This window comes from Lithobates pipiens, unplaced genomic scaffold (assembly GCF_037356315.1).
Source record: "Lithobates pipiens isolate NorthernLeopardFrog02 unplaced genomic scaffold, aLitPip1_a1.2 Scaffold_10, whole genome shotgun sequence".
In the NCBI taxonomy this organism is placed as follows: Eukaryota; Metazoa; Chordata; class Amphibia; order Anura; family Ranidae; genus Lithobates; species Lithobates pipiens.
Window position 1 is genome coordinate 224,092,027 of NW_027507686.1, and position 144,179 is coordinate 224,236,205.

Below are 144,179 nucleotides of genomic sequence, written 5' to 3' on the forward strand. Positions count from 1 at the left end.
ACAGACACTGACCTACCTATCTGACATACACTGACCTACCTACCTGACATACACTAACCTACCTATCTGACATACATTGACCTACCTGACACATACTGACCTCCCTACCTCACATACTAACCTACCTACCTGACATACACACACTAACCTACCTGACCAGGAGACAGACTTTATGTGACCTGCAGCAGCAGCTCAACAGTGGTGTGCGAGGCAGCCAGAGGAGAGGAGGAGAGCCGCCCACCCGAGCGGGGATCGATGTGGCACGGTTGCCGCATTGTAATTCCTGCCTTCTGGAGGCTGCAGCGCCTATGGTGGAAGTCACACGTCCCGCGGTCCTGCCATTGGACAAGTGGGACGTCCATCATAGGCACTGCAGGCTCCAGAAGGCGGGACCTGCTATGTGACTCAGCGGCGCTTGGGATCAGATCGGTCCCCGCTCGGCGGCGCTTGGGGTTAACAATAAAATTATGCATGCCTGAGACCCAGGGCTTTTCAGGGACATATTCAGGGCTCCATCCCCCCCCCCCCCCCCCCAACGCCACTGGAGACAGTGGTTTAGACATTAATGTCTGTGTGTTGAGTTATTTTGAGGGGACAGCAAATCGACACTGTTATACAAGCTGTACACTCACTACTTTACATTGTAGACAAGTGTAATTTCTTTAGTGTTGTCACATGAAAAGATAGAATAAAATATTTACAAAAATGTGAGGGGTGTACTCACTATTGTGAGATAATGTATATATCGAAGAGGAGATATGATCAACATGTTTAAATACATAAGTGGTCCAAGTAGTGAACTTGGTGGTGAGTTACTTAGTTTAAGGTCATCACAAAGGACAGTGGGGCACTCTTTATGTCTGGAGAAAAAGAGATTTCAACTCAAAATATGGAAAGGTTTCTTCACAGTAAGGGCGGTGAAAATGTGGAATAGACTCCCTCCAGAGGTGGTTCTTGGTGCATTATTTCCTAAATAGACATAATACAACTGGATACTAATATTTATAGGTAAAGTTGGTGCAGGGAATATCTGATTGCCTCTCAGGGGATCAGGAAGGAATTTTCCCCCTGCTGGTGCACATTGGATCATGCTTTGCCACGGTTTTTCGCCTTCCTCTAACTGTAGGTATAGGATTGTGTGATTTATTTTCCCCTTTTATTGGTTAAACTAGATGGACTTGTGTCTTTTTTAAACCAGACTAACTATATAAGAAATCATTTGGTAGGTGAAACAGCTCCCATATATGAATTTCATCTGCTTGCTTGGAGTTTAGTTTTCAAACTATTGAGGGCAGGGCTCCCCTTCATGGTTTGTTCTGATCTTTTCTACAATAGTTGTTCACATCTTCTGACGCAAGTTGGTTCCTTTAAAATCTTTGCTGCTGTTTGCAATCATGCACAAACTCCTACAGAAGCATTTAAAATCTAACTATTGCTAAATTGCAAGAACTGCCGGAATGAAGATTCAAATGCTAGAACAAACCGCATCGGGGAAACTGCAAATATATAATCACAGTGATTGCTTTACAGAACGTGCCTTTGAATAGCATTTGTGCCAGCAAATTGAACTGTCGTTAGGTTGATCAGCTATTTTATTTGAACATTTTACTGGTCTTAGAAGTTTGTATGATGATGACATTCACATAAAAAAAAAAAATCGTATTATTCCTTTCTGGTGTCCTGCTGCCCCCCGGTGGTCACATTGAGGAAGCACATATACCATTTTTAGTTGGCAGGAGATCTAATTCAAGTGCAGTGGAACCTCAGATTGCGAGTAATGCAGTTAACGAGCATTTCGCAATAATAGCAATTTTTTTTTTTAAATCCTGACTCGGTTTGCTTATGTTGTCTCGCAAAACGAGCAAGATTCAAGCCTCTGCACTGTGCAGTACCCCATTTGGCCAGAGTAGCGGGAGCGCCGGTGACACTCGGAGCCGTTCGGAAATATTCAGTTTGCAATAGTTTCTGAGCCTTTTCGAGGGTTTCCGAGTGCATCCGAGGGATCTCCAAGTATTTCCAAGTCTCTGCGCCCCCCCCCCCCATCTCTGGCCACCTGCGGTATTGAATGCAATAGCAGTCAATATGGAACCAATTATCTTAGTTTCCATTGACCTTTATGGGGAAGCTCGCTTTGATATGCGAGTGCTTTGGATTACAAGCATTCTCCAGGAACGGATTATGCTCGTAATCCAAGGTTCCACTGTAGTATTTTTTTAATGTAACTTAACGATTTGCCTATTGGGCACTTTCACCCCCTTCCTGCCCAGGCCAATTTTCAACTTTCAGCGCTGTCACATTTTGAATGACAAATGCACGGTGATGCAACGCTGTATCCATATGAAAATATTATTAATTTTTTTCTAGACAGATAGAACTGTCTTTTGGTGGTATTCACTCACCACTGGAGTTTTTAATTTTTGCTAAATAAACCAAAAAAGACAAGATTTTGAAAAAATAAAAATGTTTCCTTAATTTCTGTTATACCTTTTTGTAAATACGTAATTTTTTTTTCTCAACTGATGTGCACTTATAGGCTGCACTAATGGGCACTGATGAGGCTGCACTGATGAGGAGGCACTGATAGGAGGCACTGATGAGCATCGATAGGCTGCACTGATATGCACTGATAAGCTGCACTGACTGGGCTGCACTGATGATCAGTGACATCATTATCAGTGTAATGCCGCGCACACACACAACTGGACTTTCCGTCAGACTAGGTCCGACAGGATCAGTCTATCGGACAATCCGATTGTGTGTGAGCTAGTCCGAGCGTTTTTTATTTTAAAAAAATCAGACGGACCTAGAAATAGAACATGTTTCAAATCTGTCCGACGGACTCAAGTCTGATGGACAAAAAAATCGGGAAAACCGTTCGTCTGTATGCTAGTCCAATGGACCAAATACGACGCAAGGGAAGCTATTGGCTACTGGCTATTGAACGTCCTCATTTAGTCCCGTCTTACGTCATCCCATTCAAAACTAACGGACTTTCGAACTGACTTAGTCCATTCATGTGTGTCCAATTCCGTTCGTTCCGAAAGTCCGTTGGACCTCCGCCGAAAGTCCGTCGGGAAGACTGTTGGACCTAGTTTGTCGGGAAGACTGGTCGCGTGCCTGCTGCATTAAGAATGTACTGAGAGCCTTGTTGGTTATCAGCTTTCCTTTCCTCGTGCGTGTGTCTGTGTGGCTTCTGATAGCCGGCTTCTGATATCACAACTGAAGTATGTTCAGTTGTGATTGGCCCTTTACTGCGTTCTGTGATCGACTGTGTTGATGGACGCCCTCCCAGAGCTACAAAAGCTACGCTGTTGCTGTCTTTCAGCTGTAGCGCGGTACTAAAGTGGTTAATTTCCCTTTTCAAATAAAAATTAGAAGGGTGAACTCACTCCAAATATTCTGGCTGCCCATCTAGACCCTGTACACCGCAATACACAGCCCCGAAATGAGTATCCAACATATAACTTGCAATGGTATGTGCCCATTGGTCACATCACCACGCTGACCAATGAGAAGTTCAGTTCTTATTCCGGTAAAGAACTGTTCCAGGAAAAAGAAGCACTTTTCATTGGTCAGTGTGACCTTGTGACCGCACTGCCCAAGGACCACTTGCCATGGTGAGTATTATGATGGATACTCACTCCCAGATTATGTATTAGCCCTTGTACACACAGTCGGACATTCCGGACAACAAAATCCGTTGGATTTTGTCCGGCGGATTTTGTCCGAAACCGGTGTTGCATACACGCGGTCGGAACAAAGTTGCCAGAAAATCCGATTGTTCGGAACGTGATGACGTTATTTCGTTACGACGGGACTACGTTCAGGCTAGTAGCCAATAGCTTTGGTCTAGGAATTTGATCTGAGCATGCGTGGCACTTTGTCCGATCGGATCATGTTGTCGGAAAGTTCTATAGCCCAGCTCTAAAACTTTGTCGGTCGGATATTCCAACGGAAACAGTCCGATGGAGCCCACACACGGTCGGATTATCCAACAACACGGTCCAATCGGACATTTTGCGTCGGAATGTCCGACCGTGTGTACAAGAGCTTGCAGAGTAAAAGTGTACAGACCGCTTCACCCGCAGAATGGGGCATCATGACTGCAATGTGCAGCGGGCTCTGGACGGGTGGGAAGGATATTCGGAGTTGGTTCACCTTTTCATGTTTCGTGAAAAAGTGAACTTACTCTTTTACCAATAAAGTTGCCAATATGTTTGAAGTGGAGCTTTGCCTGAATGTAGCATTGAAATAGACATTGTAATATTCTGTGCAGTCCATTCCATGATTTACACAGGCAGGTCATCCCACAAGGTAATTGTGCAGGTTTTCTAATTTACTCCTAAATTACTCCTATTTGGACAAATAATCATCTTCATCACACTGATGAGTTAATCTTCAAAAATCAAGCAGGAGCCATAGAAAGCTGCCTGTAAATGTATTTTATTGGGATTTTATGTGATAGATCAACACAGAGTTTCACATAATTGTGAAGTGGAAGGAAAATGATAAATGGTTTTGCAATTACAGCTGCAAGTCTTTTTGGGGATGTCTCTACCAGCTTTTCACATCTATAAAGTGACATTTTTGCCCATTCTTCTTTGTAAAATATCTCAAGTTCTGTCAGATTGAATGGAGAGTGTCTGTGAACAGCAATTTTCAAGTCTTACCACAGATTCTCAATTGGATTCAGGTCTGGACTGTGACTGGGGCCATTCTAACACATGAATATGCTTTGATCTAAACCATTCCATTGTAGCTCTGGCTGTATGTTTAGGGTCGTTGTCCTGCTGGAAGGTGAACCTCCGCCCCAGTCTCAAGTCTTTTGTAGACTCTAATGCCGCGTACACACGACTGGACTTTTCGAGGGACTAGGTCCGGCAGTCTTTCCGACGGAATTTCAGCAGAGTTCCGACTGACTTTCCGAATGAACGGACTTGGCCACACACAATCACACCAAAGTCCGACAGATTCGAACGTGATGACGTACGACCGGACTAGAATAAGGAAGTTCATAGCCAGTAGCCAATAGCTGCCCTCGCGTCGGTTTTTGTCCGTCGGACTAGCATACACACGAGCCGATTTCTCGGTCCGGCGGAGTTCCGGTGGAAAAATTTAAAACATGTTCTATTTTTAAAGTCCGCCGGATTTTTGGCAAGCAAAGGTCCGATGGAGCCCACACACGATCGAATTGTCCAACGGACTCATTCTGTCGGACCTTTGCTGTCAAAAAGTCCGGTCGTGTGTACGCGGCATAACAGGTTTTCTTCTAAGATTGCCTTGTATTTGGCTCCATCCATCTTCCCATCAACTCCCTGACCAGCTTCCCTGTCCTTGCTGAAGAGAAGCATCCTCACAACATGATGCTGCCACCACCATGTTTCACAGTGGGGATGGTGTGTTCAGGGCGATGTGCAGTGTTAGTTTTCCACCACACATAGTGTTTTTTTTTAGGCCAAAAAGTTACATTTTGGTCTCATCTGATCAGTGAACCTTCTTCCACATGTTTGCTGTGTCCCCCACATGGCTTCTAGCAAACTGTAAACAGGACTTATTATAGCTTTCTTTTAACAATGGCTTTCTTCTTGCCACTCTTCCATAAAGGTCAGATTTGTGGAGTGCACGACTAATAGTTGTCCTGTGGACAGATTCTCCCACCTGAGCTGTGGATCTCTGCAGCTCCTCCAGAGTTACCATGGGCCTCTTGGCTGCTTCTCTGATTAATGCTTTCCTTTTCCGGCCTCTCAGTTTAGGTGGACGGCCATGTATTGGTAGGTTTGCAGTTGTGCCATACTCTTTCCATTTTCTGATGATGGATTGAACAGTGCTCCGTGAGATGTTCAAAGCTTGGGATTTTTTTTGTAACGTAACCCTGCTTTAAGCTTCTCCACAACTTTATCCCTGACCTGTCTGGTGTGTTCCTTGGCCTTCATGATGCTGTTTGTTCACTAAGGTTCTCTAACAAACCTCTGAGGGCTTCACAGAACAGTTGCATTTATATTGAGATTAAATTACACACAGGTGGACTCTATTTACTAATTAGGTGACTTTTGAAGGCAATTGATTCCACTAAATTTTAGTTAGGGGTATCAGAGTAAAGGGGGCTGAATACAAATGCACCCCACACTTTTCACATATTTATTTGTAAAAAAAAAAAGTTGATTTATCATTTTTCTTCCACTTCACAATTATGTGCCACTTTGTGTTGGTCAATCACATAAAATACCAATAAAATACATTTCCATTTTTGGTTATTACATGACAGAATGTGGAAAATGTCAAGGGGTATGAATACTTTTTCAAGGCACTGTACATTCTTCGCTCTTTTGTTCCTGCTGTGCAAGTCTCTGGGGTCAGCTCTGGGGGGAGGCACTTATAACACAGAGGAATTTCCCAACAACAATATATATATTATACTGTAATATGTGTCCTTCAGATGTGTTTAGCTCTCCATTGAGTTCAGGTCTCCGGAGTTAAAAGAGGGCTACTCTTCTGAATGGAGGAGTAGAAGAAAAATAAAATACCTGTCAAAGTCAAGCAACTGCAGTCTCCGGTAAACAGAGAGAGAACACCCAGGGACACCACAGGTTCCACACCACCACCTGCATTTAGTGATAGGGACGTAAAGGACAGGTTGCTGTGCGGACTAACATTGCGGCATATAGTGGATGGGGGATAGTAATATCCACTCTCCTTTATAAGGCGGTTTATCCTGTAATTGATTTACAGTCATGAAAAAGAATGACAGGCCAGTCATGAACTGAATATAATATTATGAGTTTATGAAACATTTCCAGCCACCATTATTGTCTGCCTCCAGCAGGATATTAATTAAGTTGTTTTGCCAGCAATATCAGATATGACCACAAGATGGAGGCAGTGGTAAATGTACTGCTTTTGCAGAAACTAGAAACTGTTCGCCTTTAACACAAGTTCCCATCATCCTTCAGTCTAAGGAAGAGAAACCCGGCATCCTGGGAACTCAGACTCCAGAAGTGTAATGCCCCGTACACACGGTCGGAAATTCAGATGGAAAAGGTCCGATCGGATTATATTGTCGGAAAATCCGATCGTGTGTGGGCTCTATCGGACTTTTTCCGTCGGGATCTCAAATTTTCCGACAACAAAATCTGATCAGACTTTTTCCGATCGTTTGTAGAGAATTCCGATCGGACAAATTGCCACACATGCTCAGATCAAATTACGAGACACAGCTAAGCTATTGGCTACTAGCCTTAACGTAGTCCCGTCGTAACGAACGAACATCATCACGTTCCAAACTATCTAATTTTCCGGCAACTTTGTCCGACCGTGTGTATGCAACACCAGTTTCAGACAAAATCCGTCTAAAAAATACGACGGATTTTGTGGTTGGAATGTCCGACCGCGTTTATAGGGGCTTATACTTATCGACCATCTACAGTCTAGCTTATGCATTGTATTTCTGTATATTTCATATACAGATGTATATATGTGTTTTGTTAACCACTTCAGGTCCAGAAAATGTACCCCCCTTCATGATTAGGCCATATTTCTTTGCCATACGGCACTGCATTAATTTAATGGACAATTGCGCAGTCGTGCGACGCTGTACCTAAACAAAATTCATGTCCTTTTTTTCCCACAAATAGAGCTTTCTTTTGGTGGTAATTGATCACCTCTGCCTTTTTTATATTTTGCGCTATAAACAAAAAAAGGCCGACAATTTTGAAAACAAAACAATATTTTTTCTTTCTGCTATAAAACATATGCAATTAAAATTTTAAAAAAAAATCTAATTTCTTCATCAATTTAGGCCAATATTTATTCTGCTACATATTTTTGGTAAAAAAAAATCCCAATACGTGTATATTGATTGGCTTGCCAAACATTATAGTGTCTACAAACAATATGCAATATTTTTTTTATTTTCTTGTAACTTTTATTTTTTATTAGTAACGATTTGTAGTGGGACAGCAATATTGCGGTGGACAGTTAGGACACTGACACTGTTTGGGGACCAGTGACACTAATACAGTGATCAGTGCTAAAAATATACACTGTCACTGTACTGATGACAATGGCTGGGAAGGGGTTAACATCAGGGGCAATCGAACGGTTAAATGTGTGCCTGACATGTGCATACTCACTGTGGGGGAGGTACTAGGAGAAGGCAAGGATCAGTGTCCCTGCTTAGCAGAGACACAAGATCCATGCCTTCTGTAGTAACAGAACGGCTATCTGCCTGTGTACCAAAGCATTGGCGGGTGCTGGTGGACATAGAGTTCGCTGTACCCACCAATCAGCACCCCAAACCCAGAAGTGGAAGATCACATACTAGATACGTGATCTTGCGCAGGAGAGCCGTATACAGTATACGGGCCGCAAGCGGTTACAGTTCATGTACATGCAAAGGCAGGTGTCCCAATACTTTTGGTAATATAGTGTATATCTAAATCCAAAAACAAAAATGAAATGTATCACAGCTCACCAATCCTTACATGAGGTGGCTGTATTATTTTCATTCGTTTTTATTTTCAGCAAGTACATAAAGACACCGTTGATGTTGCCAGAAATATAATGTTCTTCTCACTACCCATGTGCTGAAAGTAGGGTTGCATCGATACCAATACTAGTATCGGTGCCGATACCAAGAATTTTCACAAGTACGAGTGCTTGATCCAAAACCTCCCGGAAGTCAGTGGGCGGAGAGAAGACGGGGAGTTACTGCACAGTCAACATTCAACAACACGCTGGAAGTTAAGCTGGCTGGGGCAGGGGGACAGCCGCTGTTTACCCAAGACAAACAGTTCCATCAGAATCGGGAACCCATCAGATTCAGTAAAGGAAGTAACATTCCATCAGAACAGCGCAACGGGCATCTTGGTACACCTTGCACTCGCCCGCAGTAAGCTTACAGCCAGAAGGCGGCAGCGAACATCTTATTACACCCAGCCCATAGAGTGAAATTATTTCACTCTATGGGCTGGGTGTAACAAGATGTTCACTGCCACCTTCTGACTACAGGCTTACTGCGCCAAGTGTAAGGCCTCTTTCACACGGGGCGGATCAGTAATGATCCGCCCCGTGAAGATCCGCTTGCTCAGCGGGGATCGCTGCGTTGTCCCCGCTGAGCTGGCTGCGGACAGGGTGGTCTCCGCACACTGTGCGGGGACCGCCCTGTCAGCTCTCCGCTCTCCTCTATGGGGATCGGATGAGCACGGACCGTGTGTCCGTGTTTGTCCGATCCGCTCTGCAGACGGATAGAAAAATAGGATTTTCCTCCGTCTCCAGAATCGGACAATTGTGGAGGCGGACGAAATCGGGGTTGTCTGCGGATGCTCATCCGCAGACACCCGCTATCCCATAGGGATGAATGTATGTCCGTATTTCATCCGCAAACGGATGGATGAAATACGGACATATCGTCCGCATGTGTGAAAGGGGCCTAAGGTGTACCAAGAGGGGCATTGCGGTGTTCTGAAGGAACGTCACTTCCGTTACTGAATCTGACAGGTCATCAATTGTGACAGTAATATAACAACAAAAACATGAAAAATATATTAGAATATTTATTATTATTATTTATTTTGTAAGTTGCAGTGAGGCCAATGTGTGTCCATCAGTTATGCCAATCAGTGCTGCCTTTCAGTGCCTGCCCATCAGTACCGCCCATCAATGCCACCTATCATTGCCCATAAGTACCGCCTATCAGTGCCCATCAGTCAGTGCCACCTATCAGTGCTGCATATTAATGCCACATATCAGTGCCCATGAGTGCTTTATATTAGTGCCTCCTCATCAGTGCCACCCCATTGGTGTCCTTCAGTGCGATCTCATCAGTGCCGCCTAATCAGTGCTTCATGTTAGTGCCACCCCATCAGTGCTACCTCATTGGTGCCCATCAGTGCCACCTATCAATGCCCATCAGTGCCGCATATTAGTGCCATCTATCTATACAGCATATTAGTGCCTCCTCATGATTGCCAGCCCATCAGTGCCACCTATCAGTGCCCATCGGTGCTGCATAAGATGATATCATTAGTCTGTATTGTGCTTTTAAAACTGTAACATGACATTAAAAAAAAAAAAGTATGGTATCGGCGAGTACTTGAAAAAACAAGCATCTGTACTTGCACTCAGTCTTAAAAAAGTGGTATCAGTGCAACCCTAGTTGAAAGGAGAGCAAAAAGAAAGTTGTCAACATTTGTATACTATTAATTCCATTAGTCCCCATGTAAAGGAGATGAGCAAATGCAGACATGTTTTAAAGGGGTTGTAAAGGTTTGTGTTTTTTTCACCTTAATGTATCCCACTATTTTACTTACCTGAGCCCCTTTATTCATTAGTCGGGAAGGCGCTGTCTCTCTCTCCACTGGCTCCGGCTCTTGATTGGATAGATTGATAGCAGCACAGCCATTGGCTCCCGCTGCTGTCAATCAAATCCAATGACGGGGGCAGGGCCGAGTCCTGCATTCGGCCTCTATGGACGACGAATGCTGGACTCGGAAGCGCGCCGCAATGTAATCCCCTGGGAGAGGGCGCTTCTCCCAGGGGGTTATCTGATGTGGGGAGGAGCCACAAGAGCCGTCGGGGGACCCCAGAAGAGAAGTTTCGGGGCCACTTTGTGCAAAACGAGCTGCACAGTAGAGGTAAGTTTAATGTTTGTTATTTAAAAAAAAAAAATTACCCTTACAATCACTTTAAGTCCAGCCTGGGTGACAACTATAGATAGAGCAGAGAAATTAGTGTGTACCAGGTGAAAATAAGAGAAAATAATACTGAAAAGAAAAACAACTGAAGGTCTTTATCAGCAGGCTTTACATGTTTTTTGCATTTCTATACAAGCCTATGGCAGATCAGATGGACGTTTTCCAAATGCATCTGTCAGTGAGTTTTAAATGATCTCAGAAGGTTCTGAAGGTAATGTCAAAATGATGCCATGAACACAAGACCAAAGCCCATTGAGATAAGCCCTCAGGCAGACAAAAAATCTAAAGAATGGCAACCTACAATATAGAAAATGTGTGTTTTTGGGTTTGTATACATTTTAAATGAGAAATGGATGCCTCCTCATCCTTCCAATACTAACTATACTTTCTTGTATTGCAGGCTTGCAAGTGGATGTTTTTTTTCTGTTGGGACCTTTGAAGAATAGACAGCACATGTGCAGCACAACACAGGCCCAAAGACTGAAAAGAAGAGTCTGACATAGGCCCGGGCTCCTGAACCGTGTCACCCTTTAATCGAAGGTAAGTCAAACTGGGTTTAGTTAGCATGGGGCGGTCAGTTAGAATAAAGTTATTTGAAAGAATAGTTACCCTTTAAACTATCAGTCATCGGTTAGTAGGCAGCATATAAAGTCACAATCATCAACTGCCTTGCTGCACCCTGGGAGCTTTAAACTTTGAAACTTTTCACAGCCTACACACACACACACACACACACACACACACACACACACACACACACAGTCCACACCTATGCTGTATTATGGTATTCAGTGACTTCTATAAGTTCCTTAGTCATTTAATGATATTGGGGGGCTCCAGGTGTGCAGCAGAGGCTCTCTGAGCAGGGCCGTCCTTAAGGCAGGGCAAAAGGGGCATCTGCCCTGGGCCCTGTCATTGTTGTGGGGCCCAAAGCAGCTCCCTCATATATGCCAACTATCCTGGTTTAAATTCCCTTGTCCCTTGAAGTTTTAGTCCTGTGCTGTGTCCCGATATCTCAGTGTGATGTGCTGCTACTAATGCTGCCCAGCTCTGCCCTATTGTTGTGTACAGATGACTCACCTGCAGACCCTGTGTTTACATGTAAATAACTGGCATTCATATGTAAATAATGGCAGTTATTATATATAAATAGCAGCTTCATTCATATGTAAATAGCTGAGGCCAGCAGCATTGATATGTTAATAAAGGCGGAATTCATCTGTATATCATGCCCCCCTCCAGCGAGGAGAAGATGTGGTGTAACCTATAGCAACAAATAAGTGAGCAGTATTACTGTACAGTAATCTCTAGCAACCAATCAACAAGCAGAAATCATGTACTGTAACCTCTAACCTCAATTAATCAGTGAGCCTTAATGTGTGCTGTAACCTCTAGCAACCAGTCAGTAAGCGGCAATGATATGCTGTAACCTCTGGCAACCAATTGCAATCACTGCCTGATCTGATACAGTAAACTGATTTTAAGTCTAGATGCTATTTATTGTATGTCTCAGAGCAGGTGGAGAGTGAAATTGCATGGGGGGGCCCAAGAAAATGTTTGCCCAGGGTCCAATAAATATTAAAGACGGCCCTGTCTCTGAGGATTATTGCCAAGCTCTGAAGACCCTGAAGTGTGTCTGCTGATAATACACAAGGTTGGGTTATTGGGTGCTTCAACAGACTTGGTTGACTTTAAAATCTTTCAGTTTAAAGGCCCCAAAACAGACGAAGTAACAATACTATGGGTGTTATTTACAAAAGGCAAATCAACTTTGCACTGCAAGTGCACTTGAAAGTGCAGTCACTCTAAATCTAAGGGGTAGATCTGAAATGAGTGGAGGCTCTGCTGATTTTATCATCCAATCATGTGCAAGCTAAAATGCTGTTTTTTATTTTCCTTGTATGCCCCCCTCGGATCTACAGCGACTTTACTTCCAAGTGCACTTGTAGTGCAAAGTGGATTTTCCTTTAGTAAATAACCCCCTATAAATTGGATTATTTGGTGCTTCAGCAGACTAGTTGACTTTAATTCTTCAGTTTTATGGCACCCCATAATGCCAGATAACAATAGTAGAGGTTAGGTTAATGGAAGCCTCAACAGACTGACTTTAAATTCTTTCAGTGTGAAAGCCAAGTTTCATGTATTTACATTACCAGAGGTTTCATTATTGGGTGCTTATATGGTTGGCTTTGAAATCTTTCAGTGTGAAGACCCCAGATCATATGAGATAACATTACTAGAGGTTGGGTTATTGGGAGCTTCAACAGACTTGTAGACTTTATTTTTTTTTCCATTTTAAAGGCACTAAAAAAAAAAAAAAATAGATAACAATACAAGTGGTTAGCTTACTGGATGCCTCAACAGACTGGTTGACTTAAATCTTTTTTAGTTTGAAGGCATCATTTGAGATAGCATTACCAGAAGACGAGTGATTTAACAGACTTGTTGACTTGAAATTCTTTCGGTATGAAAGCCTCAGATAATGTCAGATAACATTCTCGAGGTTGGGTTATCGGATTCTTGAACAGACTGATTTGATTTTAAAAAATGTCAGTGTGAAAGCTCCAGTTTACGTGAGATTACATTACTAGAGGTTGGGTTATTGGGAGCTTTGACACATTGGTTGACTTTGAAATCTTTCAGTGTGAAGACCCCAGATCATGTGAGATAACATTACCAGAGGTTGGGGCATTGGGAGCTTCAACAGACTTGTAGACTTTATTTTTTTCCATTTTAAAGGCACTAAAAAAAAAAAAAAAAAAAAAATAGATAAAAATACAAGAGGTTGGCTTACTGGATGCCTCAACAGACTGGTTGACTTTTTTTTTTTTTAGTTTGAAGGCCCAGCATCATGTGAGATAGCATTACTAGAAGACGAGTGCTTTAACAGACTTGTTGACTTGAAATTCTTTCAGTATGAAAGCCCCAGATAATGTCAGATAACATTCTCGAGGTTGGCTTATTGAATGCTTGAACAGACTGATTGATTTTAAAATATTTCAGTGTGAAAGCTCCAGTTTACGTGAGATTACATTACTAGAGGTTGGGTTATTGACACATTGGTTGACTTTGAAATCTTTCATTGTGAAAGCCCCAGATCATGTTAGCCCCTGTACACACGGTCGGAGATTTTGCCAACCAAATCCGTCGGATTTTGTCTGTCGGATTTAGTCCGACGGATTGTGTCCGAAACTGTTGCATACACACGGTCGGGCCAAGTTGTCTGATTTAGCGGTTGCCAAGAACGCGGTGACGTAATTTCGTTACGATGGGACTACATTCAGGCTAGTAGCCAATAGCTTTGATGTAGGAATTTGATCTGAGCATGCGTGGCACTTGGTCCGATCAAAATTCGCTACACATGATCGGATTAGGTCCGACCGGCCCAGTTGGTCGGGAAATATTTCCAACATGTTGGAAAATTGGGTCCGACGGAGATTCGGATGGAATCAGTCCGATGCATACCACAGTCGGATTATCTGACGACACAGTCCGATAAGACGCATTCCGACGGATTCTCCGACCGTGTGTACGCGGCATTAGATAACATTACCAGAGGTTGGGTTATTGGGAGCTTCAACAGACTTGTAGACTTTATTTTTTTCTATTTTTAACAGCATTGGAAAGAAAATAATCAGATAACAATACTAGAGGGTAGGTTATTGGATGCTTTAACAGACTGGTTGACTTTAAATTCTTTCAGTTTGAAAGCCACAGGATAAAGTCAGATAACTTTACTTGAGGCTGGTTTATCAGGTGCTTCAGCAGCCTTGTTGAATTTTTTTTCCTGTGTGAGCAATCTGGATTATGTAAAATAACATTCTCACGTTTGGGTCATTGGGTGCTTCAACAGCCTGGTTGAATTTGAATTGTTTCACTGTGAAGGCTCTGGATTATGTCAGATAACATTCTCGAGGTTCGGTTTTTGGGTGCTTTGACAGCACTGGTTGCCTTTAAATTCTTTCTGTTGGATTAAAACAAAGTGTAGTCTGTTCCAAGATCATTAGTCTCCATCCAACTTCTCACACTGCAGAAAAGAAAACAAATATGATCATTTTATCACATTGAAGATTGTTAGGGCATAACTGCAAGCACTATCAAATAATTTCCAGGGCCACATTACAGCTCAACTAGTATAAAACTCACAAAACTTTTAGTGAGAACTGTCAAGGGCTGCGAGACTGATTTACCAAAGCAGTCATTTTTTATTTAGCTCTTTGATGGTGTGTTGAGTTCAAACCAATCATGTGCATGGGAATTAAAAAATGATCTCCAGGCAAACGGCTAAATACACATATTCATACACATACATATGCACTACTGTGCAAACATTTTAGGCATGTGCAAAAAAATGTTTTAAAATAAAAAAAAGTTTTCAGAAATAGAAATGTCAATAGTTTATTTGTATCAATTAACAAAATGGACAGATGCACACCACTGGGGTCAGGAGTGCACCGCTAAGGTAGTGGACCTTATGGCTGACTGCGGCGGATGGGGCTCTGGGTGGTTCAGGAAAGCAGGTCCTCTGGAGCACTGACACAGATCACACTGGGGGCTAGAGCATGAGATTTCCCAGGGCATGGAGTCTAAACCCCTGTATACACGGTCTGAGATTCTGCCAACCAAATCCGTCGGATTTTGCCCGTCGGATTTAGTCAGACGGATTGTGTCCAAAACTGTTGCATACACACGGTCGGGCCAAGTTGGCGAAAAATCCGATCTTTCAGAACGTGATGACGTAATTTCGTTACGATGGGACTACATTCAGGCTAGTAGCCAATAGCTTTGATGTAGGAATTTGATCTGAGCATGCGTGGCACTTGGTCCGATCAAAATGCTCTACACATGATCGGATTAGGTCCGACCAGCCCAGTTGGTCGGAAAAAATTTCCAACATGTTGGAAAATTGGGTCACACGGAGATTCGGACGGAATCAGTCCGATGCATACCACACACAGTCGGATTATCTGACAACACGGTCCGATAAGACGCATTCCGACAGATTCTCCGACCGTGTGTACAGGGCTTAAGAGCCAGCAGGTGTTCACCAGAGCCCCTAGTGGTGGGGATGGACTTTGCTACAACTGACTCCAGGTCGTGGCCCCCAGGGTCTCCCAGCTCATGGTAGCCTACTAAAGGATAGGGAGGAAGCAGCAGACTGGGACAACAAGGGATAGTCAGGAGATAAGCCAAATGGTCTGGGCAACGAGCAGATAGGGATAGTCAAAGAACATGCCAAAGGTCAGGGTATGAAGCAGACAAGGATAGTCACGAACAAGCCAAGGATGTTAAACAGAATCAGACGTAGATCACACGGCAAGACACACACAGGAAGCCAAACACACAATATTGATCAGTGAGGCCGACTTGCAGTGCACAGGTTAATATAGTGTTCCAAGTTAGAGGCTGGGGTGGAGCCATGCTTGAGAGAAGAATACTTAAGCAGACAGGTGTGAGAGTGCAGGCCCTAAGGCTGATAGAGAACCACACTGTAAGCAGACAGACAGGGCATGAATGTATTACTGCAGATTCATGATAATGGGCTTTGTGGGGGCCAAACCATCACTTCCAGGGCTCCTTATTTTTCTTTATGCTGACATTGGCTGCATGTTTGGGGTAATTTTCCAGCTGCAGAATACATTTGGAAATGGTCACAAGCCTCTCTGATAGGCATGATAGATAAGTATCTGCCTGTATTTTTCAGCATTGAGAACATCAATAATCCTGACCAAATCTCCAACTCCATTTGCAGAAATGCAGCTCCAGACATGCAAGGAACATTTACCATGCTTCACTGTTGCCTGCAGACACTCATTATTGTACCGCTCTCCGGCCCTTTGCCAACAAACTGCCTCCTGCTACAGCCAAATATTTTACATTTTGACTCATCCATGTTTCCATGTCCAAGGTATGGATTTTTGCCCCTCAGTTCTTCCATAAAGACCACTTCTGGCCAGCCTTTTCCAGACAGTAGATGGGTGTATCTGGGTCCCACTGGTTTCCACCAGTTTTGTGCTGATGGCACTGCTAGACATCTTCCAATGTCGAAGAGAAGTAAGCACGATGTTTCCTTGGTCAACCGCTGAGTCTATGGTCCTCAACTTTACCAAGTACTTTGTGCTTCCCTTAAAACAGCACATATTGAAACCCCAGTCTGCTTCAAAATGTTTGCCTGGGAAAGACCTTGCTGATGCAGTATAACTACCTTATGTCTTCTCACTGTGCTCAGTCTTGCCATGGTGCATGACCTGTGACATGAAACTGTTTTCCACAACCTCACCTTAGTAGCAAAATGGCTGTTCCGCAGTTCTGCCTCTCCAGAGAACGATCAGCTGGTCCCGGTGGACATTGCATCCCCCGGACCTGCTAATTTGCTCCCACTGTGTCCAATCGCAGCAGGAGAAGGTCGACGGTGGCGCGCGCCTCACACCCTGTGCATAAACTCATGTACCTGTATATGATTTCATACAGGAGGGCCGCCCTGGCGCAGTATATCTGAGTGAGGCGGTCTATAAGCAGTTAAAGTTTGTGTACGTGTAAAGGCAGTCATCCCAAAACTTTTGGTACTATAGTGTATATCCAAGGGAGCTGTTTTAAATACCAAATAATTTATATTTCACTCCATTCAGTCCAGACATTTGCACAGCTCTGCCACACAGCTTTGTCTGGCAGGGCAGGAGACTTGATTTTTCTCTACTGCAGTAACACTTAAGCAACACAAGTGTCTGTCTCACAATGTTCTGTTTCAAATGCTGCTTTATGCATGGATATACACCTTAGACCCAGTCTGTCTGGGCAGTTTTGTCAACTGCTGACTTGTCACCATCCATAGACAGCCTAACTCTTCAATAAGACACATTGAATCCAGTGCAATTTTACTTCAGCTAATTGCAATACAGAGGATGGTTTTACGGTCCTCTGAAATGTAAGAAGGCAATGATTATCATAAGCCCTGTCTCTGCAAAATACTAAGACTGGCCTAGGCAACATAAAAATAAATGGGGAGAGTGTAGCTATGGCTGAACTAACTAGCACTAAATAGGAGGGGAGGACAGAGAAAGAAACCAAATTGACATAGTAAATGAGTTGTAGTGGTCCAAAACCACCACTAGATGTCAGCATATGCAGAAACATTACATGTAAGTGTGACAGAACACACTGCCTGTTATTGGACAGTCAAAGGTGAAGCAACAATCTGAGTTCATCTCTCTGTCGTTCTGTTAGCACATGAGCACCGCAGAACAACTGAATGGATCTTTGTGCTGCTTCTCTCTCTCTCTGAGCTATGTTGTATAGGGAATTGCAAAAGGCTTATACCAAGTCGAATTCAGGTTTTTACACTAAATGTAATTTAAAGATGTGTTTATGTATTCCTAAAAAAGAGAGAGATGCATTCATTTGTGGGTTTTTTTCCTATCTGCCTGGAGATGAGCTTTAACCACCCCCCGTCTGCCATATAGAAAATGACAGGCGCAAGGTGGCTCTCTTCTTCTGGGATGACGTCATATGACGTCTCACTCTCGCCGTGCTTGTGCGCCGTGTCCCTGGAACATGGCGCATCACCGATCTCTGTAAAGAGCCAATGATGAGGCTATTTACTTATGTGATCAGCTGTGTCAAATCACAGATGATCACATGTAAACAAGGAAATGCCAGTTATCGACTCTCCTATCCTCACACTGACAGAGTGTGAGGAGAGCCGATCAGCAGCATTTCCTCACAGGGGAGATCTGATTATCAGTGCAGCCCCTACAGTTCCCAGCAGTGATGCCAGTCAGTGCCTTCTATCATTGCCCATCACTGTTTCACATTAGTGACCCCATCTAAATTTGTCCCACCCCTTCCTGTCCATTGCCGCCTGCCGCCATTTGATCTGATCCTGTCTGCTAAAAACAGACGGATGGGGGGGGGATCTTTTTCCCCATCTGTCTGGCGGATCAGATGGTAGTCAGATGGAAATAGACAGGTTTTCCGTTTCCATCCAACTGCCCCATAGAGGAGCGCAGGCTGTGTCTGTGTCTGCTCTGCATAGTGGACAGATCCCATGCTGAGCAGGCAGATGCGCTTTACAGAGCATGCCCGTGTTAAAGGGCATGCACTATTTTTTTTTTTGTTTTTATTCCTTTTTTTTTACAACTTTCTTTATTTTTTGTACAGGTGCAATTTCATTTTTTACATTTTTATTATTTATGTAATTTTTTGTTCTTTACATGGGGGGGGGGGGGGTAGCTTTGGAGTGACATTGTGCCACCTATCAGAGCCCATTAGTGCCGCCTATCAGTGCCCATTAGTGCTGCCTATCAGTGCTGCCTATCAGTACCCATCAGTGCAAATCTGTGCCGCCTCATCAGTGCACCCTCATCATTGTCCATCAGTACAGCTTCATCATTGCCCATTAGTGCAGTCTCATCCGTGTAGCCTATCAATTCCCATCAGTGCAGTCTCATCAGTGTAGCCTATCAATTCCCATCAGTGTAGCCTATCAATGCCCATCAGTGCAGCTTCATTAGCGAACATCAGTGAAGGATAAAAATTACTTATTTACCACATTTTATAACAGAAACTTAGAAAAACTTTTTTTTTTAAGTTTTGGTGTTTTTTGCAAAAAAAATTTAACTCAGTGGTGATTAAATATCACCAAAAGAAAGCTCTAGCTGTTTCAAAAAATTATAAAAATGTAATTTGGGTAAAGCGTTGCATGGCCACACAATTGAAAATGGCCCTAGGCAGGAAGGGGGTGAAAGTGCCCAGTATTGAATCAGTTAGTCTGCTTTCACACTGAGGCGCTTTGCAGGCGCTAAAGTGCTAAAAATAGCGCCTGCAAACCAGTGAGAAGTTAAAACTGCCCCACTAGCGGGCGAATAGCGGCGCTAAAACAACGGTAAAGCACAGCTAAATATAGCACCGCTTTACCGCTAGCGCCCGCAACGCTTCAGTGTGAATGTAGCCTTAAAGAATAAGTGCACTTTAAACCACGACTCCAAGTCCCCTCCTTCTACTCACCCCAGCTATATGTTGCCTGGAACCCAGTGCTCTGGACTGACTTGTCCGAGTGGAACTGCAACAGCACCCAGTTCCCAGACGACACTAATGGCGGCATATTCTTGGCCCCACAATACTTGTCCGATACCGAGGTGCCAGATCGAGAGCTGTCCGAGATGGACAAGTAATCATAGACACAATTACGGGAGGACTCCAGTACAAAGGAGATGAAATTCAGCTGTACCTGTCAGTGATAAAAATAATAAATGCCGTTATAAAATTTGAATATTCATGTAGTAGCATTACAATCACAACTGAACTATAAATAAACCATCAAATTATATTTATTTATCTCATCTGAGATTATGTCTATGGTGCTCACCTACAAAATGTCTCTACCCTTTGCCTACACCAAAAAGAGATAAGCAGGGTGTGTGGGTGGTCTGTTACCCTGATTGACAACCCCTGGACTGCAAACTATGAAAGCACAGTGAGATGCAACCAAGAGGAGTTATGCCCCATACACGGTCCGATGGGAACTTTTTGTTGGAAGTTCCGACCGTGTGTAGGCTCCATCGAACATTTTCCATCGGAATTTCCAACACACAAAATTTGAGACCTGGATCTCAAATTTTCCGACAACAAAATCCATTGTGGGAAATTCCGATCGTGTGTACACAATTCCAATCCACATGCTCGGAATAAAGCAGAAGAGCCGCACTGGCTATTGAACTTAATTTTACTCGGCTCGTTGTACGTGTTGTACGGCACCGCGTTCTTGACGTTCGCAATTTCCGAACGACTTTGTGTGACCGTGTGTATGCAAGACAAGATTGAGCCAACATCCGTCGGAACAAATCCATAGATTTTGTTGTCGGAATGTCCGATCGTGTGTACGGGGCAGTAAGTACAAATCTTCTGCTTTCTCCTTCACAGTACAACAATATTTCCTGAACAACATTATTAAATATTATAATAAGTATGATATTAGTACCCTTTATTATTTATTGTGTAGCTCTCAGGCCCTAGCAGGCATTGTGGAGAGCAGGGCCATGGATAAGGGGGTACCACCAGTCCTCCTCCTGTATGGGGCCCAGGCAGCTGGGGGAATTGGATGTAGACAGGAATGGTGATCAGCAAGTGGGGGGGGGGGGGGGGGGAATTACTGGAACCGATCCCCTGTATGGCTCTCTCTGCAGCAGGTTAAAGATGGCTTCTTCTTCTCATCTTCCCGCTGCCTTTCAGCTGCATCAGAGTCATACAGGGGATTAGCTCCAGTAATTGCCCCCTTGGTGCACCCATCATCCCTGTGAACCATTTCTGCATTTTATCCCCATTTTTAGCTGCAGTCCCACAGACTTCTATTAGTTTGTATAATGTTACTGTGTTTTCTGAAAGCACACCAAAGTTGCAGTATAGAGGACATTTGGTGCGCTTTCAGAAAATTTTGTCAAAATGTGTAACCTAATCGAAGTCTGTGGGACTGTAGTGGAAATGGAGTTAAATGCGGGAAAAATCTGCATACACCATCACTGCAACTGAACCCCAGTGCATCAGTGTGAATCAACTTGAGTCCTGGTTCACATATATGCAATGCAGGAATCAGCACGATTCTAGTGCGGACTCCTGCATTGCATGTCGCTTTTTGGAGGTTCACACTGCCCTTTGCAAGCTGCTACGGGGGTCAATGTAAAGTTACTCACATCCCCAGATCAGTTTGCAGATCACAGTGCGAACTGTGAAATGGTGCAGGCATGGGATCGCATAGGTGTGAACACCCATGCGATCCGTTTCCAGTGCAGACCAAAAAAGGGTCCTGCACCATTTTGGAGAGAATGCAATGCGATTTCAGCCATACAGTTTGTATGGCTAAACTTGCATTGCACAGACATTGCATGTGATTTGCACAGCAATGTGGTGCGAATCACATGCAATGTCTGTGATTGCACTAGTGAAAAACATGGCTACAGGAACTTGATGTAGCCATCTATTAGTATCGGCTGGTTAAAAAAAAATGCTTTGAATAGAGTTAATGAAAGATTCTGCTGAAGGACAGCAGAGGAAAGAGGGGGAGAGAAAGATTTGGGAGAGAGAGGGCAGAGTCCGGACACAGTGCTGCAAACTCACTTGGATGTTCCCAGGATGTTCACACTAGCTTCTGTAGCTGTCGGCTACTTTTGTAAACGCTCCCGCCCCCACATTCCTTTCAGACACAGCACATGGGCTGCACGGAGCTTGGATGGACACAGAGGGGAGGGAGGGAGCAGAGCCGATGCAGCCTCTTCCATTTCTGTGGAGGGGGTGGGGGGGAGTTGTACTCGCTGGGCTGTTAGAACGTAATGCACAGCATTGTGTCAAGTACAGCCGACATCCCTATATTTATGCCTGATGGTTCAGTCCACCTGAGCTGGGATCTCCCTGCACACATTGCCACTGCTGCTACCAAGCCTGCCCGTTGTCACTGTTTCATACGCCGTCTGACATCCCCGCAGCGTGTGCCACCCAGTGCGGACCACCCCGCACCCCCAGTTAGTATGCCACTTGCGGGCCCCACTCGGCTGCGGGCCCCATAGCGCCTGCATGGGTCGCTATGGCGGTAGTTCCGCCACTGTTCAGAGACTTCTGACATACTGCATCTCGATAGAAGATACTCTGACATTATTCTATAACATGTATCAAACACAAGGCCGTGAGTGAAATGTGGTCCACCAAGCCATTTCATGTGGCCCTCACACCTCTTATGCAGCTGTGGCACCCCCCTTCATCTCTGTCCCACCTTTGCCCAGTAGACAGCAGCAGAGAGGACAGAACTCCTCCGCCAGATCCTTTGCTTCTCTGTGCAGCCACAGCATCCCCTCATCTCTGCCTCTCCTAAACTCAGCAACTGACTCTGGCCCTCCTCTGGTCCTTCTCCAGACTCTGCACTTTCTGCTTGCAAGGTCCGCCCCAGTTTCTTACTGGCAGCAGCACAAGGTAAGGAGGGTAGACTGTGATGTAAGGGAGGGTGAGAGGCTCTTGACTTCTCATGGTGGGTGGATATTGTCATCTAAAGTAAGGTGGGGTGGGATGCTCTAGACATCTAATCTTACGGATACAACTGGCCCTTTGAGGGCAACCATAATGCTGATGTGGCCCTCAGTGAAATTTAGCTTGACACCCCTGTACTATAACCTTATGCATACTAAATAATATGTGTGGCCCTTTAGGGATGCCAGAGCCATAGTTGAAACATAGGTGAAAATGAGGCTTAGTGTCATGTACCTGGCCTGAGGCTGAATTGACGAGAGGGCTTCCCTTGCAGCTAAGTGCCAAGCACTCCTGAAGGTAAGAACAGGCAATACTAGGTTCACAGAGGCACAGGAGCCATTTATGTAGATCTGCTGAAAGCCGCTTGCAGCACAGCGGAACTGGAAAGCTGACAACTGGTCTATCAGGGCAGGACCTCCATAGCCCCAGGTGTGTAGCAGAACCAAGGCAGCGACCTACGACAAGGTGGCACCCGAGGAATAAGCAGGAACAGGGTGGCAAGAATGGACTGACAAGGCGTAGTCAGGATGGGAGCCAAAGTCATGCACAGGAAGGCAAGCCAGGGAGTATGCAGAAGGGTAGTCAGGAGCAAGCCAGGGTCATGCACTGTAGAGCAAGAGAAACAGAGTCCTTAGAGCATGCCAGGGGCAAAAGCAAGGATCAGGTAGCAAAGTCCAGAGGCAAGCCGGGTTGATAACAGGTAATCCAAAGAATACAAGAAACACAGGAGAATGGAGTACTGGTAAGTGCAGCCACTGACCTTATATAGGGAGTTTGGCGCCAGTTCTGGCAGCAAGTGTTCGTGCGCATGTGTGCATTTATATGCAAACAAGCATGACCATGTAAAGTATTGGTAATTATGCCAGGTCTTTTCCTCAGCACTTGCACGTTTTTATTCTACTGCCTCCTTTTCAGCATATGCTCGTTTTTATTCTGAATAGCACCCTGACACCTGGATACAAATGTTTGGAGGGACAGTCAAATTATCACTGGGCACAATAGCGCCAAACAAAACAGGGGCACACCTAAAAGAGGTTGAGAATCCACAAATGTAATGTCTAATGGGAGCGCCAAACAAACATCCAAGAGTCCATAATCTTTTAATGCTAAAATTAGATCACAGCAGGAAACAGAAAACCTACCATCATTTTAATGGTAGCTTTATTTTAACAGCGAGAAACAGAACAACAACAAAAAAGGTGAGATGAACTCGCACACTTTCACTCCTGCATGCTAGTCCTGATTTCAGCGGCAATTTCACAGACATCTGTGCGGGTTTATGCACAGATATCAATGGAAATGTCACCCCAAAATCGCAAAAAGTAGTACAGAAACTACTTTGTAAAATCAGTGCGGTGCCACAAATGCAGCGTCACACCGATTAGAAGGTGCCATTGCCAGCAATTGCTGCCAATCTGACATGTCAAATCACATGTCAAAACGCACCAGTGTGAACCAGGGCTGAAATAAGTATTTTATCCCTTATTAATCAGCAAGATTTCTGGCTCCTAGTTGTCTTCTATACTGGTAATGACCTGAGATTAGGAGCACTCCATCAGTCTGGGGCTCCATGCAAGATCTCACCATGTGGCGTTTCAGCGTTCATGAGAACCCTGAGGAATTAGCCCAGAACCACATGGGAGAATCGTCATTGATCCCAAGGCATCTGGGACCATAGTCACCAAGAAAACACACTACGTTGTGAAGGACAGAAATCCTGCAGCGCCAGCAAGGTCCCCCTGCTCAAGAAAGCACATGTACAGGCCCGTCTGAATTTCGCTAATGAAAATCTGAATGATTCAGAGGAGAACTGGGTGAAAGTGTTGTAGTCAGATGAGACCAAAATCAAGTTCAACTCACCAAGTTTGGAGGAAGAGGAATGCTGTCTATGACCCCAAGAACACAAAATGCCTCCCCTTCAAACACGGAGATGGAAACATTATGCTTTGGGGGTGTTTTTCTGCTCAGGGGACAGGACAACTTCACTGCATCAAAGGGAAAATGGATAGGGCCATGTATCATCAAATCTTGGGTGAGTACCTCCTTCCAGGGCATTGAAAAAGAGTCATGGACGGGTATTCAAGCATGACAATGACCTAAAACACATGGCCAAGGCAACAAAGGAGTGGCTCAAAAAGAAGCACATTAAGGTCCTGGAGTGGCCCAGCCAGTCTCCAGACCTTAATCCCATAGAAAATATGTGGAGGGAGATGAAGGTTTGAGTTACCAAACATCAGCCTTGAAACCCTAATGACTTGGAGAGAATCTGCAAAGAGGAGTGGGACCAAATCCCTCCTGAGATGTGTGCAATCCTGGTGGCCAACTACAAGAAATGTCTGACCTCTGTGATTGCCAACAAGGGTTTTGCCACCAAGTACCAAGTCACGTTTTGCGAAGGGGTCAAATACTTATTTCGTTCATTAAAATGCAAATCAATTTAAAACTTTTTTGAAATGCGTTTTTCTTGATTTTTTTGTTGATCCGTCTCTCACTGTTAAAATAAACCTACCATTAAAATTATAGACTGATCATATTTTTTATTAGTGGGCAAAGGTACAAAATCAGCAGGGGATCAAATACTTTTTTCCCTCACTGTATATGAGTAAAAAGGAAAGAATCTGAAATTCGATGCTGGTCCAATTTATATTAAAAGTATTGACTCGTCTATGAAAATCCAGACAAATCCATTCTACACGGAGCACACTTTAAAAAGTATATTTTTGAGTCATACTGGCCCAGAACAGCTTTTTTTTTTGTAACAAAAGAAAATAATCATAAAATCCATTGGAAATAATAAAAAATACATATATATAATGGAACTATAATGGAACTAATGGGATCAATTGAACACTATTATAACACTAGTGGAACTATTAGGACACTAGTGGAAATACTGGAATGAATTGTAAAATATTGGTATACGAATGTAACGAATGAAGACTAGCTAAGCACAAAAAACAATGACTTTATTAGAAGGATGTACTGTAGCTATGATAACTGCTTGAAACATTTTTTAATTGCAGTTTTTCTTAATTCTTTTTGATCAGACTTACTCTATGCCCAGACGGTGCCACAATAGACCATACACAATCTGTGGAAGGTAGGTACTTGGTGGGGTACCCCGGAGAGGTCACAACTCCATGCACTTTCGTCTGCATTCCACCACATGCCACTAAAACAATAGATAAAGACGCAGCATCATAAACAGGTACAGATGGATTGATGTGTATACGAGTGAGATCAACTTCATTTAAATAATCATCAGTTTATGCAGCTTTGAGAACTTGTAAATAAATGTGAATGTCGGTGGCTATATTTTTCAAAAATAATATGCATTTCTTGCACAGAGGTAAAATGTATCTTCAAAAAGTTTTTTTGCCAGCGCCCCCATTTTTTTTTTTAAATTTGAACTTCAGGCAAATATAAAAGACACATTTTAATGCAGCTCTGTATTTATTTACAGTGGGCTCAGTAATCGGCACTCAATGGCAGACCCCCTCTATAGTCTGGCACACCTGTTGGTAGGTGCAGCGTGATGCCGTGGGCAGGAAACACAGAGTCCAAGTGCAGTACCAGAAGTTTAGCTGTACGCAACAGGCCTGGCAGTGAGGTAACCTGTCTGGAAACACTTACAAGGTGCTGGGACAGTAGACTGGAGACCCAAAGATGCCACGCAGAGCGGAATGAGGCCGGGCTGGTCTGTACCCAAAGAGGAGGCTTTCCAGAGGATTGGCATGGTCCCTGCACTTTCCCTACTCCTCTGTAACCTTTCTCTGGCTCTAAGTCAGGGGTCTCAAACAGGCGGCCCTCCAGCTGTTGCTAAACTACAAGTCCCCTGAGGCATTGAAAGGCTAGCAGTTACAAACATGACTCCCATAGGCAGAAGCATGATGGTAGTTTTGCAACAGCTGGAGGGCCGCCAGTTTGAGACCCCTGCTCTAAGTACTGTCTCTGTCAAATGGGGACCTGTTCCTACACTAGCCAATTGCAAAATGCATGCTAAACCCGGAAACCAGGGTTTAAAATAGACTCTTCCTAGCCCAAGATGGCCACCAGAGTCACATGGGGTGTGAGCATCCAATCGGATACCTGCCTCCTTGTGACCAAGGAAACCATAGAGGAACTAGGTTTCTCTTCACTTCCTTCCCATCTGCATTGCCGCTGCGGACGAGAGTGGTGGGCAGAAAACACAGAGTCCCACTGCAGTACAAGGAATATATTGTAACAGAAGTTCAGCAGTACACAACAGGCCCGGCAGTGAGGAAACCCCCGCCAGGAACACTTATAAGGTGCAACAGTGCTGGGACAGCAGACAAGAGACCTGAAGATGCCAACAGCATCTGACACAATGAGCAGGATGCGGCCTGGCCGGTCAGTACCCAAAGAGGAGGCTTTCCATAGGAGTAACGTGTTCCCTGCTCTCTCCCTACTCCTCTGTAACCTTTCCCTGGCTCTAAGTACTGTCCCTTTCAGACGGGTGGCCTGTCCCTACACAAGCCACTTGCAAAATGTGCACCAAACCCAGGAGCCAGGGTTGGCCGCCAGAGTCACATGGGGTGCCAGCATCCAACTCGATAGCTGCCTCCTTGTGATGGAGGTAACCATGGAGGGACTAGGTTCCTCTCGGCTTTCACCCCCCCATCTCCATTGCCACTGCAGACGAGCGCCACCTGCAGTGGAAAAAATAGGCTGCACCTGCCTGCACACCATTTCTACAAGTCTATGAGGAGGTGTGGTGAGGGGTTTGTCGGTTACTCAGCTCTGCCAGTACAGAGCACTGCAGTGTGGGGGCAGGGAGCAGCATTTTTACAAAGGGAGAAAAAAAAAACGTTTTACGGAATTTCAAAGCAAAAATCAACCACTAATCATAACCTGCAGCAAAAGGGGGAAGGGGGGTCACAAAACTAGAAAAACTAGAAATAGCTACCAAGGTGTATATTTTCAATTAGCTGGGGTATTATATAGTAAGAGACATATGTACATTGACCTCCTTCTGAAAGAGTTTTCTATCTGTCACATATTCACCCCTGGCCTTGGACAAGTATACAGATCAAGGGGTCTTGACTTCATTTACTACATGCTTGTTCCACGGCAGTATCTTAAACCACTGAAGCTACAAACAGAATCCAATGGATTTGTCTCCTTTAACTGTTAATAGTAGAGTAATACATAAGTTACACCCTCCATATAATGAAACGCTCTGAAACTTTACCTGTCTGATAGGAAGCTGTAAAAGTTGAAGCTCCGCCACTTAAAAATTCCACAAACATCAGGTTTCCTGAGGACACAACGGGAGGGAGCTTCTTCATCCCACAGGTAGTGTTTATTAGTAGAGGAGACATCTTGCCGGCCCCATCATACACCTTCACAGAGTCTGAGATGCAGCCGGGAGAGGGATCGAAGCTTTGAAACTGCAGGAACACCTACATAGGAAAACCTTCATCAGAAAATAAGTAGGTTGCAGGAAGAGTTCTCATACTGCACTGGCTGTCTTATAAGGATGCAGAACCCCTGACCCTCTGGACAGTGCTGATTGGCCCTGTGCTGATCACATGCACTCTCCCAAGGAAAAAAAAAAAAAAAACTCTAGCAATACACATCAAACTGAGCATGTGCAGCCTGACTCCAGTAACTCTGTCTTATCCGGACCTGTTATGGTGTCATTGGAAGAAGGCGAGGATCTGTGCATACAGGATCTTACAGCCTTTCTACACAATGCAGAGGATTAAAGTGGTTGTAAACCCATACAACACACCCTGACCTACAGGTAAGCCTAGATTAAGGCTTACCTGTAGGTCCAAGAAATATCTCCTAAACCTACATGGCTTAGGAGATATTTGCCGAAAGACAGGCGCCATAGACAGCGGTGCGCAGGCGCACTGAGCGCGCCGCGGTCAACGGCGATATGCCGCGAGTGGCGGCTCCCGTGCGCATGCACGGGAGTGACGTCATCGCGGCTTCGCCAAATGACAGCGGCGGAGCGGCGAGACCCCCTGAGAAGATAGATGCGCTGGACTACAGGGGACAGCAGTGACTTCGCTGGCTCCTGTGTCAGGTAAGTGACACATAATGGACTACTATGCGAACATTATGCTTTACCTTTGCAGGAAATGAAAGAGGAAGTAAACCGATCAGGGTTTACTTCCTCTTTAACACCTTAGGTTCCATGGGGAGTAAGGATGAGCTCAGGCGTGTTTGCAACTCCACGTGCTCGTGCCCGCCACTATATAAGCTGAGTTTACTGTTAAAAATAAGTGTGAAATGCATGAGTCCGGTGGGTGTAACAAGATGTCCGCTTGCCGCCTTCTCACTGTATCCTTACTATGGATGAGTGCGGGGTGTAGCAAAGTGGCAGCGCCGGAACGTCACTTCCGTTGCAAAATCTGACGGGTTTGCCTAATCTGACGAAACACGGGCTCAGGAGCCCGTCCCAAGGCATGCTACAGGTGCCAGCATAAAAAGGGAGAAGCTGACTGTGCCAAGGACAGCCAGGAGAGGAGGAAAGAGCCCTTGTGTGCAATATTGTTGCAAAGAACCAGTAAGTATTACTTCTTTTTTATAAAAAAAAAAAAAAAATTGTAGCCTATAGTATCTTTTTAATCCCAGTGGCTTTAGACCTGAGCGATTCCAGTGAGTTCCCCTGCAGTGCCATTTTCAGCCAATTAATTTGAATGGGCTGATTTGCACCTGCTTACACTAAAAGTACACTACTTTAAAAAAAATATGGCAGAAAAAAATTGCATGGTACTGCGTTACCGTGCGTTCTGGTGGCCACAAATGCTCTGCATTTTTTATTTGCAGTTGGGGTGCCATTAACAATGTATTGGCACCTTCAAAGGATCACAAAGGCAATGTGCTGCGAACATAGTGCGGGGATGTGAACGGAATGTGCCTTTTTCCGTACTGCATTTTGGCATGAACCTATTTAGAGAGTCTAAAGGCTCGTACACACGATTCGAAAATCGGATGAAAAAATTTGTACGACGAGCTGTCTGACAATTTTAAGATCGTTAGTACGGTGCTTTTGACAGCCGATTTCACTTTTTCGGCAAACAAAAGCTGGATGTGCAGGCTATACATTTTTTGTTTTTTGTGAGTAACCTCTTGACTTTCGACATAGACTAGCATGCAAAAAAAAAAAAAAAGGACGACAGTTCGTCCAAAAATCTGATCGTGTGTAGGAGGCTTAAGGCTGGCCATACATTATACAATTTTCTCATTCAATTTCACTTAGGCCGCGTACACACGGGCGGACTGTCTGACGGACTTGGTCCGCTGAAACGTGTTTCAGCGGACAATCCGCTCGTGTGTGGGCTTCAGCGGACTTTTTCAGCGGACAGTCTGGCGGACTAAGTCTTTCGGAATTTCCGTAATATTGTCCGTCCAAACTTGGTTTTGTCCGTCCAAACTTGGTTTCAGCGGACAGTCCGCTCGTGAGTAGGCAAGTTGGACGGACTAAGTATGGCGCATACTCAGAAAGGATTTACATGGCCGAAGGTTGCATTGCAGTGTATTGGAAGTCGTATTTCTAGTCCCGTCGTACGTGCTGTACACGTCATCGCGCAAGCTTTCAGCGGACTGTCTGTTCATCGTGTGTGGTCAAGTCCATTCATTCAAAAGTAGGACGGACTGTCTGTTGGATTGTCTGACGGACTTAGTTGGACGGACAGTCCGCCCGTGTGTACGCGGCCTTAGATTTAACTTCAACTATATAGTGCAAGGGCTTACCTGTTTGTATACCAACTGAAAATGTTTATATTTGACTTCATATTATATGATTTTGGTAAATCTAAAGGAAAATTGTATAATGTATGGCCAGCCTAATAGCTGAATACCCCCAGGCTCTGCTCAGGGGTTGCATAAGGAGTTTCAATTAACAAAAGGAAGTCAAAAGGCAGCTACTGCAGTGCTCTTTAGAGCACCAATAATGACACCAGTTTGGTGAAATTGCCATCAACTTCCCTCATCTAGCTGGTTAGGTAAAATTTCGCTAACCGCTGTATATATACGTCGGCAGAATGGCACGGCTGGGCAAAGTAACATACGTTCGGCGCGCCTGCCGCGAGCTCCATGACCATATACCCGCGATCGTGTCACGGAGCTGAAGAACGGGGAGATGCTGATGTAAACACAGCATCTCCCCATTCTGCCTAGTGACAGGACACTGATCGCCTGCTCCCTGTCATCGGAGCAGCGATCAGTGTCGTGTCACTGCTAGCCCATCCCCCAGACAGTTAGAAACACGCCCCAGGTCACACTTAACCCCTCCCCGCCCCCTAGTGGTTAACCCCTTCACTGCCAGTGACATTTTTACAGGAATCAATGCAATTTTATAGCATTGATCGCTGCATTAATGCCAATGGTCCCAAAAATGTGTCAAAATTGTTCGATGTGCCCGCCATGTCACAGTCACAAAATCGCAGATCACCGCCATTACTAGTACAAAAAAAATTATTATTAAAAATGCCATAAATCTATCCCCATTTTTGTAGACGCTATAACTTTTGCGCAAACCAATCAATAAATGCTTATTGCGATTTTTTTCCCCAAAAAATATGTAGAAGAATACATATCAGCCTAAACTGAGGAAAAAAAATTTTTTTATATATATTTCTGGGGGATATTTATTATAGCAAAAAGTAAAAAAATAATGTGTTTTTTTCGAAATTGTCGCTCTTTTTTTGTTTATAGCGCAAAAATTAAAAACCGCAGAGGCGATAAAATACCACCAAAAGAAAGCTCTATTTGTGGGGGAAAAAAGGATGCCAATTTTGTTTGGATACAACATCACACGGCAATTGTCAGTTAAAGCGACGCAGTGTCTAATTGCAAAAAGTGCTATGGACTGGAAGGGGGTAAATCCTTCTGGGGCTGAAGTGGTTAGAAAGATCTTCTATTTTTTCCCTTTATTTAGAAGATGTGGGGGGGGGGGGGGGATTTACTAAAACTGGCGCACACAGAATCTTGTGCAGCTGTGCATAGTAACCAATCAGGTTCTAGGTTTGAGCCCCTGTTCACATTGGCACAATTTGGCAAGTCAAATCACATGTCAAATCATAGCCTAATGCCAGCAATAGGAGTGTCCCAATCTGTGCGACGCCGACTTTGCGGTAGTAGTTCCTGCACTAATTTTGGCGACTTCGGGGGGGCAATTTTAATAGACATCTGTGCATAAACCCACACAGATGTCTTTCAAGCTGCCCCCGAAATCAGACTGAAATGTGGCTCTCAAAATTGAGTCCTGCATTTGTGGAGCAGCAGTAAACAATTAAGGCGAGAAAAATATAGGAATATGAATACATAATGGGAGGGGAATGCCATTGAACTAGTATTGAAATACAAATCATACTTTTCTTTCTTCTTCTATCATTTTCTTATCTCTTCCACAATTTTTCTGCACCTTATTGGTATGTTAGTTTTATATTTAATCATAAACATCAGGGTTTCCAAACTGTTCTATACCATTAAGTGTATGATATATAAGTAAACTACAACAGTGCAATTCAACCTTTTACCATTAGATGGTAGTAGAGGGTAGTGAATGTTACATACTGAAAAACCCAGGAAATCATTAACATTAGTTCAGATGGGATTTTTGTACCTCTATGTAAAAGTATAACACAAAAAAATCTGAATTCAACCTATATCTTTGTTTATAACCTGAACTGAATATTTAACTACATTTTTTTCTAACTGTGAGAAACACTCTGGTGAACAGGAACGATTTTAGAGTAAATTGTAGAGTATTACTTCCATGGGAAGTCTGAGTTTGGTAGTTTGCATCTGTATAATTTACGATAAAATAAGATAATTTAAGATAAGATATATATTTTTTTCTTTCATGGGTTTGTATTCTCCACTTTGTATGTATTAAAACATGTTACCAACAAGAAAACAATATTTCTAATTTAATTCCACTTGTTCATAGTCCAGCTAATAATTTAATCAAATAGATCCATTGTGTTTTAGGCGTCTTGCATATGATACTCCTGTTTGAGCATCTTCTTTTTCAGGCTTTTTTTTGTATGTATTTGTGCGAATTTATGCACATTTTCACTCGCACTCCCGCATTTACACACAAATGCGCGAAACCGCATTCTCGCATTCTCGTTTTGCACAATATATAAATGGACATTTGTGCATATTAGTTGTGCGCATGATGTGTAAATTACTGACCAAAAAAGCAGATTTGTTGATTATTATTTTTTTTTTACTGACAAATACACAGCGCTTGTTTACGCACCTGTGTGCATACGCAAAAGCTGCAGTGTGCAAGAGGCCTTAGCGGTCAGATATTGCCCCTCTCAGATGCACAAAAGTACAACAAAAGAACAAGATACAAATATACATATATCTACGTGTGTAGACACGTGTGTGTAATATACAAATATCTACATGTGTGTGTGTGTGTGTGTGTGTATAATATATATATATATATATATACACTGTATATTCTTTTATTGTACATTTTGTAGCCCTGATAAAGAGGAAGGGGCCCTTGAAACGTGTTGGCTCTATTAGATTTTACACTGGAATACATTTCTATCTGAACTTGTGGTTTTGCGATTCAATCTCAGATCCATGTTGTTAATTGTGTACTGTCACTTTTGTTTAACTTTTTGTGTGAAACAAAACATAAAATGATAATGAGGCGTTGTTTTGGCACAATGTAAGATCCAGGATGGGTGAAAAGAGCTTTTATAACATTCAGGAGCCATTTATAGCCCACTGCTCCCTTAAAAACAAAAAACGTATTTTGCCTTCCCCATTGATTCCCAATTATTCAGCAAAATTTGTAAACTTCCCCTACTCTCCAGTGGCTTCCGTCTCCTCCCTCCTCCTCGGTGGCCAATTGGGACTCTTTCCTTTTCGGCCAATCAGAAAATGGGTCTCAGACCTGCTTCTGATTGGCCGGATTGAGGATCAGTGCTTCAATAGCGAATATTAATTTGCTGTTGTAACCACTTTTGGTCATCTTACTTAAAAAGTAATTAGTTAAGTTACAAATTACTTCTCCAAAAAAGTAATTGCGTTAGTAAGTCGGTTACTACATTGGAAAAGTAATTAGTTACTCAGCAAAGTAACTGTGACTTTTTAAAAAATATTCTATAGACGGGACTAGCGAAGGAAGTGAATGCCACCACCTCCATCGGCGAGATTGACACCTCGCAAGCCCCGTTGCCTGGTATGGATTTAAAGGGGAACCCCTACCCCAAAAAAAGGCGTGGGGGTCCCCCCAAAGTCCATAGCAGACCCTTATCCGAGCACATAGCTCGGCCGGTCAGGAAAGAAACCCCCTACTGAGCCGTACCAGGCCAAGTGCCCTCAACATGGGGTTGTGCTTTGGGGAAGGGGGCCCTGCAGCTCCCCCACCCCAAAGCACCTTGTCCCCATGTTGATGGGGACAAGGGCCTCTTCCCGACAACCCTGGCCGTTGGTTGTTGGGTCTGCGAGCGGGGGGCTTATCAGAATCCGGGAGCCCCCTTTAATAATCCGGCCCCCCCACCCCATTCACCTAGGGAAAAAGTGTTAATAAAAAAAAAACACAGCACAGGTTTTTAAAGTAATTTATTAATCAGCTCCGGGGGTCTTCTTCCAACGTCAGGGGGCTCTTCTCCCGCTCTCCGGCATCTTCTTCTGGGCTCCTCCACTACCTTCTTGCAGCTCTTTTACTAGCGGAGGAGGTCTCCTCCGTCCTTCTTCCTTCTTCCCTCTTCTCTCTTCTTCCGATGTTGACACGACGCTCTCTCCCACTGTAATGCCGTGTGAACGCTGCGCGATCACTTATATAAGAATGGGGGGTGGTCACCTGAGATGTCACACGGTGGCCCCGCCCCATATGATGTCAGATCCTGAGGCATGCTGGGACTGTGACGTCATACGGGGCGGGGCCACCATGTGGCATCACCCGGTGACCACGCACCATTCCTTTATAAGTGATCGCGCAGCACTCACACAGCATTACAGTGGGAGACAGCGTCGTGTCAACATCGGAAGAAGAGAGAAGAGGGAAGAAGGACGGGGGAGACTGGGCTCCTCCACTAGTAAAAGAGCTGCAAGAAGATAGCGGAGAAGCCCAGAAGAAGACGCCGGAGAGCGGCAGCAGAGGCCGAACAGAGCGGAGAAGTCGGAAAAAGACCCCCGACGTCGGAAGAAGACCCCCGGAGCTGATTAATAAATTACTTTAAAAACCTGTATTGTGTTTTTTTTATTAACACTTTTTCTCCCAGGTGAATGGGTAGGGGTACATAGGGTAGGGGGCCGGAATCTGGGGGCCCCCTTATTAAAGGGGGCTACCGGATTCTGATAAGCCCCCTGCCCGCAGACCCTGACAACCAACGGCCAGGGTTGTCGGGAAGAGGCCCTTGTCCTCATCAACATGGGGACAAGGTGCTTTGGGGTGGGGGGGCCACACCCCCTTTCCTGACCGGCTGCGCTGCGTGCTCTGGTAAGGGTCTGCTATGGACTTTGAGGGGCCCCCCACGCCGTTTTTTCAGCGTAGGGGTACCCCTTTAAATCCATACCAGGTGACGGGGCTCGCAAAGGTGTCAATCTCGCCGATGGAGGCGGCGGTGGCATTCACTTCCCTCGCTAGTCCCATCTACCTGGTCCCGGGTGGTAGATGTAATTGCGGTAACGCCGCCCAAGTAATGGGAATGGCGTTACCATGAGGGGAAGAGTAATCAGTTAGATTACTCGTTACCCTCTAAAGTAACGGTGTTAAGTAACTCTGTTTATTTTAACTGAGTTACTTACATTGGCTCTGTGACCTGACCCCACCCTATTTTGAAGCCTATTAGAGCCTCTGGCTCTAATCAGGAGCTTCAGAACCCCCCCCCCCTCCCCGTCGCTGTAATTCATGCTCCCAGTGCCCTGAATGGGGCCAGACGCATTAATAGGGGGTGGCCACGGTGGCCGAGGATATGAATGAATCTATTCATATAGGCGGCTATGGATAGAGGGGGCGGCGCCCAGGTGCCCCTAATGAAGGGGCCGCCACTGCCCCACTGTTTGATTCTGAAGCTGTTGAGAATATACAAAAAAATTGAAATTTCCACCAAGTTTCTAACAGTAGCTTATAACAAGTGTGAAAAATACCTTGTTTGTAGGGATCCGAATGAGCCACACGCATTGTGATCTGTTCTGATTGGCCGACTGTGCATATCCTGAATGCAGAGATCCAGACGGATCAAAGAGGAGAGAACTGCAGACATCTGTAAATCAGACAGAGATAGAAAACATTTTGTTATTTTATAAAGAAGGCTTGACCTCATCCATCCACTAAACACATCATTATCTTTCTCTGAAAACCAGCTGAAATTACAGATTAGCCTGACAGTAGAACAATCAGTGTTGATTGTCCAATGACGAGTAGAGATTCACTGGCACTGCATTGCAAAAGTAGTTTTTTGCAAAGCTGACACTTGAATAGAACGGCTTGTGTCTCCTGGGGCGCAGTGAAGGCACAGTGAAGACAATATGAGAGTGACGTTTGTTTATTATGCCCCATAAGTACAGGTCCATTTTAAAGTGAATCTGTGCTTTATCCATGTAGGGCCAACCACAAGATCGATGTGTTGTAGCCCAATCCAGCAGCACCTTTTTCCTCTTTACTTCATTCACACACCAGGCAGAGGCGTAACTAGAATCTTCAGGGCCCCGGTGCAAGAAACCATGAAGGGCCCCCACCAGGGCCATTGTTAGGTCTACAAAAGATCTCGGGCTAGTGCCCATAACAGTGAAATAAAGAAGGTCATACACCTGTATATAATATACATGTGTGTGTGTGTGTATGTATATATATATATATATATATATATATATATATATATATATATATATATATATATATATAACAGTATATATATATATATATATATATATATATATATATAAATCGTTACATATCTGAGTGCGGATCCGCCCTTACATCAGGGTCCCCAGAGAGCCCCCCCTTACATCGGGGGTTTCCAGAGAGCTTCCCTTACATCAGTGTCCCCAGACAGCTGCCCCCCCCCCCCCCCCCCCCCCCAGAGGTTTTCCTGTACCTGGCTAGTCTCCGCTTTCCACCTCCAACCCCCAGCACATCTCTTGGGGAAGGTGGGTGGGGGCGATCGGCAGCGCTATGGTGCTCGTGGACCGCAGGATCTCACTGGGGCTCGTAGTTCTCCTCCCAAATGTATACAGTGGAGAGGGGAGGAGCCTCTGACCCGAGCATGTATCAGTAACAGTGTACAAGCAGAGTGACTCACTTGTACACTGAAGAGTGAAAATGATACACGCCCAGGCCCCTCCACTCTCCACTGTATATACTCGGGAGGAGAACTACAAGCCCTAAGTTCTAAAGAGAAGAGGGCAATTCTAGGGTTGAGTTGTTCCCCCCACCCCCTGTGTACTCACTGTTCAGTCTTCCTTCACAGCATGGCGCCCACCTGGAATGAAGGCAGCTTTTCCTTTTTCCCATGTTGGGTCATGTTGTATGTCACATAATAAGAAGAGACAGCAAGAATGGCAGTCTAGCCTCACTCCCCAGCGGTGCCATGCTGACATGGGAGGTACAATACTGTATGTTTTCAGTGGTATTGCAGGGAGAAAAGAACAGAGTGCTCCATTCAGAAGCTATCAAAGACCCTGCTCCTTCTGACAGGAGTGACACTGCAGTCTTCCCATCAGTGAAGCACAGGAGAATGGAATGGCAGAAGCTCCCAGTGTGCCCCCCTACACAGATCAATGCCTGCTCCTGGGGCAGATATCCCTTCCCCCCCCCCCCCCCCCCATTTGACCAGGCCTCCATGTCCTCCTTATATAGCCTAACAGGTGGGCAGGGACAGCACCTAGACTATGTGATCTGGCACAGAGCACCTGCCCTGCCGCAGTATATCTACTGGGCGGTCCACAGCACCTGGAGTATGCTGTCCATTTTTGGGCACCAGTCCTCAGGAAGGATGTACTGGAAATGGAGAGAAGGGCAACAAAGCTAATAAAGGGTCTGGAGGATATTAGTTATGAGGAAAGGTTGCGAGCACTGAACTTATTCTCTCTGGAGAAGAGACACTTGAGAGGGGATATGATTTCAATTTTTAAAACCCGTATGTACTGATGACCCCACAATAGGGATAAAACTTTTTCGCACAAGACTCGTGGCCACTCATTAAAATTAGAAGAAAAGAGGTTTCACCTTAAACTGCGTAGAGGGTTCTTTACTATAAGAGTGCCAAGGATGTGGAATTCCCTTCCACAGGCGGTGGTCTCAGTAGGGGAGCATCGATAGTTTCAAAAATCTATTAAATAATCACCTGAACGACCACAACATACAGGGATATACAATGTAATACTGACATATAATCACACACATAGGTTGGACTTGATGGACTTGTGTCTTTTTTCAACCTCACCTAGTATGTGTAATTGGAAACAGGGCGACGAAAACTTTTAAAAGGTAATTAATCTCCCATTAAAAGTATATGCGAATAATTACAATTTGTGTCCTATTATTGCCACCTAAAACATGTGCAGGGCCACATGATGGTCAGATAAGGAGGAAAACTTGCAGTTTGATGATATTGATTGTTGATATTTTATTATTGCTGGCTCTCACCACACTGATAAAGACGATTGATCTTCTGAAGGTCCAGGCCACTCAGTCCATACCTCTGCCCTATAGGAACACTGGGATCAGGCTTTGGGACAATGGTTGCCTTCCCCGGAGCATTGCTGAAGGCATATCTACATTAAAAAAAACAGAGTCAGATAAGGTGATCCTTTTACAACACATGCAGTGAATTTAGTCATTTTACATTCCAACCAAATTAAAACATTATTTGCTCTAGGAAAGCCAACCTTTCCTGTAGACCTCCAGCTAAACCTTCTACTGTAGGGTTGGATAGTGTGAAGAAGGGTAAAACTTTTGTCTGTTGCTTTTGTCCCCATTGGGTAGATCAACCCTTTAATTCCTGTCCCAGAGACATAAAAGGAAGCGAGTGGAACTTCGAGTCACACCACTGAATTTCTCTTGAGGAATCACTAAAAATTCTACACCACTTACCTGCCACTTCAGCTAACCCCTTCCACTCTCAACCTCACAACCTCAGATCTGCACACATGAGCTGTTTTTTAACCACTTTAGCTCCAGCAGGTTTACCCCCCTTCACAACCAGGTCATTCTTGGGTCCGACGGAGATTCGGACGGAATCAGTCCGATGCATACCACACACAGTCGGATTATCTGACGACACGGTCCGATAGGACACATTCCGACAGATTCTCCGACCGTGTGTACAAGGGCTTAGCGTTACTTTAACCACTACAATACAGGGCACTTTCACCCCCTTCCTTCCCAGCCCAATTTTCAGCTTTCAGCGCTCTAGCGCTTTCAGTGACAATTGCGCGGTCATGCTACACTGTACCCAAATGAAATTGTTATCATTTTGTTCGCACAAATAGAGCTTTATTTTGGTGTTATTTATTCACGACTCCGTTTTTTTTTTTTTGCGATATAAGCGCAAAAAAAGCGGAAATTTGGAAAAAAAACAATATTTTCTTTTTTCTATTTGAAAAGAAATCCAATAAAATCAAATTTTGTCATAAATTTAAGCCAAAATGTATTCTGCTACATGTTTTTGGTAAAAAAAATTCCGTTAAGTGTATAATAATTGGTTTGTGTGATTACGGACATATGTACGCAAATGATCATGTACATATGTGTGCAGGTGATCACGTACATATGTGTGCAGATAATCATTGGGACATGTGATTTTAGTGGGACATATGTGGGGGACATGTTTTTATTATTTGGGGACATGTATGTTTTGGGGACATGTGTGTTTTGGGGACATATGTGGGGACTGTGTTTGTACTGTGTGGTGTGTTGTGTGTTTACACTACACTGATGATCAGTGAGTAAAAAGCTGTAAAAAGCAGCCCATACTCACTGATCATCAGCCGGCTGCAGCGTTCTGCTCTCCTCTCCTCAGCGGTGACTTCCGTGTGAGGAGAGGAGAGCCGATTGCCTAGCAACCGGCTGTTTGTTTACATCACATGACGGCCGTGATTGGACACGGCCGTCATGTGATCAGGAGGGCCAATCACAGAGCCCTCCTGCCGATCTGAGATGTGCCGTGTCCGGGTGACACGAGCACATCGGGATCGCGCCGCTGCGCGCGCGCGCGATCCCGCTACTCCTGAATGACGTTCCTGAATGTCCTATCAGGAGTAGACGGCTCCCACCCGGCCGTATATATGCATTGGCCGGGTGGGAAGTGGTTAACCACTTTCAGACCGGACCAATTTGCTGGTCAAAGACCAGACCACTTTTTGCGATTCGGCACTGCGTCACTTTAACTGACAATTGCGCGGTCATGCGACATGGCTCCCAAACAAAATTGACGTCCTTTTTTTCCCACAAATAGAGCTTTCTTTTGGTGGTATTTGATCACCCCTGCGGTTTTTATTTTTTGCGCTATAAACAAAAATAGAGCAACAATTTTGAAAAAAACGCATTATTTTTTACTTTTTGTTATAATAAATATCCCCCAAAAATATATAAAAAAAACATTTTTTTCCCTCAGTTTAGGCCGATACGTATTCTTCTACATATTTTTGGTAAAAAAAATCGCAATAAGCGATTATTGATTTCTTTGCGCAAAAGTTATAGCGTTTACAAAATAGGGATAGTTTTATGGCATTTTTATTAATAATTTTTTATTTTTATTTTTTTACTAGTAATGGCGGCGATCAGCGATTTTTATTGTGACTGCGACATTGTGGCGGACACATCGGACATTTTTGACACATTTTTGGGACCATTGTCATTTATACAGTAATCACTGCTATATAAATGCAGTGATTCCTGTGTAAATGACACTGGCAGTGAAGGGGTTAACCAGTGGGTGGCAGTGTAGGGGTTAAGTGTTCCTAGGGGTGTGTTACTAACTGTGGGGGGGTTGGGCTTTCATTTAGTGAACACTGATCTCTGCTCCAATCACATGGACAGCGTCACTAGTTGCTAGGCAGAATGGAGAAATGCTGTTTACAACTGCATTTCTTCATTTGGCCGCTCCGTGAGATGATCGCGGGTATGCCCGCGGCGATCGAGTCCGCGGGTCTCACGACCGGACTCACGGGGGTCCGACCAGCGTGGGAGCGCGCTGCCGCCGGCGTGCTACCGATGGCAGGGCGGCAAATTTAAAGGGACGTACATGTACGTCCCATTTGCCTGCCCGTGCCATTCTGTCGACGTACATCGGCGTGCGCTGGTCGGCAAGTGGTTAACTGACAATTGTGCGGTCATGCGACGCTTTACCCAAATAAAATTAATGTCCTTTTTTCCCTACAAATAGAGCTTTCTTTTGGTGGTATTTGATCACCTATGTAATTTTTATTTTTTGCACTATAAACACTTTTGAAAAAAAAAAAAATTGTTTTGCTTTCTGCGATTAAACATATTCAGTAAAAAAGTGTAAAAAATCAAATTTCTTCATCAGTGTAGACTAATATGTATTCTGCTACATATTTTTGGTAAAAAAATCCTAATAAGCGTACAATTGGTTTGCGCAAAAGTAATAGCGTCTACAAAATAGGGGATATATTTTTTTTTTATTATATTTTTTTACTAGTAATGGCGGCGATCACCGACTTATAGTGGGACTGCTATATTGTGGCAGACAACTCAGAAAATTAACTTACACTTTTGACACTTTTTGGGGACCAGTGACACTAATACACTGATCAGTCCTAAAAAATATGCACTGTCACTGTACTAATGACACTGGCTGAGAAGGGGTTAACATCAGGAGCGATGAAAAGGTTAACTGTGTGCCTAGGTTGTGCTTACTTACTGTGGGGAAGGTGCTTTGACTAGGGGAAGGCAAAGATCCGTGTTCCTGTTTAACACAGGATCAATGCCTTCCCTTCTGATAGAATGACAGTCTGCCTTGTTTACATGGGCAGATTGTTGTTCTGCCTGTGCCCTGTGTAATGGATGGGTGCTAGCGGACATTGAGTCCAGGGTATCCGCCACTGTGGGCTCCCGCTATGTCAAATCACAGCAGGTGTGCGCCCGACCAGACCCAGAAGTGTTAGTCACGTACTAGGTATGTGATCTGGCACAGAGCGGCCGCCCTGCCACAGTGAATCTGCTGGGCGGTCCACAACTGGTTAAAGCGAATATAGTAGAGGTCAAAATAGAGCCTTCTAAACTCAATGATAATGTCAAGCTATAAGTATGGCTGAGGTGGACACAGAGTTACAGAAGAGCTGACTTACTTGACTTTCCTCAATAAAACCCTGCTCCAGGTTCTCTCGGGCTATGGTCATGTGATCTAAAGCTTAGGCATTAGGTCACATGATTTCTGCTGGAAGGGTGGAGCAGCCAGTGGGAACTCTATCACCCCTTTCACACTGTGGCGGGAGCGGTGTCAGCGGTAAAATGGCGTTAATTTTAGCGCCGTTTTAGCGGTGGTCATCGCCCGCTAGCGAGGGGATTTACCCCCCTGCTAGTGGCCGAGAAAGGGTTAAAACCACCGCAAAACGCTGCTGCAGCAGCGCTTTGCTGGCGGTATAGCCGCGCTGCCCCATTGATTTCAATGGGCAGAAGTGGTATACACACCACTCCTTCACCGTTCCAAAGATGCTGTCAGCAGGACTTTTTTTATCGTCCTGCCAGCACACTGCTCCAGTGTGAAAGCCCTGAAAACCCTCGGGGCTTTCTCACTGGAGACATGGCAGCGGCTATTTCAGGTCGGTTTGCAGGCGCTATTTTTAGTGCTGTAGTGCCCGCTAAATGACCCAGTGTGAAAGGGTTAGCACTCTCCACTTTGACAGGGATCATGAAACCAAATGCCTAAGCTTTTCGTTTTGTGAGCAGCACTGCAAAGAACGCACAGCAGCAATTTTTATAGGAAAATATTTACTCTTCCTTTTTCCAGTCACACACGTATTGGGTATCGATATAATCTTGTTATTTTTTCAAAAGATTGTGTAATTTATTGCATTTTTGTGCACCCTAAAATTTACTTTTAATGTTTCTTTTTTTTTACTGAAATGTTGTGTTTCTTAGACCTTTTCGGTAATATCGCGTGACATAAATAGGAACTACCACTATTTTATTCTCTAGGGTGTCTGCTTTCAGAAAATATATCATGTTTGGGGGTTTTATGTAACCTTCAGGTCAAAAATTATTTTTTAAATGTGTGCAAAAAACTTAAAAACGTCTTTGAAAAATTTTAATAATAAGTTCTCCTTCGGGAACATGTTACATGTTCTGCCCGTAAGCCTCATTAGTTTAAAGAAAAAACTGCCTCCTGACTTTTTTAGCTGGCTCCTAGATTTACAGCAAATTTGTCAAGCCCTGACTTAGGGCCATATTTATTAAAGTGTCTATCCAGGCGAAATCCCTTCCTAAGTATGCTAGTTTATATCAGTGTTACATAAAGCATATTTAAATGCAACATTTTTTTTCGTTTTGGATAGAGTGGAGAGGGATTAAAACCCCTGTCAGCTTTTATTGCTGTCTGCAGCTCCGTTGGGAAGATTCAGTCTCTCTAATGCCATAGCTCTCAACTGTTCCAGAACTAGTGTCCCCTCTATTATTAGTCTGGAGACAATCCAAAATGTAGGGATTTCTATGACTTTCAATTTTGATGATAATGGTAAACAGGAGAAATACATACCTCCCAACTTTTTGAGATGGGAATGGGGGACACCTATCAGCAAAAGTATGCAGGCATAGGACACACCCCTTGCCACGCCCCCTTAAAGGAGATTTGTACAAAAAAAACAAGATTGGTTAAACCAACAAGTGGTTTTTTTAACCACTACTATTCCTTTATATTGGCTTTTGTAATTTACAAATTCAGCAATTTAGAAATCAGATGAAAGGTTTAGCACTGGAAAACACCTTTTGATTGATAAAAAGTGCATTTTATATACAACTATATAGATCAGACCAAAATGAAGGACAAATGAGGGGCAATGAGGGACAGAGGGACATTGCTCCAAATCAGGGACAGCCCCTCCAAATCAGGGACAGTTGGGAGCTATGGACTATTGTGCATGCTCCGCTCTGACAATGCTCATGCAGTAGGATTCACTCGTTGCTGTTCAGATTGTCTATTGTGAAAGCACCACTCTGGCAATGCTATTGCACTGATATTCATCCTTTGCTCCCCTCTGATAACGCTCATGCACCAGTATTTACTCATTGTTCTTGCAGATTATCTATTGCACATGCTCTGTTGTAACAATGCGCATGTGCTAGTATTTACTGATCGCTCTGGCACAGGGATCTCCAAACTACAAGGTCAAACCCCTGTCCCAACATTGCTGGAGAGCTGCATGATGAAGGGTAGTACAGAAGGTGTAACTGGTGACTGTGACTTACCTCCCATAGTGCATCACAGAAGTATAATCATATGGCAGGCCCACGTTATTGGTAGCTGGTTGGGTCATCTCAAAGTTGCTTTTGTATACTGTATGGTGTAATGTACAGAAAGTATGTTTAGTATCATTACTGCTTTTTCCATTCAAGAGCTGAATGCAATACTATTCATTTATTATACTGCATGCTGTGATTTAAATAATATATATATATACCAGTGTTCAAATTCCTGTCTAACCTACATTTTCTCCTTCATGTAGATGTGGACAAATTGAATCACTCAACATCTTTCTATACCTCGCAGGGATCTTCCATGCAGAATCCCTCCACCAAAGCTGTTAGCTACAACCAGAGCTTTTTTTCAGCAGGAACTAGGGGGAACTCAGTTCCACCACCTCTGGTTCAGGTCTTCTGCTCCCTACTCACCACTATCACTGAAGTCCAGCTTCTGCGTTTACAAGTGGTAGCTTAGCTCAGGTGCCCAGGGTTCAGTGCAGTCATGGGCAGGAGAGGGTGTGTGCTGGGCTGCACCCTCTGTGGTCTCCATTTTTTCCCCGGTGACCAGTTGTTGATGCTCCTACTGCATGATCTCCCTTGCAAGTGACTGTAGTATAGTATAGTATGCTGGGAGGTACTACAGCTGGATAGGTGTTTCAACTTAATATTGCAACAAAGGTAAGACATATGACAGATGGTGGAGCTTTTAAAGACGGGGAAGAAAATAAGGGCAGTGGAGGGAGGGGGTTGTATGCAGAGGGAAGAGCTACTATTTGATGCCATTTGGCAGATATATGTGTGTGGCGGGCATGGTTGAGTTCCTGCACCTATTCTCTGTAGCCCTGGCTACAACCATCGCCACTTGTCTATGAAGATGACTAACTCTGGTTTCCTTGGAATGTAAGTTAGTGAGGGAAGAGAAGGACATTATAAATTTCTGTGAGTGATCAGTGGGTCACGGCGGCCACCGGACCTGCTCATTAGCTCCCGCTGTGTCCAATCACAGTGGGAGCGGCGCGTGCCCCCTACTCCACGTGCACAAAATCACGTATAGGTACGTGATTTTGCGCAGACGGACCACCCTGCCGCAGTATATGTAAACTCTGAGGGGCGGAGTGAAACACCAGGGGGGCTGAGATTGCCAGTCATTCCAATACCAGTTGGTCTCCATCGAAGTGCGTCTTCATGGGATCAATCCTTTGGATTCCCTAGCTAAGGGATACCCTGCTTGTGCTAGGAGCTGCCTCACCAGAGCCATTTTGCCCCACAGATTAATGTTGAGTCTAATCCAGTGCCTAAGTCAATGGTGTTTTTATTGCTGTCTGTGTCCCCTCTAGGATGAATAGTGAAATGTCTTCAACATGACAGAACAAGTCCAGGAAAACATCAGGTCAGCATGACATCATTATAAGGTAGGTTGGAATTTACCATCTGGAATGTTTGCCCATTCGATGTAGACGTAGCTATCCCGGTCACTCCTGGTGTGCTCGTGGACAAAGCCCAGGACATGGTTGAGCTCATGCTGTACAATCCCTTTCAACACACAGCCGGGGTTCAATAGTGAGAGGACTTGGGATCCTCCGATTCTCCCCAGGTAGGACCAACATCTGAGGAGGCACTTGTATCATGAGTGGTCTGTCATTCTGGTAGCTACACATGGAAAAAAAATCTAAAAAGAAAATCACATCACGGAAAAGCAACAGAGAGGAGGCAGAGTATAAGAATTGGTGCAGGGAGAATCGGTTCAGAGGGTTATGAGTAAATTTACTATCAGTCCTGAGATTATTTTATACATTTCCTCCATCTAAAGGTGAGAAATAGGAGGAATGTTCTGTGTGCTTCCTGGGAGTGATTATTAATAGGTTACTAAATTTTCAAAATTAAATCCAAGAACACCCTACTGACCAACCACACCCACAAACCCGCATCCCTTTGTAGCCGAACTCAAAAAATCACGCCTTCTAGCATCCGAACATGCCCTGAAACAATTGGTCACAGACTGTTGGAAAAAGAAGCAACACGGAGCCAAAGAGTGGGAGGGTCTTAAAGGGGTATGTTTACATAAAGCTTAGCCTACTCTGGTGTTGGCCAAGAGTATGTAACTCGCAGGCTGCAGGGGTCAAGAGTGTGTAAGGTACTGAGTACAAGGGTCAGGAAGGCATGGCACAGAGTGTAGGGGTCATAAGTACATAGTACACAGAGTGCAGGGGTCATAAGTACATAGTACACAGAGTGCAGGGGTCAGGATTTTTTGAGCAGCTAAGGACCAGCCACAGTTATACTGCGGCAGGTTGACTCCCCTAGGCGAATCGCCATAGCTGTACGTCGGCTGCTTTAAGAGCTCTAGGGGGCCAGCACGATGGTGGAGCCAATGCGCGTGACCGGCGGCCGCGATGTCCGCAGGGCACCCCGCAAATGCTTCTGAGAGAGACAAAACAGAGATCTGTCAATGTAAACAGACAGATCTCCGTTCTGTCAGGACAGAGGGGACAGATATGCTGTTCATACTGATTATGAAGAGCGATCTGTCTCCTCCTCCAGGCAGTCACATCCCCTCCACAGTTAGAAACACTCCCTAGGACACACATTTAACCCCTTGATCTCCCCCTAGTGTTAACCTCTTCCCTGCCAATGACCTTCATGCAGTAATCAGTGGCTATTTTTAGCTATGATCGCTGTATAAATGTCACTGGTCCCAAAAAAGTGTCAAAAGTGTCTGATCTGTCCACCGCAATGTCGCAGTCCCACAAAAAATCTCAGATCACCACCATTACTAGTAAAAAAAAAAAAAATAGAATAATATAAATGCCATAAATATATCCCCTATTTTGTAGACGCTATAACTTGCACAAACCAATCAATATACGCATTTTGCAATTTTGTTTAACCAAAAATATGTAGAAGAATATATATCAGTCTAAACTGAGGAAGAAATTTGTTGTTTTTTTTTTCAAAATTTTTTGGGGGATATTTATTATAGCAAAAAGTAAAAAAAAAAAATATTGTTTTTCTTTTTTTTTTTTCTTTTTTTTTATTGTCGGTCTAATACCACCAAAAGAAAGCTCTATTCATGGGAAAAAAAGGACATTCATTTTATTTGGGTACAGCGGTGCATGCCCGTGAAATTGTCAGTTAAAATAACACAGTGCCATATCGCAAAAAATGGCCTGGTCATTAAGGGGGTAAATCCCTCCGGGGCTGAAGTGGTTAAAAACTGTTAGGATAAGACATCAGCCCCACTGGAAATAAATGTTTATTAGTCAACTGAGCCTCGGATTGTGAGAATGAGCAATATTGCACAACCGTTGTGTGCCCAGCGGTGTAGTTACAGGGTCATCACTAGAACTGGGCACCAACATCTCTTGTTTATTGCCTCGAGTCCTGACCTCATTACCACCCAACAATTTTTTTATTTAGACATATATATTTTTCTTTCAGCTGTGATACATATCCCCCCCAAAAATTTTAAAAAAAAATCGCAATAAGCATATATTGATTAGTTAGCGCAAAACATATAGCGTCTACAAAATACAGGATAGATTTATGGACCTTACATTTTTTTTTTTACTAGTAATGGCGGTGATAAGTCAGGACTGCCGCATTGCGGCGGACAAATCTGACCCTAAGTGACACTTTTCGGGGACCAGCGACACCAATACAGTGATCAGTGCTAAAAAAGTGCACTGATTACTGTGTAAATGACACTGGCAGGGAAGGGGTTAACATCAGGGGCAATCGAGGGGTTAAATGTGGTCCCTGTTGGTGCTTTGTTACTGTGTAGGGGAAGTGCTGACAGGAACAACGCAGATCACTGTTCCTAATCACTAGAAACAGCAGATATCTATGTTGTCTCCTGCCAAAACAGGGATCTGCCTTGTTTACATAGGCAGATCCCCGTTCTGCCTCTCTCTGAAGCAATCACTGGTGGCCAGCAGGCATCAGCTCCTCCTCTGTGCAGCAGGTGAATACGCATGCCTTCAGCCCGCCTACACTATCTATTGCATGAAACGACATAGTGTAACTATGTTTCGTGCAGTAGAGCCACCCTGCCACAGTATATGCGGTGAGCGGTCTTTAAGGACAATGAACTTTCACTGAGCCACTGAGAGTGCCCTCTAATGGCTGACACAAAAATCTCTATAGTTAATATGACAAACAATTAACAAGAGCAAGCCTGCATATGTGACATCAAAATTTCTTGTAGGTGAACACTGCAAAAATAATGCAAATTATAGCGTGCACTATGCTTTTTTTTTACAACATCTTATTTTAAATGCTAAAATAGTAAAAAAAGTCATCATCATGAACTAACTCTGAGTTACACAAAATAGTTCTCCAATTGGTCAAAATCATTGCCAAATTGTGTATACAATTGTGTTGTAGTGGATCAGTTGGCTTTAGATTGTAACCAGGGCTTTAACTAGGGAGCATATAAGGCTTCCACTGACCAGCAATGTAAAGAGGACTTAGACTAGTGGGCATATAAGGCTTCCACGGACCACCAATGTAAAGAGGGCTTAGAATAGTGGGCATATAAGGCTTCCACGGACCACCAATATAAAGAGGGCTTAGACTAGTGGGCATGTAAGGCTTCCATGGACCACCAATGTAAAGAGGGCTTAGACTAGTGGGCATATAAGGCTTCCATGGACCACCAATGTAAAGAGGGCTTAGACTAGTGGGCATATAAGGCTTCCACGGACCACCAATGTAAAGAGGGCTTAGACTAGTGGGCATGTAAGGCTTCCATGGACCACCAATGTAAAGAGGGCTTAGACTAGTGGGCATATAAGGCTTCCATGGACCACCAATGTAAAGAGGGCTTTAACAAGTAGTAGTGGGCATATAAGGCTTCCATGGACCACCAATGTGCAGTAAATTGGGATTTAATTAGGGGGCGTAAAAGGCCTCCACCAACCAGGGAGAATTCCTTTATCTATCTCACTTGTGTAGATGGGTGATTTCATTCATTTTTTTCACTCAGCCGGCTGACTGAATGAACAAAATGGATTACTTCATGAGCAGCTTTATGCCTAGTACACACAGGCCGAATGTCGGGTGGCATTGGCCGGTTCAATAGAAACTGGCTGACATTCGGTCCGTGTGTACTGCAGTCAGCCTCCTTGTCAGAACACAATAGAAGAGCAGGGGAGATTGCTGTACTAACATTGGATTATTAGTACACCGACTCCGACCTGTCCGACCTGGGTTGAACGGAAAAAAAACTTTTTTAGTATGTACCAGGCTTAAGGCTTGTACTGAACATCAATGGTTAGGGAGGCAAAAAAGACAGCCAGGGCCATCACTGTAAAGGTGTTTATTATTGTAGGGTGGGGGGTAAAAGCCTGCTAACGTCCACCAATGCAAAATGTTGTGTGCCACAGACAAAATTCACTCTTGATAAACTCCGTAATGGAACAATGTGATTGGTAGTTACTCCGTACAGCATATACTACACACTTACCCATCTACTGATTGGATCTGGATGTAATCAGTCTCTGTTTTACGCTCCACAAACCGAATGCAGGTTAGAGAGGTATACTCCTGAATGGCGGAATAGATGATTGCAGAATCAGTGGATGCTAGAAGGAAAACAAAAATATACACTAAATCTAGGTTTTAAATTTGTTTGTAGCTTTAGAAAAGTCTAGCCTATAGTATGCACTAGAAGTACCGCAATCTAATATATATATATGGTATTAATTAAACAAAGCTATAAGATTCAAGAATAATTACTGTCAAAAAAGTAATTTGTTATTATCTGCAGCCTTTTTCTCAATTTGGCGAGCTCTGCCCTTTATTATCTCCTAATCTCCACTGTCCTAATCTCCTAAAGGTATAAAGTCACTCTCACTAATTAAAGTGTATGTAAAATCCAAATTTATTTTCTTAACTTTGAATAAATTAGAGTTAGACCTCTGTCCAGACTCTGGTAGATTCTCATCAGCACATTCGATGACTTGACAAATTGTCAAGTCAAAGGTTTTCCAAAAACTTTTGCTTTTAACATAAGTGAATGAACTTTCCCAAATGATAGCCACATTCACTGATAGTCATTCATGTGAGAAAAAATTTCCATCCTGCTCCTTTGAATTTTCACTGTGGTTGAAAATGAGCGTCGATTTGTCCACACTAATGATTAGAAAATGAAACAAAATTCCACGTATGTGTAACGCTTACCCCCGAAATGGCCTACTGATGTGAATGAATGAATGAATGAAATACTTGTATAGCGCACAATGCGAACTGAATCGCCTCTAGGCGCTGTGGCGAGCTTTGATCATCTGCTAAAAGAGGAAGGTCTTGAGTTTTTTCCTAAAAGCCAGGTGATTTTCTTCCTGGCGGATGTTGATTGGTAGAGCATTCCATAGCCGAGGCCCTTGGACAAAGAATCTCCGATCCTCCTTGGATTTATACCAGGCTTTGGGCACGAGGAGGAGGTTTTTGTTGGCTGATCGAAGACTGCGGTTTGGTGTGTAATGATTTATTTTCTCCATTAGGTATTGCGGAGCCTCTCTATGCACGCATTTGTGGGTGAGGGTCTTGAACGTGATCCGATTTTTTACGGTTAGCCAATGTAAGCTCCTCAGCGAAGGAGAGATGGATTCCCAGGGTTTTTTTCCTGTTATCAGCATTCCCGCCGTGTTTTGGATCAGTTGTAATCGCGCAAGTTGATATTGTGGTAATCCTATGTAAAGCGAATTTGCGTAGTCCAGTCGTGAAATAATGATTGTTCCAGCTACCACTGCTTTGTCATTCTTTGGGATAAAAGGGATGAGTCTGCGAAGCATGCGCAGCAGATGGTGAGATCCACTGACTACAGATCCTATTTGCACATCCATTGACATTTGTGCATCTAAAATAACCCTGAGACTCTTCGCTTTGGTCTTTGGGGAGATAGTCTGCCCAAAGACGGTTGGTGGAGACCAGGAGGTTTTGGTTACGGGCTTATGATTTGGGTGTAAGATAAGAAGCTCTGTCTTTGATTCGTTCAGCTGGAGGGAGTTAGTGGTCATCCAGTCCTCTATTGATTTGAGGCAGTTTTCAAGTTGTTGTTGGTGATCTTTTTTTCCATTGATCTATTGCTGTAGATTCTTTCCCAGATTAGTGCAACAGCAGCCAGGCACACAGCAAAAATCACTCTTCTGGTTCAATGAACAGTCTAGGGTTTGCCTCATTTTGAAATGTATAACTGAATAACTTGGGCATCAGAAAAGTCCCAGGCCAAGCACTAGTTTGGATGCCCAAGGTATAGCAGATGCAACAGTCACCAGGATCCTACACTCAGCTCTGTACTCACAATGTCCCTGAATATTTGGATGTGCCTTCCAATATCAGCCAGACATTTCTCCAGTGAACTGGAACCTGGAACCTCTAAAATCCTTCACTTAGCTTTAGAGATTCTTAGCAGAACAGACCCTCAGCTCTGCCACTGCTGGGATCTTGATAAATGCAGGTAGAATTTTAGCTGGGCTGCCTAGAAGAGCCAAACAACACAAAACACCTCATGTGCTCAGGAGCGTAGTCCATATGAGGGTGGTGGAGCCAACCCTTTGGATAAAATATGGAAAGTCAAAGATCTTGCTGCCCTCCTCAGAACAATGGGTGTCCTTAGAGCTGAAATATATAGAAAAACGGGGGGGGGCATTGACCTTGCGCATTACCAAAAGATACATTTTATTTAAATAGTAGAATTAAGAGTCATGCTCACAAACAAACATTAAAAAGAGGCATAACATTGCTCCAAGAATTCGGAACTGTGTCTTCTAGTCACCTGAAACCTGGATTGGGTATTAGGAGGAACCAGATGGTATCGCAAACGGCTTATGCCACGTACACACGACCGGACTTTCCGGCAGACTAGGTCCGACGGGATCAGTCCATTGGACAATCCGATTGTGTGTGGTATAGTCCAATAATTTTTCGGAAAAAAAAAAAATCAGACGGACCTAGAAATAGAATATGTTTCAAATCTATCCGACGGACTTAATTCCGACGGACTAAAAATCGGGAAAACCATTCGTCTGTGTGCTAGTCCGACAGACCAAATACATCATCACATTCAAAATGAACTGACTTAGTCCGTTCATGTGTGGCCAAGTCTGTTCGTTCGGAAAGTCCGTAGGACCTCTGCCGAAAGTCCGTCGGGAAGACTGTCAAGACCGTCCTCTGCCGGAAAGTCCGGTGGTGTGTACGCGGCATTAGGCATTACAAGGGAGTACCCTCTTCATCAGAGCCTTAGCTATAACGTTTGTTTGTGTGTGTGACTCTGCCTAGAAGAGCAGCAGACTTTCAGGCTCTAAACATCTCCTAGACAAGAACCAGGGCTTCCTCAGACACCAGACTATGTATGCATTCACCATTCCCCAGCCACCTACTGTGCACCGTCCCCCAGGGATTGCCTGAGACAACATAAATATTGTAACTGTCAAATTAGCTTCCTCCCAACCCACTATATTCTGGAAACCTTCCAGAAGACAGGGGGACCAAAACAAATTCACAGCCTGCAGAGCCCAGAACAGCCCAAAGCAATCACAAACTGCTCTACTGGTTACAGTGCAGCCCAAATAATTTACCTAGCTTTCCTAGTAACTTATCTACATGTGCACTGCTAGCTGTACCTGTAAGCCAGCAATTTCATGTCTTTGGGGTTACTTAACGTGCATTTAACATCAAAACTTTTTTGAAAACCTCTCCAAAAAGGAAGGGTATTCTCCTCTTGGGTATCACATGAACAGGTGTCCCACCGAAAGATTTCCCCTCTATCCCTCCTCCAGTGACAGCTATAAAATTTGGATTTCCCATAACATTCTGCACCCAATGACAATGGTCAACTGCACAAATACAGAGGATGTGTCTCCCCAGCAGGGATACACACAAAAATAAAATTGTGGCATTGATTATAACCTTTCCACGCTTTATCCAAACCTAAAGAAAAGTCTTCATCAGATCTGCTCAGACACTATTCCAGTAGAGCCCTAAGGATGGAAGACTAGGGACAGGGTGCAGACAGCGAAACTACAAAGAACCAAAGGTGGGGACATGGATAGCAGAATGAGATTTACAGCACAAGGTGATGAATGCTGGGGCCACAGACAATTGAGGATGTATTGTACAGGACTACAAGTCTCCTATAATCAGCTGTATGATATAAGAAGATAACGTGGATTTCTGTTATATGTATAAAATTACTTACTCTGCAGTGCATTGCAAGAGTCTAAGAACTGAAGGTAAAAAACAAAACAAAAAAACTTCTCTGCCCCTGCCAATACATACCTGAGCCTCCTCTGGATCCAGCAAGGTCCACGAGAGCCTTGACTGTTCAGGGACTTGCACTCCTGATTGGCTTTTGGCAGCAGCAGGACCTGTCAATCACAGCCAGTAAGCCAATAAGAAATCAGATGGGAGGGGCCGAGCCACAGCTCCATGTGTGAATGGACACACAGAGCCACAGCTCAGGAGCGTGTCTGCTTGGGTGTCCCCAGAGCAAGCTGCGTGCTCTGGGGGCTCCTAGCAGGAGGGAGGGACCAGAAGTGCCGGCGTGGAGGAGGATCTGGGCTGCTATGAACAAAACCATTGCACGGAGTAGGTGAGTATAACATGTTTGGTTTTTTAAAACAACAAAAAATGAACCCTTACAATCAGTTTAAAGTGTATGTAAGCCCTAACGACGAACTGATCGAATTGTCCAATTTTGGTCCCTTTATTATAGCATTAGAAGCATTTTGTTAAATCTATTTGATAAGTCAAAAAAAGTTGATCTTGTCAGAAATTCAAAACTGTCCTGGGTCCTTTGCACAATTCCTGTGTTAAGCCTAGTACACACGGGGCGTCATCGGCCAGTTCAATGAAAAAAGGGCGACATTCGGCTATATTCCAATGAGCCCTCCTAGTTCCTTTCTTGTTCTGCATAATGATTAGTCTTTAGCGTATGCAATAGGAGTGGTTGGGTATAGTCCAGCAAAGCCATGAAAATTCCTCCTTGCAGTGGGGCTGCATCCTCACAGCAATGGTTACCTGTTCATTTAGCTCTGTAGGCATGCAAAACCTTACTTACCTGTTTCGTTGCTGCTCCGCATTGCTAGACTGGTCCTCGTAGCATTTTCTCTCCTATGCTCTAAGGCAGTGATTCTCAACCAGGGTTCCTCCAGAGGTTGCTAGGGGTTGCTTCAGCATTGGGTAATTTTTGCCTCTCAGATAAGTTCCCACTGACACTATTGCTCTTTTTAGCGATCTGTAAGGAGGTAATTCTTCCCAATGACCACAAGTGTGAGGACCATTCTTCTCACTGACCACCACACTAATGTAACATGAATTGTAGATTTAATTTTTTTTAGCAGGGTTCCTCCAAGACCGGAGAACTATTTCAAGGGTTCCTCTGTGTTGAAAAGGTTGAGAAAGGCTGATCTAAGGTTTTGATGTAATTTCATCAGAAATTGGACCTGCATTGGATTAGATGACCTTGAGGGACAGTTCACCATCGACCCATGGGGGAGTGATGTCTGCCAGTGAAGCAGAGAATTGGGTAAGCAAAATGTTTTTACTTTCCCCAAGACCTAAACAAGCAGTCAACCCTTGCAGTCATGGCATAGCCCCACAGCACGGGGGAAATTTCCTGGAGTTGTGTTTTAACTTTTTATAGACTTAAAAACGACTTCATGTGTTCCGTTATCTTCTATAGATTTTACAATAAGGTGGTAATATTCCATAGTTTGTGCTGAACGCAACTTACTGTAGTCCGCAGACAGGGTGTAGGGAATGGTTACAATCCCAGAGCTGGATTTTGGCCAGAAGCACGTCTGTCCTGGACAAGTCAGAGCACTGCGACCGAGTTTTACAGCGATATCTCCATGATTCATCAGTTTCTTGCTACCTGCAGGGTAAAGATACCTTAATTTTATATATATATATATATATATATATATATATATATATATATATATATATATATATATATATTACATAGATAAACACACACACACACAAGGTTTAGGAGTGTGTCTATGGGAATGTTTCACCATTCTTCCAGAAGCACATTTGTGAGGTCGGGCACTGATGTTGAATGAGAAGGCCTGGCTTGCAGTCTCCACTCTAATTCATCCCAAAAGTGTTCTACCGAGTTGAGGTCAGGACTCTGTGCAGGCCAGTCAAGTTCCTCCACCCCAAACTCACTCATCCATGTCTTTTATGGACCTTGGTTTGTGCACAAGTGGAGGTGGCCAGGATCGGGGAAGCCGACATCTGCCCAGTAAGGGCAGTGGAAAGTTTTTTGGACACGCGACCGTGGGTCGCGGGCCCCTTTTCTTTACACCTGGACGGCTCTTTTCTATCCAAGTTTCAGTTTATCGATGTTTTTTGTAAATGTGTGGTGGAAGCGGGTTTTGACCCGAAGAACTTTTCATCTCACTGCTTTAGGATTGGGATGGCTATGGAAGCATCCAGGGCAGGTTTGAGTGCTGAGGCAGTTAGGAGACTGGGGAGGTTGGATTCGGACAGGTTTAAATTGTATGTCCGCCCACAATTTTTAGCTTAAGAGTTGCTCTGGACGTCTTGAGGTTGTGGGGGTATGTGGGGGTATTTTGGTTGGTTTCTGTGTGTTAATCTGTTTTTATCTGCAGGTTATGAAGTGGGCCTGGTGTGGATCCTGGGCCACTCTTACGTTTTTTGGGGTGCAAAGAGAACTGACATTCGGCCGAATGACAGACAACTTCGCATACCCAGGCAGGAGGCACAGGTTCGGTGGATCGGGGGCCCTTGGCATGAGATGGAACAGGGTGCTGGGCGAGGTGCACAGGTTTTCTCGCCTTGACAGGCCACCGGATGTGTTGCTATTACGTGTGGGGGGAAATGACATGGTGGCCAGGTCCATGAGAGACCTTATTAGAGATATAAAATGTGATTTCTTGAGGTTAAAATCTGCTTATCCTAATATGGTTATGGTTGGGTCCGATATGGTGGGTAGGAGGTCATGGAGATGGGCTTTATCAGATAAGAAGGTGGACCGGGCCAGGGTGAAGGTGAACAAAGAGGTCAGCAGGTTCTTCATTAGAAATGGGGGCCTTGCTATAAGGCATAGGGAATTGGAAATAGACACTTGGCGGTATTTGAGGAGCGACGGCGTTCACTTAAATAATGTGGGGACGGATCTGTGGGCCTTCAGGAGGGCTGCGCGTGTGGAGGTGCCCGCAAGGGTAAGGCGTTACCCCTTTCGGGCTGTGGCGGTGCTTGGGGCTTTTGAAGAGGAAATGTGAGGTACAGGTAGAAAAACTGTTGTACCCATCCATGGGATGGGGGTGGTTAATGGTACGAGGGGTTAACCTGGAAGGGTTAAAAGGGGTTAAAAGGTTTAAAATGCTTTGGGTATAGCCTCCGAGATGGGGGATTCCGTATGGAGGTCAAGAGGTCAAAAGATGGAAGTCGTTCGCAGTGACCAGTGTGTTTGTTATGTTTTACCCATGACCGTTTAAAAGGCGGGGAATGTGTACAGTTATTTAAAATGTATTTATGGTATTTTATTAACGTATATTTTATTAATAAATTAAGGCCGGATGGCCATTTACTCCATACCTAGTCCAGTCATTTGTTAAGGTGGGATGGGGTTTGGAGGGGGTGCCTGTCATGGGTGGAAGGTTATAGATATACATTACAATGGGCTTAAGTCCTACAAATGTCATGTTTGAAGAGGTGGACGAAAGTCCTCTTTAAGCCCGGGAAGGTTTACTTCCTTTCACGACCAGGCAATTTTTTTGAAATACAGCACTGAACTACTTTAACCACTAAAGAGCCGGAAGCATTTATCCACTGCGTCGGTTTAGCTGACAATTGCGCGATGGTGCGACGTTGTACCCAAACAAAACCTTTTCCCTACAAATAGAGCTTTCTTTTGGTGGTATTTGATCACCTCTGCGGGTTTTATTTTTTGCACTATAAACATAAAAAGAGCAACAAATTTGAAAAAAAAAGCAATATTTTTTACTTTTTGCTATAATAAATATCCCCCAAAAATATTTAAAAAATAATAATTTCTTCCACAGTTTAGGCCGATATGTATTCTACATATTTTTAATTTAAAAAAAAATCGCAATAAGCGTATATTGATCAGTTTGCACAAAAGTTATAGCATCTACAAAATAGAGGTATAGGATAGGTTTATGCCATTGTTGTTCATTTTTTTTTTTTTTACTAGTAATGGCGGTGATCTGCGTTTTTTTTTTTTATTATTATTATTTATTTATTTATTTTTATCGCAATGTTGTACCCAAATAAAACCGTTATCCTTTTTTTCCCCCCACAAATAGAGCTTTTTTTTGGTGGTATTTGAGCTCCTCTGCGGTTTTTATTTTTTTTGCGCTATAAACAAAAAAAAGACGAACAGTTTTGAAAAAAAACAATATTTTTTACTTTCTGCTATAAAACATTCCCAATAAAAAAAAAAAAAATCTAATTTCTTCATCAATTTAGGCCAATTTGTATTATGCTACAATTTTTGGTAAAAAAAATCCTAATACCCGTATATTGATTGGTTTGCGCAAAAGTTATAGCATCTACAAACTATGGGATAGATTTATGGAATTTAAATTTTTACTTTACTAGTAATGGTGGCGACCAGCGACTTATAACGGGGCTGCGATATTGCGTCAGACAAATTGGACACCATGTAACACATTTTGGGGACCAGTGACGCTAATACAGTGATCAGTGCTAAAAAATGCACTGTCACTGTACTAATGACACTGGCAGGGAAGGGGTTAACATAAGGGGCGATCAAAGGGTTAAGTGTGCTTCTAGGAAGTGCTTTCTAACTGTGCGTGGGATGGCTTGACTGGAGGAAGACGGATCCGTGTTTCTGCTTCCTCTCTGACAGAACAGGATTTGCCTTGTTTACATAGCCAGCCGTTCTGCCTCTTCTGTCAACAATCAGTGGGTCCTGGCGGACATCGCGCCCAACTGACTCGCTGATTGTCTCCCACTGTGTCCGATCACAGCGGGAGTGGGTCGACGGCATGCACGCGCGCGACAGACCCTGTGCCCGAAGTCATGTACAGGTTCGCGCAAGACTGCCGCACTGTCACAGTATATATGCATGGGTGGTACTTAAGTGGTTAAAATGCTTACCTTTCCTTCTGAACATATTGTACGTGTTGCCTTCTACCTTCAAAACCTTTTGAGCCGCTGATTTTTTATGAGTTCTGAGTAGGGTGCCCACATGTCCCGGATTGCCTGGGACAATCCTACAATTAGCAGGTCTGTCCCGGATCCCGGGCACCCTCATTCGGGACAATACAGTGTCCCGGAATGAAATTGACAGAGCGAGCAAACCCCGCCATAGCGATGGCGCTCACTCCACCTCCAGCTCTACCTCCACCTGAGACTCTGGCACTTGGTTGCTAGAGCCGCCTGGCAGATAGTAACCAGTGACCTCACAGCCACGACTCACTCTGCATGCAAAGCAGAGAAGTTAACTTTCTCCTCCTCCGCACCGAACGCTCTCCACCATGCCGAACGAGACTGTCAGTAGCGGCAGCCCCAAAGACACCAATCCACTGGCACTGCAGTCTGGGTTAGGATCTCCGTGTACAGTGATCAGGAAAAAGGTAAAAAAGGGGTCTATACTTTGTGGAGGGGTCCATACTGAGGGAGGGGGTCTATACTTAGTGGAGGGGGTCCGTACTGAGGGAGTGGGGTCTATACTTAGTGGAGGGGGTCCGTACTGAGGGAAGGGGGTCTATACTTAGTGGAGAGGGGTCCGTATTGAGGGAGAGGGTCTATACTTAGTGGATTTGGGATCCGTACTGAGGGAGGGGGTCTATACTTAGTGGAGAGGGGTCCGTACTGAGTGAAGGGGTCTATACTTAGTGGATGGGGGGTCTATACTTAGTGGAGGGGGGTCCGTACTGAGGGAGGGTGTCTATACTTAGTGGAGAGGGGGATCCGTACTGAGGGAGGGGGTCTATTATTAGAATGTAATAATTCTAATACATTACAAGCATGTTGTTGGGATGATATAAATGATGGTATAAGCATGGTGTTGGGATGATATAAGTGCTAAAACCCGATTCACCCGACAAAACATTCACCGCCGAAATCCCGTCAACCCAGAGACTACATTCAACACAACACATCCCCCTCGGTCTTTGGCAAAATTGTCCCTGAATGGCAGTTTGGAAATGTGGTCACCCTAGTTCTGAGATTTCTTGCTGCATACTTGTTCCAGATCAGGGACTCAAAGTACTCCTAAAATATTAAAACCAGAAGATGAGCATGACAGCCAACCAGCTACCATTTTCAGGTGGGATGGAAGGTCACATATTTATTTCGTGATAGGTTCCTTCATGGAGCAACCAAAATCCCTTAAAGTGGGTGTAAACTCCTCTGGATGATTTTTACCTATAGGTAAGCCTATAATAAGGCTTACCTATAGGTACAGTAAATATCTCCTAAACGTGCACCATTCAGGTGATATTTACTTTAGATGAAGCTGGTGATGTCACGGGCGCATGCGCTCTGAAGGAACGGCATACCCGAGTCGTTCCTTCAAAGCCATGCTGTAAAGCACAGGAGTGATGTAATTTCTGGCTCGGCCATTCATATTGCCAAAGCCCGCCAACCTGGAAAGAAGATCAGATGAACATGGAAGTGCCTTCAGCGGTGACAGCGCTCCGCTGAAGGGCTTTCTTTTCAGTTACATCTGTCATAATGTGCTAGTATTATGACTTGGGCCTCATGCATACTGGACGTTATAATAATGTGATAAAAACGCCAATAGCTTTGCAGTGAGTTTTTCAGCTTTTTTGTAATAGTGTTTTTGTAATAACGTTTTTTAGCGTTTTTTTAGCTGTAAAAACGGCCAGTATTCATGAGGCCTTAAACACTTCCAGCCCGCCATATAGCAAAATGATGTACGCAAAGTGGTTAAGTTATCCTGACTGGACGTCATATGACGTCCAGCAGGATAAGTCGCGATTGTGCACCTGTTGTTCGCTGGTGTGGTGTGTCAGTCTGACGGAGGCTCTTTACCATGTGAACAGCTGTGTCCAATCACAGCTGATCACAGCGTAAACAGGAAGAGCCAGTGCCTCCTCATCAGTGATGCCTATCAGAGCCATCTATCAGTGCAAATCAGTGCGGCCTTTCAGTGCCCATCAATGTCACCTATCAGTGCCGCCTATTAATGCCGATCAGTGCTGCATATTAGTGCCACCTCATTAGTGCTACTTTATCAGTGCCTATCAGTGAAGGAGAAAACATACCCTTTTACAAAATTTTATAACAGAAAAAAATAAAAACTTTTTTTTTTTCAAAATTCTCTGTCTTTTTTTTTTATTTGTTTAGTAAAAAAAAAAACAGTAGTGATCAAATACCACCAAAAGAAAGCTCTATTTGTGGGAACAAAATGATAAAAATGCTGTTTGGGTAAAGCGTTAAATGACCGTGCAATTGTCGTTTAAAATGCGACAACGCTGAAAGCTAAAAATTGACCTGGGCTACAGGGGGGGGGGGGGGGGGGAGTGCCCGGTATTGAAGTGGTTAAACTGCCCGGAGCCTGGATCTGGGCCCAAGAAATATGTAGTTTTTGAAATTACTTTGTGCATAATTAGCTGCATTTTTTAAGCAAAAATGGAAGTGTTTGTGACAGAACTCGCCAGTTTCTACTGGCTTGCTGGACTCATTCTATAAGATGTGGCTAGGACCTCTTGAGAGGGTCAGCCATTGTATGAGAACTGTACTAGACTACATACCTTTGTTTAGCTTAGCTATGATGCTGGTGACATCCTCCTCGCTGTCTTCAGCTCCTGTAAAACATATGAAATGATTTATTCAGCATGTCATATAAAAGACTAAGCAGATATCAATATAAGAAAAATACTTGCGCCTACGACATTGATTGAAAGCCACCCTAGACACATAGCACCAGAAAATCCCACCACTGAAAGACTCTCAGGCTGGGTTCACATATGAGCATGCAGCCGCTCACAGCAGGACTCCGGTCCTTCCTCATTCATCGTTTCAGGTCTGATTTCAGCCCGAAAATTTTGGCTGAATTCGGACCTGAAATGGACCAAAAGACGCACAGCGTTCTTGTGCAAATCCCACCGGAGCCGCTGTGGAGATATATAAACCAGCTCCATAGAGAGACGGTTGGTTACAATATCCTTCCATTGCGAATTGGATGCAGAGAACCCGCATTCAATTCACACTAGTGTGAACCCAGCCTAAATCAAGATTAATAATCACTTTGAATTAGAGGAGACAACCCAAAAATGGTCTTTCTTCTGGAAACATCAAACTTCTGTAAAATGGTTTCAAAACTTTTGAGATCTTAGTGGGTGTTAGTTTTTTTAATGAAACAGAGACTGTCCACTTAGAAAAGATTGTTCACTGCATTTAATTGGTCCACCACCACGCTCGCCACGTAGTGTAGACCCTAATGCACATTCTATCCGGTCCAGCCAGCGCTGTTCTTTGAGGACACATGAACCCACATGAGCAGGATACAGGAGGGCAAGAGAGTGAGGATGTTACACAGTTGCCATGACAATGCGTTTCGGAGGCATGGCCTCCTTCCTCAGGTCATCTGGGCGTGGTGGTGGATAGCCTCGGATGTGCTGCCGGGATCTGGGCAGCTAAGTTGAGCGTCCACGGCTCCCCCTTCCCCTGTCGGGATCCTGAGGTGGTTGTAGGAGTATGGCCACAGTAGAATCTTTATGCTCTATCCATCTTCACACAATGTGAGTTTGACCATTGAAGTGTTTTTAACACTAGGGCGGCTTTGTGTTTTGGCTGAGAAAAAAAGGCCTGGCTTTAGTTATTACTATTGTTGGTGGAAAGTTACACATACTGTATGAAGCAGATTATCACAGTTTCACTTAACAGCTGTTTCCCCTGAAAGATTTAAGGACCACGGCTGTCAAGGGACACTGTAAAGTGTGGCAGTTGACACAGGAGGGCAGTCAGAATTATTTAGTCCAAGCACTGGTGGCCGGTCACCATTCAAAATGGAAAAGATGGAAAAGGACCTGGGGGTCCTAGTAGATGATAGGCTTAGCAATGGCATGCAATGCCAAGCTGCTGCTAACAAAGCTAACAGAATATTGGCATGCATTAAAAAGGGGATCAACTCCAGAGATGAAACGATAATTCTCCCGCTCTACAAGACTCTGGTCCGGCCGCACCTGGAGTATGCTGTTCAGTTCTGGGCACCAGTCCTCAGGAAGGATGTACTGGAAATGGAGCGAGTACAAAGAAGGGCAACAAAGCTAATAAAGGGTCTGGGGGATATTAGTTATGAGGAAAGGTTGCGAGCACTGAACTTATTCTCTCTGGAGAAGAGACGCTTGAGAGGGGGTTTGATTTTAATTTATTAATACCATTCTGGTGACCCCACAATAGGGATAAAACTTTTTCGCAGAAGGGAGTTTAATAAGACTCGTGGCCACTCATTAAAATTATAAGAAAAGAGGTTTAACCTTAAACTATGTATAGGGTTCTTTACTGTAAGAGCAGCAAGGATGTGGAATTCCCTTCCACAGGCGGTGGTCTCAGCAGGGGCATCGATAGTTTAAAAAAACGATTAAATAAGCACCCGAACGACCGCAACATACAGGGATATACAATGTAATACTGACATATAGGATGGACTTGTGTCTTTTTTTTGAACCTCACCTACTATGAAATGAACTCATCTCTGTGAAAACAAATGAACAGCCAGGGAAAAGCAGTAAAACAAGTGTAAATCTAAATCCTGGTACTCACCATTTTGGCTGTCTGTTGCAAGTGAAATCTGTTTGAAATAATGCAATATTTTATTTATTACAGGATTAAATTATTTTTGACTGCATTTTAAATTTAAGACAATTTTCTACAAATAGATACATTTCAGTGATCTCATTTATAAACATTAAACATTCAATTAAACGTGCTGAAATGGGGTTAAATGTGTATTTCAGTCAAACTAAAAATTGTCACATGGAACTACATGAAGGGACTACTCGCCAAGGGATTTTAGAAGTATGACAAATCTGTCCGTACCCCAGATCATCCTGGCAATCTGGTGTTGGTTTAAAATGATTGTAAAGCTTTGGGTTTTATTTTATTTTTTACATAACAAACATGTTATACTTACCTCCTCTGTGCAAGGGTTTTGCACAGAGTGGTCCCTGATCCTCCTTTTCTGGGGTCCTTCCGTGGTGCTCCTGGCTCCTCCCCACATCAAGTGCCTCCATGGGGAAGCGCTTCCCTAGGGACACTTGTGCAGGCACGCTCCCAAGTCCTGCTTCTGCGTTCGTTGACACAAACAGCAGACTCGGCCCCGCCCCCAGCTCCCGCGTCATTGGATTTGATTGACAGCAGCGGTAGCCAATGGCTGCACTACTATCAATCTATCCAATCAGGGCCCAAGACATCGGCTGGAGCGGGTGTGCTCGTTCCCGGTGCTGGGAAGACTCAGGTAAGTAAAAGGGAGGGTTCTGGGGGGCTAATACAGGATCTCCTGCTAAAGGAGGTTTTTCACCTTAATGCACAGAATGCATTAAGGTGAAAACCCCTGAGGGTTTACAACACCTTTACCTGTGCAAATTCGAGAATTCCAGGATGTATCACTGGAGGGGTTACCAGCAGGAGGAAGGAGGTCCTGATTTCTTTATAGAGATCTGTAGCAAGACTTCACAAAGCATTTGTAAACCACTGGATGTTTTTTTTTTTTTCTTACCTGCAATGTAAAGGCATAATGTGCTTGTATGCATCGCTTACTAGCACATTATGGGAAACTTACCTGAAAACGAAGCCTTCAAGTGATACGATCTTATCCACTTCCTTCATCACCCGTCTTGCTTCTGGGTTTGCGGACTCCAGCTTTGTGACTGGCCAGAGTCGCAATGACAACACTCCCGTGGCAGCCACTGGTCACGGCACAGGGCTCTGGAGAAACGGAATGGGCGTCCGTTCCATCAGAACGCATGCATCAGTGATGTTATTGGCAGCATGTACAGTAAATATATCCTAAACGGTACACTACCTATAGGTACAATTTAGTGATGGAAATTTACTTCATTTTTAACCATGTGATGTTAGTTCAGCGATCTCCCCATTGAGCTGTTGTGTTCTGATAGGGGGATGACCCCTCGCCAGAACACTCAGATCAGCACTCTCTGCCATTGGCTGAGAGTGCTGATCGGGAACTGGTTGGCCGGCTTCTGTCAGACAGACCGACATACACATGGGCAAAATGTCGGACGTTTTTTTTTAACTAGCCGTTGTCTCCCAATATTCGACTCGTGTGTACCCAGCTTTACAATACTGAGCCCAGTTCTGGAGACACTTACAAAAAGATATTGATAACATAGAACGAGTCCAGAGAACTGCAACAAAAAGGGTCAGAGAGATAAATCATATCAGGAGCGAGTTCAAGAACTTAATATGTACAGTTGCAGGGGTTTCAAATTGGTGGCCCTCCAGCTGTTACAAAACTATGAGTCCCATCATGCCTCTGCCTGTGGGAGTCATGCTTGTAGCTGTCAGCCTTACAATGCCTCGTGGGACTTGTAGTATCGCAACAGCTGGAGGGCCGCCAGTTTGAGACCCCTGGGAAAGAAAGGAACAGGGAGACATGACTCAAACGTTTTAATACATCAAAGGGGTGAATAAGAGTACATCAAGGGCTAAGACCGAGAACATGGGGACATGACCTCAGGCTAGCAAGAGGGAAAGTTTAAAACTAATCTTAGAAAGTATTACTTTACCGAATGAGTAGTTGATGCTTGCAATAGACTTCCAAAAAAATTGATTTTGAAAAATCTTTCTTTGTAGACCACGGATTCTAAACTCCACCCGCCAATGATTCTCTGCAGTCTATTTAGGCACAAGAAATGATTCTCATTCATGCTAGGCAATAGGCTGCTGTCTTGATCTGAAGGCCTTGTTTAATGTAGCATAAAAAATGAATATAAGGTCTCCATCAAGGTAAAACCAGTGAATATTCTGACATAGTAACAATTCAAAGTAAGCCTATAATGAAAAATGCTTAAGCAGAAGCTACCCACAATGTAGACCCTATAAGAAAGCGATCCAGTTATGCAGGCAGCTAAAGTTACATAGAAATCTCAGCTTTACCTGCTATAACAGGTGTTGATTGCCTCACCTGGAGTGGTAACAGGTAAGAAATGATAAGGATGTATTTGGCGGCGTCCATGGAACCGAAACAAGGTTTTCCTACAGCCTCTGAAGTCTGCTTCACATTAACCTATTTTAGCTGTGTAACAGATTAGAACAAGACAAGAGTATAATAGGCACCAATCAGCAGACTCTGTCAGGAGACACAAATGGAGAAAGATCTTCTTACACATGCACCATATTAGATTCCATCTTTTTCACCTCAAGGTGGAATCGATCTCAGCTAGACATGGACTATTTTGGGACGTAGCTTGGTACAGGTGACCATAGGCCTATAGGGAAATGTGAAAACGTGCAGTAACACAAAATAAGCAGTTATGTCACTAGTGAAGATTGTAGGTCACCCATACAGTAGATGTAAGACAATGCTCCCCAGACCCATGTGGCCAGAACACACAAATTCCTCTATGAAAAAGAAACAAAAGCCTAAAAAATACCCGTGTGACCAGGGCAAGGTCAAGGCAGGAGGAGCTCTTCTCCATAAGGGAAGGGGGTGCAGCTAGTGCAGGAGTCTGTATCACCCCAGCCATTTTCTGCATTAGTCCAGTTTAACCAGCGAAACTTCACGCCTAGGGTATAAAAGAAGTTGTTCAGGCCTTTCCATGCTTCCTGGCCGCCCCACCACCCAACCCAGCCACCAAATAAGACACTGACTGGGATTTAATGGCCAAATACAAATAACAAAATTAATAACCAATGTAAATGCCAAATATACATAACCAGCAACAGACTGAATGTATACTGGAGACTCAAGGTCCTTGTAGGCAACAAAGTTACACCTATACCCCACAAAGTAGGCCTCCAACCCCACCCTCCGACTTGGAGATAGAGTCAGGTACTCAATTACTACCAAATTAGGGGACCCATACCCAAGACGAGTCCCAACCTATTGACCTTAACTACCGCCTACCTTATAGGGCCTCAAACCCCATCAGCTGCTATGACAAAACACCCAACACCAGAAACGCATCTCCCACAAATAACAAAACCACCGATGTCCATCACTCCCCTGTTAACCCAGTCATGCTGTCCCTCTGTCCATTCCTTCCAGACTTTTCCTCTGGACCTGACTTGATCAGTGTGACCAGGCCGATCCCAAATCATGAGTGGCTCTACATCGTTCCAGGTCACCATCGCATCCCAGGTTTTCCCAGGATAATCAGTAGAACATGCCTGTCAATGTGAGAGCTGCCCCATTCTGTATTAGGAGCGATGACAACAGCTGAGGATACACAGAACAAAATGAACATTTGTCAAAGTGACAGCTGAGCTCCAATGATTACACCAAAAGAGCTGATCTCCAAGTATGATCTAAAGATCTGAGCTGTCAGGGAGACAGCAAAGTCCTGCTCTTTATTCATTTGTGAATGAAGAATTTAGTTGTAGCCTAGTGAGGTTTGAATTGTTTATTTAAAAAAAAAGGCTTTTCGTAGACGGCTTTATTTCATTAGTTTTATGAAAACTGTCCATTTTATTGTTAAAAGAGGCATATAGAAGAGAAAAGGTAAAAATCCACAATATCTCACAATAAAGTCCAGATTGATTTTGCAAAGTTCCCCCGATATGGATAAACAGCGGGTTCCCATGTATTGATCCAACTCTGCTCTCAAAGAATACAGCAGGAAACAAACCAATCAAAACATCACATGGCAACCGCAGTATAACACAGGTGAAATATGTACCGCAGACATAGAGCACGTATACTGACAAATAATTGACATTATCAGGCAGGCCTTTAAGGTGGATAAAGGGGGATACCAGAAAAGGAAATAACAAAAAAAAGAGAAGAGAAAGATGCACTCCATGACTGAATATAACCTGCAGATACATCATTTTAGTGCCATTGTAAAAGGCACAAATCACAGGATAACGTACACTGTATAAGGTACAAAGTGCCGTTGTTAACACAGGAAAGAAGAACATTTGGTTGCCCGAAGCCTTGCTCCTCTCCCCCGTCTCTAAGCAGCGTCGGCATTGCAAGTGTGCGCACCCGGCTGTGACCGCTTGCAGCCCCACAGCAGGGGCGCACTGCGCATGTGCGAGTTTTCCTGCACTTTCTTAGTGGCCAGGCGATCTTCTGGGACCTGTGACGTGTCCCAGAAGATTGCAGAGAGGGAAGGGGAGCGCAGAAAAGGGGAGCTGGCTACCTGTGAAAACTAGGTACCCACTACTCCCCCCCCCAAAAAAAATGACATGCTAAATGGAGCATGTTAGGGGGCGAGGAGTGCTCAAAGCAGATTCCACTTTTTGGGTGGAACTCTGCTTTAAATGCAGGCCCAAATTGCATATCTGATTTGCCACACATCTGCCCCATTGGAAGTACTGACTATTATATTTTCTACACTTGACATGTCAAAAAGCAGATATCATCACTTTCTAGTCATGTTGGAATGCTATATCAACTTTATAGCAGCAATACTGACCAGCGACTAGACTGGCACCCAGTTGTGGAAACGCTTTGCCTTCCTTATCGCTGACCACAGAAAATACATTCAGACCAGGAACCCTGTTTCCAAAGTGACTTTTTGTGAGAATGGTGGCACTCATTAGTCATTTAAAAAGAATATACTGTACTACCCCATACCACACACAAGGCAATGGGTCATGCAAGAGGTTCAATAACATCCTGATGCAACTTCTGAGAGGTTTTGCTTTAGAAGTGCAGAAACTAGGCCAATTACTTAGCAGAAGTGGTCTGTAACTACAACCATACAGTATATTCTTGGATAAGCCCCTCACCCTACCATGCTATGTTTGGTCTTACTATCAGGGGCCCACAGACCTATGAGCCACAGTTCCAACAGGATAAGTTGAACACACTCTTCCTGTATTCAGGAGCAGAACTAACACCTGTCCAAAGTCCCACAGTTCATTAAAAACCTGTCAAGGGTAGAGAGTTGATGCATCAGACTTTTACCCTTAACCTGGGGACAAAGTGTTATTCCAACATAGAGGCATACACCAGCAAGAAAAACTGGAGTGGAAAGAAGTCACCAGAGTTATCCTACAATAGGGAACCTTGGCTCTCCAGCTGTTTTGAAATTACAAGTCCCATGAGACATTGCAAGACCCTAACAATCACAGGCATGACTCCTAGAGGCAGAGGCATGATGGGATTTGTAGTTTCAAAACAGCCGGAGAGCCAAGTTTCCCTACCCCTGCAACGGTGTTCCAGTTTACGATATCCAGAGAAAAAGAAACCAATTGAAACCAGGACACCTAGATGGTAAACTTCTCAAACCCATTAAGACCCAAATAGAGGCCTATAAATGGGCTTTTGAAGAACTTGCCCATGTTCGTGAGCCACAAATATCTCTGTCACCAGATTTTCAATATTGGCTACCTTCTGCTCTTCCATTATTGTTTCCAAAACCCCAGGAGAAAGCATGGATTCTGACAATATTACGCAGTCTAATAGGCACCTAGCTCAGGTCCATGCTCCCACTGTGCAGCCTTCTGAACCACCATCCACTGATGCACCTGAAAATGCTATAACTCTCCTCTAGGTAGATTGAACCAAAACTGAACCCCTTGAGGCGCTCCCAGAGACATAACTTTAGGAGACCCATTGTATAATTTGAACAAAATGAATCTGAACAGTCTGCAAATGGTACCTATTTACTCATGCTCAAATGCAGGAGTAAGATTCTTCAGCTCCTTTTTCCCACAACTGTCTGGGATCCAACAGCAACTCAGAGGGCACACCTGAAGAGGCAGTGGGAGCTTAGCAAGTAATCTTTTGCCGAGTACGAAGCCCTCTACTGTCAGCACTGGCGTGCTGGCAGCTGGGTCAGAGCCTACTATCACACAGCATCCCCGGAAGACCCAGCTACTGTGGGGAAACCATCCCTGATTTCTACCAGGGTACTCCAGCCACAGTGGGGTGGCGCTTTTTCCTTGGGCCTTGTATCCCTCCAGCTGCTCACCTGTGTTACTTTTTACTGTTAAACAACAGGAAGTAAGAGAAAATGTCTCCCCATTGGAGATGCCGACAGTTTCCTGTCCTGATATCGTTCTGAAATGTTACACATACCTATTATAATATGCAGCAATTTGGTAATTTCAGGGCCCCCTAAATCTAGTAAATTGATCAACACTGCAATAGATTAGCGTGTCTTTTTTCAAGTATGAGCAACAACAGTTTTTGTTACTATCATACAATTCATACCTTGTTGATGGGTTGACACAAAAGAGTAACATTTCTGAGATATAAGAGACCTCTAGTCATGAGATACAGGTATTGGGTGGAGCAGGATAATTGAAGTCCCGGGAACGAACATGTATCGCTCGAGGCAGTAGATAAGTCACAGGGAGGAACAATGACCCTTGCATGCTTGTATCAAACTACTGATCTGCTTTTTTACTAGTGCCTTTTTAAAAGTTCACTGACAGGTAGATAACCATTAATGGTAGATTGCTAAAGTCCCTATCTTTGTGAAAACCGCCTTGGAATTAATGTGTTAAAATCAAAAGGGTAAATTCCTGGTGTTTTAATGCTAATGAAGGTTTCCCCATTAAAAGTCACAATAAAAAAAAAAAACAACAAAAAAAACGAAACGATTGGTTATATCTGAAAAGTGAGGTAGAAAAAATAGATATGGCGCTATACCTTTTTGGACTCACTAAATTTAAATATCATAGAAATGTACAGATTTTTCAGCTTGCTGGCTAATGGTTTTAAACTCTAAAGAATCCTGAATGAACCAAAATATACTGGTATAATAAACCCAATAAATAATGTATCAGTCAATATTAAATTGTACATACAAAAATAAATATAAATTTTCCAGCGTGCTGGTTAATAAATTATTATAAAAAGTAGGGTGAAAATAGGAATTGGAATAAAAAATATATATATATAAATGTGAATTGCACAATAAATGAATTAGATGCCTAAAATAAATGATGCTATGTATGCTAAACTCAATCTATAATCAACAGTGAAACTTTTAAAAAATATACTAAAAAATATATATACTAAAAAATATATATACTAAAAAATATATATACTAAAAAATACCCAATGTGCCTGTGACTGTGGTGATGGCGTAACCAAAAACTTTGGTATACAAATTCAATCAAATAACCATAAAGCAAAAAGCAAAAACCAAAAATTCTAATTTGTACAGTTGTGAAACACAAGTGAAAAAATGAAATATGAAAAGTGCAACAAATATATACACACTGTGTTAGATTTCGAAAAATTCCCAATTGTAGATATGAAAATTGGGAAAAAATACACTTGGTTGCTTGATTGGTTATATCTACCCCAGTTAGTCCGAACTTACAAGAAAGCGTGATAATTTCCTGAAACTCTTTCTTGTGGGTGGTAGATCCAACATGACTTCCAAGCTGGCGAGAGGGTTTTGACAGTCATTCTAACCTGCCCTTGGTTGTCCTGCAAGCACATGCCCAAACTGGATGTAATTTGTGCTTACTTTCTCCCTAGGGAACCTCATGCCATATGAATAGAAACTTTATAAAGTCCTAAAATCTAAGAAAAGGCAAAATTGAGGCAAAAGTAATTGTCTGAAAGAGAAGCTTATTTTTCAAATTTTTCCTGCACATGACTGGTTGAAGAGGGTGAGCACAAGTTCTTTCCACCTAACCTCTCCACCTCATGCCACATCTCAGTAAAGACGCCATAGAGATCTAAGGGTGACCGCACATGTATGTACCTTTAGCGCACCTGCGGGCACCATCATCCAATGGGGCTTAAAGCATCCTCTTGCTGTGGTTTGCTAAACCAGTTCCCACACTGAGGCCTACATTGAAAGTTTTCAGTGATGGCGGGTCCGAAACCCCAATATCCATCCCTCCAGTTCATGCCACATCTCAATAAAGGTGCCATGGAGATAGGAGGGTGATCCCACATGCATGCACCTTCAGAGCACCCTCAGGCATCACCATCTGTTAAATGGGCACTTAAAGCACCCTCTTGCTGCGTTTTGCTAAACCAGTTCCCACACTGAGGCCTACAAAAAAAGCTTTCAATGATAGCAGGTCTAAAGGCGGCCTCTCTGGTTCCAGTGGTTCCATATCTAGTTGGCATGGGGTCCCATGAAACTCTTGAGGCTCATAATATTTAAGAACCCAGCTTACCAGGTGCATTCACTCAAGGAACTCTCTCCTACCAACACCATGGAAGTAGATCCTCCTCTATGTGGCCACCACTCATTTCCAAACCAGGTCAGTTTCATTATATACACTCCCCAGATATTAGCTGTATTAGAATTAAAGTGCCTTGAAAAAGTATTCGTACCCCTTTACATTTTCCACATTTTCTTATGTTACAACCAAAAACATAAATGTATTTTATTGGGATTTTATGTGATAGACCAACACAAAGTGGCTCATAATTCCACTTCCAGAAGTGGAAGGAAAATGATAAATGGTTTTCCAATTTTTTTACAAATCAATACTAAAAAGTATGGTGTGCATTTGTATTCAGCCCCCTTTACTCTGATACCCCTAACTAAAATCTAGTGGAACCAATTGCCTTCAGAAGTTACCTAATTAGTAAATAAAGTCCACCTGGGTGTAATTTAATCTCTGTATAAATACAGATGTTCTGTGAAGCCTCAGAGGTTTGTTAGAGAACCTTAGTGAACAAACAGCATCATAAAGGCTAAGGAACACACCAGACAAATCATGGATAAAGTTGTGGAGAAGGTTTAAAAAAATATCTCAAGCTTTGAATATCTCACAGAGCACTGTTCAATCCATCATCCAAAAATTGGGAGAGTATGACACAACTGCAAACATACCAAGACTTGGCTGTCTACCTAAACTGACAGACTGGGCAAGGAGAGAATTAATCAGAGAAGCAGCCAAGAGGCCCATGGTAACTCTGGAGGAGCTGCAGAGATCCATAGCTCAGGTGGGAGAATCTGTCCATAGGAAAACTATTAGCTGCGCACTCCATAAATCTGGTCTTTATGGAAAAAAAGCAAGAAGAAAGCCATTGTTGAAAGAAAGCTGTAAGAAGTCCCATTTGCAGTTTATCAATGGAAGCCATGTGGGGGACACAGCAAACATGCGGAAGAAGGTGCTTTGGTCAGATGAGACCAAAATTGAACTTTTTCGCCTAAAAGCAAAACACTGTGTGGCAGAAAACAAACACTGCACATCACTCTGAACACACCATCCTCACCGTGAAACATGGTAGTGGCAGCATCATGTTCTATGGATGCTTTTCTTCAGCAGGGACAGGGAAGCTGGGGAGAGTTGATAGGAAGATGGATGGAGCCAAATACAGGGCAATCTAAAGCCCCATACACACTATGTATGGGGCAATTTTGTAATCGTGTGTATGCAAGACAAGTTTGAGCCAACATCCTTCGGAAAAAACACGGTCGTATGTATGCGACATAACAATGTTTTTTTCTAAAGACCCATACACACTATCAGTTTTTCTGCTGAGTTTTTCCTTCTGGTTTACCAAAACCATGAAACCATGTAGTGGAAGGGCCTGCCTAATTGCATACAAATTGAAACTCCTAAGGTTTGACCTCATATTGTATGGTTTTGGTAAATCTGAAGGAAAAACTCAGCAGAAAAACTGATAGTGTGTATGGGTCTTTAGAAAAAAACATTGTTATGTCGCATACATACGACCGTGTATTTTTTTCCGAAGGATGTTGGCTCAAACTTGTCTTGCATACACACGATTACAAAATTGTTGCCAGAAATTCTGAACTTGAGAACGCAGTGACGTACAAGACGTACGACGAGCCGAGAAAAAAGAAGTTCAATAGCCAGTGCAGCTCCTTCTGCTTGATTCCAAGCATGCGTGAGCTTTTGTGTAACGAACTTGTGTACACACGATCGGACTTTCCGACAACAAGTGAAGTTGGCAGAAATCTTGAAAACCTGCCCTCAAACATTTGTGGCCAGAAATTCAGACAGAAAATGTTCGATGTAGCATACCCACGGTCTGAACTTTCCGACAAAAAGCTCACATCGAACATTTCCCCGTAGGAAGGTTGGACCATGTGTACATTAGTCTGCAAAAGACTTGAGACTTCCAGCAGGACAAAGGCCCTAAACATACAGCCAGAGCTACAATGGAACGGTTTATATAAAAGCATATTCATGTGTTAGTCAAAGTCCAGACCTAAATCCAATTGAGACTCTGTGGCAAAGCTCTCCATCCAATCTGACAGTGTTTGAGCTATTTTGCAAAAAAGAATGGGCAAAAATGTCCCTCTCTAGATGTGCAAAGCTGGTAGAGACATCCCCAAGAAGACTTGCGGCTGCAATTGCAGTGAAAGGTGGTTCTACAAAGTATTGACTCAGGGGGGCCGAATACAAATGCACCCCACACTTTTCTGGTATTTATTTGTAAAAAAAGTTTGAAATCCATGACATCTGGAGGACTCTAAGCCCAGTGTAATCTATAACCTGTTCCCCTGACAGGTACCCCTCTCCAAATCCCATCCTACCTTCAACAAACGACTGGACTAGATTTGGAGTAAATGGCCATTCCCAGCCTTTAAACGGGTCATGGGTACTAGCATAATAACATACTGGTCAGTGCGAACGACTTCCAACTTTAGACCTGTTGACCTCCAGACGGAATCCCCCGTCTCGGAGGCTATACCTAAACCGTCACAGTGACCTACCCCTTTTAACCCTTCCAGGCTAACCCCTCGTAACCTGGAAGTACCATTAACCACCCCCATCCCATGGATGGGTACAACAGTTTTTTCTACCCGTACCTCCCATTATTTCTTCAAAAATCCCAAAGAACCGCCTGGCTCCCACCTGAGCACCATGACCCAAAAGACCCCACTCTATACAACCAGGGAGGGTGGGTGGGGATCACTTCCTCCTCCGCTCTACGAGTGATAGCATACCACGCTGCTATCACAGAACAGGCACTGGCTCCGCCCCCCCCAGCCCCGCCTACCTGCTTCCCTTAAAGCGGCCCCAACTAACTCCAAAAAACGGCGACTGTGCGGTCCAGCACATGTCATGCCGTCCCTGCGCCCACCCCCAGTGGCTGTTAGCTACTGCCTTTTATAATTTTCCTTCCACTTTACAATTATGTCCCACTTTGTGTTGGTCTATCACCTAAAATCCCATTAAAATACATTTACTTTTTTGGTTGTACCATGGCAAAATGTGGAAAATTTCAGGGGTATGAATACTTTTTCAGGGCACTACAATCATTCATTTTAATTGTTATTGTCTTATGGAATTTCTGCAACAACTACTTACTTGTTCTTCTTGTAATTTATGTATATATCTCTGTATATTTTGTAATAAATGCTATTTTTATAAATTCCTTGTTGTATATTTGGGTACCGAGATAGTCCTAACCACCATTGGCGACCAAGGGCGATTTTTGGAGTAGCCCTTGACTAATCTCCCCTTTCTTCACCACTTGGTCTTGCTAATGTCAGGACCTTAAACCGCTGGAGTATAAGGAAGAAGACACTGTGGGGACAAGTCTATCAGTGCGGAGAAGCGGGTAAGTAAATCTACTTTGGCGACTTGACCTCCGAAAGGTTTTACCCCATTCACGACTGGAGCATTTTTTGCTGTTTAACACTGTGCCACTTTAACTGGCAATTGCACCGTCATGCTACACTGTGCACAAATTCAATTGTAATGTAATTACGATAGTAATTTATGAAATGTGATTTTTTTATTTTTATTTTATTGGATCTGTTTTATAGCAGAAAAAAAATTTTTTTGTTTTGTTTATATCGCATAAAATATCGCTTTTCAGGGAATAAAAGGACAGCAAGATTGCCTGTCAGTATTCGGAGCGCTGTGTTGTTTTTAACACAGAGCTGCCTTCCCTGAAGTGACGCAGCCGATCAGCGGATTCCAGCAGTCAATCATTGGCCGGCACCCGCTGATCGGCTTGTGCTGTAACTAATCAGATACGTTATTCAGCACAGAAAGGCTGCTGTGCCCCCGCACTGGTAAGTGAGGTGGTCGGCAAGCAGTTAATAACGTCTCCTACACTTAAATGAGCAATTGACTCTTTTAGTTTAGATGCAGTCCCAATGCAAAGGGGAATTTTAAGTTTCCTGAAGCTGGACTTTACATTTTTCATCCAATCTATGATCTCTTGCTTTTGCTATTTTGAAAAGCCAGTATAAACACATGAAAAAAACATGTGCGGAATTAACCAAAGATTTTTTGGATATAAACTCTTTACGGCAAGCAAAAAAAAAAAGGCCGTGGCCTTTGCCTATATACTTTGCCCCTCTTTCTTGTCTCAGAAAGTTGGGAGTTTGTTGACTTTCTTCACCTATGGTAATGGGTAGGCCCAATTCTGTGTGCCCCTCCCTATCCACTTCTAATATTATTCAGCTTTTACTCCAGTTTACAAGGTTAAAGCGGAGGTCCACCCTAAAGTTGACCTTCCGCTCATTGGAACCCTCCCCCCCTCCGGCGCTACAATTGGCACCTTTCAGGGGGGAGGGGGGTGCAGGTACCTGTACAGTACAGGTATCTGCACCCACTTCCGGCATAGATTCTGCAGAAGGTACGCCCCTTTCCGCAGAATCTACGCCCCTTTCCGAAGGTTCCCCGCTGCCTGCTGGGAAACACACGGATCACAGAGACAGCGGGGACCATCCTTATTGCGCAGCGCGACTCGCGCATGCGCAGTAGGGAACCGGGAAATGAAGCCGAAAGGCTCCACTTCCTGATTCCCATACCCAAGATGGCGGCGGCAGCACCCGAGAGACGATCGAGAGATCGGCTTCGGGTGCTGACATCGCGGGCGCGCTGGGCGGGTAAGTGTCATTATTTTAAAAGTCAGCAGCTGCAGTGTTTGTAGCTGCTGGCTTTAAAAAAAAAAAAAAAAAAAAAAACGGCGGACTCCCGCTTTAACCAGCCTTGTAAATAAGGTTTAAGGAGTGCCCAAAGAATAGTGATAAGAGATTAAAATACTAAGCCCCGGCCTAATTCAAGTCATGGTGTGGATGCTAATTGTTTATGGTCAGGGCTTTGCTTTTCTTGTTTGTCCACATCCGACATGAATAGAAACTTTAACTGGAAATTGGAAAGCTCTCAGTCTCACAGATCCTCCAGGATTAAAAAAACACACACACACACAATAAACAAAGTTCTAAATAAAAGAAGGCAATATGCAAAGATCAAAGAACACCCACATCATCTGTCGGGATAAGAATAAGGCAGGAAGGGATACAAGGGATATACAGAATGGAAGTTGGTGTGAAAGACAGGGTGATGGTGTTACCCATATCAATCAAATATGTGTCTATATGTTCTAACCTGAGCCAGAAAAACATCAGCAGGAATACGAGTGTTTGGTAGGATATTACACTTCACTTTACAGAGTTGTATTAAAGGAATCCCGTACTGAAAGAAATCTGGAGGCCTCCATTACTTACCCCTAAAATGGGAGTTGCCTTTTTATCATGTTGATTTGATAACTTTAATATTTTTTTAGTCTCTGACCCAAAGCAAGTATAGCGATTAATGGTTCTACCTTCACTTTTCACATGACTCCAGGTTCCAGAGCAATGACTGAGAAAGTACTGAACCCAGACAAAGCCCAGCAACCAGTATTTTCAGAAGGAGGCCAGCAATAGCAGCTCATGTACTTGCCATGACAGGTAAACTTTCGCCATCAAAGGGAAATCGCCTAATCCCTGGTTCCAACAGTTACCTAAATTCACCCCTAACCCCAGCCTAATTCATTTCTGCAGTATACTCACCAAACCCACAGCAGGAGCAATCATACCAAAACCAAGCCGGTCCTGACCGAATACTTAACCTCCCTGGCGGTATGATTCAGTCTGGATTTAGGTGCTGAAAGCGGTACAATTATTTTGCATGGAAATTTGGCGTCTTAAATTGTAGGCCTGTAATTCTTAGGAAAAACTCTCTTAAATCTGTTCAAACCAGAGTCTAGCAGACACCCCGGGTATGATAAAGTTTATAATATAATACAGAATAATAAAAAATATTCAATAATGTAATCAAATCTTAAAACACTGAAAAAGGGACACTTTTTGGTTGCTATGGACAATCTCCAAATTCCAGGCAGAAAAAACTGTATTTATAATATAAAACTACATGCAGGGCACTGCACAGACCACTAGGGACAAAGGGTGTGTGTAATTTTGTAATACAGTACTGTAATCTGTAAGATTACAGTGCTGTGTGTGTTTTGTGTACTTTTACTTTTTTGAATTTGCCGCCGTTCTCCGCTCCCGTGCGCTGTAACGCCGCAGGGAACGGAGCTCGGCGGCATTCAGCACTGTGAATCGAGCGGAGGACAGCTCGCTCACACAGCGCGGAGGACATCGCTGGATCCAGGGGACAAGGTAAGTAACTCTCCCTGTGTCCTCCCCTGCATCCAGCGATGCGATCCCGAGTCTGACTCGGGGTTACCACTCCTATCGGTAAATTCCTAACCCGAGCCAGACTCGGGATTACCACTGGGGGGGGGGGGGGGAACAGATTATAAATACAAAGAGAACTAATCCAAAAAATTGGAAATAAACACAAAAGTATAATGCTGATGTAGCGGATGACATTTTGGACAAAGTGTCATTCATGTGTAAATTTAGTTTTTTGCCTCAGAACAGTAGTGGGGTTCTGAGGGTTAATTATGTAGGTTAACTTTGACATCAGTTTGGCTGGGCTGTGTTGGAGTTCTGCTTGGTCATGTGTACAGCGAGGTGCACATGACAAGCCAGAATCAGGCCTGGTTGGACGTTTTGGGTATCAGCTTCCTCGGAACCAATCAGTGGGTGTGCCAGGCTCCGCTGAGGAGTCTGGGAAGGGGTACTTAAGATGTTGAAGTCACGCGTTGAGTAGGAGTTTGTGAGGCCCGAGCAGTCTGTTCTTGTTTCCTGAACTAGGGTAGCCCCACGAGGGGTCCCGGTCATGGGTGTTCGACACCCCGCAACATGCTTCTGTTTGTTAGCCCTAATAGACCTGCCTGGTCTGGGGTAGGGATCCTTCTGTTCCCGAGTCTCGGAACCGGCTGGTCCGAGGCACAGTACCTGAGGGAGGATTCAAGGTGTCCGGGTGTGCTCTCGGCTTGGAGGGGCACCACAGCTCGTGAAAGTGACCAGGGGAGGACTCTTTGGAGGAGGGCCAACAAGCTGGCATCCTGCGAAGTGCCTGGTTACTGAGTTGGGAAGGACATTGACGAATCCACGCTTTTTCCAGTACTATCAAGTAGACAGAGAACATTCCAGGTACTGAGAGAGGACCCTGAAAGAGGTCCCTATTCACTTTCAGGGTCAGGGATTTTACAAGTTCTGAATTAAAGTGCTGACTACCATAATCTCTGGCTAGAGATTTGTTCAGCCTTGAAGTGCCCAACTGCGAGTGGCTACTCTCTGGGTGGTATTAGAGACTTTGTTATATCTGCAGTTCAAGGTGCCTGAGTTCTTCACCCTTGCCCTCTGTTCCTATACGAGACTGTGTTGTTGGATGTTACTCCTGCAAAATAAAACCTTTCAAAAGGACTTTATTGGTGTCAGCGTCCAAAGTTGTTGGGTATCAACTCTGCAAACCCCTAGACGTGGAAGAACAAGCCAAGCGGAGGTAACTGGTAAGCCCATAAAGTTATGGCTGCCCTACAAAGGGTTATGGCCGCTACACTGATCTACAAAAAGTAAACATTATTTTAATATGTACACTATATTGCCAAAAAGATGGTGGAAACCTAATCATCACACCTACTTTATATGAGCTTGTGGGACATCCCATTCCAAAACCATGGGCATCATTATAGAGATGGCTCCGTTTTGCAGTTATAAAGCCTCCACTCTTCTGGAAAGGTTTTCCACAAGAGTGTTTCTATTGTTAAATTTGTGCCTATTTAGCCAAAAGAGCATTTGAGAGGTCATTGCTGATGTTGAACGGGAAGACCTGGCTCACAATTAGCATTCCAATTCATCCCAAAGGTGTTCTTTGGGATGAATTGGAATGCTTTGCCCCTGTACTGGTAAGTGAGGTGGTCAGCACACAGTTAAGAACGTCTCCTAGACTTAAATGAGCAACTGACTCTTTTCGTTTAGATGCAGTCCCAATGTAAAAGGGAATTTTAAGTTTCCGGAAGCTGGACTTTACATTTTTCATCCAACCTATGATCTCTTATATTTGCTATTTTGAAAAGCCAGTATAAACACATGAAAAAAACATGTGTGGAATTAACCAATTATTTTTTGGATATAAATTCTTTTGTCGCGTACACACGATCGGACTATCCAGCGGTCTTAGTATGGTGGACCCAGTCCGGTGGAACACCTGCCGGACTTTGCAGCTGAGGTCCGCCGGACTTTCCAAACGAGTGGAACTGCCCACACATGACCGGACTTTTCCGGCGGACAAACCGCTGGACTATGGCGGGAGTCCGCCAGACTTTTGAAATGAACGGACTTGCCCACACACAGAGAAAAGTCCGTTAATTTTGAACGCGGCTCCAGGAAGACGGGAATAGCGAAGGAAGTCAATATCGCCGCCTGCATCGGCGAGATTGACACCTTGCTGGCCCCGTCACCTGGTATGGACTTAAAGGGGAAGCCCTACGCCGAAAAAACGTTGTGGGGATCCCCCCCAAAGTCTATATCAGACCCTTATCCGAGCACGCAGCCCGGCCGGTCAGGAAAGAGGGTGGAGACGAGCAAGCGCCCCCCCCTCCTGAGCCGTACCAGGCCACATGCCCTCAACATGGGGGGTGCTTTGGGGCAGGGGGGCCCTGCGGCCCCCCCCACCCCAAAGCACTTTGTCCCCATGTTGATGAGGACAAGGGCCTCTTCCCGACAACCCTGGCCGTTGGTTGTCGGGGTCTGCGGGTGGGGGGTTTATCGGAATCCGGGAGCCCCCTTTAATAAGGGGGCCCCCCGGATACCAGCTCCCACCCTATGTGAATGAGTATTGGGGTACCATGTACCCCTACCCATTCACCTGGTGAAAGAAAGTGTAAAGAAAAAAACACAAGATAAGTTTTTAAATTAAATTAATTTATTGGACAGCTCCGGTGGTCTTCTGTCTTGGGGGGTCTTCTCGCCGGACTCATGCTAGCTCTTTTACTAGCGGAGGAGCCCAGCTTTCCTCTTCGTCGTCGCCGCCGCCGTCATCCGGGGGTCTTGACGGGAAGAGGTCCTTGTCCTTATCAACATGGGGACAAGGTGCTTTGGGGTGGAGGGGCCCTTCCCCAAAGCACCCCCCTTCCCCAAAACACCCACCCATGTTGAGGGAACGTGGCCTGGTACGGCTCAGGAGAGGGGGCGCGCACTCATCCCCACCCCCTTTCCTGACCAGCTGGGCTGCGTGCTCGGATAAGGGTCTGATATGGACCCTGGGGGGACCCCCACGCCGTTTTTTCTGCGTAGGGCTTCCCCTTTAAGTCCATACCAGGCGACGGAGCCAGCGAGGTGTCAATCTTTTCTCCGTGTGAGCAAGTCCGTTCATTTGAAAAGTCCAGCGGACTAGCACACAGACGCCCTGATTGTCAATTTTGAGTCAAAACTTCTTTCTAAGTCCGCTGGATAGTCCGATTGTGTGTCTGTCTGCCCTCCTTGTCCACTTCTAATATTATTCAGCTTTTACTCCAGTTTACCAGATTAACCAGCCTTGTAAATAAGGTTTAAGGAGTGCCCAAAGAAAAGCGATAAGAGATTAAAATACTAAGCCCCTAATTCAATGTCTGAGTTCAAGTCATGGTGTGGATGCTAATTGTTTATGGTCAGGGCTTTTCTTTTCTTGTTTGTCCGCATCCGACATGAATAGAAACTGTAAATGGAAATTGAAAAGCTAAAATGTAGCGACGTACTAGATGTACTATGAGGTTTTTCAGCACTTTAGCGCCACCCTTTGGTGTGTTGGTTTGCACTTTTCTTTAAGCGTTTTTCACTTTGTGCTTTTCAGTTCGTTGCTGAACGGCCGTTCGTCAACCAGACATTTTGTGGAATCAGAGGAGATAACGTGTTATTTATTATTGGCCTTGGAGTTATTGCTTTGACATTTTTTTTTGGTTGAATAATGATTTGATTTGGTATATTTTCTATATTTTTGGATGCATAGAATGCATTTTTTGTTAGGTTCTATTGGCAGATAGCATGTCTTTTTTTTTTTTTTTTTATGAACAAATTAAAAAAAAGCATAAAAACATTATTGATATCACTAGAAAAAAAAAGCCTTTCAAAACTTGTTTGCAATAACTCCATCAGTATCACCAGCAAAGCAGCTTCATTATTATCCCATTAAAGAAGAAGAGAATGTGCGCTGCATTTTGAGATTTCACAATTTGCCACGTCACAAATGTTAATTCTCCTTTACAAGCGCTAGTTTACATGACCGACCGCTTCTGGCTCGTCCTTGCTTCCGAGGGTGCGTGTTTGTACTTTGGATTTTTGTCCGAAGGACATGTGTACACACGAACGAAAAGTCCGACAACATACATTTGTTGGTGGAAAATTTGAGAACATGCTAGCCATTTGTTGGCGGAAAGTCCGATAACAATTGTCCGATGGAGCATACACATGGTCGCACTTTCCGCCAACAAGCTCACATTCAACATTTCCCGTTGGAAGATAAATCCGATCGTGTGTACACGGCATTAGAGTTGGGACACATTACATATGGCTGCCTGAGAACAGTGCTAATGCAGTCTTTTTACAAATCATGTCTTCTCAGTGTACCACATTTGATATTTATTTTAATAAGATCCATTATAAACAGGGAAAAGGGTGAATAGCGCTATAAAAAGTAAGTTAGTGACAAAAAACTAGTCTATAGAATTATTTTCTTTACTGGCTTAAGAAATTAATTAATGACAAAAGAGACTACCATCTACAGGGGCCCTGAGGGCCACACAGTGCCAGCATGCCACATATTAGGCACCAGAGATCTAAATTGTATTTGTATGCTGTAGTATTACCAGAAACCTTCATTGGAAACTCCTGAGCTCAGTTATTAGAAGTGTTATCCACCTGAAAATAAAACAAGTTGCCATGGTCAGGTGTCCTCAAACATTTTGCTGTATAGCAGCTTTTCTTAATGGTTTTGCTAAAAAACAGTTCATAGGGGGTCAGTGGGACAAAGGCCCCTTATTGTGCTAACCAGTGGGAAGAATTTCAGTAGTGGGTTTCCCCTTTAAGTTCATTCATTAGTTTCGGCAGACAGTCCGCCCGTGTGTACGCCGCCTAAGATTTTGTGTTGGCCCACATTTATAGCCATCTTGGGCCACAGGCTGGACACCCCTGATCTATATAGAAACCATATTGAAATATTCAGAGTTATAACAGACACATACGGCTGTAAATATTCCAAAGCTTTTAAAAAATGTTGCTGGTTTCATAAGGATTACTTTCATTTATAATAAAGTGGTGTTTTTTTTTACCTACATGCATTCTATGGTAATGTAGGTAAAAAACCTTCTGTGCGCAGCCGCCCCTCCACTACTTAACTGAGCCCGGTCTTCCTCCAACGATGTGCAAGTGAGCCTCGGCTCTTCCTCCTCATTGGTTGGGACAGTGGCGGGAGCCATTGACTCACCCATTACAGTCAATCACAGCCAGTGAGCCAATGAGGCAAGACCAGGTCAGGGCTGAGCAGTGCTCCATATGTGAATTGGCACAATGAGTAGTGGCTCGGGCACCAGCCTGCTTGGGTGCCCCATAGCAAGCTGCTTGCTTTAAGGGCTTTCAGTATGAGGGAGGGGCCAGGAGTGCCCACAGGGGACCCATCCCCTCTGATGATACCTACATGGTTCCAGGGCCAACACCACTTGGCAGAGCCAGCTGCATGACATCAATGATCTTTTATGCTGTCTGTATGGGAGGCATTCGGACCACTATCGGTATTTCCGAAAAACTTTGTTCGTCAAACTGTCCGCTGAAACTGTCCGCTGAAAGCCCACACACGAGCGGACTGTCCGCTGAAACACTGTTCAGCGGACAAAGTTGAGCGAACAGTCCCCGCGTGTGTACGCGGCCTTAGATTTACTTAAAGTGGGATTCCACTGTCTTGATCTTTTTTTTTTTTTTGGCATACTGGCAATCCTTATTATAATGAAATCTAACACTTACTTTTTACTTTTTTACATCCAGCAGCATGTTGTTTTGTTATTAAAAACGATTTTATAAAACCGTCTCCTGACGGTTGTCATTTTGCCTGTGGGCATGTGAAGCCCACAGGCATCCTCTTCCGGGAGAGTGCGCTGATAAAAGACCAGCATGCACCGCCCGTTCGATTAAATCTCGCGCATGCGCAGTAAGCGCTATATCGAGCGCCGTCTTCTGCTCCGGTTGCCATGACAACGGTTGTTGTCGACGGAACTCCCGCGCAAAATTACACATGCAATCGCGTCACTTCCGGTCTCGAAATAACGCGATTGTAGCCCTCGGTGATGCCCAAGGCATCCTGGGAAATGGTGTCATACTTCTCCCAGGAGCCTCAGCGAGCCGGGCTGCCGAGGGAAGTGACGTTCTTAGCCCGGGCAATGGAAGAGGCAGATTTCGTGGGACCACCTAGCAACCGCAAGAAATAGGTAAGTAAAAATTTTTATATTATCCAATTAATTTTATTAAGACCATTTGATGCACATACGAGTTAGGTTATATTTTTGGTGGCAACACCACTTTAAAGATATTGATTTTTTTGGGGAATTTTTAAAAAAATGCGTTTACACTTTGTGAAAACATGCCGGCAAAGCAAAATGTGACAGTGTCTCTTTACTAGACTCTTATAAGTTGTAGTTTCCCGACGAAAAATATCCCACTCTTCACAATCATGCCTTATTCAATCATGTCAATAGTTTTCGGCAGTACCTATACTTGTGAACAGCTATTTTCACAGTTGGAGCACATGAAGGGCGAAAATAGAACCAAAATGTCTGCTGAATCGAACCAGATATTGATGCGTTCGTTTATCAAAAACAGCGTCAAATATCACACTAGTTTTATGTTGCCCTTTTGTACTTTTATACTAAAAAATATAAAAAAAAAAAAAAGTTTTATTACTCAGATAGATACATTATCTTTATCAATGATCGTTAACTTGTGATCTGCCTGACTTTTTCTGCTCATTGCTTATCCTTATTGTTAGTGTATTTTATGTGTGGCCCAAGACAATTCTTCTAATGTGGCCCCGGAAGGTGAAAAAGTTGGACACCCCTGATATAGATGCTTATTTTGTATAAGAGATGTATCATATCTTTACTTCCATGGTTGTTAGCAACATTAATAATGAGTTCATGTTTGTTTCTTTTTATCCTAAAAGGTGCAAATGCACACCTTAGCCTCTGGCACTCTCCCTTTGTCATGGCTGGAAGGTAGAGGGAAGGGTGTAGTTTCACCTTTCAAATGCAGATACTGTATTCCCCCCCCCCCCCCCCCCCCCCAGCCCTATATGTATATAAGTCAGCCTCACCACATGATCTGTTTGATTACATCAAGTGGTTGAGTTTTAGAAGACATGGTCCCCGAAGCGTTATTCCTCCTGATCTCTGCTTCAGTCTGGTCCCTAGGACTAACATTGCCAGTAAGGGTAGGTATCACATCATAGAGTGCTCTTTTGTTTATTTTTCATCTACAAGGTTGGGATGTCAAAGAGTTCTGTTTGTCTTCACAACTCTAATGCCCCGTACACACGATCGGGTTTTATGACAACAAATGTTGGATGTGAGCTTGTTGGCTGAAAGTCCGACCATGTGTATGCTCCATCGAACATTTGTTGTCGGACTTTCCGCCAACAAATGTTGGCTAGCAGGTTCTCAAATTTTCCGCCAACAAAACTTCCGATCGTGGGTACACAAGTCCGACGCACAAAAGTTCACGCATGCTCGGAATCAAGCAGAAGGAGCCGCACTGGCTAATGAACTTCCTTTGTTTGGCTTGATGTATGTCTTGTACGTCACCACGTTCCCACATTCGTAATTGTTGGCCAACATTTGTGTGAGCGTGTGTATGCAAGACAAGTTGGATCCAACAATTCCATGGTTTTGTTGTCGGAAAGTCTGATCGTGTGTATGGGGCATAAGGCTGACCATACATTATAACATTTTCTGGTACATTTTTCCTTTAGATTTACCAAAACTATATAATATGAGGTCAAACCTAAACACTTTTGAATGCAATCAAATAGGCCCTTAGGCTGGATTTCCACCTATGCATTTTTTTGTGCTTTTTGCATTTTGCAGATTTACACTACAGTCCAACTACCATGGTTTCCTATGGTAGTTGCTCTGTAGAGCAGTGGTCATAAACCCTGTCCTCGGGGCCCACTAACAGGCCAGGTTTTATGTATTACCTTGGGGAGATAGACTAGAATACTGCAATCACTGAGTAGCAAATGATATCACCTGTGATGCATTTCAGTTATCTTGCAAACCTGGCCTGTTAGACCCGGTTCACACTGAGGCAGCACGACTTGCAGTGGGACTGCCTCAGGCGGCCGGGATCCAACTTTAGCGGCGGCTTGCAAAATGACTTCTGTATAGAAGTCAATGCAAGTCGCCTCAAAAGTCGTACAGGAACCTTTTTCTAAGTCAGAGCGACTTGAGTCGCTCCGATTAGAACGGTTCCATTGCACAGAACGCGGCGCGACTTGGCAGGCGGCTAAGTCGCCTGACGAGTCGCCCATGTGTGAACCGGCTCTTAGCGGGCCCTGAGGACAGGGTTGATGACCACTGCTGTAGAGCAAATCTGCAAAAAGCACTAAAAATGCATAGGTGTGAATCCAGCCTAACACTACATAGTTGAAGGTAAATCTAAAGGAAATTGAAGAAGAAAATTGTATATTGCATGGCCAGCTTTAGGTTTTGTGCACTTTTGTGCATTTTAGGTGTGATAAGGTACATTAGAAAGGTTTCCTTGGTGCATCTTTGATGAGGTTTCCAGCAAAATGTGCATTACATTTAATGGTAGTTCATATGCTTAAAAGGATAGTTCACCATTACAAAAAAAAACTTGCCCATGTGAGTAAGAAATGTTTGTAGATTAAGACTGGGTTCACACTAGGTCGAATTGGATGTGGGTTTCCCTGAGAACAGGGACACACCGGACCACTGCTGTCAGCCACATCCATCTACAGGGTGAACCCAGCCTAAAACAAACAGCTCTGACTAAAGATGAATGATACCCTTGCTATAGGCCATTTACATATCTTCTGAAGCCTGACTGGAATACTTCCAGGAGCTTTGTAAATGAGGCCTAGATATCACTTCTCACCTCCACCATCACAGGAGTGAGCTCTTTCTCTGATTCAAACATGCTCAGCATTTGAGAGTTCACTCCTTTGATGGTGGAGGTGAATAGTGATGACTAGGCCTCGCTTAGCAATGTCCTGGGAGCATTCCAGTCAGGCATCATAAGGTATGTAAATGGCCTACAGCTATAGCAAAGAGCTTTATTCAACTTTAGTCAGAGCTGCACAGTTGGTTTTTATCTACAGATGCCCCTTATCTGCATAGGCAGTTTTGTTGTAAAGGTGAACTATCACTTTAAGGTGATTGTCACCATAATAGTGCACTTAGCACAACAGTTGAGTACTCTACATGGTCATTTTTTAATTTGCACAGTACTGCTTTGACCATAGAAGAACCTTCAAACCATGAAAGCTGGTCAAGATATTTAAATTTTACTGCAAATATTAAAATTATCGCAAATAGTACTCAACTGCGTTCTATTAATGTATTTAAAATTCGCACACCTAGAATCACCACACCTCACACATGCACTCCCTATTAATGTCCTCCCCCCCCCCCCCCCCCCACACACAAATAGAGCTTTCTTTTGGTGATATTTGGTCGCCTCTGCTGTTTTTATTTTTTGCACTATAAACAAAAGAAGAGTGACAATATTGAAAAAAACTGAATGGGGTTTATTTACTAAAGGCAACTCCACTTTGCACTACAAGTGCACTTGGACGTGCAGTCGCTGTAGATCCGAGGGGAAGATCTGAAATAAGGGGAAGCTCCTCTAATTTTATCTTTCAATCATGTACAAGCTAAAATGCTGTTTTTTTTTCCCTGCGCATCCCCCTCAGATCTACAGCGACTGCACGTCCAAGTGCACTTGTAGTGCAAAGTGGATTTGCCTTTAGTAAATAATCTTCAATATCTTTTACTTGTTGCTATAATAAATATCCCTAATTTTTTATAAAAAAAAAAATTTTCCCCTCAGTTTAGGCTGATATGTATTCTACATATTTTAGGTAAAAATAGGTGATAGATTTATGGCATTTCTATTATAATTTTTTTTTTTACTAGCAATGGCGGCGATCTGTGATTTTTATCGGAACTGCGATATTGCGGCAGACAAATTGGACATTTTTGACATATTTCTGGGACCATTGACAATTATACAGAGATCAGTGCTAAAAAAATGCACTGGTTAGCATGACTGCAACATTGTGGCAGACAAATCTGACCCTAAATTACACTTTTTGGGGACCAGTGACATTATTACTTTGATCAGTGCTATAAAAATTCACTGATCAATTTAAAAATGTCACTGGCAGGGAAGAGGTTAACACCAGGGGGGTGATCAAGAGGTTAACTGTGTTCCCTAGGTGTGTTCTAACTGTAGGAGGGGTGGGACTGTCTAGGAGAAGAGAGAAATCGGTGAGTTAATATAAACACATGATCTGTCTATACTCTCCTGAAAGAACGGGGATTTGTGTGTCTGTCATGAGCGACCACGGGTGCCCTGTGGTCATCCTGACCACCAGGCACTCGCATCGGCTCCGGGCGCTTGCGTCGCTAGTGACCAAAAGGCAAAGCAACATAAGGTAATGTCGTTTCACCTAGCCGTGCTATTCTGCCGCATTAAAACTGTGGCGGCTGGTCAACAAGCGGTTAAAGAAGTAGTTTGCAAACCGTGCTGAAGTTGCGCTGTGAATGAATGAATGAATGAAATACTTGTATAGCGCACAATGCGAACTGAATCGCCTCTAGGCTGTATGTGGAAGCTTCAGATTCAGGCAACTTGGAAGCCGCTCAAGTAGGAACCGAACCTAAAGCCGATCGGAAATCCCGCCAGCAAAAGTCCAATGAGAGCTTTTGGTTGGATATTTTCCGACCGTGTGTATGCTCCATCGGACTTTTGCTGGCGGAATTCCCGCCAGCAAAAGATTGAGAGCAGGTTCTCAATTTTTCGGCCAGAAAAAGTTCCTATCAGAAAATGCGTTAGTCTGTATGCAATTCCGACGTGCAAAAAAAGGTGCATGCTCGGAAACAATTCGACGCATGCTCAGAAGCATCGAACTTAATTTTCTCGGCTCGTTGTTGTGTTGTACGTCACCGTGTTCTTGGCGGTCGAAAGTTCAGAGAACGTTCGTGTCACCGTGTGTATGCAAGCCAAGCTTGAGCGGAATCCCGTCGGAAAAACCATCCAAGATTTTTCCGATGGAAATTCCACTCGTGTGTACAGGGCATTACTCTTTTCAGCCAAGGAAGCTGCCATCTTAGCCTGTTTGATCTGCAACTGTCATGGTGCTGCACATGTGATCTGTTATGACTTTAGCCATTTGATGATTTGACAGTTGTTTGAGATTGCAAGCAAATGTGACAGCATTTCCAGAATGCAGGAAATGTAACTGCTTTTAAACTATTAAACCATTGGGTCCTGCAGTTATAAGGAAAGCTGACGTTCCATTATCCACACTAATGCATTTATTTATTTTTATTTTTTTGCAGTCCGTCAAACGGGATCACAGAACTGGTAAGTACACCAATATGTGATATAATATATATATAAATATAAAATGTGATATTTCACCTGGTGACCGTGTGAATGGCTTTCACCCTAGGCTACTCTACTGATTAGAACAACTCTCCATGTGTATTACATAGGAGATGGGGAATTAATCATTTATAAAGAATAGCTTCAAAAGGAAGATATTACATTTTTGTTCTTGGGTTTGGATACATTTTAAAATGATTGTTAAGCTATTTTTTTTATATTAAAATAACGAACATGGGCACACATTTATTTACACTGTTATACAAGCTGTACACTCACTACTTTACATTGTAGCAAAGTGTAATTTCTTCAGTGTTGTCACATGAAAAGATACAATAAAATATTTAGAAAAATGTGAGGGGTGTACTCACTTTTTTGAGATACTGTACTTCCCTGTTCTGTACAATGGTATTACATAGAGCGGCTCCAAACCTCCTCTTCTGGGGTCCCCCAGTGGCACTGTCTGTTCCTCGTCTTCTACATGTGCGCTCATAGCAAAAGGCTTAAGGGGCACTTGTGTGAGTGCGCTTGTAAGCAGGTGTAGTCTACTTTCTCCACTGCAGGTGGCTCTTTTCTGCAGTGGCAATGTTGTTGGAGAGTAAGTCAAGTGGAACATGGTTCCTCTATGGTTTGCTGGGTCATTGCGGAAGCTATCCTATTGGATGCTGCCCCCCCGTGTGACTCTAGCAGCCATCTTGGGTCCGGCAGAAGCTATTTAAGGCCCCCGGTTCCCAGGCTTGGCGCACATTTTGCAAGTTGATAGAGTAGGGACAGGTACCCTGTCTGTTAAGGACAGTACTGGCGTTAGGGAATGATTCCTGACAAGGAGGGAAAGCGCAGGATAACAATTCTTCTGAGCACCCTCCCGATTGGACACTAGATGGCCAGACCACATACTGCCCCTGTCAACAGATTGTCAGTCTGTCTGGATTTTGCTTCTTTCACGTCACTGGTATTTATGAGTGCACCTGGTATCGGGCAGCCTGCCAACCATTGTCACTGTTGCTGAATTATTTCAAGTTCTACCCTGCACCTGTCTGTGTGAATTATTACCGCCACACACTACCTACATGCTCCTAGGCCAGGCTGTGCACATCCATAGACACACACAGTGCGGCTTGCCCTCACCCCCCGCTTCCTCCTCACAGAATGTGATTGACAGCAACAGGATCCAATGGCTTCTGTGTTTCTCAGTAAAGCCTGTGAATGCAGGAAGAGAGCCTGGCGGGGCAGCTAGTGGGGACAGCACTGGATTAAGAGTGGTGTCAGGTGAGTGTTTAGGGAGAGGGGCTTTGAAAATGCATTAAGATAGAAAAACTTTCTGTAGCTACTGTAACTGCAAACAAACTCTGAATTCATTAAAGATATCCACATGTATACAAGAAGATCTTTCTGAATTCATCCGGATGAACTCACGCCATACTACTCTAAACTATTGACCTCCTATCTCTTCTTCTATGCGAAGAAGGCGATCTTGTGCAAATGGCTCTCGGAGCGCCCCCCTAGTGTAGCCCGATGGGAACGTGCAGTTGATGCTGCCCTCCCATTATACAAACTAACGTACCTTAATCGGGGTTGTCCGTGGAAGTTTGACAAGATCTGGCTCCCGTGGACCTCCGGGGCAACCACATGAGGATGGAGTTGGAATCTTGGATTGCCTGCCTTTTCGTTTCCCGGGATTTGCTTCCCCCCCCTCTCCCCCTCTTCCCCTTTGGTGGGTCCCCCCCCCTCGGGGGGTCCCCCCCCTCCCCCCCCCCTTTTTTGTTTTTGTTTTCTCTTCTCTCCCCTCCCCCCCCCCCCTCTGTGTTCCCTCTATGTTGCTTCCTAACTCCCCCGCCCCCCCCCCCCTTTTTCCTTCCAATGATGACTACTGGGTTGTTCTAAGCTTATAGGTTTGGGTATATCTTCTGTGTTACGTATATTGACGGATGATCTGCTCTGGGCCCCATTGTAAGGGTATTCGAATATCCTTCTTCTATTGTATGACACTCTGAACTACCATACTAATCTGTAATTGATTGTCGGTACGATTGAGTTGTTCCTATGCCTTATGTTGTTTTGTATTCTGTTATGATATTTTTGCAATAAAGCACTCCTGTTTTTCAAAAAGAAGATCTTTCTGTAAAAAAGTGAGACATGACTTCTTTATTTTTTCATTTATCAGATGCTAACAAAAATACCCCCAGTGACCATGGACTGTTCATTTCTGATCAAATAGTGAAAGCAAATAAAGGTAATGTCAGCATCCCTCTCTAACCTCTGTCTATCTTTTTTTTAATCCATGTATGGACCTGACTAATTTGAACTATGTCATGTTAGTGTCAAAGAAAGATTTTCATTGTTCAAATATTTTGAGTGTTTGCCTTAATGTACAAATTCATCAATTTACTGACCTATACCCAAGCTCCTCCTCCCCCCTAGCTTCCATACTGCAGGGGGTGATTTCACCACCCTTCCAACAAGATTCTGAGGAATGTTGAGTACTTGAAATCTCACAAGTTGACTTCTTAGCACAGTGCAGGATCATTTTTGGGGAGATTTGGGCTACTCAACATTGTTGGAACAACTTGAAAAGACGAGGACATCACCCTCGACAAGGTGCTTTGGGAGGAAGAGGGGGGAAAAGTAATTATCTTGAGTTACTTTTTGTCCCACTGGACAAGAGTAGGAAGCCCACACTAAATAAGCGGAGCTTGCTTTTTTATCGAAAAGTCCATTTAATAAGGCTGCCATGTTTGTGTGTTGGTTGATCATGGGTTGTGCCTGGGGGGAGGCGAGTAGTGCATGTATGTCCGACTATTCTTAGCCCCTGTACACACGGTCGGAGATTTTGCCAACCAAATCCGTCGGATTTTGCCCGTCGGATTTAGTCCGACGGATTGTGTCTGAAACTGTTGCATACACACGGTTGGGCCAAGTTGGCGAAAAATCCGATCTTTCAGAATGTGATGACGTAATTTCGTTACGATGGGACTACATTCAGGCTAGTAGCCAATAGCTTTGATGTAGGAATTTGATCTGAGCATGCGTGGCACTTGGTCCGATGAAAATGCTCTACACATGATCGGAGTATGTCCGTCCGGCCCAGTTGGTCGGGAAATATTTCCAACATGTTGGAAAATTGGGTCGGACGGAGATTCGGACGGAATCAGTCCGATGCATACCACACACAGTCGGATTATCTGACGACACGGTCCGATAAGACTCATTCCGACAGATTCTCCGACCGTGTGTACAAGGGCTTAGACATCTTTGGCCACTGTCTCATTCCAATGGACATGATGGCTTAACCAGAGTACCCATCCAAGGATATAAAGAGCTTTAATATCTCTGCATGGGTACTCTGGTTAAGCCAAACTGAGCATGTGCAGCTTGTCCCCTAGCCTCTGTTCTGCCAGGAGATGGTTTGGAGACAGTGGAAGAAGGGGTAGATCAGAGAAGACAGGATCAAACAGCCTTTTTACACAATGTGCAGGATTAACCCCTAGTGAGTATAACAAGCATGCCTTACTGCAGATACAGACTGATTTTACTGTTGAGGGTTTAGTAACACTTAAACTTTACATCTATTAACTTATATTTCATACCACTTAAATTTTATTTTATTGTGAAAGACAACAAATTTTATTTTACAAATTACCTACATTTTTACCGGGTGCTTCACTGACTATTCTTTCAAGGAGCGTTGGGTTTTTCAGTACGAAAGCCTAGCACTGCCTGCATATTCTCTGGCAGTCTTATTTTGAGTGGTATTCAGGTTTGTTAATAGCAGGAGAGGTGTAAGCCATTGGAGGCCCCTTGCTGCTGACATCTGATAAATATAAATTATTTACATTTAATATTTTATATTTTTCTGATTATAAAGGATTTTTTATTTTTTTTATCCATATTGTAAAATTGCTTAAACACAAACTATGGGGGTTATTTACTAAAGGAAAATCCACTTTGCGCTTAAAGTGCACTTGGATGTAAAGTCGCTGTAGATCCGAGGGGGACATGCAAGGAAAATAAAAAACAGCATTTTAGCTTGCACATGATTGGATGATACAATTAGCAGAGCTTCCCCTCATTTCAGATCTACCCCTTAGATTTAGAGCGACTGCACTTCCAAGTGCACTTTCAGTGCAAAGTGGATTTGCCTTTCGTAAATAACCCCCAATGTAACAAAAAATAAGTTTCCTGAAAAGCAATTTAAACAAGACATAAACGGTGCATTATTGTTTATTCTTTCAGGTATCCCTGTCATTCTATACCAGGGTGACATTAAGCTATTGACCAGCCGCAGTGCAAGGATATGTAACACCTGTGCATGGGACAAATCGGGGCAAGGACTCGTTATCGTCCCCTACGTCATCTCTTCTGTGTATTGTAAGTTGGCCTCACTAAAGATTGAACTATTAGATCTTTTATCACCTAACAGAACTGTAGCCCACATCTGTGACCTTGGGTATTATGTCAGTGGAAGATGATGTCACTTCCTTTGTCTCCACTGAAGTCCAATGCATTTAGAGTGACAGGCCTGTAAGTCTGGTTCCACGCCTATGCATCTGTGTTTACCTTTTTTTTTTTTCTTTTTTTTTTTATTGCTTTGTGAAAGTATGTTATTATGCACTGACAATCTTATTAAAAATCCTTATACAGATCAAAAAATGGGCATGACATTTTTTGGGCCAACGCATACCAAGGGTGACGTAGTAGCATTTAAAACAAGCATCCATTCACCACTTCAGCCCCGGAAGGATTTGCCCCCTTAATGACCCAGGCTATTTTTTGTGATACGGCACTGCGTCGATTTAACTGACAATTGCGCGGTCATGCGACGCTGTACCCAAACAAAATTGAGATTCTTTTTTTCCCCACAAATTGAGCTTTCATTTGGTGGTATTTGATCACCCCTGTGGTTTTTATCTTGTGCGCTATAAACAAAAAAATACTGACAATTTAAAAAAAATAATGATTTTTTACTTTCCGCTATAATACATATGCCAAAAAAAAATGTATTTATCAGTTTAAGCAATAAATATTCTTCTACATATTTTTGGTAAAAAAAAATAAATAAATCCCAATAGGCGTATATTGATTAGTTGGCACAAAAGTTATCACGTCTACAAACTATGGAATAGTTATAGGAACTTTCTCTTTTTTGTTTTATTGTTTTTACTGGTAATGACGGCGATCTGTGGTTTTTAGCATGACTGCAACATTGTGGCAGACAAATCTGACCCTAAATTACACTTTTTGGGGACCAGTGACATTATTACATTGATCAGTGCTATAAAAATTCACTGATCAATTTAAAAATGTCACTGGCAGGGAAGGGGTTAACACTAGGGGGCGATCAAGGGGTTAAGTGTGTTCCCTGGGTGTGTTCTAATTGTAGGGAGGATGGGCTACCAGGGACATGACAGAGATCACTGTTCCCGATCACTGTGACGGCGATCTGTGGTTTTTAGCATGACTGCAACATTGTGGCAGACAAATCTGACCCTAAATTACACTTTTTGGGGACCAGTGACATTATTACATTGATCAGTGCTATAAAAATTCACTGATCAATTTAAAAATGTCACTGGCAGGGAAGGGGTTAACACTAGGGGGCGATCAAGGGGTTAAGTGTGTTCCCTGGGTGTGTTCTAATTGTAGGGAGGATGGGCTACCAGGGACATGACAGAGATCACTGTTCCCGATCACTGGGAACAGAAGATCTCTGACATGTCATCTGGCAGAACGGGGAATCGTCTTGTTTACATGGGCAGTTCCTTGTTCTGCCTCTGTATACCGTGATAGCGGGTCGCCGGCAGACATCGAGTCACGGGCACACTCCCACGGCACGCGCAAGCCGGCTATCTCCTAAACAAAAACCGACATACACCTACAGCAGTTTTCTCAGGAAAGCCGACCTGCCACCGTGTAATGAAGGCGGCTGGTTGGCAAGCGGTTCAACACTGGATTATAAACACACATGTAGGCAGGTGCAGTCTGCTGTCTCCACTGCAGGTGGTGCTCAACCGCAGTGACAATGCAGAGGGAGAGGAAGTCATGGGGAACAGGGTTTCTCTATGGCTTCCTGAGTCATTGGGGCAGCGATCTGATTGGATGCTGGCCGCCCATGTGACTCTGGTGGAAATCTTAGGTGTTTAGGACTATTTAAGAGTCTATTTGGTCTTTGCGAGTGGGTAGTGCAGGGAAAGGTACCCCGTCTATTAGAGACAGTACTAGCGATAGGCAAAGTTTCCTGACGAGGAGGGAAAGCGTAGGGTTGCATCTCTTCTGCATACCCTCATGATTGGGCTGCATTCTGCCCCTTACAACAAACGCTGTCCATTCAGCTGGAATCTACTTCTTCATGTCATTAATTGTAGCCGGTTGGGTAGCTGTCCCAGTGGGTTTTTGTAAACTGTTGCTGTCTTACTTAAGGAAAGGTTTTCTATTGCACCTGACTGTGAAAATTATTGCTGCCACACCACGCTGCACCCCCCAGGCTACACGCATGTTAAAATACATGGGTTGTGAATGGGCCCCTAAACTGCTTTTTCTTTTCAACAGCCGAAACAAATAGAGATCTGATTACATCTGCCATGTTGGAGTTTGAAACAATGAGCTGCGTGCGTTTCAGAGTAAGGAATAGAGAGTCTAACTACCTCAATGTTGATGATGGAGAAGGGTAAGTACTAATAGTAAAATAATATTAAAGCATATTGGAGCTCAAAAACAAAAATGTAATATATTGCAATATATAAAAAATAAAAAGAACTAATGCAGCGACACACCTAGAGATTGGTAAGCTGAAATATATAACATTTTTGCTTTGAGTTTCGTTGTCCTTTTAAAGTGGCTTTCTGTTTTGTCTTGGTAATCAAAGTTACATAGTTAGGTTGAAAAAAAACACCAGTCCATCTAGTGCAACCAATAGAAAAAATAGATAAAAAGATTGAATAAATATTCAATATCTAATAAATCCCAAAAATAGAAAAGCCTTCATATACAGAATCCTATACCTACAGTTGATCCAGAGGAAGGCAACAAAACCCTCTAAAGCCCTGGTGCCCAACCTGTGGCCTGAGGGCCACATGAAGCTCTATGGTATGTGATATGTGACCCTCTGACATCAGTAGCCTGTAGTGGGAACAAGGGGTAATAGGGGTAATAGCACTGATCTCTACTAGTCTCATGTAACGTGTTCCCAGTTTCGTATTGTCTGCTGTAGCATGTCCCCAGGCCAAACATGTAGCATGTCCACACTCTCTGACCATCATTTCTTCCTATTAGGTCTGCAGTCTAGCAGTCCTCTCAAACATTACACATATTGAACAATATGTGTGGCCCATTGGTGATGTCAGGGGCCTCAGTTGAGGCACCTTATAGCTCATAAATTGATAACCACTGCTTTAAAGCTTGGTCCTATTTGCTCCAGTGGGGTGAAATAAACTCCTTCCTGTTCCCCCAGACGGCATCAAGAAAGTTATTTATTTTTCCCTCAATCAAATTGAACCATGCTTTATAGGGATTTTTGTGTTTCCCTGGTACAGGTTTCTTTATATGAAGGTTTTCTTTATATTTATTCTATTTAATTGTAGCACCCTTTTAGTGTTGAGTAGACTGCTATATAAATTTAGTTTAGCTCCTTTGTGCTTACAGGCTTGCTTAGCGTCTCAATGGCTGCTGCTCTGATTGCTGCTTCCCCCTGTATTCTAGAGGATTATAGAATTATAGTAGGAGAAAGAACAGAGTAAGCATCCTAAATATTCGTAGTTCTTTGGCCGATCCCTGGGGAGGTATGCACAGAAGGTTGTGGAAGAACTCATAAATAGGCTGAGGCAGAAGGGGAAAGTTCCTGGGTCCAGTCCTGCTGGAGGAGACCCCTATACAGTGGCTATGCCCCGGGGGCAGAATTTCTGAAGGCCACTTAGAAGACAACAAGGTCCCAGCGGAGGCTTCAGCTGAAGGGGCCTATTTGCAAAATCTTAGTCCTGGAGTCCGTTTGGGTCTGGAGAAGCTCACTAGCAAGAGAACCAGGAGAAAGTTGGAGGACCAGTTGTCCTAATGTGATATGAGTTTGTGTCTCCCTCACTAGAGGAGGCCCGGTGGATAGTGGAAGGAAGAAAATTATGATCCTCTGGCTGTGTGAGTAATTAATCTTGGTTCTGGCGTTTAGTGATTGTGTGCAGCCCTATTTTGGTCCAGTGGGAAAAAATCCCTAATCTCCTTCCAGCAATAGAGTCTGGGGGACATTTTTGTGTAGCTCTGCAAGCTAGAGAAGAGTCCTCAAGCGTTTAGTTGCCTGGAACCATGGGGTTCCACCAGAGGTTGCTAGGTGTTCCTTGAGCTGCAGCTGATGGACCACCTATTTGATGATATCTACAGAGTTCAAGGTTCAGCACCACTTAGCAAAGCCAGCAGCATGACACCAAATATCTTTTTATTTGTCTTTAAGGGTGGAATTCTGAACACCACTTTAAGGGGGACTTTCTTCCTATTGACCACCAATGTAAGGAGCATTGTTCCTATTGAGCCCTGATGATTTGGTTTTAGGAAGGGTTCCTCAAGACATGAAAATGATTTTTGGGGTTCCTCTAGGGTTAAAAGGTTGCGAAAACCTGGTTCAGGGTATCCCATGCTCTCTCACCCCATCTATGTTCCAATAAAACATAAAAAGGAAAAAGGATGGAGAAAATGCTATGTGCCTGGTTGTGTGTGTCTTGACTTGGGGAATAAGGCCAAATCCACCAGTGTCTACTGTACATAATTCCTTTTTTTTTTTTCTTCATTTATTATTGTTCTATTAGTTTAACTTATGTCTTTTTCAACCTAACTAATGCTGGCCATACACTGTACAAAAAAAAAATCGTTCTAACCCACTTTTGAAAAACGAACATTCAGCCATGAGAGCAAACGATAGCGCCATCGTGTAATGACCGATAAATCGTTCAATGGAAATAAATTGATCAGTTTTATGTTTGTTTTTTCACATATACCTAGTGCAAACAGTTTGGACAGAAACACATTAACCTTTCAATTTATCAATCGTTCAGCAGAAAATTGTCCTTAATTTTTTCGGCTCAAAAACATCCCAACTGATTACTGATTTGTGTCCATTAAAGTGGTTGTAAACCCTTACAACACACTTTGACCTACAGGTAAGCCTAGATTAAGGCTTACATGTAGGTCCAATAAATATCTCCTAAACCTACACGGTTTAGGAGATATTTGCCGAAAGACAGGCACCGCTGTATACGGCCCATGCGCGGGAGTGACGTCATCGCAGTTTGGCCGAATGACAGCGGCGGAGCAGCGAGATCCACCGAGAAGATGGATGTGCCGGACTACAGGGGACAGCGGTGACTTCGCTGGCTCCTGTGTCAGGTAAGTGACACATAATGGACTACTATGCAATGCATAGTAATCCATTATGCTTTACCTTTGCAGGGAATGAAAGAGGAAGTAAACTCATCAGGGTTTACTTCCTCTTTAACTGGCAAAAAAACAAACAAACTCTCTAAATTACCAAATTTCGGATGATTTTTCATATGGCCAGTATAAGTATGTAATTATGATTGCAAAAACAAACAGCCACTTTAAAGAAGAACTAAATTAAAGTGGTTGTAAAGTAAGAAGGTTTTTTTTATCTTAATTCATTCTATGCATTAAGATAAAAAGCCTTTTGTGTGTAGCAACCCCCTTCAGCCCCTCTAACGCTCCTCTTACCTGAGCTCCATCTCTTCCCAGCGCTGTTTCACGAGACACTCGGCTGGCCGGGACTCACCTCCTCATTGAATGAGACAGCAGCGTGGCGCCATGGGCTCCTGCTACTGTCAATCAAGGTCAGCCTGCCAATCATTATAGATAGAGGGCAGGGCCGGGCCGCAGCTTTGTGTCTGAATGTGATGGGAACAGGGAGCTGTAACTCGACTCAGGTGCCCCCATAGCAAGCTGTTTGCTGTGGGGACACTCAACAGGAGGGAGGGGCCAGGATCACAGAAGAGGGACCTGAGAAGAGGAGGACTCGGGCTGCTCTGTGCAAAACCCCTGCACAGGGCAGGTGAGTAAAACATGTTTGTTATTTTTAAGGAAAAAAACAAAAACAAAGACTTTACAATCACTTTAAAGAATCAAAAATGTGTATATTTCAGCTTACCAGTCCCTAGATGTGGTGACTGAATTACTTTTTTATTATTTATTTTAAAAGAGAAGTATGTTTTAAATTTTTATTTTTATTTTTTTTAGATTCATGCTTACCTAGCTGGATGCAGCATCAGACTGATGCTGCATCTGTCCCCCGGTATCTCTGCACCGACAACCGAGCCACCTAACACCGCCGATGGCTCGGTTCTCTCCTCTCCCCAAGCGGAGAGATGCTGCCTGTCAGCCAACAGCTCTCCTGTTCTGATCCTCCACACTCATTGGAGCGATGAGCTGTGGAGGGATGGGGAGAGGCCGAAAAAAATCGGCGTGGGGGTCCCCCCCAAGTCCACAACAGACCCTTGTCCGAGCACGCTACCCGGCCGGCCAGGAAAGGGGGGCGAGCGAGCGCCCCCCCCCCCTCCTGAGCCGTACCGGGCCGCGTGCCCTCAACATGGGGGGTGCCTTGGGGAAGGGGGGGGGGGGCGCGCGGCCCCCCCACCCCAAAGCACCTTGTCCCCATGTTGATGAGGACAAGGGCCTCTTCCCGACAACCCTGGCCGTTGGTTGCCGGGGTCTGCGGGCAGAGGGCTTATCGGAATCCGGGAGCCCCCTTTAATAAGTACCCCTACCCATTCACCTGTAAAATAAAAGTACAAAAAAAACACAACACACGAGATAAAATACTTTATTGCACAGCTCTGGGGGTCTTCCGTCTTCGGGGGTCTTCTCGCCGGACTCCTCCGCTATCTTCTTGTAGCTCTTTTGCTAGCGGAGGAGTCCGGCTTTCTTCCTCGCCGCCGGCCTCTTCTCCCGACTTCGGGGGTCTTGTCCCCCTCTTCGGTTCTTCTGCCGGGCCACCGCGCCTTCTTATAGCTCTTTTACAGGCGGTGGCCCGGTCTTCTGTCGCCGCTGCCGCCTTCCGTTCTTCTTCTTCTTCTTCTTCTTCTTCTTCTTCTTCTCCTGGAGATGTTGACTCAACGCTCTCTCCGACCACAATGCCAGGGACGCACTGCGCGGCCACTTATATAGGGACAAGGGGCGGTGTCACATGGCTTCATGTCACATGGGTTGGTGTCACATGGTGACCCCGCCTCCTTATGATGTCACAGTCCCCATGTGACATCAACCCATGTGACCAACCCATGTGACATAAAGCCATGTGACACCGCCCCTTGTCCCTATATAAGTGGCCGCGCAGCGCGTCCCTGGCATTGTGGCCGGAGAGAGCGTCGAGGAAGAGGAAGAGGAAGGCGACAGAAGACCGGGCCACCACCTGTAAAAGAGCTATAAGAAGGCCCGGCAGAAGAACCGAAGAGGGGGACAAGACCCCCGAAGTCGGGAGAAGAGGCCGGCGGCGAGGAAGAAAGCCGGACTCCTCCGCTAGCAAAAGAGCTACAAGAAGATAGCGGAGGAGTCGGAAGAAGACGGAAGACCCCCGGAGCTGTGCAATAAAGTATTTTATCTCGTGTGTTGTGTTTTTTTTGTACTTTTATTTTACAGGTGAATGGGTAGGGGTACATTGTACCCCATACTCATTCACATAGGGTGGGGGGCCGGTATCCGGGGGCCCCCTTATTAAAGGGGGCTCCCGGATTCCGATAAGCCCCCCGCCCGCAGACCCTGACAACCAACGGCCAGGGTTGTCGGGAAGAGGCCCTTGTCCTCATCAACATGGGGACAAGGTGCGCCCCCCCCTTCCCCAAGGCACCCCCCATGTTGAGGGCACGCGGCCTGGTACGGCTCAGGAGGGGGGGGCGCTCGCTCGCCCCCCTTTCCTGGCCGGCCGGGTAGCGTGCTCGGACAAGGGTCTGTTGTGGACTTGGGGGGGACCCCCACGCCGATTTTTTTCGGCGTTGGGGGTTCCCCTTTAAGTCCATACCAGGCGGCGGGGCCAGCGACGTCTCCTTCGCGGGCCCCGCCTACCTGGAGACGCGCTTGAAATGAGCGGACTTTCCTCCGCGTGTGTGGGCGAGTCCGTTCATTTCGAAAGTACGGCGGACTTAGTACGGCGGACTTAGTACGCCGTATTAGTCCGCTGAAAAAGTGCCGTGTGTGGGCAAGTAGCCCGTTCGAAAATTCCGACGGACAGTTTGGCGGACGTCCGTCAGACTAAGTACGTCGGACAGACGGCTACGTGTGTACGTGACTTTAGAGATCAGAGGGATGAACTGTCTGTAAAGGTCTGTAAATTAGGTCAGTTTAACCAGTTGAGATCCGCGCTATAGCCAAATGACAGCTACAGCGCGGACCTCCTTTGCCGGGACGACGTCTATTGATGTCGTCCAGTGCACGAGCGGCCTGCGCGCCCCCTAAGGGGCGCACGCGGCGTGCTCTGTGATCGGCGAGTCTATGAGACTCGCCTGATCACGGATCCGAGCAAGGGGTCGATCCCGACCCCTTACCACATGATCAGCTGTCAGCCAATGACAGCTGATCATGTGATACAACAGAGCCGGTAATCGGCTGATGTCCCTGCCAGTGCCCACCTGCCCCCTGCCAGTGCCACCCATCAATAAATAAGTGCCCCCCGTCAGTGCCACCCAGCAGTGCCCACAGTGCCACCCAGCAGTGCCCACAGTGCCACCCATCAGTGCCCGCAATCTGCCTCAACAACGGTGCTGCACCCCAGTGCCACATATCCATGCCCATCAGTGTCATCTACCAGTGCCCATCAGTGCCGCCCATCAGTGCCACCTATCAGAGCCACCTATCAGAGCCACCTATCAGTGCCACCTATCAGTGCCCATCAGTCCCATCTATCAGTGGTACCTATCAGTGCCCCTTAGTGCCACCCATCTGTGCCACCCATTCGTGCCACCCATCCGTGCCATCTTATCTGTGCCCATCTGTGCCCATCAGTGCTGCCTTATCTGTGCCCATCAGTACTACCTTATCTGTGCCTATCGGTGCCACCTTATCTGTGCCTATTGGTGCCACCTTAACTATGCCTATCAGTGCCCACCAGTGCAGCCTATCAGTGCCGCCTCATCAGCGCACTTCAATGAAGGAGAAAAATGACCTGTTTGCAAAATTTTATAACAAACTATTAAACATGATTTTTTTATTTTCTTTATTTTGCATCTTTTTTTGTTTGTTTAGCAAAAAATAAAACTCCCAGCTGTAATTAAATACCACCAAAAGAAAGCTCTATTTGTGGTAAAAAAAATAATAAAAATTTCATTTGGGTACAGTGTTGTATGCCCGCGCAATTGTCATTCAAAGTGCATCAGCGCTGAAAGCTGAAAATTGGTCTGGGCAGGAGGGGCCTGTAAGCAAGTGGTTAACCACCTAAACCTTTTTTTACACTTGTTGCTTACAAGTTAAAATCAGTATTTTTTGCTAGAAAATTATTTAGAACCCCCAAACATTATATATTTTTTTTGTTAGCAGAGACCCTAGAGAATAAAATGGTGGTTGTTGCAATATTTCATGTCACACTATATTTGCGCAGCAGTCTTTTTGAACTCAATTTTTAGGGAAAAGGTATACTTCAATTAATTTTTTTTTAAAAGTTAGCCCGATTTTTTTCTGTATAATGTGAAAGATGATGTTATGCCACAAGAATCTTGAGAGAATCACGATCTTTAATCTAAGCAAAAAAAAATGTGATTCTCATTTTATCCAGAATTGCGCAGCTCTAGTATAGCGGTAATCTTAGGTGTACTCTCCTCTCACTGCATTCTTCTTATTATAATAAAGGATTTATATAGCGCCAAAAGTTTACACAGCACTTTACAATAGAAAAAGAGAGACAGTACAGTTACAATAAAATACAAGAGGGTTAAGAGGGCCCTGCTCATAAGAGCTTACAATCGATTCAATTATTAGACTTCAATGTTAGATTTCTATTTGAGGACAAGTGTACAGGCTTAGTCTAAACAGGCAGTATGTTCGACTCCGACATTAAAATTTTCCAAGGCAGCCACCATGAAAAGAAATAGGTGAAGTTAATAACTATGTATATATGTTTTAATCCTTTGATTTGTGTTTTTTTCACGTGCAGCTGCTGGTCCTATTTTGGGAGGATAGGGGGCAGACAGAATGTGAGCCTCAAACAAACCTCATGTATGGATTATGGCCTTATCCAACATGAAATGATGCATGCGTTGAGCTTCTACCATGAACACAACAGATTGGACAGAGACAGTTACGTGAAAATCAACTGGCAGTATATCTCACCAGGTAGGTAGAGGAGTCACATACAGAGGCGTACTAAGTAGGGGGGCGGGGGGGGCGGGCCACCCCGGGTACTACACACTGGGGGGGGGGTGTCAGGCCGGTGTTGTAAAATTTTCTGCGACTCATGCAGAAAGCAAACCCCGTCACTTCCGGTGCAGCTCCATCACTGAAACAGCTGACGGCGGGGCTTTACCGCGCATGCGCCACTTCACTGCTATTAACAGCGCATGCACAGGAGCTAATCGCGCTACACAAACATTACGGTCGTGAGCGGGCGGGCGGAGGCGGAGAGATGGGTAGAACATCAGCAGCAGCCCTGCCCACCCCACTAACATGCCCCCGAATTGCGCATGCGCAAAATATTTGTTTAGTGGTCGAGAAAGATTATGGACTCAAGCGGGCGGCCGGAGGCGGAGACTTGCTGGGAGGGAGAGATAGAGCGGAGCTTGGAGAGGGGGGCGTGCCCCACGTGCATACCACTGTGTCCAAGCACATTCTTATCGGTGTTGAAAATTGATAGACTCGGGCGGGCAGTGGCTTTCTTATATCATCGGCAGCACCACGTCCAGCCCCCCCCCCCCCCCCCCATAAGTAGAATATGCAGTGTATTTATTAAATCACCAGAATTTAGGCACAGTAGCTGCATTTGGGCACAGTGTCTGCATTTGGGCACAGTAGCTGCATTTGGGCACAGTAGCTGCATTTGGGCACAGTGTCTGCATTTGGGCACAGTGTCTGCGTTTGGGCACAGTAGCTGCATTTGGGCACAGTAGCTGTGTTTGGGCACAGTGTCTGCATTTGGGCACAGTAGCTGCATTTGGGCACAGTGTCTGCATTTGGGCACAGTAGCTGCGTTTGGGCACAGTGTCTGCATTTGGGCACAGTAGCTGCGTTTGGGCACAGTAGCTGCGTTTTGGCACAGTGAACGGGGGCTTTACTGAAGAGGGGGGCTGCACTGAATGGGGGGCTACACTGAAGAGGGGGGCTGCACTGTGTAATGTAAAGGGGCCCAGAGATGCAGGGTGCTGTGTAATGTAAAGGGGTCCAGAGGTGCAGTTGTGAAGATGGGATACGCAGTAGTGACAAAGAGAAATTGAAGGATGCAGGGGGCACAGTGGGGTATTTTTACATTTTAATGGGGGGGGGGTGCCACATATAGGATCCGCCCCGGGTGCCAAATGCTCTAGGTACGCCCCTGGTGACATTTACACAATATGTACCCCATTAAACTGTGTGTGCCAGGAGACATGAAATGCAATGCCCATTCAAGTAGGGGGCCTTTTTTGTGGCAGAAATGGGTCAAGGCAATAAATCAAAACTTGTATAATGCTGTAGTGACCTGCTAATCAAACACTTTTCTAAGCAAGTGTGTATGTTAACCAGTTGCCAACCAGCTGCCCCAGTTTTACTGTGGCAGGTTGGCTTGGCTGGGCAAATCAACGTTACCTTACGTCGCTTCCCATTGTGGCCACTAGGGAGTGTGTGCCACCGGAAGCATGCACGCATGCCCGCAGCTCGCTGCCAGAGCCGCTGTGAGTGCCCGGCGGCCCCCTATGACCACCGGGCATCTGCGATTGCTCGTGACAGAGCGAGAACCGGGATCTGTGTGTGTAAACACACAGATCCCAGTTCTTTCAGAGGAGAAGAGACTGATCGTGTGTTCATACAAAGTATGAACAACAATCTGTCATCTCCCCTAGTAAGTCCCACCCCCTCTTCAGTTAGAAGACAGTTAACCCCTTGATCGCCCCCTAGTGTTAACCCCTTCTCTGCCAGTGACATTTTTACAGTAATCAGTGCATTTTTATAGCACTGATCACTGTATAATTGTCAGTGGTTCCAAAAATGTGTCAAAAGTGTCCAATCTGTCTGCCGCAATGTAGCAGTCCCAATAAAAATCGCAGATCGCCGCCATTACTAGTAAAAAAATAATAATAATAATAAAAATGCCATTAATCTATCCCCTATTTTGTAGACGCTATAACTTTTGCGCAAACCAAACAATATACGCTTATTGCGATTTTTAGGGAACAGGTTAAAGAACATCTATAACTGAAATGTAATATTGCAGCTCCCCAGTTCTTAGATGTGGTGGCTGCACCTTTTTTTCAGGTCTTTTCAATGTATTTTTACCTGGTTATCCTGCAAATAATGCTCTTCCTGTGCTTGCGTGGCTGTTTACTCCTCCACTGTATCTATGGAGGAAACCATGTTTTTCACACAAGCTGGACTACAAATTGATCCACCTTAGTTCATCTCCATTACATGGGCAGTGGGGAGATAAATCGTTTATAGACAGAAGATAGCCAGTTTAGCTTACAGGACGTGACAAGGACACTGCATATTTGGCACGATCAACATGTATTTTCTGTACTTGCTGAAAATATTCTTAGGCTCAAAAGTGAAAACAAGTGCAGCCACCACATCTAAGGACTGGTAAGCTGCAAAATATAACGCTGATGTTTTGTGTCATGTTTTACAGAGAATAAAGATCAATTTAAGATGGACAATGGAAACACTTTCAATATTTCTTATGACTATACTTCAGTGATGCATTACAGCAGGTAAGAGAATGCAATCTGGAACCCTACTTTAAAGAATATGTAAACCCAACATTTCATATTCCTGATATGTGGCTGCTGTACCATATTCTTGTATATGAAAATATCCTGTTCTCTTTGTATTGCTTCCTTTGTGTGAAATCCCTGGTGTTCCTGCCAATCCCTCTGGTTTCCTGTTAAAGTGGCAGTACATCCTCTGTTTGTATTTTTACCAATAAGTAAGCTTATAATAAAGCTTACCTGTAGGTAAAAATAATATTTCCCAAACGTTCATTGTTTAGGAGATATTCTAGCCAGCAGCAGCCGGTGACATCACTGGCGCATGCTCTCTGAAGAGCTGTGTGCCATGGCTGAGATTCCCGCGCACATGTCATCACCGCTCGGCCAGTCAGACAAGCCAGAGTCCGTGAATCCAGAAGGAAGACCGGGTGAGGATGGAAGCCTCTGCAGCAGTTACAGCCGATATACGTCCTAACTTTGAAGAGGAATATCATTGTTATGCCAGCAGCCAGCTGGCGCTCCGCTTTCCGATAAGAGTGGTCACTGCGGTGATCAGATCTTTTCCCTTGCTGGGTATGGAGACGAGTGAGGGGCAAGATGGCCCGCACCCATCTCCATAACTTTGCAGGGCGGAAGCGACGTCAAAACGTCACTTCCGCCCATAGCTCTTAAAGGGCCATTTTTTTTTTTTTTTTTTAAATTACAACATTTTTATTTATTTTTTAGTGTAAATATGAGATCTGAGATTTTTTTGACCCCAGATCTCATATTTAAGAGATCCTGTCATGCTTTTTTATTTCCTAGTACAAGGGATGTTTATGTCTAAAAATAAAAGGTAAAATAAATAAGGAAAAAAATTTTTTTTTAAACACACCCCGTTCCGTCCCGCCAGGCTCGCATGCAGAAGCAAACGGATACGTGAGTAGCGCCCGCATATGAAAACAATGTTCAAACCACACATGTGAGGTATCGCCGTGATCGGTAGAGCGAGAGTAATAATTCTAGCCCTAGACCTCCTCTGTAACTCAAAACATGCAACCTGTAGAATCTTTTAAACATCGCCTATGGAGATTTTTAAGGGTAAAAGTTTGGAGCCATTCCATGAGCGGGCACAATTTTGAAGCGTGACATGTTGGGTATGAATTTACTCAGCATAACATTATCTTTCACAATATAAAAAAAAATTGGGCTACCTTTACTGTTGTCTTATTTTTTTATTCAAAAAAAGTGTATTTAAAAAAAAAAAAGTGCATTTGCGGTGTTAGAAAAAAAATGTATAATATTTGGGAGTTCTAAGTAATTTTCTAGCAAAAAAAATGTTTTTAACTTGTGAACAAAATGTCAAAAAGAGGTTCGGTCCTTAAGTGGTTAATAGTAAAAAAATATATAAAACAATATGTGCCCCACAATTGCACCAATAAGAAATAAAAAATTATTAAAAGAGATTACATCCATCTAACATTTTTTTCTTTAAAAGAAAACAATTGTGGTTCTTTTGCTGTATCCTAACACTACTTCTTATACTTCCAGCAAAACATTTGTTAATACATCTGGTCAGGTGTCAATCATACCAATACCAAACCCCAATGTTAGCATTGGACAGAGAACAGGGCTCAGCAGCCTGGATGTCAAGAGGATAAATGTGCTTTATAATTGCAGTAAGTTTCTTCTAACGTATGATAACAGTGTATGCAATACCCTTGTAACTCTCACTTCCAAAGAGGCCCACTGGAAACAGTTCTCAATTTCCATTAGTAGTACAGAGGCCACCAGTCATCCAAGCACACATACAATTAAAATCCAGTCTAGGGGATGTGTTTTTAAGATTTATTGCTCAGAAACTTAAACAGGAGAGGGATTTTGATCATGGGATACTCCAACATGATCTGCAACAACAGTAAAAGAGCTAGCTTCTATCTAGTTTTTCAATATCAGCTTGTCAGGAACCATAAACCAGACAGAGACAGAAGTGCAGTTAAAATGGCAAAAATACCACAGTTTAGGTACGTAGTCAAAAACAGAAGCCAGGGTTGGATGCTGGGGTCAGGAAACCAGAAGTCTGCTTAGTCAGTAGCAAAAATCAGGAACAGGAATTGGAAGGAAAGTGAGCCAGGCATAAAAAGTAAAGCAGTGGCCATCAACCCTGTCCTCAGGGCCCACTAACAGGCCAGGTTTTATGTATTACCTTGGGGAGATGCAGACCAGAATACTGCAATCACTGAGCAGCAAATGATTTCACCTGTGATGTATTTCAGTTATCTTGCAAACCTGGCCTGTTAGTGGGCCCTGAAGACAGGGTTGATGACCACTGCAGTAAAGAACGCACTTAGAGATCATAGACCGCGCAATGGCAAAAAGGAAATGAGTTAAGCTGCTTAAATAGCAAAAAAGGGTCTGGCTATAGGTTGGACTAATGAGGCAGGTTACTGGTAATCAGGTGAGTCACTGTGGTAGCATTGAGTGTCTGGTAATTAACCAACAGCTGAGCAGCTTCTGAGCACTGAAAGAAAAAAGCTGCTCATTAAGTAGCAAGAGCCCTAGATTCCTTCAGTTTCTCTGAAGGAAGCTAGGGATGTCAATATATCCTACAGCTGTAGACCACAGGGCAATCATTGGCAAGTTCTCTTTGACCTCTACACAACTATGAGTCCCAAGTAAGATCCTTACCCACAGTGTCCTAGGAGCTGTCTGCCACCCATTCACCTCAGGTAGATCCTTTAAGAGGGAGATGACAAAATCCTCCTCCAGACCTGGACTCTGAAACAGTGCCCTTCAGCAAGTATCCCCTTTTTAGTTGTCCACCTTAGCACTTCAGATGCTGAGGCCTGAACAGTGATATCTTGTCTTAGTGGTACTTCTCCTATGGGCAGCAGCCCCCAGGAGTACTGGAATCCTCCCAATTAGGGAAAGTACAGTCTGTTCAGGCTCCTGCACATTTATCCCCCCCCCAGCCACCTTCTGGATGTCCCCTTCTGAGGATTGGCCAGGGTATGATAAATATTCAACTGATAATTTGAATCTTCCCTCCCAATGCTCTGGAAGCTTTTTCTAGAGGCAGGCAAGCAAATTCTCAGTCTAAGAATCCCAAGCAAACCAAAGCAATCAATCACCACTCCACTGATTACAATGGAGCCAAAACAAAACCTAAATTTACCCAAAGGCCTACCACCCTTGGTAGTGAAAAAATATTAAAGCCCAACTCCAGCCAAAACTTTTATTGTACTTTTGAGAGAACGGGAGAGGTTGGAGCCTCTTTCAAGTTTTTATCAATGCCTATATCTCTACTGTGCCAGGACAGAAAGTGATGGGAAATCTCTTCAATGCGGACACAGGCATCACGAAAAACATTTTTGTGGAGCGCGGAAGGGATGGAACATTTGACTGTTTCATTGCTTTCCCACCCTGGTGACAACTGCTCCCCCCATGATTCTTGTATTGGTGTTGCTGGGACAGAAAGTGAAGGAAAATGTTCCCTAAGGGGTCACAGACACCCCCCACTGGAGTTCCACTTTAAGGAGCGAGGACCAGAAGCCAGGTGTAAGTTCTGATTCGCTTTAGTTGGAGCTTACACACAGCTGAGTATCTTCCTGCCTCCATTTGACAGTGCTAAGCAATAAGAGATAAAAACTAGTATGTCGAATGCTTTTCTATACTAGGGAGTATTCTCTTTGCTCCCATTGGCTGAACAGATCGGTGGAGTGAACAAAAGTTGGGAAAGTGTTCCTGGAAAGGAGACGCAAACCTGTTACTTATTTAGCATGGGCATTTTGCATTTAGAAAGGGATGAGTGGAAATATTATTTACGGTCTTTTTGTTCCACCCCTGAAGATGCAAATTTTATTTATATTTGTACACTGTGACATTTGTGGGAATTGATAATGCCGGATCTGACAGTTGTTTTTTCATGCAGATTTATGCAGGACAAAGTTACTGGGTGCCTCTGGGAAATTCTCTTCCAGTGATGCTACTGCCACCAACACCAGTGACAACTGTCTATGGCTCCTACATGCTCCTTCAAACCTGGTAATTTTTCAGTGTGCTCTGTCATTCATTCTGTTTTAAAATGGGTAGCCATACAGAATCCCAAACACAGTTTTTTTTAATTACTAATGTGTAAGTGGGCTGGGTAGGTAGATGGTACCTCCACCATATTCCGCTCCTCATTGGGCACCAAGTGTGTGTCACATAGGAGGCCTACCCCGGGGTGGGCTCCCCTGGGCCACTCCAGGCACCTGTAACAGGATCGCTTTACTACACATGGGGGTGCCTTTACTTCTGTGCCATTTTCATCAATGCCGGGACAAGGCTAAGGCCACAGTGGGGTAATACTTTACCTTAAGGCAGGCCTCTACTTTTAGAAATGAATATACACCATGTACGCTTGCACCATAACTGTGCTCCAGTGAAATCTCAGGTCCCCGTGACAATGTACACTTTCTCTGTCAAAGTACCATAAGGACCTGAACTGTAGAAAGGTGCCGGTTACTTGCATTACACCTATTTTGTAACGTCAGACCAGGCGGGAACAAGGCTACAAAAGATTTACTTGGAAAATGCAGCATATTGCAAAGTCCACATGCAAGAACAGTATTTCTTTCTACATCCCTAAGCCTAACTCAGGCTACGTGCTGCCCTGGAATACCTGCAAAGGAAGAGTCCATGTATAATCTGGGGATCCATAAGTGGCATTTCCCAGTGCTGGAGTCTTTGGGTTTGAACCCCAGGTCCAGATGACCTTTTTACATGACGGCAGCAGCAGCAGGCAACAGCAGTGGCTCTCTGATTCTCTCCCCCTCTGGCTCTATGCTCCAGACCACAGTCCCTCTTATAGCACAGCATCAGTGGGTTGAACCCAAAGAAGACCCTTTATAATGAAAGACATTAACCCTTACCCCGCCTTCCCGCCCCGTGGGGAAGCACCTAACTGGCTTAATTTCAACCTGCTTACAAATGCTCAAAATAGTCTTGTCTCACCTGGTACCTCCTGGTTTTCTCTTAAATTATCTGATCTTGAATATATTGGGGGGAATTTTTAATAAGGGGACCAGATTCATAATTTTTTAATAAGGGGACCAGACTGAGAGCCTGAGCTGCTTATTTCTTAAAGTGGGAATAAACTCTGTCTTTTTAATTTTACCCACACATAAGCTTATGATAAAGCTTATCTGTAAAATTAATATCTAAAAAAAAAAACACCATTTAGGAGATTTTCTAGCGAGCGGCAGCCGGTGACGTCACCAGCACATGCGCGCTAAAGGAATGGCATAATTGTGCCAATCCTTCAGAGCTATGTGCCACGGCCGAGACTGGCATCATTGTGGCTCGCCCTGTCAGATGACCAGAGTCTGAAAACCCAGAAGGAAGACCAGGTGAAGATGAAGCCTCTACAGCGGTGACAGAGCGCCGCTGGAGGGCTTTGTTTTAAGGGAAGTCTTTCATAATGTGCTAGTATGTGAATGCATACTAGCCTATTATGATATTGCCTTGCAGGGTGAAACTATATATACCTGTGTGTATATATATATATATATATATATATATATATATATATATATATATATATATATATATATATATATATATATATTATATTTGTGCTAATAAGTTTACACACCCTGGCAGAATTTATGATTTATTGGTCATTTATTTAATTTTTAGACAATAAGCGTTTCTTGGATCTTAGATATAACAATTGTACAATAATACTAACATTTGTACAGGTGTATTATATTAAAATATAACAAAGTATAATTGAGTTCAGTCTTGGTCATTTATTTGAGAATGTAAATAATGCAAAAACTTTTCTTTCACTCATGGTTAGTGTTTGGTTGAAGCTACAAACACCAACCATGAGTGAAAGAAATTATTTTGTGTTATCATTCATATTCTCTGAAAAATGGCCAACAAATCATAAATTCTGCCAGGGTATGTAAACTTATGAGCACAACTGTACATATACATGATCCCTTGCAGCGTGGCCACCCTGTATCGATTAATTTGAGATAGATAGATAGATATATTTTGTCCGACTAAAGGTGAACACCTAAAAATACGCACCTCGCCCCAAGACATAAATTATTCAAAAGAAGGAGAAGATTTGGGAAGGGACTATAGCGGTGCTTATACGAGTAATAATAAGAAACCAATCAAGTATATAAAAATATACAAAATATATTTTATTATAGACAAAGGTTAAAACAAATAGCAGAGTACAATAGGTAGTTGAATTTCAAAGGATATCTCCATTATGGGAGTTAAACAAAGAGGCTTTAAAGAGATTGAGTGATCGTATGTTATCTCGACATGTTTTGCCTCATGTCTTCATCAGGGGATATTCGCATCAACCATAGACTAGCGAAAAGGCTATACAAAGACAAAAAAATATATATAACAGGAAAATTATAACAAAAAATAGAATAAATATTAGCAAACAGGAGCGATTTTGACGAAATTCCCCAAGAAACAGGGAAAGACTCACCACCTCAGGGACCACCCCCCCCCCCCAGCACAAGGGGAGGAAAGGGGTCAACCATGATGCGGAGAGCGCCAGGAACGGAGAGCACTATGCGGCCATAGTGAGCATATACAACGAACAAGCTAACAAAAGAGAAGTAGGGGAAAACCTACAATAAATCTACTTGTTTAATATTGTCATAACAAATTGTACTAAAAAAATTAAAATACCATAAAAATGCAGTCCACAAAAAGGGGTTGCCTAACTTATAAACCTCAATAATATAGTCAAAAAATTCCTGAATGCAGTACTTGCTAAATACAAATAGACTCATAGCTTAAAGATGAGCACAGGGGGGTGCCTGCATATGAAAATCCAAAGGTCCAATAGAAATGCAGTATTAAGGACTATAAAAAAAAGAGAGAAAATATAGAAAAAATGGGTAGAATATGTAATGGTCCATCTGGAGTCACAGACATACTTCATTTAAAATACACCCACACACCGTAAGGATAGCACATACAATTGAGTGCCACATAGCAAAAAAGCTATATATTTATTTTGATGATTAATGATGCAAATACAGAGGGAAGTTATTAATGTATTCACCAATTTAGAATAATAATTCTGTGCCAATAGGCACATCTGACCAAGGTCTCTTTACATCATGAGAAGGTAATGAAGCCACTGGAAAAATAAAACAAAAACAGGTGTAGAGGAAAGCAGACAGTAGGGATGAGCCGAACACCCCCCCGGTTCGGTTCGCACCAGAACTTGCGAACGACCCCCGCGTTCGGTACGAACGTTAGAACCCCATTGAAGTCTATGGGACTCGAACGTTCGAATTGGAAAGTGCTAATTTTAACGGCTAATATGCAAGATAGTGTCCTAAAAAGGGTTTGGCGACCTGCCTCCTGCCTCAGGGGACATGGGTCACTGCAAAAAAAAGTTTTAAAAACTACCGTTTTGGCGGGAGCACTGATTTTAATGACGATTAAAGTGAAAAAAAAAAGTGAAATATTCCTTTAAATATGGTGCCTGCGGGGTGTCTGTAGTATGCCTGTGAAGTGCCACGTGTTTCCCGTGTTTAGAACAGTCCCTGCACAAAATGACATTAAACGTAAATAACACCATTTAAAACTGCTTGCAGTTTTAATGTTATATCTGGTTCCTGCAATATGGTTGAAAATCATTGAGAAACATGGCATGGGTAGCCCTCCCTGCCCATTACCAGCCTATTTGGGTCTTGTACGCATATTAAGGGGAACCCCGTACCCATATTAAAAAAAGGAAATGCGTGTGGCCCCCAGGCCCTATATACTCAGAACAGTAGTATACAGGCGGTGCAAACAAGACAGGGACTGTGTAGGTTTGTTGTGTTAAGTTGAATCTGTTTGTCATTTTCAACCGGTACATTTTTAAAGTGTAGCTCCAGTCAAAAAAACTATCTTTAAGCTTTTTGGAAAACATAGGGAAGGGTTATCACCCCTGTATAATTTGTTTTGTCGTCCATCTTTTTTCATCTCACTTGCTGCTGTCTCCTTGCGTTTGCAAGTAGGAGATGTTTGTAAGTTGGATGTTTGAAAGTAGGGGCCTGCCCTATATTATAGCGGTATGTACTGGGTACAGAGCACGCAGACAGCACGCACTATCTCCTAACACTACTGACTGCAAGCTCTATTATTAACCACTTGTTAGCCCAATGTTTGCATAAAGTGAAAGATGAAGTTATGCTGAGTAAATAGATATCAAACATGTCACTCTTCAAAATTGCACATGCCCGTGGAATGGCGCCAAACGTCGCTACTTAAAAAATCCCCATAGGCGACGCTTTAAATATTTTTTTACTGGTTACATGTTTTGAGTTGCAGAGGAGGTCTAGGACTAGAATTATTGCTGTCGCTCTAACATTCTCGGCGATACCTCACATGTGTGGCACATGCGAGCACATGGGGACATGGGCGCTTTAATTTTTATTTTATTTTTTTATTGTTCATTTTACTTTATTTATGTTAGTTTGACATTTTTTTCCCCAAAAATATATTTTTGATCACTTTTATTTCTATTACAAGAAATGTAAACATCCCTTGTAATAGGAATATGGGGTGACAGGTCCTCTTTACAGTGAAATCTGGGGGGTCAATATGACCCCATATCTCACCTCTAGGCTGGGAAGCCTGAAATAAAAAATAAAAAAAAGATTCTGGCTTTGATCGTACTGGCGAGTTGGTAGAAGCACCGGAGGGCGGTGAGGGGTGGGGGGCGTCTATGGCTGGGTATTTCAGGGTATCACCGAGTATGGCTGGGTATCTCTGAGTATGGCTGGGTATGGCAATTTATGGCAGGGTATTACAGAGTATTGGCGGGGTATTGGCAGGGTACTACAGAGTAATAGCAGGGTACTGCAGAGTATTGGGGGTACTGCAGAGTAATGGCGGGTACTGCAGAGTATTGGGGGTTACTGCAGAGTAATGGGGGTTACTGCAGAGTAATGGGGGGTACTGCAGAGTAATGGCAGGGTACTGCACTGCAGAGTAATGGCAGGGTACTGCACTGCAGAGTAATGGCAGGGTACTGCACTGCAGAGTAATGGCGGGGTACTGCACTGCAGAGTAATGGCGGGGTACTGCAGAGTAATGGCGGGGTACTGCAGAGTAATGGCAGGGTACTGCACTGCAGAGTAATGGCAGGGTACTGCACTGCAGAGTAATGGCGGGGTACTGCACTGCAGAGTAATGGCGGGGTACTGCAGAGTAATGGCGGGGTACTGCAGAGTAATGGCGGGGTACTGCAGAGTAATGGCGGGGTACTGCAGAGTAATGGCAGGGTACTGCAGAGTAATGGCAGGGTACTGCAGAGTATGCACTGGTATTGAGGGGTTAAATTCGGTGAGCAGCGATGTGGGCACTGCAGATGCAGCCCACATCGCTGCTGACACCGATCTCTTTCCCCTCCGCTGTACCGATCGGTACAGAAAGGGGAGGGGGGGGCGTGGCCTGGTGATGTGCTAGAGCAGACGTGTGCTCTGTGAGCTCCGAGGCCGACACCGAGAAATATACATAAAATCATCCAAAAACTCATATTTTTCCTACCTGAGTGATGGGCCGGCGGACGGGCAAGTCTCTGCCCAAGAAAGGAGCCTCGACGGGGTCGATTAAGCGATTCCTTTCCGTGGAACCGGACGAGGTGGAAGAGCAGGACGACCTAGGCCGCAAGCCGCGGAGTAGAGTGGATTCCGCATCCCGCGATGGGCCGGACCGGAGGTCGCGCTCGCCCGAGTCCTCGGCGGGCTCGGGGGCCGAGGGTGAGTCACATCCTTCCGCCGGAGCGGCGCCGAGAGTGAGCGATCTCCCTACCACCTCCGATCTCGCCGCCATGCTTCTGAACCTCGAGCGGGTCATCAGGAAGGAGGTCTCCGCAGTTCGTTCGGATCTCTCGCAAGTATTGGTTCGTGTTGAAGAGTCGGAGCAACGTCTCGATCGCCACGCGAACGCTATTCGATCCCTCCAGGCGACTACACGTCAACTTGCCATTTCGCAGCGTACGACCGTTTACAAGATCGAAGATCAAGAGAATCGTAACAGACGTAATAACGTTCGGATTCGGGGACTTCCCGAAGCGACTGGAGACGACGATCTGTTACCATCCGTTCGGGGCATTTTTAATAGCCTTCTGGGACGAGCACCTGACGCCCCTTTGAAGATTGACCGGGTGCACAGGGCACTCCGCCCACGCAATCTTGCTACAGACGTCCCACGGGACATTATTTGCCGGGTCCACCATTACCCTGAAAAGGAACTGATTATGCAGAAAGCTAAGGGAGCTAATCCGTTTGATTTTCATGGGGCGATGCTATCCTTTTTCCCGGATCTCGCTAAAGAAACCTTGGATCGACGCAGGGCCTTAAGGCCCCTCACGGAACTGCTCCGGGCGGCGTCCATTAAATATAGGTGGGGCTTCCCTGCGGCCTTGATCGCATCTAGAGATGGCAAAACCGCAATACTCCGATTTCCAGAGGAGCTGTCCAAATTCTGCACGGATATGTCCGTTCCTACCCCAGAACTACCTGGATGGCATGAAGGCATCCCGCCCTTGCCCGCTGGGACCGACCAGGGCTGGCAGAGAGTGAGCCGTGCCCGCCGTACTTCTGCACCTGATTGCCGCCCTTGAAAGGGCATCCTGCCCACCAACTTGTTCAGCTTGGTTACCTGTTCAGGACGTCTACTTGCATCTGTGGGGCATACCGCCTGAATGTTTCCTTTACTAAGTTTGTGCGAGGAAGCTGACCGCCTCTGGCGACAACGTGTTTTTGCAGGCCAGGGCTGAGCACCCCTAGGGGGCCCTCAGTCTGGATATGAACATCGCTGCACTTTTGCCCTTTGTCTTTTTATTGGCGTGACATTTCTTCATCTTCCTCGCTGTGCCTCTGGAGCGTATCTGACTCATGGTTCCCCTCTCCCCCCCCCATTGGGTACCCTACCGCCTCAGTTTTATACCAATATTGTTCTGTACAGGCGCTTTAGGTTTTGGATGATGTTATTCATAGATTTTTCTGCCTGGGTGTCGGCACCGGACCGCGGGGCGCTGCCTTGGACCTTTATGGTGTGGTTTGCGCCCGGCTGCCTGCGTCCCGCCTCCCCCTTTTTGAGCGGGGGCTGCCCGGCGCGGGGCCTCGGCGTCCGTTCCCCCGTTGGGGTGGCGGGCGTGGGGGCCCTGTGGCGGTCACGCAGCCCGCTCTTGCACGGCATAGTAATGCGTGCACTAATGGCTGTTTCTCGACAGCACCTTTTTTGGTTCAATTTGTTTTTCCCACTAAGGTGGGGCCTTGTATTTTTTTGTTGCCTTTCTCTCTCCTGTCCTCTTCTCTTTCACCTTTTCTGTCTACTGCCTCCACCTCCTCTGTTCCCCTCCCCCCTCTCTGGCGGCAGACCGCCTTGGTATTGTATTGATAATGTTGTGGTGATCGCGGTTCCTCCTCCTGAGACCCCATGGCTACTGTGAACATTGTATCTTTTAATGTACGGGGCCTATACGCCCCAGGGAAGAGACACAATTTATATAGGGAACTGGACCGTTTGCGGGGGGACGTGGTCTTCCTCCAGGAGACCCACCTCACGCAGACGACTCGAGTTAGGTTACACTCACCACAGTACCCTACGTGGTACTACAGCCTCTCGGACATCTCTAAAGCCAAGGGTGTGGCCATCGGGCTTCGTAGGGGAACCGCGTTCACGTTTGAGGAAATGTTGTGTGATCCTGCGGGACGTTTTCTGTTTCTGCGGGGCACCTTGGGCAGCATGCAGTGTACTTTGGCCACCTTATACTCCCCTAACAAAAACCAGGTGCGTTTCTTGGCTTCCACACTTAGCTCCCTGCGGAACTTTGCACGTGGATGCATTCTCCTAGCAGGCGATTTTAATGTTCCCTTGGAACCTACTCTGGACACCTCTAGGGGTGGTTCCTCGCTTTCCGGCAGGGGAATAAGGTATATACGTTCTCGACTCCATGACCTACAATTGATGGATGTCTGGAGAATTGCTCACCCACGGGAAAGGGACTTTACCTACTTTTCCCCGGTGCACCAAACCTACTCTAGAATAGATTTATGCTTCATTGACCACCAACATCTTCCGCTCGTAGTGAAGTCAAGCATTGACTCCTCCCCCATTTCGGACCATGCTCCGATATCCTTAACCATTAGCGTGGCGTCCATACCCCTGAAGGCCACTAATTGGAAATTGAACGAGGACCTTATAGCCGAAGAAGCGGATAAAAAGGTGATGGGTGATAGTTTGGAGTTTTATTTTAAGACTAATGTCAGTCCTGAAGTTTCACCGGGAGTGCTTTGGGAGGCCCACAAGGTGTATATTAGGGGAAAGTTTATAGAATTGGGTTCTAGGAAAAAGAGGGAGCGCTTAACTCAACAGGCCAACTTGTTGCGGGACATTACTGACTTAGAACGCCGACATAAGTTGAACCAGACTCCAGCCCTTTTCCACGCCTTAACGGAAAAACGGGAGACCCTGAAGTCTCTCCTTCATTTAGACCACAAACGTCGCGCGCGGTTGGTAGCTCACCGTTTTTATGAGTGGGGCGATAGGCCCAGTAGACTGCTGGCTAATTCGGTGCGACAGCGGAAGAATGCAGCGTTTATTGCCAAAGTTAAGACCCCCTCGGGAGACTTGGTGTTCGAGACACCCCGTATAGCCAAGACATTCCGGGACTTTTACCAGCGCCTGTATCGGGTGCACCAGGGGGACCATGATAGAGAGGCTCGGAGACGCCTTATTGGGGACTATCTGGCCCGCGCCGCTCTCCCGAAACTCTCCGAGGAGGTTTTGGCTTCCTTGGAGGGGGAGTTGACGACTGCGGAGCTTCTGGGCGCCATGAAAGCTATGGCGCGCGGTAAGGCACCGGGTCCAGACGGCCTCACGGTATCGTATTATAGAGCGTACGCTGACATACTGATGCCGTACTTGACCAGATATGCTAACGTGACCTCGGACGGCGGGGACCTTCGCCCGGAGACCACTCATGCACATATCACGGTATTACCCAAGGAGGGCAAGGACCCTAGTGACTGCGCGAGCTACCGCCCTATCTCGCTCTTGAATATAGATGCGAAGATTTATGCTAAAGCTATAGCGAATAGGCTGCTCCCCCTGGTGCCACAATGGATTTCACGGGATCAGACAGGATTCATCCCCGGGAGGGAAGCGCGGGATAACTCTCTCCGCACACTCTCCTTGATGGCATATGTGCGGCGGACTGCCCAGCCCACCCTGTTACTCTCCACGGATGCTGAGAAAGCGTTTGACAGGGTGGACTGGGACTTCCTTATGGCTACGCTGGCGCACCTGGGCATAGGTCCCACTCTGCGCTCCCAAATAGCGGCGTTGTACCACTGCCCCACAGCTCAGATACGGATTAACGGAACCCTTAGTGACCCCTTCACCCTATACAACGGCACTCGTCAGGGGTGCCCGCTCTCGCCGATTTTATTCGCGATATCCCTAGAACCATTTTTATCCCTTGTTAGACAAAATCCGAATATACGTGGTGTTACCATTGGTACGACGGAACACAAATACGCGGCTTACGCGGACGATATTTTGTTCTACGTGCAACAGCCTCTGATCACCCTTCCAAATCTTATGTCCGAGTTTTCGGCCTACGGCGCGGTGTCAAACTTTAAAATCAATATGTCCAAATCGGAAATGTTAAACATCTCTGTACCCGCCAAACAAGTATCCCACCTGAAAAAGAACTATCCCTTTAACTGGCAGCTGAGCTCCATGAAATATTTGGGCATTTACCTAACGCCCTCATTATCGTCCCTTTTCCGCGCTAACTTTCTGCCTTTACTCAACACTCTTAGATCCGATATCCAAAAGTGGTCCCAGCTACGACATTCTTGGCTGGGAAGAATAGGCCTGGTTAAGATGAACTTGCTGCCCAGGGTGCTCTTCATGTTGCAGATGGTCCCGTTTGGAATACCGGTGGGGTTTTTTACAATTTTGACATCTATGGTATACCGGTACATATGGAATAGGAGAAGGCCCAGGCTGAATAGAACACTCCTCATCCGCCCTAAGTGTAGCGGGGGTTTAGCTGTACCAGATTTCAAACTCTACTATAGGGCCGTTGTGCTGACCAGACTCTCTGACTTAAAGTATTGCAAGGGCACGAAACTCTGGGTAAATGTGGAAACAGACCTTTGTGGAGCTGAACCTTCCACGCTGATGTGGATACCGAGGAAGTTCCGAACCCTTTTGCCTACCACGTCCCCACTTACACACTCCTCCTTGATGGTATGGGACTCTATCTGTAAGAGAAATGGCTGGCTGCATAACTCCCCCCTGATGCCCTTGGTGGGTCACAACTTTTTCCCACCGGGTAACATGGACCCTCAGATTCACCCGTGGCGGCTGGGCACTAACACCTATCTCCATCAGTTCACCGGCCCATCCGGGGTGCTACCTCTTGCTTCCATCATGGGTGACTCCTCCATTTCCTACATGGACCGCTGGAAACATCATCAACTGTTGAACTTTGTTCGCATGCTCCCAAAACCCCTGCGCACCCTGGCGGAGCTTACACCTGTGGAAACCGCATTTGCTGAACCTGACCCGATTGAGCGGCCAGTTTCGTACTTCTATCAGGCCTTGCTGTCCCTCACCTCTACGGGTACCCCCTCCTTTCTACGGTACTGGGAAAGGGAACTACAAATGGAGCTGTCTCCGTCCCAGCAGTCACAAATTCTAACACTGGCTCATGCCTCCTCGGGATCCTCTAAGACATCAGAAATGGCGTATAAACTTTTGACCAGATGGCATTACACACCGGTTGTCTTACATAGGTTCTCTCCCCAGTCCTCCCCACTCTGTTGGCGGGAGTGCGGGGAGGTAGCCACTCATGCCCATATATGGTGGTACTGCCCGAGGATCCGCCCATTCTGGCTGGCGATCATATACACAATTAAAGAAATCCAGGGATGGGAGGTACCTAATGACCCGTGGTATGTCCTGTTCCATTGCACGGGAAGGCCGACAGGCTCCTACAAGAGGTCGATTACACCACATCTCTTAAACGCTGCTAAAACCCTCATTCCTCAGTTTTGGAAGCTGAAGACGATCCCCACCCTCCGGCGTTGGTTGCTCACTGTGGATACCACATATTACATGGAGGATATGACCCTTTCCCTCCGGGGTAAATCTGAGTTGTCAACAAAGATCTGGGCCTGTTGGGTTGCCTTCAAATATTCCTCGAGTTATGCAGCCATAATGTCTCAACCAGAGTGAAGTGAACATGACGCTTGTTTTTACTACATCTACTGTTATTTTGCAATAGGTTGTCTGACGGTGGTCTGCCCCCTCCCCGCCACCCCCCCCCCCCCCTCTCCCTTCTTTTTCTTTCTCTCTCTCTTTCTGTTTATTTTCCTTTTCCTTTACTCCCCTTCTAATTCTGTCTACTATATTTCCTCTTTTATGATAGAAGAGGTGGGTGTATATTTATGTGCCCATGTAACTAACGTTATAATGTTGTAGATCTTGCTATTGGTTTCTATACTGATTGTTATGCTCTGTACACGCCTCTCTTCTTTAATAAACATTAATTAAAAAAAAAAAAAAAAAAAAAAGAAAGGGGAGGGAGGAACAGGCGTCATAACATGACGCCGGTTTGTTTCCAAGTGATCACTCCGTCATTTGACGGAGCAATCACGTGGTAAACGGCCGCTATGAGCGGCCGTTTACCGTGATGCGCCGGGTCCTATGGACCCGGCGGTCACGGATGCTCTCGAGTGCGCACACCTCGGGGCACGCGAGAGCAGAATTCTGGGAGGCCGTTAATTATAACGGCCTCTCTGAGTTAAACAACCGCCCTGAAGCCGTTAATCGGCAATGGGCAGTTGTTAAGTGGTTAAAGCTAGATCACTAGCTATATAGGTGAGGTGAATATAGTGGTGTATACTGCAGTCAGGGCACAGACAACAACCACTACACAGCAGCAAGATAGGAAATCAGCCAAAAACGATTGGTGTGTACTGTGTTGAAGGTACACAGAACACCCACTGTTTCAGATGCAAAGTAACACACTACAGGAGGCCGCCTTAAAGGCGGCCTTATATAGTGTGGGGCGTGCACTACACAGCCTGAGCTATGATTGGCCACAGGCAGGATGCCTGTGGCCAATCATGGCTCTCCTCGCTGCCGGCGCTGCGATTGGCCAAGCATGCGGGGTCACAGTGCATGCTTGGCCAATCATCGGGCAGCAATGCACTGCGCCAACGCAGTGCATTGTGGTCCGCGCACGCGTCACTCGAATTTTGACGCGAACGGCCAAAACGTTCGGAATTCGCCGAACGCACGAACAGCCAATGTTCGAGTCGAACGTACGTTCGAGTCGAACGTACGTTCGACTCGAACACGAAGCTCATCCCTAGCAGACAGGACCGAGGTTCAGATAAATAGTGGATATCCAGGATATATATCCAGTAATCTACCCAATGAGCAAAAAATTTGAGATATGTGTAAAGAAGAAAGTAAAGCAGATGCGTTTTTAGAACCTAAAAAACACTATCCAATGCATACATCCATAAACAGGAGTGCAAACAGGAAGCAAGGACTAATAGATTGCCCCCATTCTCTGGCTGCTGTAGTGCCTGAGAAGCTGGTTTAAATGTGGTCACCATTCGGCCGGCGTCTGACATCACCAGCCGAATGCAGACGTGATAGTGCCATTGCGCATGCGCCCGAGTCCAGGACGGCTTCAGAACTACACTGACCAGGGGGCCGAGTGGCAGACACAAGCGAGGTGGGATGTCAGAAACCATGAATCAGACCAAGACAGAAGTACAATTAAATCACACTTGTTTATTAATAAAAAAATAAAAAGGAAAATAGAGTAAGTATAGTCAAAGCATAGCCAGAGTCCAGTAACCAGATCGAGTAGTCAGCCAGGCCAGAGTCCAATAACCAGATCGGTTAATAAGCCAGGCCAGAAGTCAGGGATCCAAGTGGAAGAACAGCAAGAAGGATAAGGAGCCACAATGGATGTCAGCAAACCAGTCTTTAAACAGGTACGCAGGAGATGGTTTCTAGTGATGTGACCAAGGTGAAGGAAGAGATGATGTGAGCTGGACAGCTTTAAGTAGGCAGGTCAGACGAGCAGGATCAGGAACAGCTGGGTAACTGTAGAGAGAGTTGAGAGCTGGCAATTAGCCGACAGCTGAGCAGCCAGCCCAGAGAAGGAAGGGCTAAGCCAGTCCTGACAGAGGCGTGATAAAAGGAGCGTACGGGAAGACTGAAACACACCAATAGACGCTCAGGATCACCAACTATCCCCCATGACAATCACAGCGAAACCCCGCTCAAGAAGTGGAAAAGGCAAAACAACATAGACAAGGGGCTGTGTTTAGAGGTCAAGAGGGACATCCCACGATGGAACCATACAATGGGAGGGGACAGGGGTAACGCGGGTGATAGATATCCCCTCAGCACCCTGGTCGTCCATATGGCCACAAAGATTGTGTCATCAGAAACAAGGCAGCCCACAAAGTGGGGACCCCCCGAGAGTGGAGTTACTCTGCCAAATACTGCGGGAACAGAAACCACAAACCAGTAGACTTTACTACTGCTTTAAGTATGTGTGTTGCAAATTTTTTTTTTTTACGTTTGGATAAGAAAATGATTGAAACCCTTGTGGTTTTTTTTTTTTTTGTTTTTTTTTTAATCCATCTTTGTGCCATTGGGAAGATTTCTATTTAGAAACAACATTAATAAAATAGGAGGAAATCTCTCCAAAGTAAGGAAAGTCCCCTTGCCAGAACAAGTGTCCCCATCCCATTGCAAGATTTTCTGGTGAAAATTTAAAATCTTTAGTTTTACTTTATTTTGATTTGAATTACAGAGGTCATCAGGGCTAATGGAGAGAGTTAATCTCCCAGCCTGCAATAAAATCTCAGTACGGCAGAAACTATGTTTTTTTAAACTAACATTGATCAAAGTAGAAAAAAGTGTGTTGCAGTATTCTTTCTAATGATTTACAAAAGCACAATATTAGGATAAAGTTTAGGTGAATTCCTGGAAACAGGCACAGCTGACCTGGATGTTTTTAAATCTTAAAGCGGAAATAAACCCTCCAATCGTTTCCAACCAAGGAAGCTGCTATGCCTTTTTGATCTGTTATGACACCATTTGATGGATTAAAAAGTTTGGTTGAGAGCACAAGCAAATGTGACAGTTAGCATTCCTGGCATGCCGTGAATGTAACTGTTTTTGAAACTGTTAACTCAATGAGTTTGGTTTAAAGCCAGTGGAGATTCTCTTTATTTTACCAAACTTTTCTTAATTTTACAGATTTTGCTGCAGTTTGCCAAGTTTGTTTGCTTGTCCAAGAACTGTAGCGCTAAGATCAACATGTACGATGGGGTGACCAAGAACAGCCCTCTGCTAGCCACGGTCATCGCTGGCCAGCCTCTTACGGTGCTGGTCTCATCCGGCACATTGGTGTTGCTGGAATATATCACCAACGCGTCTACTCAGAGCAGTTTCAGTGGATCTTATAGCACAGGTATGCATTCAATTCTGTTATGTATTATATGGTCACAAAATGATCACTCATAATGTCTGTAAACCCTACGGGCCCTTGCACGTGGGGCCTCTAGCTTCTGTGCCTCCAATCCTGTCATTTTAGTACTCCTGAGAGCCACCCTATCAAAGTCTATGACAGGCTAAAATATGCTGCACAGGCATTCTGCTTTTTTGCATTCGTCCCTGAACAAATATTGTAGAGCCCTTTATCAGTGCCCTAAAATTCCCGCAGCTGGTCACTCTGCATGAAACATGCCTAACAAATAACTTCTCTTATTTGATTCCTTTTGGTCTGTTTAATATATAATTGAAAGAGTTTTGTATTGTATTTGATGTATTTAATAGGTGCACACTTCATGTGTAATCTCAAGGACATTATCGAACTCTCACAATTCTTAACCACTTCCAGACCGCCGCGCGCCGATATACGTCCTAACTTTGAAGAGGAATATTGTTGTTATGGCAGCAGCTAGCTGCCATAACCTTGGTATCCTTTTTTTTGACCGACGGTCCGGTTTGCAATAATAGTGGCCTCTGCGGCAGATTCGCCGGGCCCCCACCCCTCCCGCTGCGAACCGGTGCCCTCTGCTGCTTACCAGAGCCATTGGCAATCGGATAGACTCATGTCACTGCCATGGAGACGAGTGAGGGAAAGATGGCCCCCAACCATCTCCATACCATTGCAGGGCGGAAGCAACGTCAAAACGTCACATCCACCTATAACTCTTAAATGGGCATTTATTTTTATTTTTTTAAATGACAATTTTTTTTACATTTTTTTTTAATTGCATTTTAGTGCAAGTATGAGATCTGAGGTCTTTTTGACCCCAGATCTCATATTTAAGAGGACCTGTCATGATGCTTTTTTTCTATTACAAGGGATGTTTACATTCCTTGTAATAGAAATAAAAGTAACACAATTTATTTATTTTTAAAAACAGCAGTGTAAGAATAAAAAATGAAAGGTAAAATAAAAAATATTTTTTTTTTTAGATGCGCCCCGTCCCACTGAGCTTGCGTGCAGAAGCGAAGGCATACATGAGTAAGGCCCGCATATGAAAATGGTGTTCAAACCACACATAATTCTAGCCCTAGACCTTCTCTGTTGCTCAAAACATGCAACATATAGAATTTTTTAAACGTCGCCTATGGAGATTTTTAAGGGTAAAAGTTTGTCGCCGTTCCACGAGCGGGTGCAATTTTGAGGCGTGACATGTTGGGTATCAATTTACATTACTTTAACATTATCTTTCACAATATAATTTTTTTTTTATATACACCTAATCTTTAAACTGTGCAAGACCATATATGTGTCATAATTTATGTGTTGACATTTTTTTATTATATATGGTTCATTTTTTTAATATTTTCCTAAAACAAAAATTTTCTTAATATCCCCAAAAGTGCATCAGTGCAAAAAAAAGTCCAAAAAATTCCTGAAATACAAATCCCAGTTTTCAATCAAAAGGCTGAAACAGCATGATCCAACACTTCTATTGCCCCGTACACACAACCGGTTTTTCCGTCAGAATAAACTCTGACGGTCTTTCCATCGGAGTTCCACTGAAACGGACTTGCCTACACACGATCACACCAAAGTCCGTTCGTTTAGAACGAGGTGACGTACAACACGTACCGTCGGAATAGCATACAAACAAAGGGTTTTCCCGATAGGAATTGATTCCTTCGGAAAGATTTACGACATGTTCTATTTCTAGGTCCGTCAGAATTTTTGGAAAAAAAAGTCAGATGAAGCCCACACACGAAATTATTCCGTCTGACCTTTTCTGATGGAAAGTCCGGTCGTGTGTACGCGGCATTAGATTCAGATGGCGAATGTGCTCCTTTCATCAGAAAAGATCTAAACTGACTCGCCAACAGTTGTGGCTGGTAAAATGATAAACCAGCAATTGCACAGAATTAAATATTTGGATTATTCCTACTCTGTGGACTCCAACTTCTCAGCCTGTTAGTATCTCCTCCAACCCATGTGGACAATCTGTTTCAAAAGTCTGCAATAGTGTGATGTTGTATCTCTCTCCACTTTGCTGATTTCAGTGTCTCCACCTGTCAGTATTTCTCCCACAATGAACCACCGACAATTAAGGAGAAGAAGGAAAACTTCCATAGCGTAATCTTGTTTTAAAACTTGTAACATTTATTAACTGTTGAAAATACACTCACATTTCTTAAGTATCTACCCGACACTAGGGAACAATTGCATGTTATTATTAATGTGATCCTCTGCTCCTGGCTATGTTCCAAAATCCGAGCACCTGATTTCTGAAAGACGCTTGATGGTGTCAGCATCCTAGCCTCCGCTCTACTAGTTTTGTTGCATTAACGTCCTCACGGAGCAGAACTGAAGTCTGTTCACTTAATTTGCAATGAAAAACACATCTGTCATTCGGGAAGCTTCCCTCCAGCCACGTTGCATATTATTTTATATATACTGTGATTCTGTACTTGCCAAATATGCTGCAGAAATCTCCCTCCACTGAGTCTGACCGCAACCATTTTAACTGTGGGCAGCTGAAGCTGCTGCCTGTTCACTTCCTGGATTTACACAGGCACACAGAGACACACCTGCAGCTCTGCAGCTCTCATTGGTCCTCTTATGACTTATCCCCCTCCCTTCCTCCCTCATGAGAGTGAGAGAGAGAGCTGTGCATGATGTCATAAGCCTAGGCTAATGACCAAACAGGAAGTGGGCTGTATAAGGTATTTACTGGCAGAAAAAATGTTTTACTATCCAAAGTTAAAACAACAAGGGCAGAAAATTTTATAGATGGAAAGATGAAAACATTACTGAAGGTCCGCTTTAAAAGAGAAGTATGGGGTTTAAAAATAGAAATAAAAATCCTCACCTACAGTAGGTGGATGCAGCATTGATCCGATGCTGCATCTGTCCCCTGCTGGCTCTGCACTGCTTACTGATCACTCAGTTCTCCCCTCCGCTCTGAGCAGAGAGCCATGACTGTCAGTCACCGGCTTTCTTCTCTGCCCCTCCAGCACTCCGAAGAGCGCCGGGCAGTGGAGGGGTTGAAAGTGGCTGGCTCAGTCTCCCAGCAGCTGGTTGTGAGGCTGAACCAGCTGACAGTCCAGGCATCTGGGTGGATCTTGAGCGTAAAGTCAGGATCTTTCCAGAGCCTGGACCAGCTAAGTGACGTCAAATGACAGCTGTAGCCTGCTGTCAGCTGAAAACGGGTCACAGTGCAGAACAAAGTGTAGTCCTGTGATCCATAGGTGACTTAGGGACAAAATAGTAAGGACTCTGCATGTATTGTAGAGTTGCACATTTTTATTTTTTATTATTTTACTTAGAACATAGAAACAAAGAGTGACAGCAGAAAAAAGATGGTCCATCGCGTATACCCTGTTAACATTTATACTTTTTTTTTTCTTTTTTTTTTTAACATACACGTCAAAGGACCCTCCCCAAATGCATACTTACCACGATCCAGCACCCATGACCAACAGTTTACTTGCACTCTAGAAAATCTTCATTGTGTTGGCTGCACCTGTGCAATAGCTCTCCATGGGCTTCTATGTAGCTGTGTTGTGAGGTGGGAGATTCACAGCAGACAGTCCCAAACAAGGCGATGGGGGGGGGGGGGGGGGCTGGGAAGTTATTGTTGCAAAATAGTACTGTATAGTAATATACTGAATTTTATAGATTTTTAATCCAACTGAAGAACAGGCATCTTTTTTTAAGCAGATAAAACGTATGTCAAGGGCTCTCAGAATGTCAGGACCAGGCAGGTAGTGTCTTTATTAGACGGATAAAGTGGTCTTCAAACACATAGGGCTGCACTCAAAGAGGAGAGCAATCTCTAATAGAAAACAGATGAAAGAAAAAAGGTGCCTCTAAGTGCAGAATTAAAACTTTTAATATCCCCAAACAAGATTAAAAACACTTACAGAATCAAGGATAAGAAGAGGCATAACATGGATGTATGAAGCAGGTGATACGGCATCAGGAGGTCCCAGTGTATCATCACAGCTTTCCAGGGATAACGATATGCAGCAGCAGAAGGACCCAGGATAACCAGCAGGTGAACACCCCAGGCTATGGGAACACTGGTCATTGGCTTGAAGAAGGAACCAATCAGTAGTTCCGAAACATGTCCCATTTTGATGATATATTTGCTGTTTGCGGTCCATGCTGGTTGTTGTCCCTTCCCGCATTTCCGGGATTCATGCTCCACGCTGACTCAAATGGTGCGATTGCTTCACCAGTGTTCTGAGAGCCTGTGGTGTTCACCTACTGGTTATCCTGGGACCTTCTGCTGCTGCATATCGTTATCCCTGGAAAGCTGTGATGATACACTGGGACCTCCTGATGCCTGGTCACGTGCTTCATACATCCATGTTATGCCTCTTCTTATCCTTGATTCTGTAAGCGTTTTTAATCTTGTTTGGGGATATTAAAAGTTTTAATTCTGCACTTAGAGGCGCCTTTTTTCTTTCATCTTTTTTTAAGCAGAATATTAAAGCCTTCCTGAGAGAAATGGAGTCTGCCATTCCTAGCCTCTTTTTCTGTAAATTACAGTTGCCTGACCATCACGTTTACTTAATAGCTTTAATACTTCCGGAGTCAAGTCAGTGACTCCAAAATTACATGGATGCACAAGACTGCCAGGCAAAAGGAAACTAACAATGGCCTCATCCCTGGTTCCTTGGCACAGACTTGATTTAAACAGGCAGCCTTGTAGTTGTGAGCTTTAAATTGAAGATGTGGGCTTCATGATCTGGCAGAGGGAGTAGGCCAGATGCAACCAATGTAACTTCTATGTCTACCATGCAGTGCTTTGTATCTAATGCTGTGTTTTTGTTTAATTTACAGTGATGTATGGAGGCACTTTTACCAGAGATGGCGGGTCTGTGAAGTCCCCAAATTACCCTTTCTCCTACCCGGATAATGCAAGAGGTACATATATCATCATTGCTCCCCCGAAAAAGCAAGTGAGTATATCAGAGACATTATCATTGGGGAACTTTCCTTCCAAAATGTCAAGAGCCCTTACGAAGTAGTATTTTTTATGTCAACTATATTTATATGATATTGCAGGGGTCTTCAATTTTTTCAACATGAGAGACACACCATATTTTTTTAAATCAGTTTTATAGATAAATTAATAACATTGAAAGGAATGAATATGTATTATTCAGAGTCTTTTGTAATCAGCATGATACAATTTAGAAAAACAGAAAAGGAGCTTGAGTAAAACTGAAGTAACTGATAAATGCAATTTATTTTTATTATCAGTTATGTATTACTTTGTCTAGTCCCTATAGTTTAGTTAGTCTATCTATACTCCAAGCACATGCTATCGTTAATATCACAATACTACCACAATTAGCTACGAAATTAATACACTGTCTAAGATCAATCAAATCTCATTTATTTCCCAAGGAAATAAGAAAGCTTACATAAGGTATCAATAGAAGTTACCAGAGTACATAACATACAATCAGAATACAATACAAGCATTATACTTATCAGATCCTCGTGACTGGACCTCCTGATGGAATCAGAGGCAGATCTCATTGATGAAACCCTTTTTGATAAACACACCTCAGCCACACCACACCCCAATTGCCCTCCCTCCTTTGCCTGTGGACCAATCAGCGTCTCTGGGGTGTCTCCTCCCCCAGGCTAACTACCTCTGACAGTCCTGCCATAAATGGCCTCTGGGGGGCAGTGTTTGCCCATGAATTGTAACTGCTCCGACTGGGTTCACATCTTGTGATTCGATCTCGGACGCCCTTCCCGCTCATTAGTTATTTCTTTGTCCTTACAGACAGACCGGTGCCGTCATTGTCCTAAATGTCTTTGAAGCTCCGTGCACACCAGGTGGGCTGAATAAAACTTATTCTGCTATGCAGATTCTGTCTGGTGCCACATTCCTCTCAAATATCAATATGGCTGAGTTCGGTTGTACAAACAGATGTGTAGAACTTTATATGTATTCCAACATAAGCCGCTTTCGCCTAAAAGGCGCATACCACCCTTCTTTAGACACGGCTCCTATTGAACAGTCCATAACTGTCTTAACGTGTGTGGTTCCCCAACATGTGCTTCCGAACCAGTACCTGTGGCACAGTCCTTAGCTTGTGTAATGTGTGGTTGTTTTCAACGAGCGCTCCAGAGACATCTCTCATGGAACAGTACACAATTGTCTTACCGCGCTGTGCTTTCAACGTGTGCAGAAACAGGTCCTATGGAGCAGTCCATAATTGTTTTACCATGTGATGTTTCCCAAAAAAACAAATCAAAGTATTCCAATTAAACGTGATTCCTGTTTTGAAGGAAAAGGGTGGTCACCCCAAATATTGATTTGATTTGAAATATAATTATTAACACTTTTATTTCTGAAAGCATTTCTAATTTACAGCATTATTTCACACCTGCCTAAAACTTTTGAACAGTACTATGTACCTAGGTGTCCCCCAAGGTTCTGTTTTTAGACTTTTATTATTCTTTTTAATATTTATCACCCCCCTCCCCCAGGTGAGTTGATAGCCTCCCATGGCTTCCAATACCATCTCTCGCTGACGACACCTAAATGTATCTCTCTACCCCTCAGATCACTCCTTCAGTTTCCCACGCATTACTAATTTACTAACAGACATTTCAGCGTGGATGTCACATCACTGCCTCAAACTCAATCTATCCAAAACCAAGCTCATATTTCCTCCCCCATGTGCCCCTTCCTCTCATTTCTCTGTCAAGATCCCTGGCACAACTATTAACCCATCCCCGCATACCAAGGTTCTAGGTGTGATCCTGGACTCTGAGCTATCCTTTTAGCCCCACATCCAATCCCTGTCCAAAGCTTGCTGCCTTAACCTACATAACATCTCCAAAATACACCCCTAACCACTAAGCTTCTAATCGACTCCCTGGTTATCTCTCGCCTCAACTACTGCAACTCCCTTCTCATTGGATTACCTTTACATAGGCTATCCCCCTTCAGTCCATGATGAATGCTTCTGCCAGGATCATCCACCTTACCAACCATTCAGTGTCTGCCAATCCCTCTATTAGCTGCTACTCTCCCAACAAATGAAATTAAAAATACTAACAACTTACAAAGCCATCCGCAACTTGGCCCCCAGCTAAATTACTAACCTAGTCTCAAAATACCAACCTAATTCTCTTCATTCTCCCCAAGACCTCCTGCTCTCTAGCTCCCTCCATTCCTCCTCTCATGCTCGCCTCCAGGACTTTTCCCAAGCCTCTCTCATTCTATGGAACTCCCTACCCCAATCTGTCCGACTAGCCTATTCTGCTTCCACCTAACAACTGTACTCATCTCATCCCCCACAGTTATTACCGTTTGTATCACTTGACCCTCTCTCTTAGATAGTAAGCTCTAATGAGAAGGACCCTCTGATTCTTCCTGTATTGAATTGTATTGTAACTGTACTGTCTGCCCTTGTGTTGTAAAGTGCTGAGCAAACTGTTGGGGCTATATAAATCCAGCATAATAATAATTATGGCACATCAGATTACAATTTTTGGGTATTACACATGCCAGCTATGCAGTGTACTATATATATATATATATATATATATATAGAAAGAGAGCACAAGCAAGAGAAAACATCAGTTAAAAATATGAACTTAGAAAAATGAACTAATACCTGACCCAAAAAACAAACGATAACATGTCTACGGTGCTATAAAATAAAATTCATTGACTGTGACAAGTTGCTCTAGGTGCTATAGTTGGAGGACTTTCTGTACATTGCCTTCATGTACCATTTTGTAAATATTCTCTATGAAAAGTGAAATACCTTTATAAGCATGTTTTAAAATAATGAATCATTTTTCAGGTATTGTTGACCTTCAGTGAATTTGACATTGAGTCATCTTCCAAATGCTCAAATGACTCCCTGAGAATAATAGATGGTGGGAACCTTAAGGCGCCGCTCCTCGGTGTGTACTGTGGCACGAGATCTGACCTGGTCATAACCTCCAGTGGGCCAATGGTAGTGCTCCAGTTCTCCAGCAACTCCAACACCAGCGGAAAGGGGTTCAAAGCTAATTTTTCCTTTGGTAAGTTCATACTCTGACATGCTTTCAGATATATAGTTGGGATTTATTCACTTGGGATAGACTAAAATTCATCATTCCAGTCAATCTTTAAATCTTCCCAGTGGAGGAGCAGGGAAAGGTATTTTATACATAATACAATGATGGTAGAAGCTTCCTATACTTTCTCATTTTCCTCTTAAGGCACCAACCCTCAGTTTAAACACCAATGGAGCTCCTCCCACCCATAAGATGTGGGGAAGGATAAAATGTGGGACTTTAAATGTTTACAATCTTTATTGTACAATTAAAAAGCCAAAATAGATTATAAATACTTGAAAAATTACCCTACATGGATCACACACAAAGCTGAACACTATATATTTAGTATATGCAATAATCTCCTGCATGACGTCTCGGATCAACGCATTTCGTGGATAACTCACATCCTCAGGATCCATCCTTATTACATATACAGCAAGTGATCCATTGTAAGTCTACCAAGGGCTTTAGTGATGACGAAGTATATCCATAGGGGCCAAACCAGAACTCTTCCCTGGTATTTAGTATCCAACACCTTTAATTACACAGTCAATCAATAAATAAATGTATCCCTATTCTCTTAGCCACCCCCATATACTTCAGTATACTAAGTATGTACAGAATGTGGGACCAACATTTATGTCCCCAGCAGTTTATTTACAGCAGATTGACAGCAGTTCATGATACCCCAATATCGCACGTGGCGTATTTTTAATGGAAACCCTTGTCCAAAACTCTGCACAAGAAAAGTTCTCCCTTTGTTTGCATTGTGTTCAGTGCCATGCAGTCATAAAATACTCTGCTACCGGAAAGCTCTAAATACATACTTGCGATCCGGGGCTGTCCGATCATGTGATAACCAGTCACAGCAGTCATGTGATCGGAGTGCCCATCTCCACTTCCCGACATTTAAAAACTCTTAAAGGGCTGGGAGGCAATGGCAGGAAGGGGTTATTGATCAATCTTTGCAACTATGAATCTTTAAACTTACATTTGTGAATTTTTATTGAATCATTTGTTTAAAGTTAATGTATATCTAAATCCAAGAATAAAAGCAGAACATACTTCAGTCCATAGATGAGGTGGTTTCTTTCATTTTAATTTTTTTCAGTTAAGTACAGAATATACCTGCTGTTGATCCCACCAGTATGCTTGTAAATTCGTATGCGCTAAACTGAAATCTTACGGGATGAGAGGAGGGAGATGTGTTAGTAGTACATATCAGGAGAGTAGCCTGAAAGTGTATCTATGGGAGTGTACAATGAGTGAGCGTTGTCACCCTAGGACAGGGGTCTCAAACTGGCGGCCCTCCAGCTGTTGCAAAACTACAAGTCCCATGAGGCATTGCAAGGCTGACAGTTACCAGGATGACTCCCACAGGCAGAGGCATGATGGGATTTGTAGTTTCGCAGCAGCTGGAGGGCCGCCAGTTTGAGACCCCTGCCCTAGGACAAGAAGGAAGTTACTGGCAGGAACACCAGGTAAAAATAAAGGAAGGCCTGAAAAACTAAAATGAATGCAGCCACTACATCTAAGGACTGATCCGATGGACTATATCACGCATTTTTCTTGAGTTTGGATACACTGTAAGGCAGCCATTCTCAACTTAGGTTCCTCCAGAGGATGCTATGGGTTCCTTGAGTTGTGGCTGGCAGAACTCCTATATGATGGGGTATGCATTTGAACCTTAAAGTGGTTGTAAAGGCTCGTTTTTTGTTTTGTTTTTTTTGTTTTAATAACATGTTATACTTACCTCCTGTCTGAAAGGGTTTTGCACAAAGAGGCCCTGATCCTCCTTTTCTGGGGTCCCCTGGCGGCACTCCTGGCTCTTCCTCCACATCGGGTGCCCCTATGGAGAGTCACATACCTTGGGGGTGCTCGCATGGGCAAACTCGCGAGTCCAGCTGCTGCGTCCATTGACGCAGACAGCAGGACTCGGACCTGCCCCTGGCTCCCATGTTACTGGATTTGATTGACAGCTATCCAATGTATCCAATGAAGACCCGAGACAGCGGCTGGAGCTGCTGGGCTCCTGCTTGTCACTGGAACGACCGTGTTCAGGAAAGAAAAAGGGGGTCTCTGGAGGGCAGCTGCACCACAGAAGGTTTTTTCACTGTAATGCATAGAATGCATTAAGGTGAAAAAGGTTCACATCTTCTTTAATTAATTAGTTTTATATAGGGTTCCCCAAGACATGAAAATCACTTTAGGGGTTCCCCTGGAGTACAGAGGTTAGAAAGATGGCTGTTGTGGCTCATACAAATGGCTGCGTGGGGTGGGCGTATTATAGTAGGGGTGTATATCCCCTCCCAGGAGCCAAAGGTGCTGTGTACATTGTATGGGCATTTATGCCTGAACATTACATTGCACAGCCCAGGTGGCCATGTGCATGAACCCTCAGTCTCAGATCACACTGGCGCGATGCGAGAACCCATGCGAATCCTGCATGGGTTCCTGCATCGCACTTGACTCACAGTCAGTTCACACCAGAATCGGATCGAATGGATGTTCACACCCATGTGATCCAATTCCTGTCTTAATTGACAGTTCACACTGCCATATGCGAACCGCTGCTGTGTCAATACAAAGTTAATGACACCCCCAGATTGGTTCACATATCGCATGGGTGTGAACACGATCCGATTCTGGTGCGGACCAAAAAAAAGGGTCCTGCACAATTTTAGTCTGACTGCAATGCAAATTCAAGAATACAATCATGTATGGCTGAATTCGCATCACACAAACATTGCATGTGATTTGCAGTGCGGTGCGAATCACATGTGGGGTTGCACAGCACACTGGTGTGAACCCAGACTCAGAATAATATTCTTATCATTTCAGTGTCTACAAGGTGAAGAGTCCATCTGAACAAGAGAAAAAGAATGCCTGCAGCAGTTAAGTGAGGATTCCTGATTCTCGGTGTACGCAAAAAAAAACTCAAGCTAGATTTGCTAAAAATTACTTTTATTTCTGCTTACAGGGTAAGTTCACCTTTTCAAGAAAATAAGAAGGTGAACTAATGCCAAATATTCTGGCCATCACTCTAACCCCGTTGCACATAGCAGCCACAATGCCCTGTGCTACCGATGTAGTGAGTATTCATCATAATGCTTGCAATGGCAAGTGCTCATTGGTCCGCACAGTCCTAGGACCATACTGACCAAAGAGAAGCACATCTGAAGCTTCTTGATTCGGTAAGGTGTCCATGAAGAAAGAAGAATTTCTCATTGGTCATTGCAGTCACATGAACGTTTACATGAGCATTATGATGGATACTCATTCCAGGCTGTGCATTGCAGTGTATGGTGTATGGACGGCTACACCGGAGGCATGGGGTATCCTGGCTGTTATGTGCAGGGGAGTCCAGAAGGGTGGTCAGGATATGTGGAGTGCACCTTTTAACTCTTCGTGAAAATGTGAGCTTACCCTTTATGCCTTCATGCATACCGGCGTATCAATTTATGCTCCAAATATGTTGCCAGAATTTGGTAGAAAAAAAAAAACGTTAATGTCGCATATTTATGTGCTTATGTACAAATGTCTATGCATGTTTTTATAGGTATAAGGCATTCAGAAGCCACTAGAATAAATGTACGTGCATATGCGTGCGTTTAGGCGCTCTTTTCCAAATGCTGCTTTGGGGCATTTCTTTATTTTTTTATTTAATGCCTCTAAATGTTGCTTTTAAAATATGGATATAAATGCCTTCATGGCCCATAAGCTAACACTGAACTGAGTTTTAAGCAGGGTGGATATAAATCAATGATTTTTTTTTTTACTATTATTTAAATCGATTTTTTTTTAATCAAATTTATTTTAATAAAATGCTTTTTTTTTAATCTAAAGATAGTTGTCAATTTAATATACATTAATAATTAAGTTTATTCAGCATAAAATGGAGTTTAGTTATGTAGCATGAGGCTGTATATTCTGAAATATTTACATTTTTGGTAAATTCATTCAATGAATCCAGACTGTGCAAGCTGAGATAACATGCACTGCATTTATGTATTCACACAATTTCACAGTAACCACGAGATAAAAAACAAAGTTCAGGAATATTCCTTTATCCCATTCTTTTGCAAATCTATGTACACTACAAACCGTATGATTTAATCGGTTCTGATATCGCTGTCTTACTAACCTGACAGCTTATTATTCTAAATAGGAAACCTTTGTTTTCTTTGCAAATATTAAAAAGGGTAGGAGCCAGGGTACAATCACTTTAAATGAGGCTGGGCAAAGAGTCTTGTGCAAAATGCAGTAACCCATGACAGCCAACCCCTATTGTCACTACCAGTGGTTTAGGGGTCTCATGTGCATAGGTGTCTGGCCCTGTACAATATAAAATTCAGGATTATTACTCCACCCAGGAACCACAGGTGTTGTGTACAGCCTCCAGTGGAAACCAATGGCTGTATACGGGTATACATTGGTATTTGCATAAACATGTATGTACGGAACCCACACCTCTAGGTGTGTGTTTAGTGCATACCCACATACAGCTATTGATTTCTATGGGTGGCTGTGCATCTGTGGTTCCAAGAGGGGTTGGGAGGAGAAATATGCCCCAATTTTACCTTGTATGGGGCCCATGTGCATGGCAGAAACAGAAATGAAAGATAGATAAACCTACAAATGTATGGATAATAGAATACCATTTTGTTTTATATGTTAGAATTAGACTTTAATTGATGCTTTATAAATATGTATCTTAATAAATACATCTTATTTGTTAGAGTATCGGATGTCTGTATTTTTTTTTGTTTTTCCTTATTATTGTAAAAATATTTTCAGCCTGTAGCATTATCAAATCCAAATTGAACCTCCTACTAGTTTTATTGGTAAAGATAACAACACATTTATGTTAATATTACATTTTCTTTACATTTTCTTTAGTTAGTGTTCCTCTGCCCCCGATGGCTGGGAGTTAACCACTGAAAATACTGGGCACGTTCACCCCTTTCCTTCCCAGGCCAATTTTCAGTTTTCAGCGCTCTTGCACTTTCAATAAGAATTGCGCGGCCATGCAACACTGTACTACCCAAATGACATTTTTATCATTTTGTTCACACAAATAGAGCTTTCTTTTGGTGGTATTTATTCACAAATCAATTTTTTATTTTTTGAGATATAAGCAGAAAAGAGCGGAAATTTAGAAAAAAATATATATATTTTCTACTTTGTTTTAAAATGCCTTCAATAAAATCTAATTTTGTCATAAATTTAAGCCAAAATGTATTCTGCTACATGTCTTTGGTAAAAAAAAAAATCCAGTTAAGTGTATAATAATTGGTTCATGTGATCACTGACATATATGCGCAGATGATCATATACAGATGTGCGCAGATGATCATTGGGACATATGATTTTAGTGTTACATATGTGGGGAGTGGTGTTTTACTGTGTGGGGACAGTGTTTTGGGGACCTTGTGTGTTTACATTTTGTGGGAACACTGGGCTGGTAATCAGCATGTAAAAAGCATGTAAAAAACAGCTCATACTCGCTGATCACCGGCTGACTGCAGTGATCTGCTCTCCTCTCCTCACTGACAACTTCCATGTGAAGGAGAGGAGAGCCAATTGCCTAGCAACCAGCTCTCTATTTACATCACATGATGGCTCTGATTGGACACAGCCGTCGTGATCAGGAGGGCCAATCACAGAGCCCTCCTGCTGATCGGAGATGCGCCGCATCCGGGTGACATGAGTGCATCGGGATCGTGCCGCTGCACAGGCACACGCGCGCGTGCACGCGATCCCCCTACTTCTGAGGGACGTTCCTGAATGTCCACTCAGAAGGAGGAAGCTCCCACCTGGCCATATATGTGCAGTGGCCAGGTAGTATGTGGTAAAAGTGGAACTGAACTCAAAAACTGAAGATTTGATATGTTTTATGGAACATCTAGAAATTGTATTAGTGCCTAAGCAGTACCATGATGAATGCCACGTTTCTTCCTTCTAAATATTGGTAGTGCACTTCCTGGTATGTGAATGTGCCTAGGCACTCCTGTGCATACAGCAGCTTTTCTCAACCTTTTCAACACAGGAACCCTAGAAAAAATGTTGGTCTCAGGGAACCCCTGCTAAAAATTACTATATGTAAAACTCATGATACATTAATGTGATGGTCAATGGGAAGAATGCTCCTTACACTTTGGTCGAGAAAACTCTAGCAACCTCTGGAGGAACCCTGGTTGAAAACCCCTGGCCTAAAGACTAATAGCAATATACTTACACAACAACTAGTTATAGTCCAAGGGACTTTAACAAGTCACACCACCAGATTATAAAATATAAGAAAAATTATAAAACAAGAAAAAAATATTTGCACATATATTGTAAAACACACATTGTCATACATATGTACCAACAATGAAGGAACATTGGTAAATGGCATTGGAACCTCAAAGTTTGAAAGCCTTGCATTAACAATTCATCTGTGCCAAAATTGTCCATAAGCTGCTTTTATTGAAAGCTATACAGGGTGGTCGGTGCAGCGGTGGGGGGCAACTACAATCACCGATCTCCCTGTATATCTTTCAATAAAGCAGCTGAAAGACGCCTATACTGGGAGAAACACAATGGCCCCCATTCCTGATCTGCTGCGGAATATGCTAGTTGCCTGGCCATCCCTGCCATCCCTGCTTCATGTGCCATCGATCTTAAAGCATGCAACGAGTGAAGTCAGAGCTCCTTATTAGCGCACTTGTTTGTGAAGCCAAGGAATCACCATGAGAGCCCGGGTAAGCACACATATTTCTAACAGGTTTTTTTTAGTGTGTTGCCACATCTGCTCACAGTCAGAACACAAGCAGATTACCTTAAATTATGTTTGCTATGTTTCCATTCCAAGTATTTTTTATTGGTAAAGCATACAAAAAAAGAAGTTTGAAAAAGGGATACATTCTGTAAAAATAAAGGCACTTCAGATACAAAATATTGTATACATTTTCATAGGGATGAGCTTGGATTTGACTCCAGGTTCGGTCCAAACCTATGTTTATCCAAACCCAAAAGTCAGCTGTCAGTGCTGGGCCAATGAGCTGCAGGTGGGGCGCCACATACACAAAGGGATTAGGATGGTCATGTCATAATTGACCTAATATGACCACACAGCCAACCGTTTGCCGGTAGTAGGGATGTCTTTTTGGAATAATAACAATTTGAGAAGGCAAACCAAAAAGTTGTGGCACAATGGTCACGTCCACAGGATATATAGCATATGTGCAATGGACAGTACTGGGACAGGTTCATCCAGCACCCAGGGCAAGAATGCGGAACTGCATCCCCCTCCTCTATGGCCAATGAATGCTGTAGAATGGATGTACTGGCCTGCATCCATTCTCTGCCGCTTTGCTCTGGCTACCCATGATTGGAATTGAGTGCATGCTGCACATGTGTAGACAATCACCTGTTTTCTCATAGCTAGAAGGTAATTGCACATGCGTAATGTGTTCATGCCATTTGTGGGCCAATAAGGTCAAGAATTGGCATGTTGGAGCACACTGTGACAGCCCACTGGTTGAAGCCACTTATCTGGAGCTTGCAGTGGGTGCATCCAGGGAGTCTTCTCCTCCTGCCCACCCCTTGTCCTAGCTCTGCCAATTGAGGAGCAGCCACGGAAGCACTTCTCACATGGCTAAACTATCCCAGATTGATCTCCAGTCCTATTGAAACTTTCTTGGAAGTCTGCCTCCCACTTGCCCACATATGTATGTCTTGTGTGTTGACATGTCTTTGCTTTCTAACAAACTCGTGATATTTCTTCAAGCAAGTTTGACTTAAAGTGTAATTTTGGCTAGAGTGGGGAGGGATTAGAACACCTGTCAGGATTTTTTTGTTGTCTGTGCTTCCATCAGGGAGATTCAGCCACCCTATTTGTCTTGTAAACCATTTTCATGAAGATTGAAAGTAAAAGAAAATCACAAATATTGGGTTGACATCAAAAACAGTAGTAGGGGGGAAATCTTCCAATAGGGACACTCGTTCTGGTGACCCTGATGATACTCCAAGATTGCCTTTGGTAAAGTTTTTCACTTTCTGTTTTGGCTATGGGACAGAAAGGGGAGGAAAATTTCCCCAATGGGACCCAGATGGCAAATAGAAAAAAACCCTTACAGTGGTTATAACCCTTCCTTACCATATTCTAAAATGAAAAACATTGCCTTTAGTTACACTTTTAAGTAGACCACGCTGTGAAATTTGAGAGTCATTTTGATGAAATTTCGATGCTGTGGAGTCAAGTTCAGTAAAATCATTCCACTTATCCCCAGTTATTTCTAATTTGTCTTCTGTGAATTCCGTGAGGTTAAAGTTTAGAACGGCAGCATGGCACATCCTATGGATTATTTTCTGACCTGTAGGCACTGTTCACTGCATTCCTCTGTAACATTAAAATATTCCTATACATATATTGTGTTACATGTATACCAATTCTGTATCATTATATCAGGCAACGCTTGTTCTTCTTAGAAGTATTGATTTCATTCCTTGCTAATGTTCTGTAACCGATATAGAGCTGTCCGCGCCCTTAGAAGTCTTTGTTGTTGTGCATCATTGTTTCTTAAAAGAAAAATAATAGCTATGGTACAAATGTATTATTTTATTTAAAGTGTATGTATAGCAAACCTTTTTTTTTTTTGTAAATACTGTTTGCATAAAGTAAGGAAGGGTTAAAAATCATTTTGGGTAATTTTTTGCTTTCTTTGTCCGGCTAGAGAGATTTCCCTTCACTTCCTGTCTAGGAGATGCAGCAGGGAAATGGAGAAAATCTCCTCGAAGTGAGGATTGTCACCAAAACATTTTCTCATTGAAAGTTTTCCCCTCACTGGCTGCTCTCATGATAACTATAAAATGTAACATACATGAAAAATAATCAAATACTGCACTAATTTGATGATTGTTTTTGATGTATGTTATGAGTTAATGTAATGTGGACACATGTGATTCAGCAGCAGAGCTAAAGAAAGATAGACGGATGTATTTATATTACTTGGAACGGTCTCATAGTGCAATATGAAAGTGGTTTGGATGCACAGGCATTAATTGTATCTCCACTCTAAAATGTTTGATTTCTCCCTACTTTCTGTCACAATGACAATGGTCACCAGGACAAATAGAGGGGTGAAACACCCCTGGTTTTGCATACACTTTAAAGGAAATGCTTATACAGGGCAAAAGTGACAGGTTCTCTTGATAGCCATCTCCAAACTATCTCCTTTTCCCCATTGATAGTCTCCATTGTTGCACACCTCTACCGCTTCATTTGTCTGCCAGAACCCTGGACCTAATCTTTGTGTAAGCTCCATGGTGGTCAGTGTCAGAGCTTACAAAGCCTTAAAGAGGAAGTAAACCCTGATGAGTTTACTTCCTCTTTCATTCCCTGCAAAGGCAAAGCATAATGGACTACTATGCATTGCATAGTAGCCCATTATGTGTCACTTACCTGACACAGGAGCCAGCGAAGTTGCCGCTGTCCCCTGTAGTCCGCCGCATCCATCTTGTTGGTGGGGTCTCGCAGCTCCGCCGCTGTCATTCGGCGAAGCCGCGATGACGTCACTCCGGCGCATGCGCACGGGAGCCGACACGCGCGGCAGCTCCGTCGCTGAGAATGCCGCGCTCAGTGCGCCTGCGCGCCGCTGCCTACGGCGCATGCGCCGAAGACAGCGGTGCCCGTTTTCGGCCAAATATCTCCTAAACCATATAGGTTTAGGAGATATTGCTTGGACCTACAGGTAAGCCTTAATCTAGGCTTACCTGCAGGTCAAAGTGGTTTGTAAGGGTTTACAACCACTTTAATGACCTGCTCATCTCCCTCATAGTGTCTGAGCCTTGGGATTGGCTGATCAAGGCCTAGCACTGCATCTTGGGAGAAAGGAGGCTGCAGGAGCACTTTCCATAATGTTCAAGTATGGCATGCGGGCATTGCACATTGTAGCAAAAAGTCAATATACTGAGAGACGTTGTAAAAGATGACTAATGCAATAAACAGCTCTGAGGGATCTCAGTGCTCACTCGTAGATGGAATCTTTGAGCAAAAATAGAAGCCAAGACCAGTCTCTGCATAACACTTTATTTGCAGCAAAGGCTCAAGTCAAAACCAATTAAAACAAACAATTAAAACATATCAGACCAATGACGGTTTCTTGTGTGATTAGCATGCTTTCTCAAGACGCTTGCTTCTTGGATGTTATAGAGGAATTAGGTTGCCCTCATCTAGTGGTGACAGCTCAGCACTCCCTGACTCTTCTCTGTCCTGTTCTTTCTCCAAACTGGCATCATCTTTTTTAAGGTACTAATGATGCATCTAGAGTATATTATTGAAGCACTTGGTCAGGGGCGGACTGACAACTCATGGGGCCCCCGGGCAATAGGAGAATATGGGGCCCCCGGGCAATAGGAGAATATGGGGCCCCCAGGCAATCAGAGATTAGGGGGCCACACAGTATACAATCACACAGTATACACAGACATGTTTCTATTGGCTAAGAAGGTACTGGAGAGGTGGGGCAGCTATAATCTCTTTTTAGACCAAAAGGATGTTGGTAAGGGACATTTAATAGACAGATGTAACAAAAAATAATAATTTTACAAACTGTCCCTGGTTTTACTGAGGCTGGCAACCCTGATGGGGCCCCCTAGTGGCCCAGGGCCCTCGGGCAGTGCCCGAGTTGGCGAATGGTCAGTCCGCCCCTGCACTTGGTAGATCTCGTGTAGGCCAAGAATGTTCTCTGCACTGAACATGCACCGCAGTCCATGTACAGCTAGAAAAAATCACTAGAAGAAATTATTAATCTTATTTAGCCTCATCAATCATGCTAGGAACACTTACAGATATTTACTAATGATGCCCTACTGGATAATATCTCTGGAAGAGAACACTGGAAATAATGTTATTAGTTTGTTGAATGCTCTTTGTATATTGGTCCTATGCAACTTCCATTGTTTTACCCAAAACACATCTTCAGAGAAAAGCTAAATTTCCCACCTACCTAGTTACTCATATTTGTTTCCATTCTTAATTGTTTTTACTTTCTTCCTAAAACCTATTCCCTACTTTCCTCTTCTCCTCACCTCCCCAAACGCCCTCCTCGCCTCACCACCGCACATCCTTTCCCCTTTCATTTTTATTCCATCAGGGACCCCCTGACTTCTCTCCTCTTAGGCCGCGTACACACGGGCAGACTGTCTGCCCAACTTAGTCCGCCGAAACACATTTCAGCGGACAATCCGCTCGTGTGTGGGCTTCAGCGGACTTTTTCAGCGGACAGTCTGGCGGACTAAGTCTTTCGGAATGTTGGAAAGACTGTCCGTCGGACTCGCATTTCAGCGGACAGTCCGCCCGTGTGTGTGCCAGTCCACCCTACTTTTGAAATGAGCGGACTTTTCCCGCCCGGAGAAAAGTCCGCTCATTTCGAGCGGGTATCCAGGTAGGCGGGGCCCGCGACGGAGACGTCGCTGGCCCCGCCGCCTTGTATGGACTTAAAGGGGAACCCCAACGCCGAAAAAAAATCGGCGTGGGGGTCCCCCCAAGTCCACAACAGACCCTTGTGCGAGCACGCTACCCGGCCGGCCAGGAAAGGGGGGCGAGCGAGCGCCCCCCCTCCTGAGCCGTACCAGGCCGCGTGCCCTCAACATGGGGGGTGCCTTGGGGAAGGGGGGCCGCGCGGCCCCCCCACCCCAAAGCACCTTGTCCCCATGTTGATGAGGATAAGGGCCTCTTCCCGACAACCCTGGCCGTTGGTTGTC

The 144,179-nt window shown here is 44.2% G+C and overlaps 2 protein-coding genes across 2 annotated transcripts; one reads left to right on the forward strand and one right to left on the reverse strand.

Moving 5' to 3' along the window:
* Positions 1-13,520: 13,520 nt before the first annotated feature.
* Positions 13,521-65,306, reverse strand: LOC143940548 (high choriolytic enzyme 1-like). Its single transcript, XM_077462037.1, has 13 exons — positions 65,210-65,306; positions 62,827-62,854; positions 60,813-60,866; positions 54,806-54,946; positions 49,538-49,655; positions 45,502-45,680; positions 44,080-44,167; positions 38,299-38,426; positions 35,799-35,914; positions 27,913-28,123; positions 25,754-25,872; positions 19,695-19,917; positions 13,521-14,718 (listed from the first exon to the last, which is right to left on the reverse strand). Exons 1-13 carry the CDS (start codon positions 65,258-65,260, stop codon positions 14,714-14,716), a joined length of 1,461 nt encoding a protein of 486 aa, XP_077318163.1. The 5' UTR covers positions 65,261-65,306; the 3' UTR covers positions 13,521-14,713.
* A 19,353-nt stretch (positions 65,307-84,659) lies between these two features.
* LOC143940538 (astacin-like metalloendopeptidase) lies at positions 84,660-137,119 on the forward strand. Its single transcript, XM_077462024.1, has 13 exons — positions 84,660-84,741; positions 88,892-88,916; positions 91,102-91,170; positions 93,171-93,305; positions 95,484-95,601; positions 103,063-103,241; positions 105,721-105,802; positions 107,330-107,457; positions 109,710-109,822; positions 124,112-124,325; positions 129,192-129,310; positions 132,188-132,410; positions 135,270-137,119. The coding sequence occupies exons 1-13, from the start codon at positions 84,670-84,672 to the stop codon at positions 135,281-135,283; spliced, it is 1,491 nt and encodes a 496-aa protein (XP_077318150.1). The 5' UTR covers positions 84,660-84,669; the 3' UTR covers positions 135,284-137,119.
* The last annotated feature ends 7,060 nt before the right edge of the window (positions 137,120-144,179 follow it).

Bases quoted from the DNA above. Each gene is read 5' to 3' on its own strand.
- LOC143940538 (XM_077462024.1), top strand. From the start codon at position 84,670: ATGGTCCCCGAAGCGTTATTCCTCCTGATCTCTGCTTCAGTCTGGTCC. The intron at 84,742-88,891 runs GTAGGTATCACA...ATTTTTTTGCAG, and splicing joins GACTAACATTGCCAGTAAGG to TCCGTCAAACGGGATCACAG. The intron at 105,803-107,329 runs GTAAGAGAATGC...TTATACTTCCAG, and splicing joins TCAGTGATGCATTACAGCAG to CAAAACATTTGTTAATACAT.
- LOC143940548 (XM_077462037.1), bottom strand. From the start codon at position 65,260: ATGGACGCCGCCAAATACATCCTTATCATTTCTTACCTGTTACCACTC. The intron at 44,168-45,501 runs GTAAATTCCAAC...TACACCATACAG, and splicing joins ATGGGCAAACATTCCAGATG to TATACAAAAGCAACTTTGAG. The intron at 38,427-44,079 runs GTAAGTCACAGT...TTTTTAATGTAG, and splicing joins TCTGTGATGCACTATGGGAG to ATATGCCTTCAGCAATGCTC.